Here is a 144,179-nt window from a genome sequence, read left to right as displayed (position 1 = left end):
TGATTTGTGAGCAGGTACCAAATCAGGTATTTTACCACCAATAACCAGAGCAGAGGAAAGCCCTTCTTAGCTCAAGGGAGCTAAACTCACATATGCTCTACTCTAAGAGGATAGCCATAAGCTTGTTGGTACATTGACCACTCCTCAAGCAGTTCACATGGTAACCACAGTCCAGCTAACAAGTGTGGGACCAAAAATACAGAAAGTAAGACAAAGTGTAATAGCATTTTCTGTTCTGCTGCTGTGAATTGCTTCTGCATTTCAATTCCAACAGACAAAAACATATAAAAGGAAATTATGTACTGAGAAGAATCATTTCTTCTCTATCCCAACAGTGTTTAAATCACTGAACTACAAGATCATGCTTTCTCTTAACCTGTTCTTTCTCTGTCTCATGGCTCTTACATCCTTTGCTGCAGAGTTGCCCATTTTCAAGAGTAAGGGGAAAAAAAACAGTGTCACAGTTTTCACTATGAAATTTTAAATTATACATATTCTATTCCCTGTGCTTTAATGAATAAACTACTCTGGCACCTCTTTTTCTTGCATTTCACAATGTAAGTCATTGTGACTCGTATTTTATTCTGAACTCCGTGCTCTCAGAATATGTTAAGTCTGACTTAAGGAGTACAACACACTTAAGAGACTTCAAATGTCTAAACAGATTCAGGGCTTTAGATTAGACTGCTGTCCTGAATTTAGAGGTCTATATTCTATTTCAGAAACATAAATTGTATTTTGAGGCTTTCCCTAGAAAACACTTTTCAAATTATGACTCATAGGTATGAAACTACATGTTATTTATGGCCTTAAATATACTACCCTTGTTTTAGCAGAACTGAGGATCTTATCTTCTCCTGGGTGTCATTAGAATTTTCTGTCACATTGCAGCTCAGAAAAATATTTTTCTTTTTTCCATTTCATTCTTAATTGAAAATTTAGGCTTTTTAATGATCAGAATACAAAATGGACATTTTGGCTTCAAAGGCCCTCCTGCCCAAATACTTAGCGAGTGTTAATGATGATTTACACCAGCTGACACTCTGGCTCCAGATAGCCAGCTCATTGCTTTGGGAACATAAAAGTGACCATTTAGGCATTTAACCTTAGACATACAACTTTGCAATTCAGGTCTTAACTGCTTGCTACTCATCTCCATAAGAGAAACACCTCCCTTAGGAAGATCTCACATGTTATCAGGTCTGGTTTTCATTTAATCAACAAGTAGCATAGCAACTGCCTTGTCTCTTATTAGCTGTGAGAGCCTAAGTAGATACTTCAAAGCCCCTCTTGAAATTATAATGAAAAACAATTTCTAGCTGAGAACAGTCGAATCATTTGCTTTATGTTCCCACGGCACCAGAGAAGAGAGAAAAGCACAATGAAGCTGAAGAGTAATGTGTTGACAGAGAGAGAGGCTGAAGGCTATAAAGATATGTAAAACAATAAACATTGTATGTCATGCCATCAAAATATTTCAGAGGGCAAAACAGTTCAGGAAAACAGTCTGTTTTTGCAGCTTTACAGTTTGTTTTTTTTTTTTTTTTCAGATGCTATTTATTACAGTAAAATTATACTGGATGCTGCTTAACTTCCTATTGTAGGGAATGGCCAGCAATGAAGATGTACTGTTACCCCAAAGGCTACTGGAAATGGTTATATAAATATTGAAAAGAATTTTTGAAAAAAAAAAAAGCACCTTTTTCACTACAGGTGTTTGATTTCTTTCACTTTGTATATACACATTCATATTTTATGCACCCTGCAAGAATTCCTTTGTTTCTGGATATGCTCAAAATTTTCATATTTCCTTCTCCTTATCCTATCTACCTCTATTGTGGTATCACAGAAACTCAGAGGGAAAAGACTGCCTAAAGCCAAGCTAGTGAGTTCCTCTTTTTAAAGCTGAGTCTGTACTCTAAACGCAGAGAGGAGAGGAGAATAAGGTCCCCAAAACGCAATCCAACTTCTTGCTCTGCTGCCCTGGATAGGTGGCTTGGCCTGTTGTGTCTTTACTCACAGATTAAGCAGGTTTATGCTCAGTCCTCTCACTGGGTCTCACTGGGTACCCAACCAGGCCACAGCAGAGGTGACTGCAGCACTTCAGGGAGCCAATGCTGTCATAACTTCAGGAGAAGTGGGGGTGACAGAAAAGAAGACATGAAGACATTAATGCAGCCCTCAAAAGGCTGAGGAAAACATCTTCCAGGATCCATTTCCTGAGGACATCAATGCTGCAGGTTATTACTGAATGAAGCCCTGAAGATGTAGCAATAGTCAACCTGCATTCACAAGACATCTACTGCAGCACTCCCCACTCACTGATGAAACTGGTCTTTAGTCCTTCCTGTGTCAACAGAACTGGCATATTCTAACTTTTGTACATTCCTGGCATATTCTGCATTTCAGTATTATCCATTCATGAGTCTACACTCCACTTTTCTCCTGGTCCTTCACTTCTCCAAATAGCAGAGAAATTTTCTACATCATTGTACTTCTCAAAATTTTACGTTCCAGTGACTCAGGCAATGGAGGAAAAAAGAGCTTCCACAATTTTTTTTTTATATAACTGAAGAAGATTTACATACTATGTGTAGAAATAAGCAAGACTATATGCCTTTTCTCTCAGTCTTTGAGCACACAATGCATGGGCTGATGCTCCACCTCTATTCACTGGTTAATTACTCCTCCTGTGAGGACCTAATTTGCTCAGACACATTACGAACTGATTCAATTATACAGCTGCAGACTGAGGCAACCCCTCAGCATGAGCTGCACAGTCCCCATGTGGCTATGCTACCTTATTCAGACTTAGAGTAAGACTCTACATTTCCCAAATAAACAGATCCAAACAGGCCATCAATTAATCAACAAGTATATTTAATAATTACTAACACTCATTTTAATATCCCTGATGATGTAAGTCTGGAAAGTGTATTCATCTCTTGGACCACAAATTTATGTGGGCCTCATTATTTATTTATTTAATAGCTCTACTTTCCAAATCCTTAACTTGAGTACTTTCCAAACTCAGCCAAAATTCTTTTTTCTCCCCTCCCAGGTCCTACCACTTTTGATGCATTAGTTCATTATTTCTATATTCCACTCACAAAATTCTATATAAAACCTCATTAGCACATTTCTTTCTTCCTTCTCTATTTCACATGCTCAGTTGCTGAAGCATTCGTTTCTGGGCTGATAACTGGGCAAGCTGTTCCCAGGTCTGGAGCCAATCTGTAGGTCAGCCAGTTGGAGCAGTGACAGAAACACTGAACTGCATATCATCCCCCAGAGGCCAGCAGCTCTCCTCTCAAAATGTGTTAATTCTTTTCTCATGTTCTGCTGGCCAATGGCCTTTTACTTTAGGTCTGTTCCTTCATCTTCTGAGCTGGCAATTATCTTTTGATTTTGCAGTGGTTATGTCTGAGTACCAAAGCCCTAAGCCTACACTGAAAATACAAATAGTTTATGATAAAACCTTACTACTGTGCTTACATTTAGGCTTAATAAATACTAAGTGAATCAACAGAATAACTTTTAGTAAAGTTTAATCATTCAGGAGTGTTGAAGTCTGCAGATGTAAGAAAACTCAGAGCTGAAGCCTCTTCTCTTTTTACTGCAGCATTACACCAAAGGAACCTCGTAAGTTCAAAGACTTCTATAAAGCTAAGTGTGATGCAGACAACTGGATGAATAGAGGAAAAGCTGTCATTCTCCAGTTTCAACACCTTTGGCTTTTAATGGTTCAAATTAAAAATTCAGGGTTAATTCTTGCCTCAGGCAAGACAGCAGCGTAGCATACAGTGTTATATTCGGCACAGTACAGCCACAATCCAAGGCAATGAAGAAGTGCTGGTATAGAGGTGTTTAGATGAGGTTTGCTAGTGTAGACACAAGAATATGCTGATATTGTGAGCTCATGTAACTGAATCTGTATGTGAATTTCTGGCAGAATAACTCCTCAGAAAGTTACAGCAATATAAAATTGTGCTTATACTAAAGCATGAGTCATGTTCCAACAGATTTATTAAGGAATATATTTTAGGTAACTTCTGTGAAGAGGAGCAGAGTGGTAAATTCAATCCAAACTGCAGAGGACTGAGAAATACATTTACTGAACATGTCTTGAGTCAGCTCAAAGGATTCCCTTCAGGGTCTGCCATTGACGAGCCAACACAGTTTTCCTAAAGAGTAATTTAATCTCCACATAAGGAACACAGTGCAACGAGGGAAAGGGTTAATATAGCATCAGTCTAGAGGAATGCTTGTATCTTCTACATGGGGTCTTTTGCATATTCATCTATTTCTTTATTTGAGCAAAAGAAATGCATCTCTCCCTTCAGAGAGACTATGTAAATTCCTCTCCTCCACCATTATCAACTTGATCTCTTTGACCTGTGTTTACTATCCTAGGGAAGCCCACAGAGGAGCAGAAGTAATCCAGCACAGTTGCTGGGGAGTGGCTGTTTCACCTGCTCTCCATCCTCCTGATCATCCAGATATGGAATTTGGATAGCAAACGCATAAACTTCTTAACGTTTCTCAGCAAGCAGAGTCCATAGATTATTATAACCTGCTTCCAGCCTGTTGACAGAGAGCTGTTTATTGAGTGCCATTAGTGTGGTTGCCACTGCAAAGTCAATGACAGGAGACGTGGATATCATCCCAAAGGGAGAATGCTTGTGATGTCCATTAGAGAGAGCCCTACAGAGACATAAGCTGCTGCCGTATGCTGTACTGCCCTGGGTCTCCGGACAAAACGACAACACCATCTATGTGAGCTGAGTTTGAAAAATTATTTGCATGTTCTATGTTAGCTGTTAAAGCTAGATTCCCACCTTGTGTATAAATAGCTGTTAATGGAAGGACAAGTTATCTGGTATTCCCGTGGCAATTCCCATGCATCTCACTGTTTGTGCTGCATCTGTTGGTTTCTGCAACATCTTGTCTTTCACTTTAGACTTGTCTTTTAAGATCTTAAAACTGGGTCAGGCACAATCTTTCCATTGTGTGTTAGCATCATGCTCAGCATAAGAAGAGTGCATGTGAAGCACTGTGACATCTGCATCATTTGCTGGAGTAGTAATTTGAGATCAAGCCTGGGTCTGAGCCGATCGTGTCTATACCAGACATGAGGCTAGAGCTCCTGCGTAGGATAGGGTTCCTGCCCGGAGACCTGCTCCACTTGCTAGGGACAAGACCCAGGCCATCAGGGAGTTTGGGGTCCAGTGCAGACTAACCCGACGAGAAAGAATTCAGGTGAGGTTTCACAGCCGCTTTCACCTAAATGATGCTTGTGCTGATGGGCTAATCCTGCTCTCTCTCTACCCCGACTTCTTCTCACCCAATCTCTCATGTCAGTGCAAATGCCTTTATGAGAGAATCTACATTATTTATTTCTAATTTGTTCTCACAAAAAATATAAAATGTAAAAAAGCCATTTCATGTTCTTAGTCTTTGCAAATCCAAACCCATGGAGCCAAACACATTATTCTTGATGGACACCACTATGGTTGATAATGAGTGTGAGCAGAATGGGCTTATGGCATTATTATTTTTAGGTCAAGTCTTGCTAATTTAAATGGATCTAATACATGTATCCTTGGCCAAATTCTACATTTTTTTTGCCTGTGTAATTTCAGGATATTTGGCTCAGATTTGTAAAATATAATTTGAGTAGATTGTGCAAATCATTGTCTTATACAAGTAGCTGTTCAGTTATTTCCCAAAGCAGCTGTATCAGAACTCTTTTAATTCTTATCTCAATTTATCTAGAAAGATGGAGGTTATCTCTTCCAATATGTCTTGTATTCAACTTTGAAATTAATTAACAGGAGAGCATTAGTCTACATCCCAAAACAATTCATAATGGAAAATGAAGACTGCCTGCAGCAGGCTCCCCTAGTTAGCCCAATTTATAGCAAAATTCCCTAAGTGAAATTTGCACTGAAGATGTATGTAGTACAAACATACACCAGCCAAAAAGTAGTGAAAAAGGTGGGATTTTTAAGGTCATTTTTACCAAGAAAATATTTTAATATCACCCTTTAATTGCAAACTAATGTGGTTTTCCAAATCAATAGCCTTCAATTTAAAGATCCTTAAGTATACTATCATCAGAGAGGATAAGTGATTCTATGAGAACTGGAGTCCTGAAGGTTTATTGTTTCAGCAGCGAACAGAAGGAGGGTTATAGGCAGGTTAGGGTACTGACTACAGAATCCTCCTATAAATCTGTATTTAAAAGAGCATATTCACGAATAAGGAGCCTTGTCTATGCTGAGAAGTTCAGTCACTTGTAATTGATCTCATTGTTCTGCTGCTCTTGAAATACAACCTGTTCAGCACTTCCACACTAGCCGGGCTGAATCAGGGTCAGGACACTCTTTAATCCTTGACCCAAACTAGCTTACAAGCACATAGATTTAGCTACAGTGCCTTCTGGTTTTGTCATCTGCAGCCTCTGAGAAAACAGCACATTTGGGGAATTTTAAGGATTCTTCTGGAAGGGTCACACATTCACAGGTTGTATGAGAAGTTGCTATTATTTCTCTGAGATGCCTGGGTTAGGGGGCAGTTCAGTTGGATTAGAAGCCATTTATGTTGTTGCAGCAAGAACATTTTTATACCTGTGAGCTTAACATTACTGGCATTTCATTTTTCTCTTAATCAGCTTTCAGTGGAGTTGATCTTGACTTAAGATAGGGGATGACCTCTCAAGGTCATACCCTTTCTGTCATCTGAAAAGCATTAGCCGTGGGCCATTCTAGGACTTTTTTTTTCAACCAGCAGGCCTGTTGCCTGAGAGCACAGTTTCAGATTTGACTTGTTAGTACTTTCTGTTATGAAGTTTCTTTTGCTTTACAAATTATTCTGTACATATTACGTTCTTCTGCCTGTGAGTATGAGATTTCAACTTCTTCCAGTCTAAAATCAGTGTTAGCAAGCTGATCATTCTGAGAAGTAAACAAAATATTGCTACCAGGTCACTGTTCTTAAAAGCTATAATGAGAAAGTTATACCATGTTTTTCTCTTAGGTCTCACAGAAATTGCCACCTCCTTTCACAAAATTATATGCTTCCAAAGGCACAGACGTGACTAAAGCTGGCCATTCCCTTGACAATTTCTTCCAGTGGTGTGCACATATTAACTACAATACAGTTTAACTCAAACATGCATGTCTTCAACTTCCAGCTAGTGGTTCTTGTTACTTCCTTCCTCCTAGAGTGAAGGGTTATTTAATACCCATTACGTTCTCCCTGTGAAAGTACTGTGATTGTGATCAAGGGGAAAACTACCTCATGCTGGCAGAGGCATCCAAGGCATCTGAGCGGTCTCATGGCATCTGAGACTCACTTTATACTAACCAGCAGAAGAAGGAATATAGAGAAGTGCAGTACAGGGAAATGAAAGTGGATTGTATGCTGAAGAGCCTGAATCCAGAGAACAGCATAGTTGCATTTGCAGGCAGGCTACAATTAGAGCTAATTATCAGCACTTTTACCATGCTGAGACCTCACATTAGGTTGCTCCTTCACTTTGATCCCTAGGTTTTTTCAGAGGTCTGTTTATGAAAAGATCCAGATCATCCTGCCTCATTGCCTTATCCTTATTTACTATTTAACAAAGGGCTTTTTTTCCCCTCCTTTTTAATTACAAATGTTATCGTAAGTGATTTATTTTTTACTTTCAAAAATAATCAGTGAAGTCGTTGAATGGTATCAGGTCTGCTACTGATCCCCATGAAACTCCATTATAAGTATATTCAGCTGTTGATAATTTCCTGGAGACAATCTCTTTTTAAGATCTATCACTTAACCAGTTCTTAATTCATAAAACATTTGCTTTATTAATAGTATAGGATGCCAATGTTTAAATCAGAACATCCTGTGCTGCTAAATTCAAATATTTTACAAAAATCAGATTACTCAAACAAGCTTGCAATTTCATCGAAGAATAAAGTGAGATTTCTTCGACATGATCTGCTTTTCATAAAACTGTGTTGTCTGGAATTAATTTTATTTCTATCCTTTAATTATTTCTCAGCTGATTCTCTTCCCAGCTTTTCTGTTACATTTTCTGGAACAGATGTCAGACTAATTGACCCACACTTACTCCAGTCATCTTGCCAGACTTTTTGGAATATTGGCACACTGTAAGTTCACTTTCATTCTTCTGGAATTTTCATAATATTCCAGAATTTGTTAAAAAAATGAAGATTAAAGATTTCCTAGAGCAATTTGTGTTCAAACCATCTGTGTCCGTTGAATTAAAAGTGTTTAATTCTTCTTAAAGCTGCTTTATATTTCCCTCAGACCATTATAAGCCAAAAAGAAATTTGCTATTCTTATATGGTAAAAGTAGGTAATCTGTGTTTTGTTTCTAAGAATCCAGCTACTTAATGAGTTTTAACAATTCTATGTCTTCTAATAATGAAGAATGATGATTTGTTTCCACCATCAGGACAATTCTATGTTAAGACATACTTTTCTTCCAATATTAAAAAAAACCCCTACATTTTATCAAGCTAACATTTTCCTTCAATATTTTTAGTTTCTCACACTATTTTTTTTTTAACCTCCAAGTTACACGCGTAGATATTTCAGCATATTGTATATCATTGTGAGGTTTTTTTACCATTGCCTTACTTCTTAATATAACCAGGCTTCTTTTTTTTCATAAACAATTTAGAGATTTGGATGTGAATCATTGGAAGGTTTAGGTATGTAGCAAATATACATTAAAGCAAAACCTATTATGACCTGAAATTTCCTGTCCAATCCCTCCTCTCCATCAGGTTCTCCAAACTGTTTTTGCTGTAGTAAACTGAACCCTTTTGAAGACACTTTGAAGTAAAAAATAAATAAACAATAATTAATATTTGAGACATACTTCTGTGTTCTCACCTTATATACAGACAAATGGGAATAAATGGTCTTTAAGCAGCACATTTCCAGTCTAACATCACTCATGTTTATCCACCACTTAACCCATCCTGCTACACTTCTGTGAAAGCATGGAAAGAAGCTCCACTTGTTCCTGAAGAAACTTATCAGCAAAGCTGACTTTTATGATCACAGCAGTCTCTGTCTTGAAGAAGAAAATAAAGTTGTCCCCACTTCAGTGGAAGTGTTCCTCCTAGTTTCTCTACTAACTGTTCTAAAAATGAAATTTATTTGCAAACATGTTCGCCATGACTGACTATATAGCAAAAAAGGGCCAATTTGGAAAAGGAATAGCATCTTCACATGGAAAGAACCATTGAACAAGTGTCACCAGAGAAAGAAAAATCTGATTCCTTGTCGTATACACCAGCCTGCATGCAAAGGTAGGTGTTTCATTGAGCATTGTTTAGGTTTCAGCCAAAGTCAATTAGTAGCGTAATTTGCAAAATATTACAGTGGTTCATAAGACATGTAAATGAACTCATTACCTCTTATCTGTGTATGTCAGAAGCCTTACAACACTCCCACAAATATAAATTTTTCCTGTCTTTTACCATAGTTTTTAGATAATGGGAAACTGAGGTTCAAGTGAATTGTTAAAGATCGTACACAAAATGTGCAGCAGAGCAGGGATGCGAATGCCGTTCTCCAAAAGCTTAGAGACATTAACTCACGGACTGAGCTCCCTTTCTGTAAAAACTACAGCTGTTCTTTGACTGAACAAGGAATTTACTTCCTGTACATTCAATTCACCCCATAGCTGCTCTCAGATTTACTTTATTCCAGTTCTGTTATATAGCTGATCTGTGTCTAAATCTGAACAGCAGATAGAGAAATGGGCAGCTCTGGAATGAAGTTTGTGACGAAATGAATCATAATAATACCAGATAGCCCACAAAACTGTTACCAGTCTACAATGACAATAAGCTTACAAAAATTTACATTCCCATCTTCATCTTTCACTGTTCTAGCTAGGTTGTTTGTTTAAGCCTCTTAAAGTAATTACTGAAATTCATTGTTCTCATTAGTGCCATTTGTTACCAAAAAAGAAAAAAAAAAAGGTTTTCCTGCCAGAGTTGGAAAACTCCCAAAGTATGCAGTTGGCTCCAGCACTTCTCTCATTCTCATAAGCTTAGGCCAGAACAGAACATCTTTGTTTTGCAGTTGTCAAGGCTCTAAGCAGTTGTTGGGGTCTTTGCATGTTGCACATTTGCTATCACTTATGGACAGTATAAAATATATTGACAGCAACATGAATGTAATTCCCAGATGACATTACTAAAGGTAATTTTTCTGGAAATGGAAGTGCTGCAAATTGATGCTAGCATAAGGATTTACTGGAAGAGCACACAAACAGACAGACTTTCCTGTGGCAAACATCAGTCTCATATTGTAATAAACTTACAATTAGATGTTGCTGAAGGAGTTTGCAGGAATTACAGTTTGCCTTCCTGGCCCTCTTAATCCAGGTCTTCGGCCAGACTACTTTTCCCACAGTGCATCTGTATGTGTGACTGCCTTTTTATACAAAACTAAGTTCAGCTGAGAAGATCATCCTCTACTTAGTAGAAAATGTGGAAAAAGTGAGGATCTGTGTTAGCATTTCTTCAGTAACATCTTCAGGCTCTAGCGTTTGACTTTTCAGTAGCAAGCCAACTTTTACTACAGAATGTGGACATGGTCAGATAAAATTTCAGTTGGAAGTGCAATTTTTATTTGCATAACAGGTGCATTGAAAATATGTGGTGTAAACTCTTGGAAATTAAATTGAAGTGTGTGTCATTTTTTACATGTGACATGACTGAAAAAATGTGTACTTGTTCTTGTATACACTTTGAGAAGTTCCTTGTAGAAAAATCTGATTTTTCAGAATAACATGAAAGATTTCTAACCTTGCTGAATTTCAAGAGTTTTAACACATGTGCATTTAGGCATCCAAACCATATGTAAAAACCTGTTTCTAAAATACAGAGCTACTATGTCCCTTTTTTTCTTGTATGCAAATGACTTGGCATCTGTATTTAACAAGTCTGTATTCTTTAAATTATTATTTGGAGGCTATATTTTATCCTCTTAGCTTTGTCCATATATTAATGAACACACTGCATCTTATACACAAGCAGAAATAACTACTCAAAATAAATTATCTAACAAAATCACAGCATGATTGACTCAAAGCTTATTTTATTAGGTTTAAGGAATCAGTTCAGATAGGAAGTAATTTTCTAAGTAAAAATTTCACTTTAAGTCAACAGGGAGGCAAAGAAAGGTAAAGAAGAAGGAAAACAGAGATACAGAAATTTGTTAAAATTTGTGTTTTGTTTTACACTTCTGCCTCTTATCACTGAACAAGAAGGGTATGGGATTAAGAGTCAGAAAACTGGGTTTAATCCCCAGTCCTGTCAACTTGCTCTTGTCTGCCCATAGGCAAGTTACTTCAGCTTCCCCTGTTATTTATCCATCTAAGTTACGGACACTACTCTCTTGAGCAGTGTTTGACACAGAATTAGTACTGAGTCCTGCTCAATACCATCAAAACATCAGGTGGGTCATGTAGATGCTATTTGATATTCAGTATGTAAAATTACACTGTGATCCTGCCTGAAAAAAGAAAGGTACCTGAGCCAGTTATGCCCCACTGATAGACTGTACCTAAAATACCATTTTGCATGAGATGTCCAGCATCAAAGCATCTAGCAACATAAATATGAACTAAAAATATGCAGCAAATTACCCTTTTTACCTCTCCTCCTCTTCCTCCCTTCCCTCCTCCTCCACCTTGAGCTTAGCAGTGGAAACAGTCTCTTACTTTCTACTCCTCAAACCTTTTCACTCTTCCTCACATCACAGATCATAAACACACATTTCTTTCCTGATTTTTTTCTCTTCTGCTATAGTGAATAACCTCACCAGTTCTAACAGAGACATTCCTTCTTGACACCATGATGAATCACAAATTGCTTAAATACAAACGAGACTGAGTCAATTTAGGGAGGAGAATCCAGAGAATCTAATAATTTATTTCATTTTGTAAACAAATTCCCTTTTAGAATTTAAATAAAATATATTAGAAAAATCAATTAGTAACTGGTTTCAATTAAGTATACCTGTAGAATGTGCTTTTCTTTCCTTTGTGGGAAAAAAAAGCATTAAGCACATTACCACTGAAGTATGTTGCTGAACTACATTTCAAAGAGTTAAAGCTGAGGGATTTGGAGGTAGATGTCTTCAATACTATGGACTGAAATCCTGACTTCAGTAGATCAAGGAGAGAGTGGCATTTATTTCAATGGCACTGAGATTTCACCTTCTGTAGCAAATTCAGCAATTCTCTTTGCTCACAAAGTGCTTGGATCAGGCCCTTAGGACATTGCAAAGACCAAAGCATTTTCCTCTTCAGAAGCTTTTCAGAAAGCCCTAGAAATAAAAGCTACCTTTTGATTTGGATGTGTCTGTAGGGTGGATCCCATGAGGGCAGGAAAGTTCATCCCTTCTTCCTTCCTGGAGTTCAGGGGGAATGTGAAAAAGAGGATCCCGTGAGTGTGTGTAAGTTTCCATCCGTAACAAATCACACGCTTGTTGCTAAGTAAGCATAATAATTATATCCATGCCCAGCTTTTTATATCTGAATGAATACTATTCTATGAACTGAATAGTATTAACATATTATTTGATGAATTTTGCAGTATATATACATATATAAATAAATAAATTTTCAATTTATTGGGCTAGACTTCCTGAGTTCCAGTATTTTATGTTGAACAGTTATTTGTTGCTACATGGAAACAATGTCTGCACCAGTAAATTAAATGTGACCTGCATTGTTCTCTGTCCCTAATGTCAAATGACACAGTAAAACCTGGATCAAGAACATTGCACTCGATGCGAATGCCCAAATGGAAGTCATTCACCCAAAGTGCTTACTGGAAATGGCATTTGCCCCATGAGAGCTTCTGAACCATTTCTGGGGCATTTTGGATAGGGAGGTTGGGCCCAGCTAAAGATATGCCAAGGATCTTCCTAACAATTTAACAGCACAGATGACGAAGCTCCAGTCCCCAGGCACGTTCAGTGGAATTATTCAATGCACAGTAATACATGACACAGTTGAACAGCTGTAGGACAAGGACCCAGAGCACACTCCCAGTGAGGCCATCCTCCAATACCCTTGCCTGTGTTCTCTGCCATCATCTGCAGGATTGGAAGGTGCTAGCACACAAGGAGAAGGACAATAGAGTACCTATGACAGATGCACCACTAAAGCCAGTCAAGTGACTAATTTCAGTGGTTCTATGACTGAATAAGGAGTTGACAGATAATCTCTGACTGTAGGATGGGATGCGGTGTATTTAGCACCGCGAGTTAATTCCATAGTTGAAACAAGCAGGTGCATATCCTCTGCAGTTCTCTCTTCCGAGCTAATTCCCCAACCCTCGATTAGTAAAAGTTGGTGGAAATTAGACAAGCTTAGAGCATCAACACAAACTGAAAACGCATTCTAGTCTCAAATGATGTTATCTACAACATTTCCTGCCTTTTATGAGTACCAGTATTTAGCTTACCACAGTGACTTCATAGTGTCAGTGTATTTCACGATTCAATTAGTCATTCCCAAGTGAAGTATTGTAATTGATTCTTTTTTGGTCTCCACTGGTGATAAAGATAATGGATGTTTTTGTCAAGCAAATGGACTTCCTCTAAATATCTGCTTCTCCATGTCACTGCCTCCTAAGTAAATGGTGAGGTGTACTTGTATAAATAGACAAGTAGCTGGTAAGAGGGGAAAAAACGAGAAGGGGGAAAAAGAGTGGAGAACCATATATTTCCTGACACTGCAACTTTCATGATGGCTTAATTACCACAAACGTACATTCTTGAACCACTCTTATCTTAGGGAGCACTGCAGGAAGCAGAGAATAATTTGGATCTTAACAGATACTGCTTAAAATACAAAAGGAAAATGAATCAAATGCCCCTGTACAGCGACAGTGGTTTCAGTTTGGGGGAACGGATGTTCTCAGAAAAGGCTGAAGTAGCACCTCGGTACTAAGAGCTGTGGCTTACAGCAAGAATTGATATACGATTTTCCAGCAGCTGGTCTGCACTTGAAAAACAGAGCAAGCAAAGCCTGAGAAAAGCAATTAGCTGCATTTGTCACAACTCTGTGAAGTCCTCAGTTATGGATATAATTAATTGAATACAGTTTCCCTGCATGCAGTGAGGGGCAACACGCCAAGAGCAGGGGTAGAGTTACCTCAAAAAACTCCCTGAATACCAGGTTTTAGAGCCTTCCTCTTCATAATGCTTCTTTTTGCCACTGAGAACAGATTCACCGACCTAAGAAACATCCTGGATCACATTAAAATCTCATCACATCCAAACTCTCTGGGAAGAATTTTTTCCTTGTGCAAACCAAAACTGCTGATTCCTTGGCTTTTCGCCAGCACTGTGATGTAACAGAACAGAAATGCTTTGCATTTTGCCAAGACCATGCACATGATTTTGGGAGGTACACAAGTAGCCATCAGAGGTAGAAAAACATTATCATTTATCTGTCAGTAGTGGTCCTTCCTGTCTTAACATTCACATGAAGATGTTAAAAAGGAGAAATTCTGGTATTCTGAGATTTTCAGAAAATTGAAAATTAATAGGTATCTCCCTGGATAGCTCATGAAGGATTCCTGGTGGGCTACTGTGGATCCATTTTTCCATTTATCTGATTTTATAAAAGAAGAGCATGCACCACACACGATGGAGTATGTTCCACTATATCCACCAGTCCTGTCAGATCTATAAATTAAATTAAAGTCTTCTAGAACTGTACCTAGAGTTAAAATCTTTCAGAAAAGTCTGATGATGCTTCCCCTGAATTGTGTTAAAGCCCTCCATGCTGTTTCCCTAGGGTGACACATAAAAATGTGATGGAGGCCTTTGCATATCCCAAGGCATATTTTCAAAAGCAAGAGGATATTAATCTGCAGCCAAATGTGTCTGGGGATAGGCAGTCTTCTGAAATTTCTCAGAAATCTCAATATGTTATAGCTTTTCTCCTGTAGCCTGCCTCAAAATCTAGAGTGGTACTGCCATGCACTTGTAATATACTGCAGAATTTTATATTAAAGATGGATAAAGAGGTCCATCATTTTTATAATAATTAGGAAAGTAACCTGAATCAAGAAGCCTTATATATTAATATAAAATTGGATTTATTATCATTAGAGATGTAAAGGATTCATTAGATCCCATAAGGGTAAGATATAACTTTGGAAAAACATTAACTGTTTTGTTTCCATTTCCTTGTAACTTATGTAAAGTGCCTGAACATTTGGAGGATTTTAAGAACCTACAAGTAAAAGCAGCACATCTGATTTGAACCTAATGATGACAGCTTAAAGGTTTCCCTTCTTCCATAGGTAAAGAGCACTACAAATTACATGTGAAAGGCCAGCTAACATCTCTGTGAGCCCATGGCCATTGTATGGGACTGTGTCTTTTCGACCTCTCTTGGCAAAGTGACTGCGGAGTTCCCATCTGGGGCGGAAACAGGCTGACTTCACTGGCAACTCACCCATTTGAGTTGGTGTTAGAACATCTCTTAATTGACAAAGCAGAGATTTTATCTTTGGAAATTTTTTTTCCTCTCTAGTATGCTAAGCTTCACAAGACTTTCGTGTGTCAGCATTTCTTCCCCCGCTAGTAGAGGAGGCGGGGCATAGAGAATGTATGGCAACTTAGAATCATAGAATCATGGAATGGTTAGGGTTGGAAGGGACCTTCAAAGGCCATCCAGTCCAACCCCCCTGCAAGGAGCAGGGACATCCCCGACTAGATCAGGTTGCTCAGAGCCTCATCCAACCTGGCCTTGAACATTTCCAGGGATGGGGCCTCCACCACCTCCCTGGGCAACCTGTTCCAGTGTTCTACCACCGTCATTGTAAAAAATTTTTTCCTAATATCCAATCTAAATCTACCTCCCTCTATCTTAAAACCATTACCCCCATCCTATCACAACAGGCCCTACTGAACAGCCTCTCCCCATCTTTCTTGTAGGCCCCCTTGAGGTACTGGAAGATGACTATAAGGTCTCCCCGGAGCCTCCTCTTCTGCAGGCTGAACAGCCCCAACTCTCTCAGCCTGGCCTCATAAGAGAGGTGCTCCAGCCCTTTTATCATCTTTGTGGCCCTCCTCTGGACCTTCTCCAGCTGGTCCATGTCCTTCTTATGTTGGGGGCTCCAGAAATGGACACAGTACTCCAGGTGGGGTCTCACCTCCCTCGACCTGCTGGCCACGCTTCTCTTGATGCAGCCCAGGATGCGGTTGGCCTTCTGGGCTGCAAGGGTGCATTGCTGGCTCATCTTGAGCTTCTCATCCACCAGCACTCCCAAGTCCTTCTCCTCAGGGCTGGTCTCGATCCATTCTCCGTTCAGCCTGTATTTGTGCCTGGGATTGCCATGACCCAGGTGCAGAACCTTGCACTTGGCCTGGTTGAACTTCATGAGGTTGGCACGGGCCCACCTCTCCAGCCTGTCAAGGTCCCTCTGGATAGCATCCCTCCCTTCCAGCATGTTGATGGCACCACACAGCTTGGTGTCATCAGCGAACTTGCTTGGCTCTTCTCAAGAGCACAACTGCCTCCCTAGCCTTTTCTATTCAGTGAAAATAAAATAATGTTCTTTTAAGCCCACATCCTTAGCTAGTGTTTCGTTAACATGATCTTATTTATTTTGATGGCTGCTGATGCCAGTTTATTTCAAATGAGGACTGGACTGTCAGTAAAAAATCACTTAACTTCAGAATCTCCTTTCTCAATTGGATATTATGTTCTGCTGTATGTTATGTTCATGATAAGTTATAGTCCATATATTTTGGACAAGATTTTGTAATACATTTTCAACAATGTTCTAATGGTTGAAATCTAATCTACATATCTAGACCCGCCCTGTAAAACATTTAGGCATGGCCAAAGAGTGCCTATAAAATGTCCTGAAAAATAGTTGGCATGAATATCTGTCTTCAGAGAGGCCTGCCTTTCTCTGTAGAGGGTGATCCTCTAGGCAATTCACAAAGACAAGAAAAATCTGTGTTTTATAGAGACCGGAAAAACATTTTACTGATAAAAGGAGGTTCTACCAAGCTTTTTCAGACAACTGGAGTTAGTTTAGGGATGAAACGTGTTTTTTTCCAAAACCAACTCGTTGGCTCCATTACCCAACACTGGGAAACCGGAGGTGGTCTTTTTGGAAAAAGATGGCAAATAAAAGAGTTGCAGGCAATTTTTTCCCCTCATAAATATAAGAGGTCTCTCTGTGAAACATTCACTGATCCACAGCTGCATTGTGATAGCTCAAAGTACCCAGAGATTGGAAAGAGAGTGGATGTGGAGGAATGGCACAGGGACTTCATACATCTGTTTGTCAGAGCTCAGCAGGCCAGCTGCAATGGAGAGAGATTAGCTCAAATGAAATAGAAGATGAAAAGTCTGGTGAAATTGCCACAAATAAGGTAAAGAGTGGTTCCTGGAGAGACAAGCAGCTCCATCTGCAGCAGAGCTAATGAAGCTTGGGGTTTTTTTTTAGGAATTTGTGTCTTGTGGTTGGATTCTCTGGTGTGAGTACCAATTAAAACCTTTCCTGTGGTTGGGGCAGCCATAATAGCTGTCTTCTGTGTGAATTCTCCAGTGGGCGGAGAGTATACTGCAACCTTGTAATCAGAGAAAGTCTGACTCAATTAGACCACTAATGACATCCCTCTCTTCTGCTCAGCCACCTCTTCCTACAAAATTGGATATTTAATTCCTACTAACTTCTGTTACACTGGGTTGAAAGTAGTTAAGTGATTCAGAAGTTATTGGGATGTAGACAAAAATGACGGGCAGAGCTATGCGCACAGATTCCTGCATATGCACAAATGCAGTGTAATCTCACAGAGCTCACTCTGCTGGGAGCATCATGTGCTGCGAATGTACGTATATGGACCTATGATATTATCTCCTGGGTAATGTTGGCTTGTGAGTTAAATAATAACAGCTGAAACACAACTTCCGTCAAGGTGATGTTTACTAAGACGACAGTGAGTACAGAAGTGTTCTTGAAGACACATACCTTTTGGCTTAACACAGGTCAGTACAGACTAGTGGGTAGATCGCTGTCTGGGACAAAGGAAACACTAAATCTAGCTTTACTATGGAATTTTGGAAAAGCAACTTCAACTACAACTCCTGCTTGTAAAAGGATAATAGTGATCCTTTCCATCCCACAATGTTATCCTCTCCATTAATTCCACATCACATTTTCATGGACTGATAATCCTTCAGCTGGGGAATGCTCACCTTTTATAATGATGATGGTAACGATTGTTGATTGTTGGGTATCCCACTTACGTGACCAGGGAGCAACTATTTCAGGTGACAGCAGAAGTCAACTTCAAGAGAAAATCCACAGCTCTAACATAAAAGTCTGCAAAAATTTGAATGAATTTTCTTGACACTTAGTTCTTCTTGGCACCCAAACAAGCGGACCAGCTCTCGGAGCTACTCACTTAACTCCTATTTTTAGTAAACTTTAAGAGTGACAATAAGATAGGAAAGATGGTCTTATATTTGGCACTATTCTGGCTTCATTTCCTGGCTTGGTCACAGTCTTTCCGTGTGACTTGAAATCTTGTACCATTTTTCACCCTGTAAAATTCTTCACTGTCTAACAGGGTCATTGTAAACTACTACTCCTTTCTCTTTTTAGGTATAAAGGTACTAAAGCACAAAAGTCTATATACATCCATACAAATATTAAGGTAACATTAATATAGTTTTGGACCTACTCAGTAGCTCACAGACAGAGGATAAACAACTGAATTCAGAAAAAAAGGCTAACTTTTTATAGACTACAGAAAACTATTTGCAGAATTCTTATTTTGTCCCATAATTTTAACAAAAGCATAAAAACCAAAATTATTTATTTTTACTCAAATCTTCCCCCAGCTAGAGACTTAAACACTAAGTAGAATATATTTGTTGGGGCAATTATTCCACACCATGTCCAATGATTATGTTAATTAGAATGCATTGCTCCAGAACCATTAGCCCAGACTCATTCCTGTGATTTTGGTGTAATAAGACTCTCAGAATAAAATCATTCCTATGATCCAATCAAAATGGTGATCCCATCTGCTTGCTGTCAGAGCTGGAACATAGACTAAAACCAACTCTTCCCAGATGTCAGCAGAGAATCGCCTTATTATTTGTGTGTCTTATTCTTGAGAAATGTTATGCCAAGAACACCCCCACCTGGTCAAGGAAAGAAATGGATTCAGAGAAAGATTACCACACCTGCACAACATACTGCACAGAAAACCTGCTATTCTTTGCTTATTTTTGGAGAACTGCTGTCCATGAATGTCAGTATGAATGAAATTCTACAGGTCATGGAGGGAGGAAAAAAAGTTATAAATGATAATTTTTAACGTTTTGGTATCGTTCATTGAAAATTTGTCACACAATCCATACATTTTAGATTGCAGTGTAAATGCTCAAGCTAGCTTGCCTGGCATCAGCAGTCAGGCCTCTACAACATTAGCCTAAACACAAACTAATTTCATTTGTTGTTATTGAAGAACAGCAGCTTCCTTAAATAATAATTTCAGTGCTAGATATGCAATTTTTGTGCTTACAGGAACTACACCATACTATAAACATTTATTATTGAATTCTTTACATACGGCTGTTTATGTTGCCATTTTTGAATTTACAATCAAATCTTATTTTCCAGAATCTATCAAAAAGCACAATATACATAAGCTGTTACAGTCCTCATTGAAATTCCCTGTGAGTTTTCCAGTGTGACTTTGGTGATGTTTGGACTGTGGCTCGGCTGCATCCCATTGGGAAATTAAAGCCAATAGCCTTTTATAGAATTCAAAGAATTGAAAAAGTGATGGAAATTAAGCATAAGACAAGACTTACAATCTCATGCAGGATTCATACAGTAATTCTTCTATTACTCCTTTCAAAAGAAATTTTAAGTTACAGCTGCATAAAGCAATGGTGTTTCTACTCTGTTTCCTGATAAATGAGCCCAGGCACATTCACTGAAAGAATTCTGTGGATTTTAACACACAGGGGTGGGATTTTTTGGTAATTTGTTTCTTTTTTTTTTTTTTTAAGCAAGATTTGAACAGTGTTGAACACTCAGAAAGAGTGGCCACCTACATACAGCAGTGCACAAAACACACCACCACAGTTACTCTCAACTTTCCAAGAAGAACAGAAAAGAAAACCAAGGTCTATTTTATTTACTGTAGACAATCAACTTATAATCATCCCTAATTAGGCTTCCAGGAAGATGTTTGGTTCCAATCCAGAAGTTCTTAATTACTCTACATAGCCATCGATTTCAAGGGGAGTTTTATCTGAGTCAGGATTTTCAATGAGGTCATGAGGAGTGAGCCCCGAGGAAGCAAATGGAGCCTCACCCTTGTGCAGGTGTGTGGGTCAAGTTGCAAGGAGATTCTCCAGTCTCTGTAATCTTTTTGGTCCCCTGCAGGGAAAAGGCTGTATTTTTAGTGTGGTACTACAGGAATTTAGAAGCATCTAGACAGGGTTAAATGTGCTTCACAAAAGGAAAAGATCCCAGTAAAAACAAGAAAAAAATGTAGGGAAAAGGAATTCACGGTAAAGTTCAGGAACAGTAAAGCTTTTGAAATGTGAAATAAGTGTTTGAACAAGACCCCGAGTTGTTTCTGGAAAAAAAAAAAAAAAGACTCAGATTGTGGCAGAAGACTGGGAGGAAAATGTGAGCAGGCTGTGAAGAGCAGTGCCGGCAAGGAGCTGAGGCTGGATGGAGAATCAGAGGCCAAACCAGCACCTTGGGAGGGGGCTTTGGGAGGTCTCTGGTCAAAGAGACCTCCTGCTCAGGGACAAAACATAAACTTGGCCTGAGAACTTGTGAGTCTGTAAAAGTGCAGAGAATGAAATGAGAAAAGGGAATGACTTTACAGAGAGAATGGGGTGGCATGTTGTTCTGCTGTGGGAAGACAAGGACTGAGATGCTATAAAAGGCATCCTGCCAAACTTAAAGCCCTATGGCACGTCAGCAATCGGATTATGTAAAGTAAATCACCTCTGTAACATGAGCAAAATCATAGAATTTTCTCAAAAGTGACATATTAGTTTTCTGAAACAGCTGAAGAATTTTGGACAAAATTTTCTATGCACATGCAACAGAATTCCACATGAAGCAGTAAAAAACAATAGCACAAAAAGAGGGGAAATTCTAAACAACTGAAAATTTATTCATGTACGCAGCAATGCCTTTAACCTTAACAAGATACAGGTCCCTCTCTAAGATTTTAAAATATAAATAGAAAGATTTCACAGCCTGTGTGCACGTAACAGCAGGCAAATTACGAACTCCAGTAAATGTAATTGTAGCAAACCATAGGTATGTATTGGCTTTGCAATTACTTTCCTATTAAAGATAAATTAGCTAAGGTATATTTCAGGCATTTGTTATAATCTAAAGGACTGCCAATAGTTCTTATCTTATTGAAAAAAAATATTACTCCTTATTGGAAAGGCCATAAAGCAAGCCTGAAAATCTTTATCCATGGAGTTTATCTCACAGCCCGTGGTGTCATCAATAAAACATCTCATGGACTCAGCGCTGCTGCACAGAACTGAGAACTACTAAAAGTAGTAGGAATCGATCATTTTCTGTCCTGACACACCCTAACACATGTTTTAATGTTGGCGCTGCTCTGGGATCATGTCTCACTCCTTCAGGACATGTCAGCTCAGCACCCAGCTGACCTATCCAGCATTCCTGGCATACCTTCAGTCAAGCCCCATGAGCTGCTATCCATAAAAAGGCACTTTAGCTGACAGAAAGGGTACAATACCCTGGTTTGTAAATGCCTGCTTTTAAAAATTTGCTTTGTAAAACTTATTTTTGCCTGGGCCACCCAGCTCTGCTATTGCTGCAAGGAGCAGCTTGCATCTTCCCCCCTTGCCATTACCTAACAGTCCGAGGGGGGAGAAGGCAGCAGCTAAATCTCTCACAAACCAAATGTTCACTCTCACAGATCACCTGCGGGGGGGAGAGTCTGCCCTCTTACCTATTCTGTGCATGCTACAGCTCCTCTCCTATGCGGCCCAGGCAGTTTTCTCAGGATTATGTGATTTTCATTCTGCATACGTCTATGTGGATCCATACCTCTCAGCTGGAGTGATTTTTACAGATTTACTATACCAGCCAGAGGCCAGGGTAGGATTTGAATTTTATTTTTTCTTACTTAGATGTGATTCACAACAGAGTCTCAACAGCAGAACATCCTCCAGCTGCTACAGGCTTAAACTCCTGAGAAAATCATACCTGTCCAAGGTGGAAGGTCCTTCCCAAGGCATAATCCCTGCCTAAGACTTCTTAAAGGAGCTAAAGAAAACTGAGGGCTCTGACACATGAGCAAGGTATTGAATACTAATGAGTTACTGAGCATCAGCTGAACCACAGCAGCTCCCTGCATACTTAATTGTAGCCCATTGCCACTGCCAAGGAAAACATAAACGGATTACCTTTTTCACTGAGGTCTGGTGTAACTCATTTTATCTACATTTGCTACAAACTAAAAGCACAGACACAGAGCCAGCTACTGCCACTCAGCTGAGATGCGGTAAGTCATGAAACTATGGTCACAGGGGATACAGGGGAATCAGCAGTCAGGTTCATCAGAGTTGCTCATGCACTTCTGAAATGCCATGTCAAATGTCAGTATGGTAGAAAAAGCCCTAGCAAATATCTCCTGACTTAAAAAAGACATCCTTCAACTGTCAGGAGAACAGCCACAGTGATATCCTGAGCACTATCTTGATTTTGCCTATGCAGTGGCTTTGTTCCTAAACCTAGGAGCTTGTACCTCACCCCAAAAGAGCTTGTTTCTCACCAGAACTCCTTTCCGTGGCCACCATGCCCTTGACAAGAGGATGAAGAGATGGTTTGTAGAGCAGCGCAGCCCCATCTCATTAAGATGTCTCAATTTGATCCTCTCCTATTCAGTATGCAGCACAGCTTAGCTTTTAAATAATATTTTTTTTTGAGTTTATGAACACAAACAAGCCTTGTAGATTATTAAAAGAAGTGGCCTTTTGGAGGTGGTTTTGTTTTGTCAGGTTTTTTTTTTTTTTTTTTTTTTTTTGCTAATGCAGAAAATGGTGCATGGAGTTTATCCAAAAGAAATGTTTTCCTTCTAGATAACACCAGCCAGCTGGAGATGGGGTATAAAAACACTAGTAGGCAACTGGTATTTTGTGTGACCTCCGGAGGCAAAAGTCCTTAAACACTTTTAAAATGGTATTGCTAAGGAAATCAGGTAAACACACTACGCTACAGTGGTCACTGAATGTTTATGAACACAAATGGTAGGACAGGAGAAGTTTCTATGGCCCACCAGGTGTTGCAGTATCAGACACGCTGGACTGTCGCCTTCAAAATTCCTTCCCTGAAATATATGCTTCAGTGTGACACTTCAACCTGACTTAGAGTTGTTTATATTTGGTCTTATTTTGATAACATGCAGTTTATTTAATGCAATTCAGCCTCAGTATTCTAAGGGAAATGAGCAGTTTTATAGGCCTGCACCCAAGAGAAATAAAATCTCATCTTAGGCTTAATTCAAGCTAGCACTATGCAAATACAACGCAGGGCATGTGTGTCTATGACATCTGTGCATCTAGACCTTATGTGCACTAATTCCCAAAATTTCCTTTGGTAGGGCTAGTTTGTGCTAAGGTAACTCGCAGTGCAGAAATCTCTTTGCAAGTCCATTCTCCCTACTTCCTGTAAAAACTGATTTAAAAAAATCGTATTCCCTTACTATATATGCATTATTAACATTCTGTCAACTTTATTGATGGTTTCCCATTAAAATCTGAATTTTCCAATAGCTTCCAAATGGACATTCTAAGGTGGGATTTCAAAAAGCATGTCATTAAGTGAATTTTGCACAAACCGAAGTCACTGGAAAAACTCAAGATAGAGTGGAGTTATGAGCAGATTTTCAGCACAAGAACAACAACAAAAAAATCAATTCAAAGAAACACTAAGCAACAACTCCCTTGCCATCGTTACTGCAAAACGACTTCCCTAAGTGATACAGGACTACTCCATTTTGACTGATATAAAAATAATACTGAGAGGCTAACGTCAGTGTGAAAAATACGTCTGCTTCACTTCATATCATTTAAATTCCGGTTCTGTTACCATACCATACTGATGATACGCAGGAGTAGTATCTATTGGAAACATTATTTTACTTTATTTCCAGAACTCTGAGCCCTCTGAGAACTTCATGCCTTTCCATTTAAGATAGTTCAAGACCTTATATGAAGACATGATTTTTTGCAAATAGCCTTCATTTTTTGTACATTGCTATATCAAGGGACTTTTTGCAGCCTCACTTCCTATCCGCTGCTCACACGTATGTCTTGGAGCCATGGATCTCAGTAGCACGACGGAGTCCTGTTTTGAGGACCTGTCTCTAGTGTCTGCCTCTAGGTAGAAACACTGAGCACACCGTGCTATGTCCACCACCCTTACATCTCATCAGGGACGTCTAGCTCCCTCTATAAACTACATATGGAATAGAAATGCATGGTTACCCTGAGATCAGAGGGCCTAAAATCCTGTGCCTTTTCTTTTTTTTTTTTTTCCCTCTTTGCCACCAGAGGGTGTCTGTACAGAGAAATTAAACCATGCCAAAGCGTGTTCCTTGGGCTCTCAGGTCAACCGTCATGAGCTGACCATGTTCACAGTACTAAGCTCTTGGTACTTCCAAATCAGGTTGCCAATGTTCAAACTGCAGCTGGGACAAGCTGTTCCTGCGGAATCGTTCCCGCAGACTCAGGTCTAACAGTACAGATAACTGAACTTCAGTGCTCAGATACAGTTCCTGACACTTCGCTAGTGTATGCCTAACATTTTGAAGTTTATTATCTGCTTGACCAATAACAAAAAACTAGCACGTTGCTATTTGTCTGTAACGTAGCTATGGTAAATGTCTTCATCTGCTAAGAAGTTGAGACAAGAAAGCGCCCTAAATTGGTTACCAAGCCAGAGGTTAGCATTTCCGCAACTACAGCTTCTCTGTAACACTCAGCTTTGATTCTCCAAGGTTGAGCAATTAACTTTATTTTTTAATTAAAATTCCCAAGATAAAGATAAAGTTGCCAGGCTTTTAGTGTTAAATATCAGGTAAGGAAGGAAATTGCATGCCCTAGGAAAAAAAGATGCTGTGAGGCAGAGTGGGTTTTTCTTTTTTTTAATAAGCAGGATAAAAGTGAGAGTTGTAAACATAAAGAAGAAAATAAGAAATGTAAAGAGAGAAACCACATGGGTCATGTAGCGAGGACATATCTCAGCTATGCCTGATCAGAAAGGGACCATTCACTATAGGTTGAGAGTTAAAAGTTGCCCTCTCCTAACCTCGCAGAAGTTACGTGTAGTTTTTCAGAGTCCATAATTTCCATGATCCCACGGTGGGATGGAGAGCTGCAAGCCTGTGTGAGCAAGGGCGCGGAGCCCTGTCACTGATGGGAAAATGATCAGCGCGGCTTGCAGAGACACCGAGCAACACTGTAGGGAAGATAACTCAGCGGAGCATCTACTCCAAAATGTTTTTTTTTTTACTAAACTGCCGGGACACTGGCCCGCCAGCCCCTTGGTTCACTGGGATTAACATCAAGGCTCCAGCGCGGGAAGGGTTCCAGACTGACCGTCGAGAGAGACAATAGACAAAGCTGGGCTCTTTCATCTCGGGGCTGCTGGACCTGAGCCCTGACAGGTGATGGATGAGCAAAAACCGCCACCACTGCCCCACGTCCTCCCCAGCACCGCGCGGTTTATGGCCCAACACACTGCGCCCATTATCCCACCCGTCGCCCTCGGCTCTCCCCGGCCTTGCCTTCCGCTCTCCCGGGGCCGCTGCGCGATGCGCCCGCCCCGCGGGCCCACACCGCCCCGCCGCCGGGCCCCGGCCTCTACCGCAGCGCCACCTACGGGCGGAAGCGGGTGGACGACCCCGGGCCAGGCAGCGCGCAGCGGGGCTGGGCCGTGCGGAGGGGACGGGCAGGCAGGGCAGGCAGGGACAGGCGGGCAGGCAGGGACAGGCGGGCAGGCAGGTGCCGAGGGCCGCAGCCCGGGCGGTGACACGGCCGGGCGCGCAGCGGGCAGGCAGTGGGTGAAGGGGCGTGGGGGGCGCTGCTGGGTGTGTGGGTGTGGCACCGCTGCATCGCTACTCACCGCGTGGCTGTGCATGCGTGGCATGGCAGCGTGTGTGACCGTGCTGTCCGGGCATCGCAGTGCTCCGGGTGTGTGGTGAGGGCACCAAAGCCTGCAGACCTTGGGTCGTAGAATCACAGAATGGTTTGGGTTGGAAGGGACCTTCAAAGGTCATCTAGTCCAACCCCCCTGCAAGGAGCAGGGACATCTCCAACCAGATCAGGTTGCTCAGAGCCTCATCCAGCCTGGCCTTGAACGTTTCCAGGGATGGGGCTTCAACCACCTCTCTGGGCAACCTGTTCCAGTGTTTCACCACCACTTTCACTGTAAAAAAAAAAAAAAAATTCCTTATGTCCAATCTGAATCTACCTGCCTCTGTTTTAAAACCATTATCCCTTGTCCTTTCACAACAGGATAAAACTAGAAACTAAAGAGTTTCTCCTCATCTTCCCCATAAGCCCCCTTTAGGTACTGGAAGGCCACAATAAGATCTCCTCAGAGCCTTCTCTTTGCCAGGCTGAACAGCCCCAACTCTCTCAGCCTGTCCTCATAGGAAAGGTGCTCGAGCCCTCTGATAATTTTCGTGGCCCTCCTCTGGACTCTCTCCAACAGGTCCACGTCCTTCTTATGTTGGGGGCTCCAGAGCTGGACACAGTACTCCAGGAGGGATCTCACCAGAGCAGAGCTCAGAGGAAGAATCATCTGCCTCGACCTGTTGGCCACCCATCTTTTGATGCAGCCCAGGATGCGGTTCGCTTTCTGGGCTGCAAGCGCACATTGTGGGCTCATGTTGAGCTTCTCATCAATCAGCACTTCTAACTCCTCCTCAGGGCTGCTCACAATCCATTCCCTGCTCAGCCTGTATTTGTGCTTGGGTGTTTGCTGCCATCACACTTTTATCAATCCCCTCTCTGGGTACTCTGTGCTTTGTGGTTATAATTGCCATTAGATGTGCCCATTGCAAAGATGTTATGGAATATATCCCTCATGGCTCCTGGAGGGAGACATGTAGAGAGGAACAGGAACACAAGAGGTAGAAGGAAGCACCACATTCCTTCTGCTCCATCGTCCACCGGAAAGCTGAATTCAGCCCTTCACAAGTCTCAGCTCAGGAGGATTTTAGCCTGCGCACATGGTGCTTGTCCAAAAAGATAAAAACTATGTAACCTGCTTGGCAGGTCAAGTCTTTTCCCTCTAGTTGCTCCTATATGAGGAAATATCCATTAAGCACCTTTACAGCAGCTTGTTTAGCTCTCCAGTGATATAAACATTTGACTCTGTGATTCAATCACTTCCATCAAAATTGTCAAGATGCTCTAAAGTATCCAAAGTCCTCTTTGATATGTGCTTCAAATTCATACTTACTAACTAAGAAAAAAAAAAAAAGCTTTAAAAGTTCTAGTAGGACAGCAGTAGTGCCACTTCGTTAGCTAAAAAAAAGATCTCTGATTAGAAAGCAGGAAGTTCTCTGCAGTTTAACCTGGATTTTTTCACTCACTCTCTGTTATATTTCAGATAATGAGACAACAAGGATCGTGAAGGATTAAGTACAAATATTATAAAAGAGATAATAGTGTAATTAATTGGGCTTGGGAGGGGATAAGGACTGAATGAAGAACGAATCATCTTTGAAAAGAGGTGAGTTAAATGGAGGGTTATGTGTACAAAATTTAGAATATTTATATCTGTCATCATTAACAGAAGTATAGAAATATCACATTCATGGCCTTTTTTATGCATCAGCATAAGGGTGTGCTTTCCCTGCAAATGCAGTTATTGAGCATAGCTAATTTGGGGGGTTTTTTTGACCTTTAGGGATAAATCAGAGCAAGGACTGTATGTCTTTGATGTGCACATACGGTGGAGTTGTTGCACCTGCAGATGATGACTCAGAGTCATAAAAAGAAGCTTGGGGAAGCAACGAGAAACCGTTCCTGATAGACCTTGACAGATGTGCCCAGTATTCCTTACGTTACTAGTCAATACACAAAAACTAACAACTTCAGTGAAACACAGCAAAACTGATTAATGTAGAGGCCTTTGAGTCCACAGTGTTAAACAGCTGACAGTTTTATAAATTCAGGCTTCAGGTGAGCAATGAAGAATGTGTGTCATTAAGCTGAATAATAATACTAGGATGCTGAACAAGAAAGGATTAATATAGGTAGACCGACTGGAAAAGCAACCAGATGGAAAGTTGGAGTGAACTGCTGCAGCTTTCACAGGTAAAAAGGTAAACCTGCTTATCAGCGTTTGGATTGCTTTGCTTCTTAAAACTAGCAATTTCCTGACCTCACAAAACACACAGACCTGTTCTTACTAATTTCATGAAGCACTTCATATTGCTGATGAAGAGATTTTATTTAGATTTAGTCAGCATATAAACAGGTCATTTAAAAAGCAGTGCAGTAAAGATATTTTAGGCAGTGATGCTACTGTTTAAAATTAAAAAAAAAATTGCTTTGATACAATGTTAGAGAGATATTAAAAAAATTCAAGCTCTGGTTGGCATTGAGTACCAAATGTTACCTTCTCACTAAACAATCCAGCCGTAAGCTGTATAGATTTATCTAAAAAACAAGCCAAACCCCAATTCCTTTATTTCTGTAATGTGCAATAGATGACTTCAGATTGCCAGTGAGGTTTGTGCTTGTTCTCAAAACATTGCTGGTATTTCCACTATGCTGTTAAATTAATTTGATTGATGCAAACACCCTCTTCTGCTCAGTTTAAGGCATGGACTGGTGGTATTTAGGAAAATTTTTCTATGATACTTTGCAGAAAGTAGGAGTGGTTCTAATCTAATTAATATATGGTTCAAACATTTTGTATTTTACTGTGATTAGCAAATAGAGATCATTTTGAGACCCAGTCCTCTAACTGTTACCTTACAGCCCCCTTTAACTTGCTCAGTTTCTGGTTCAGTGATTTCTGCATTTCTGAGACCAATTTTAATAAGGCTGCAGAGGTGGTGGAGCACAATTATTTCCAATCACTTAAGTTTTGCTTTGAATCATAGGTGATCTTGACATTCCTAGCAAGCGGAACTTCCACTGGTGTAAAGCTGCTGGATTCAGTCCAGAGAATTTGCCTTGGGTGAGTGAATACAGCTGACCAGAAATCCTGGGAATACCTCTCTTTGCTATGAATCAGAGATGCACTGCTGGGCATAGTCAAAATCTTAAAATAAAATTAAAAACCTCCTTCCTTTGTCATACATGTGTTTCTGATGATTTTAATGAAGCTATTCACATAGGGGAATTGTGCAACATTTATCCCATTTTCCAAGGAACATTATATACATTGTGCCGTTAATGTTTGGCTCTCTGCTCTGATAAAAGTTATCTGTGTCACAGTATTTATTTTAAATTGCCCTGATCCTATGTTTCCTTAAATTACAGTACCTGATCTTTCTATATAGAAAGATGTGTTGAAACTTTAACTCACTTGTTCCCTAGTGTTCTTACTAATGGGAAACATTGCTATGAGCAGTTTTCTATACACATGTATTAATTCTGGATTACTGAGATTGCCTAATGATTGCCTAATTCTCTGTTAAATATTTCTGACAGAGAAGATCCAGAATAGAATTTGGAAAACATCGTTATCTCATGATGAAACCAACTTCCAGCAGGTTGTGTCAGAAATAATCCCAGGAAAGCTTTCACAGTTCTGCAACAAATTATCCAGCATAATGCTAACAAAGCAGAATTAGTTCAAGTTGCTGCTGACAGCAAAAACCTCCTCAATTATTTCACCCTATCAGGCTCCCACACTTGGTAATTATTACAAGCAACTGCTAGGAACAAGAAAATGAACATAGGGAAAAAGTGGAGAGAGAATTTTCTTTCCTCCAATTACTCTTGGCACCTTGGGATCATCATCCTAAACTGCATCCCAACTCAGTCATCTGGGAGAAATTGCCTCCAATGGAGCACCTATCAACACACAGGTAAAAATTTGGTTCCGTTTTCTAGGAATTCTAATTTTTAAAGGACTTCTGTATTATATTTTATTATGCAACACTGGAACAGTAGGTTTTAAAAGGGAAGATTATTTTTCTCACATTATTTTTGAAGTAAGATGCTGCATACCTGTGTGCTTTACTGACTGGTGTTCACAGGCAGGAGTTCAGCTGGTTGCAGGGAAGATAGCCTTTGCTAGGTGTTGGTTTGTTTTTCTGGGAGGGTTGTTTTTTGGGTTTGGTTTTTTTTTTGTTTTTGTTTTTTTCCTGGTTCCTGTTTGAGATGCTGCAGTTCTGGTTAGCTTGATAGAAATGTTTTCTTAAGGTGAACATTGACACAAGTTACATCTTCCTGTGATTGCTGGGAAATCAGGGAAGATGCCAAGCCTTTTGCCACCATGTCCTGCTGATTGTGGTAAACAGCATTGCAATAAAGAAGTGTATACTAAAGCTCTGATTAGCATTAAATGACAATGAATTTGGCCCTTTCCTACTCAGACAGAGCCAAGACATGAAGTAAAAAAATATTAACTGATCATACTCAGGTTATATAAAATTTAAGAAGTTGTGTGGCCCAACAGGAATGGATCTGTAGAGCAAAACTCTTGGTGCTGATACAATGTCCCCTGTATACGTATTTTGGAGGTTTTACTTAAGGTCAGATCTATTCTGGTGACAGGGACTGAATGCTCATTAGCACCTAGAGCTATGAGGTGAACTTCTGGAGCATATTTCCTGGTTTTGTATCAGGGAAAAGGGGTCGTTTCATATGTTCCAAGACAGCTCAACCACATGGGCGAGAGAGGTGCTTCAAAAACTCCATTCCTCTGATCTAGAGTAAAAAAATAATGCAGACACCCCCAAATATATTGCTTAATTATTACCATGGGACCTGCTGTATATGGATGCAAACTCTGCCATGTCACTCGCCCTCATCTTAGATCCAGCCGTGGGCTATTGTGTTTGCAAAAAAAAAAAAAGCCACAACCGTCCTGCCCCCACCACACACACATATCATTTGCAAGAGAAGAGGGGGTAAATGGAACTCACATTTCCTCGACATAATCTGCAGATTGGATACTAAGAAAGTGGGAAATACATGTCTGATGACCTCAGGCTATGTCTATGCTTGAAAATAAAACACGCCAAAGATCATAGCTTGGCTCACACCCATACACGTAAGCTGTCTTCCCTCCAAAACCAGGGTCTCCTCAGGTGAAAGCCTTGCTTTCTTGTAGTGATGTTGCACATCTCTCATCCACTTCCTGCTTTTTTTTTTGTTTAATGTTTATAATTTGAGAATTGAATAAAAAATGCCATCAGAGCCAGATAAATTCTCTCTCTTCAAAAGTGTGGCGCTATTGTCCTACTACAGCCCTTTTTCATGGGAATGACAAAGCTTCCTGAATTTGTTGTACACCCTGGCAAAGACTGGTGGAATAGGACATGATGATGAAACAGTATTTCTGTTTGGGATCTCGGTGCGGTGTACCCATCCCTTATTTTACCATTCTTATCTGAGAAGCAGACCACAGAGCTTGTGAGCACTAAGTCAGCAGCACCTAACACTTGCTCTCAGAGACCAACGCATCTAAAATACTCCATGGTTTCCACAAAACTAGTACAACTAAAACCCATCCTGCAGATTCTGTATAATTTGCAAATTGCTTTGCTTTCCTGGCACTTGAACCAGGGGTCCCAGTCATCATTGCTTTTAGGGCTGGCAGTTCTGTAGGTGCTCTGGCCTCTCTATTAGGTAAAAATTGCCTTTTATCCTCAGCTCACACTGAAATCTTCCCTGTCTTCTACTATTTTTGCCAGGTTTTTTTTTAGTTCTATAACTGAACACCAAAAATAGGAGCCTCTATTTCTACACAGACAATGTAGTTAAACAAGGTTCAAGTGTAAACTGCCAGCATTTTGCCTCAGAATGAAGTGCTTGGTAAGTCACATCCTCTACTTGGATAAAATAGTTACTCATTAGAGCTATTCTGTTTTGTGCTGATTCAGGAGATGGTTTGATACGACGTCAAGAAAAGTTCCTAAATATTAGACACAGCATCCTTGAAGACTAATGAGGGAATATATTCCTGGTAATTGGTACAGAGAATTTCTTGATTTAAAATCTCTGTATCCATAAAACTCCTGTCCATGGACACTCTAAAACTGCACATCCTATACTCATCCATCTCAGGAGTATTAATTCCAGATAGGAGTGAAGGCTTAAGAATTACCTGTCTAGTCTAATATATGGATGTTCAAGAAGGAGTATTTATTTAAAATCTATTCATCTAATAGATCACCTTACAGACTCCCTGTCTAGAATGAACATGGTCGTATAGACAAACCTGTCTATAAAAATGTTTAAAAAAATCCGACTTAATACAAAATAATTCACTTAAATGAACCTCATACAGGAAAAACATACTTCGAGTCATCAGTAGTTCATTGCCAGAAGGAAGATATATATATATCAAAACCAGATTTGCAAAGGCCTGTCCTAATGCCCAGTGTTCTTCAATATATTTATAAAAGCTATGGACAATGGGCTAGGTCATACTTCCATTAAATTTGTAGCTAGTATCACTGTGGGAAGGACTGAGAGTGCAACATAAAGGCTCAGGTACAGCTTGCTACTGAAAAATGGTCCCTTTTTCCCCAGGCCACTTTTTTCCTTAGATACATACAATCATTCCCGTAGCGGTTGGAACTAATCTAAATGAAAACCCTCAATAGGATAAGTTTTTGACTGAATGTTTTGGACTGAGAAGTGACATGACACCTGGCTCAGAAGAAGGAATAGGGTGGGAATGCCTGAACAGAGCTGGGGGTGGGTGGGGGAGATGCCCTTTTCTGCCACAGGCATTGTAAAGGGACCTGCACTTGCACCCCGATAATACACTGAAGGCGAGGAACAGAGTTCAAAATTATCTTGTCATACCGGAAATTCACTGAAAATAGGATCAAATAGGATAGGAGCTAAATACTGTGGCCATTGTAGGTGGATTACAAGATTGCAGTTCCCCCTCTGAAGTTTATTTTATTTCCATGCTGACTTCTGAGTGCACCATCTTGATCTTGTGCCTCTGTGCTACCTATGTGAATTTTGAGTTGCCTTTCCGGTCTGGTTATGATTAAGTATTAGGACAAAGCACAGAGAAGGCTGTTCTACAAGTTGGTGAGCCGATATTCAACCTCCTGTCAACGCTTCCTGCAGATAACATCTGTAGTAATCTTTGTGTCCTACAATCGTTTCACCTACGGCCTCCAGTTTCTGCCTTTTCAAACAAGGCAGGAGACAAAACAAACAAAAAATCTACTCTCACAAGCGAAAATCACAACCTAAATAATATGGTCAGAAGGCTAATGTCTCTCATGTTGTATATCCACAGTTAAACCCAACACTGAGGCCTTTCCTCAGTCTTCAAGTAGTCCTTACTCAGGTGGAAACCTTGTGTAAGGGTTCAGCTCACCAGATATCTCAGTTGCCTTCTCTAAATATCATTCTCTCTTATATTTAGGCTTTATCTTAATTTGCTTTTACAGACAGGCACCTCAAAGATGTACCTGCCTCCTTTAGCGGGGTACAAGACCTATACAATTTCTTATATTTCCCTCATTACCTTCCCACTATGAATGGAGCACTATTATGTATATGTAACATGTGAGATTTCTTTTCTTAGGCTTTTACCAGAGGGACAATAATTTCTTTTCCTAGAATTTTGATTAAAGGAAAGCCTTTTTTTTAAGAATTACCTTCTGATGTCATTTAAACTAATGGAATTACACTAGAATATAAACAATACGCAAAAGAAGAGACCTGGGCTCCTAAGTCATGTTTACATAGGCGTCTGAGTGAGGAAACCCTTTTTCTGAGCCGCACACACATCATTCTCCATGGACCGTGGTTTGCATAAAGCTGTATTGTTCCCTCTTCCAACTCACTCAGAGGGCTTTTTGTGTTTTTGCTGCCTCTCCCCCCCCAATTCTATACACAGCCCATTTTTCTCTTTTTATTCTTACTGCTGCTGTGTTCTGCTTCCTTCTTTGGCCTCTTTGCAGGATGTAGCAGAGCTCGGACCCCCACCTCTCAGCACATGAAGAGTATCTCTCTCTTAAACCAGCCCGCAGACCGCGGGTACATGCTGTGACATCAGCCCCAGCCAGGGACCAGGAGCTTCTCTAAACAGATCCTAAGACCCTCAGCTTCTGGCAGCAACGTGAACTGCAGGGTGAGGAAGTCCATGGCTCAGCATTTAGCCTATGTCAGCAGTAACTCAGACACTCCTGGTTTTACTCTGCAGGCATATAAAAAAAAAAAACCAACAAAAAACCCAAAGAAAACACAAAACGTGTAATACTGGATTTAGGTTTGATTCCAAAACATTGTGCTCAAGAGCTTAGGCTGAAAAGAGAGAAAGGTCTTTTATTCCCCAGGTAAGACCAAGGAGGGATGGAACGAAGATAAAAACACTTCACAAAATTCAATGTTTGTCTGGCACCCATGGTTATTAAATCCATCATTATGACTATTAGATTTTCTTTTGTACTTTTTCTTACTTATTTTGACTATCGGCTGATAATAATTATAGAGAAGGCATAAGAGAGCAGGAGTAACATTTTACCCGTATTCAATTATGCTACACTTCACCTTTCTCAGATTATATTAATTATAATTCATGGCTTTAGCAAACCACTCTTACAGTTAAAGGGCACTTGAATAAGGAAGAAAAACAAATGTAATCTCTGACTCCAGTGTACTCATGAAAGGCCTGTAACCACTGATTAAATGATCTGGCGTTGCATAATTATCACTGTTATATGAACTGGTAAACAAAGGCAAAAAGGTGGCTTTCCTAGTGAGAGCCAAAGTAAGGATGTCTTATCCATTAATTTCCATTGAAGCTTTAAAAATATTATTGTTAGAATGTTAGTATTTTGCCTTAATGTTCACAATCAGGATAAATTCTCACATTTGAAATCAATTATGGTGTTTCAGCAGAGCATGAGTGATGACAGGTAAGTCACTCATATTTTAGACTGCATGGCAGGGTTTGTATTTCATCAGTTGGCTACAGCTCTATATAATACCCCTTAATAAAGGGAACATTTTCCTTAATACAAATGAACATATTTTGGTGTTTGTTTAAAAGAATAACTACAGAAAAGGCATAATGTAATACAAATGTCTGATGAACCATTTTTGTCCCTACCCAACATCTCTGTCTTCTTGAACCACAGCTATCTTCAGTAAGATTCAAAGCGCCTACATAAAAAGGCGACATTGCTACTCATAAATCCGGCTGGGGGGCAGACTGGCACGATCTGGCTGCATCCATACCCTTATTCTTTCTTTGCCTCCAAAACAGCATTGTCACAACTGACAGAGCAAAGGCTTGAGCTGTAGGTGGACCTTCTTGGGCACTGGGGTATGGGGTGGGACTGAAGCACGCCAGGCACCGAGACACAGCACTCACACCCACGCCCTGGCCCCATACAGCTGTACAGCTGGAGTGTTTGCATTCAGGAAAGGCTTTAACAGATTTATCTAGACCACATTTCTTTAACTACCTATGGGCAATCAGTGTGGGATAGCATCAAAAGCCTCACGGAGCAAATAACTTGATCCTGCTGCTTCTCCTCTGCTACTTCTTCCTCTCTGTTAAGGAAACTGTACTACTTTGACATCGTCTGACATGGCCCCTTATCTAACTGGGCTCTTACTGTCACACTTCTTCCCGACTTTTAAGGGCAGGCACTTGCCTCACCTCCCCTTTAGATGTAAACACATACAACTACAGTCTGTGCTAAGCCAGTTCATCAAATACCTTATGTTGAAGTTCATCAGGCCAAATCTACTCCAAAATACTGAGTTTAGCCAAGTCTGGGGCACTGAAGCATGAACTCGATATTTAAGGATATTACTTGTACCATCTACTACTTCCTATATCTACTACTACATCTTCCTACATCTGCTACTGCTACATTACTTGCAATGGGATAATGGTGAAAAAAACGTTACCTAACGGACTGATCAGCAAATAACAGCGCAGAGCTCTTCCATTAGCAGGGTTGTGTTTCCCTGTACCCGTATTGTCAGTGCTATGTCAGTGCTATGCTATTGGAAGCATCATTCCTTTCTTTTCTCAGTCCATTTAAATGCTTCCACATCTTTAATATTTTATGTTGAGAAAGATTCTTTCTCTAAAAATACCTCCACTAATATCAATCTAGAGTAGAGTAATTCCACTAAGTCTGTGCAGCAGTACATACAGGAGACAATTTCTATTTTTAAGTATTCTAAACAGCTGAATAGCTTTGCAGTACCTCCTAATTTCATTGCCCAGTTCTACAGGCTTTTTGTGGATCCTAAACATTTCCAGGTCCCCCTGTCCCTAGTTGTTTGTATTTGCCTCTCACAGTCTGATTTCACTCTTTACAGGGCAAGGAAAGTTTACTGAATGGAAAGACCTCAGAGTCTACAATATCAAACAGCGGAGTGACCTCAAAGGAAAACATATTTCATTAGAAAGAAAAAAAGGGTTTGCTTGCAAATCCAGCTTGTTCTACCCACCCAGATCTGTCTTTTTGCTGCCTCTGTGGTAACACATGTTTTATATGAATCTATATTAAGATTAATTTTAACCTACAAATAACTAGATACAGCTATGCGCTAAGAGGGAATTCCTACAAGATGATGTAAAGCTTTTTAAGCAGTAAAATTAAAAATAGCACATAAAACCTGACCAGTAGATTTGGATCTGAACCAAGGCAACACATTTGGGAAACATTATCAAGTTTATCAGGGGTAACATATCACAGAAAATCTGCTTCTGTTTATACGCTATTTATTATTCATTTCTGACATTTCCCTTTTTTCTTCAACTTTTTTTACCCCTAAGCAAATATATGCTAGACTTAACTGAAATGTGAGATAACAGACTGGTCTTTTAATTTTCTTTCCCTGCAAGACAAAAGCAGATCTGAGCAGAAGTAAAAAAAAAATCTGTGAAATATAAGTACAGGAAAAGAAAAGTTGCCAGAGTAGCACTGGTAATAAAGGAGAAATCTGCCTCGCAATGGAAACCAAGAAAAATTAAAATGGCTAATAAGATTAAACCAAGGGCCAAATTCTGTCCTTCCCTATGCTGGCTTGCATTACATGATGTATAAATAGCACATTACAGACTTCTGCCTCATGCAACATACCATATCTGTGATAAAAAGCTATTTTTTAATGTCTAGAATACGTATATTAATAGGATTATGCCAGCAGAGACTTTTTGCCCATGGTTGTCAGAATGTTAGCAGGTCAAAACAGTTTATAGAGTTTATAGTAACCAAGTTATCTCCGGGAAAAATACAAACAATGAAAGCAAATTTAGTCTTGGTAAATGACCCAGTCCTTCAGCTTAGACAAATTCTCACTCATATCATCACAATAAACTTTAAACGAGAAAGACCTATAACTTTACTTGCTTTTGATCTGTCTTTGAAATAAAGATAATAATTAAAAGTCAGTTTAAACGTGGTCCAAGTCAGCCAAGATTCATGCAGTCTTTCTACAGAATGCAGTTCAAGTTAAAGCTCAACTTAATTTTGAATTCTTTAGTTAGCTGTTTGCCCATCAGTAGTTTGTGATTTTCTTCAATGGATTCAAATGCAAAATATGAACATGTCTTTCAAAGCTCTTGTTGAACAGCTGTGTGTTCTGATGCTGAGATCTCCAGCTGAGGTGAATGTTTATTTTTCTTCGCTTGGATGAGAAAAACTTCTGGAGTGGTTTCAGGAGCAGATTTTTCCCCTGTGTGCTCTAGAATCCACACCCATCCTATCAGTAAACACTCCTTATATCTCAAAGAAAGCAAACACAATAATGGGCATAAAATAATGAAGATATTTATTTTAAAATGCAAGCAAATCCCCATAATATAATAATATAAATATATATTATTTAGTGCTTATTTATTATTAGTTTTTATTTTAGTAAACACTGCAGTTTACATAGAGACTTTTTTTAGAATCTAACAGCTCTGTGATTTTATCAGTTGTTGCATACTGCTGCTGATGTAAATGCGTTGAGTATTTATTGAGTATTTCCAATTGAACAATTATTTATGGCAGTCAAAGGTAACTGTGAAGTTTCTTGTAATTGCAATTGCAAAATGTAACAACATACAATGAGTGTGCAGATTCACACTCAGACATTACTCAGGAAATTTTGGGTAACTCTCCACTATTGTGGCAGAGCACAAAACTCAAGGTTTGGGAAACGTAAGGTAACACGTCTTAAAAGATGGTATGTAGAGGACGTTTATTCAAAGTGGATACAGATGGAAGAGACCAGAGAGTCAGAAGGAGTTCCTAGTAACCAAGTAAGGTTGAACTGCTGAACCCTGTTGTGGAAATCAGCATTGCTGGTGATGCTGTCAGGTAGCTGAGTGCTACGAGATGGAAAAGATGATTTATTAGAGCACATGAAGAAAGTTACAACTTGTACGAATGAAGAGGTTTTGTTGGGGTTTTTTGTTTGTTTGTTTTCAGCTTGGTAGTTTAAAGCTAATGACTTGAACAGGCTTTTAATCAGATCCTCAAAGATAAACTAAGTGAGAATGAAAACCAAGTCATTTATTTTATATTGCTGCTTGTGTTGCCTCTCTTTTGCTGTGGCAGAAATCCCAGTACAGGACAGACACCGCTTGAAGCAAAAACTTTCAGATACTGGGAACATTTAGAGGCTTAGTTGCCTTTCCTGAGGATGAGTGTAAGAGCTGGCATTTCATCCAAGCTGATAATCCAGGACCTCCATAGTCCGCAGAGGAGAGACAGAAGCATTTCTGGGGGTGATTCAGTCCAACCTAACATATGAGTTGAAGGAAGAATCAAGAGTCTTTGGTGGTCTGTCTCTCCAAAGTCTTTGGAAGACTGCATGTAGGAGGACGTAATTTGCTACCTCAGGCAAAGCCCATGGCTGTTGCAAGTGGTGTCCCTTGAAACGCCAAATGAAAATTAAGGTTATGAAACCTGCCACCTGTACTTTCAAGATGTCTGTGGCAGGCAGGACTCAAAAGTCTATGCTTCAAACAGCACATCAGGTCAAGTTGAACAAAGCTATGGAAGAATTAACCTGTTTCAAATGGAAGAAAAAATATTTTATTCTAATTTTAAAAAGAAGTGATTGGAAAAAAAAAAAGACATTAAACAGAACGTAAGAGGATGTCCTTTTAGCAGCTCTAATGCCAGTACTCTGACCATGAATTACTTTCATTCTGTTTTCAAGATCAGGGAAGTAGATGACCCGTCACTGCAAAGTCTAGACTGCTATCTTTCATTTTTACGCTTCTTGACCCATGGAGTCAATAAAAGATGTCTCAGAGGGATTCTTCCAGCAGAAGTTTCTAGTACAATTATGATACAATTGAATGAACACCCCAGGAGAAACAAACTTTCCAAATACACAAAAAATCCTAGACTGACTTTCCAGGAGGCCAAAAATCTGCTATTTCACGGGCCTTTTTTTTTTTTAAACACAGAAATGGCCCTACTACTACCTGGCATAAAAATAATCTGAATTAAATTGAAGCCTGTACATCTCAGAACTAAAAATCACAAATGTTTGCTTGTTAGTTGTTATTTGCCTGATTTTCACTAAGTATGGGGTCAGAGAGGACAGACTTTTTTTTAATTTCAGAAGTATGAAAGAATTGAGGAATCTCAGACTTTCCAACACGAACAGTGATCAGTTGCATGGGCCCCTGTGTCAAACTCTACTGAAACTGTTCTGTCTTTTCTCAGCTCTGTTACACCGTGCCTCTTGATTCAAACTACTTGCATACTCAGGTAACACTTGTGTTGGTAAAACTCCAGTTTCTATTTGGAAAATACATATAACAAGGAGGACTACTGATACTTGTTTGAAAAATAATCTTGTCTCAGAAGTAATATTTTTCAACAAAATAATTTGAACTAATTTTCAGATACCATGCATTTGAGTACTTTTGCTGACTGCATTTAACCTACACTGGATTGTATTATTTAAAAATCTGGTCAATTATATCATGAATGACAAAAATTAAAAAAAAATGGTCTTATTTGCATATCTCAATTAAAGTAATTACAGTTGTACAACATGTAATCAGAACAGTGGGTCTCAATGTGAATGTGAAACCACTGAACAAAGGGAATCTTCATTAGCTTTTTAAGCTTCCAAATATAATAACACAAATGTCACTTTGACAAGCGGCATAAAACAAATGTGGCATTCACCCTGCAGTTTTAAAACACAGCTGCAAAGAATTGGCTGAGTCAGTGGTTACAAATAATGTTTCATTGTATATCATAGATATTATTATGAATGTATACCTGAGAACACGTAATCCAAAATTAATCAGAAGAACAAATACGCACATTTCATCTGATAAACATAAGAAAGATCTCCACAAAAATCCTTTGATTAGGCTGGCTAGATAACACATCTTTACTTTCTCCAAATTAAAAATTTTCATTGAGATGTAATAGCTGATTCACTCTTATATTGATAGATTTGGTATCTCAGTAACTAGGGCCATGTGTACCTGTTCACTGAAGTTCATCTATGAATCTTTGTTCAAGTCCACTGTAAGGAATCTTGTGTGGGAAGGTTTCCATTAAAAAGCCTTTGAGTTCTCACGCTGCATGCTATTTAAGACGAAGTTCAATAGTTAAATTGCCTATAATTAATCACAGCTTTGTGTGCAAAACAAAAAAAAAAAAAAAGAAAAAAAGAAAAAGACATGAAATGGATTTTAACATTTCTTTTTTCTCTCAGCGACTTTAAGCTAAATCAAACACAAAAGATCATGGAACTGACATATTTCACTGTCAGACGTTTATTTGTTATGAGTTTATAAAGACACAAATAGGAACCGCATAGAAAATGCTAGCAGAAAAAAAAAAATAATATAAAACCATAACATTCAATTTAGAAATATATCTGAAATTGTCAAATATTAATACTGTTGAAAAACTGGTATAAGATCACTTTTTTTTCAATGAACTTCTCAGAAATGTACCAAAATGAGGTTCAGTACCCATCTGTCTAAAATAATGTCTGTAAGGAGACAAGTTTCTTCATTTTGGTAGAATCTGTTCCTGGTCAAAGCCCTTCAGAAGTTCCCTGTCCCTCTAACATGATCTGACCTTCTGACATTGCCATGTCACACAACTCACAGGAGAGAGTAGTTTTAGAACTGCACGTTGACTGCACCCACATCAAGTCTCATGCTTTGTCCTCTTTTCATTATGGAAGATCTAAGCTAGTTGAGGTTGATCATCTTCCACTGTCCTCTTCCAGCTTCTTTTGTGTGTCTAGAGAACACAGACAAACTCTTCCACCATTTTCAAGACAGTAAAGAATAACTGATTGACACATCATTAAAATCCATGGATAATTTCCTTAAACCCTAGGATTTCACTGAAGTGGATGCAGAATCAGAATGAGAAAAATCACCAGCTGTAATAGCCATTCTGATCTGAGCCACATACAAATATTCTAACCGTTAAGTTCTGTTAGCAACTTTAAAATGTATGTCTAGTTCTTAATACCCAAATCTACATGTTTAATTGTCAACAGCCCAAATACCCAATACAAGAGAGTTATCTTAATTCCAGATGGACCTCAAATTAAGATCTGTTGAAAAATCATGATATATCTTCATCTTAAACTAGGGATTAGCACTTGATTGGTCTACTTTTTAACTATATACTTACTGATACTCTAGAACACCTACTGCACTGTTCATTTTAGTTTTAAAGTAGTCAAGCACAAGAGATCTCTGCAAGATTATCATGTTACATCATTGATCTGCCCTAGCAGAAGACTCAGTTTGGTCAGTAATAAGCAACTTAGGTCAAAGACTATGACTGAGAAAAGACAAAGGGTATTGCCCACTGTAGCGGAAGAGCAGGTTTGAGAACTTCTAAGGAACCTGAAGGTGCACAAGTCCATGGGACCTGATGAGATACATCCGCGGGTGCTGAGGGAACTGGCAAATGAAGTTGCCAAGCCACTGTCCATCATATTTGAGAAGTTGTGGCAGTCCAGTGAGGGTCCCACTGACTGGAAAATGGGAAACATAACCCCCATTTTTAAAAAGGGAAATAAGGAACACTCAGGGAAATACAGGCCAGTAAGATTCACCTCTGTGCCTGGCAAGACCATGGAGCAGATCCTGCTGGAAACTATGCTAAGGCACATGGGAAATATGGAGAAGCATGGCCAGCAGGTCAAGGGAGGTGATTTTGCCCCTCTACTCTGCTGAGACCCCACCTGCAGTACTGCGTCCAGTCTGGAGCCCCCAGCATAAGGAGGACATGGACCTGTTGGAGAGAGTCCAAAGGACGGCTATCGAAATGATCAGAGGGCACTTCTCCTATGAGGACAGGCTGAGAGAGTTGGGGCTGTTCAGCCTGGAGAAAGAAGGCTCTGGGAAGACAGCGGCCTTACAGTACCTAAAGGGGACCTGTAAGAAAGCTGGAGAGGGACTTTTGACAAGGCAGGTAGTTATAGGACACAGGGTAGTGGCTTTAAACTGAAAGGGCAGATTTAGATTAGGTAGTGATGTACCCCAGTGGTTGATACTGGAGCCAGTACTGTTTAACATCTTCATTAATGACTCAGAGGGTGGGACAGAATGCACTCTCGGGAATTTTGCAGATGATAGCAAACTGGGAGGAGCTGCTGATACACCAGATGGTTGTGCTGCCATTCAGAGGAATCTTGACAGACTGAGAACTGGTCAGACAAGAATCTGTACTGGTCTTGGCCAAAATGATTCTATGATTCTACGAAAACCAGATGTGGCATGAAAAAATGATGCGGTATTTCCCAAATACGCATCCACCTAATTGGCACTTGATTCCATTAAACTTCTCAAGAAGGAAATGAGGGAGGGGGAAGAAAGATTAGTTCATATAAAGCATTTATGTTCTACTTTATTTAATTCAGAGAAAATGTAAGAACGCAAGTCATCTTATATACTACTTACTTCCAGTTTAAATTTAGCTGAAATACAACACAGAAAGCAACACAGAGAAGACTTCTTGTTGCTTTACAAATTTTAGTAGACATGGAAAACATTAGATAATTTATCTGAGCGATGTGGTCTGTCACATGTCAGTAAATATAATCTCAGTAACTTCGTGACAGCCACTTAGTAGCAGTAGAAAACTCAGAAGTCATAAATTATGCTTCAAACCCTTTCAGTTGTTTGCAGCAGCAAATTCTAGTCTTCCAAATTCATACCACCCTAAAATAATACCACAAAACAAGTAAATTTTTTAGGGCTATTCTGACCCAAACTAGTCACACTCATTTCTGCACATTCTGAAATGCTGTCATTATTAGGCTTAAATATTTACCATACTACAAACATGCATTCTTACATAATGATGAGCCAAAATAAGAAGAAACACTGACAAAATGGAGATCAATAACTTTGACCATTAATCTATAACTCTTCTTCCAAGAGCAATTCATTTGCACTTATCTTAACATTAAATGAATCATTCTCTGGTGACTTTACTGATTATAAATGCAACCTGAGATGGCCACCATAGCCTAGGACAACCAATGTGAAGATAGAAAAGTCATGGAAGGGATTCATGCCCTCTACTCTGTAAAGCAGTACCAACAATTTCCCCTGGTCAAGATACAGAGAAGTGCCAAGAATCATCAAAAAACCCCACAAATTGTTTAAGTGATGTAAGGTTATATTGTTGTGGCATACAAGTGAAACATTTTAAATGCTTTTTAAATCAACTATAAATTGGATACATAAGGTGAACCTATTCTATCTCAGATCCAAAACTTTAAACGGGATGCTTCTCAACCTTTTTATGTTGTCTCTAAATACAAACAGTCTCAATGCTTACTGTACCAAACTTTTTATTATTTCAAACAAACTTCTGTACAAAAACATCATAGCAGGCAAAGAAATTCCGTGACTTCGGCAAACAGCATATGACAACTCGCAGAATGCTTTAAGGTTTACATTTTTATTATAAAGTGACAAATAACTTTCCTCTAGGATATTTAAAGATAAGACTTCATTCATTGTTTGACAGGTAATTGCAGATAAAGCATGTGTTAACTTCAGTTACCAAAGCTCAACAGAATGACCTGTCATCCACCTAGATTTACCTAACTGGAAGTGACTATGGACAAAGCAGGATTTCCCCTAATATACATTTGTAAATGTCCTGCCATTAAAAACGGAGTTTGTAAACAGTGCATTTACTACTGTGAAAAAGCAGTGTGATCATTGCTTCCAGAAAAAGAAAAAAACTAGTGTGATTTCTAATTCTGTTCCTGACAACACAGTGATCTGCTGCTACAACTGGAGATGTGTGACACGAACGCTGGAGTTGTGGTGCTGTCCAGTATCACGACATGTGTAACCTTGGCACCTACAGGTTCTGATCAGGCTCGAGAAACCTCATAGTGGTAGTTCTGCTCAGAAATAAACTCTAAGGCAATTCCTACTCCAAATAACTCATTACATTAATACTGTTGAAGGACTGAGTTCGATGACTCAATTTGTCACAGCGCAAATGAGTTTCAGCAGACCAAATGCATCTTTAGAGTCTTAAGGTAAAGTTTTTAGAAGTGATATGCGTGAAAATTCCAGTGAGAGCACACGAACCCTGATTTACGTACACAGGAAGAAGCAAACAGAAATCTGCATCTGTGCATAAGCACTGGAGTTTTCACACATACATGCAAGCAAAGTACACAAAATCAAACACATTTTCAGAACCTGACCTCTGCAAGAATATGTACAGCAATGGCATATCACCCAGAAGACACACTTAACAGAGCATGAGCACTTTGCTGCTTTTGGCAAAGTACTTCTATTCCATTTACTGGAAAAATTACTAGAAAGTAAGAACAAACAACTCTACAAGGAACTCAAATCCTTGAAGCATCAATCACATTTCAAAACTAAATGAAGAGCAGTCAGCTGATATATATTTCTGTGTTTACTCTGAATCATCTAACAAACAATACTATCAAGGAACCTGATGAAGTGCTTAAGAACAGCTCAGCTCTTAAAACTTATTTATACCATCCCTAGTCTGCTGAGGCTAATTCGACACTAGGGAAGCCTGCTGTTGCGGAAGGGCGTTCTGCTTTATACTGGTTTATATCAGCACAAATATTACTTACCAGGTAGAGCTGTCTGAAAGATAATGTTCACCATGATATATTTACACTGACAAACCTCTTCTAGTTAAGTCAAGGTGTTAGCATTTTCCTGTTCCTTTTTAAATCTAATAAAATTATACAGAATTTTCAAAATCTAGCAATGATCTTAAAACACATTTTCTGTTTATTTATACTGAATCTGAAAAAGGATATTAATTTTGTAAATGGTTGAAAGGTACAGGTTATACTTAACAGAAGAGGTATAATGACCTCTTTGCAATACATTTTTGGATGTCAGCCAGCACATAATCCTTAAAATTAGGTGGATCTCCACTTATTACAGGAAAGACAATATATTTTATGACAGTGATGAACATTCAGGTATTCTCCTATTCATACAAGTTTGTTGAGGTCCTAAAACTGACTCAAAAACTGTGCACATGTTCTTAAAACATATCCAATGAATTTTACTTTCTGTTATATTAACTTTCTCTTTCATTAAAGTTCCTCTTCTGTGATATCTTTGACATTTCAGTTTATTTTATTTCCATTTTGTGTTCACTACTACTTACTTCTCTGATAGAGAAGGTGTTTAAGGATTAAAATGCACAGATAAACTGTCGCAGCTGAAGTAAAAAAGTATTTTAAAAGTCAAAAGATAAAGGCTAGCATAAAAACTTAGGCTGCATATAAAGTCAGTCAGGTTATGAACAGATTCATATATTTTAGCAGTGTGAAGAAAATGGTTATGTAAATACACACAAGTATTAACATCAAACTGTATTAAATTATGTAAACATACACATCTTCTGTGATCAATACAAACATCTACTTGTCTCGGGATACTACTGCAGCATAGCTCGAATTTGTTTTGAAGTAGATTCATCATTCAGGTGTTTTGTAGTGAACCTAGAAATTACAAGTTAAAACAATATTTCATAAAATGAGCAGGTATTAGAAAAGTCTGAAAACTTCAGTGTCTGTTTTTGAAATCAGTGCAGTTCAATTACACAAAGGAGGAACTTAGAAGTTCCTCCAGTCATTGATCACTGGAATTTAACTGTTAATAGTCTGGTGCTCTTTATCTTCTAAATATCCCTTGCAATAACTTATTCTCTGTTAATAGCTGAAGTTAGTCCCGACTAAATAGTTTGCCTTCCATCTATGACATTGTCACAATTTTGGGTTGAAATGACCTCTTTTTTTCCAGGTAAAAGCCTCAAAAGACGTAAAAAAACATGGAAAGACATAAGCAATATGGTAAATACTAAAAGGACTTTGGAATCTAGATCGAATTTTGGCAAAATCTATAACCCTAATTTTAAGCAGCTTTCTTAAATGTCCTGTACCTTTACATCTTACAATGTACCATCACATAGAGGACTTTCTTTTTTTTTTTTTTCTTTATTTTGTAACCAGCAGGTTTGTTGGTGCTGAGTTACTCTTTTGGGAATATCTTGGTAGAACTGAAAAGCTTTAGTGTGTTTTTTCCATTTAAGTCCAAACATTCTCCGCTGCTTATGTTCATAGGGATCATCACATAAGCTCAAAACACACCTAATACCTGCAGGATTTAACTCCACATCAATTTTCATTCAAAAGGCATAATATGCAAATATGGAGGTGGTTATAGCTGCAGTTCTCACTCTATCCAAGCATTCAACAGCTAGAGAATTCAATAGAGCTCTGAAAAACTTGGTACTAAGACTGCCTTCTCAGCTTCAGAAGAGCGTCAGACCATAGTGTCTTGCTTCCCAAGGCAGCACCTTAAACACTTAGTTACAGGACTGAGATTTAGGATGCTCTTTCTTGAAGTTCTATCATTTAGCAAAATTAGAAAAAAAAAAAAAAGAGGTTATTAAATCACCGGGAAAGAGAGAAAGGAAGTATCAAGGGTTTGAGAAACAGAAATTCTACTCTTGGCTTCTAAAATGTTCTAGTTACTGGGGTATTTTATGTAACAAATCTTAGCTTAGATATACTGTTTATCTTTGATGCATTGTTTACCTTTTAGATGGCTAAGTTTTAGGCAATAAAATAAACATTACGTATATCTGAAGAAAGACATGATGGCTTCCAATATTAATAGTCATGGCTTATCAAAGTGAAATGAAATTAAAAGAAATGAATATTACTTAAAGAAAATCTCAGGTGATGAAGGCAAACCTGAAAGGACAATTTTCTTAATAAATCAAGCTTCTAAGGTGAAAAGTCTTCAATATAAAGAGACTGGGAGGAAAAAATAAAAAAAAAAGGAATTTGTCAAGGCTGAATCAAACAATGATTCCACACATACCTGAGAGCGTTCAGAAGTCCTTCCACAGTGTCAGGTGGTTGTTCCTTTAAAACTTTTATGCATCCCTTCATCTGGGAACAGAAGCATGCCACTATTGAACAATAATATATGAATTGCACTAGCTGAAAACAAGGAAAATTATACCAAAGACAGGCAGTTTTTTTTCCTACCGACTGTTAATGCTGCTTTATATGACACAATAAAAGCATTATAACATTTAAAAATTATCTTAAGTTAAAAATCTAACTTTTGAGAAAACAGCATCTACTTTATAAGCATTTGTAGATAGTAAATTATCCATATATATTTTAATTTGCACATGATTTCTCCAATTCCAACTTAAAAAAATCAAGAACAGCTAATATAAGCTAAAAAAAAAAAAGAGATTTTAGAAGAGTCCCACATGATTGCTGCTAACAACTATCAGAAGAGATGTTTCAAGTTGACTTTTATTTTTTTGCTTGCACAAAGAAGTTATTTTCAGCGTTCAGTTTTCAGTTGTAAACCTAACTGGTTATAACTTATGATTTGTTTCATAACTAGTGGTTATAAACTTAATCTGAGATAAGAACTCTATGATGTTGATTTTAAACACCAAACTGAAAGAACATCTTCATGGAGACTGAAAAAACAGGCTGAAACTCTGTCCAAATTTACAAAAGGGGAAATGAAGCAGAGAAAGCACAGGCAGAACTCATTTGGCTCACTATACAGACTCCAGTCAATAGAGAGATGAGAAATTCCTCTAACCTATTCACAATATACTTTCAGATGTAGTGAATCATGCCCCGGAAGTACCTATTTCTTCCTCTTGCTATGAAGACATTTAATAGGTATCCAGAAGTTAGTCTAGATTAATTCTATTTTATTTAAAGTAACAGATAAAAACATGGCAGAGTCAAGATTTAAACCTTCTCAAGTCACATTACAGTGCTAAATCTACATGCCAGTATTTTCTTTGTAGCTAAGGAGCAACTCTGCCTTATTATGAAAGTGCATGAATAAATACTTAACTGAAGCCAGGGTCCACGTATTTGCCACTAAAAATTATTTGGAAAATGTGACAGCCTCCTGTGCAACGACCAGCCTAACAATCACTGCTCATGGCTCAGTTGTCTCATTTCTACCTGGGAGACTAAACTAGCTATGCAAACAGTTCATCAGATGAAATTCTCAGGGTAGCAGCACATATTTTTAAGTGACACAGTTACCTCTCCTGAGCTAGAGAAACTCAAGACAATATTCACATCACTCAGTACAGGTTTACATGCCTCATCAGATCAGACAAACTCAAAGGAAATAAAAATTCAAAACATTTTTGTTAGAACCAGAATCCCTACAACAGTCAAAGAAGAGAAGCTGTTATGACATCTAAGCTAGGATCCCATAATTAACAGCTTGTAATAAAGTCTCCAGTCTTGAATCAGTAAGGGTAGGGTAATTTGTTCCACTGTCCTTGAAAATCTCTTGAAATGGTTCCCATAAAGTGACTAATTTGAAGAAAATAATTGTTTTTCACAGTAAAACAAACTTATAATTTGAAATATTATAAGATTTTTTTTAATTAGAGAAGATTCACTGAACTAATTAAGCAAATTAAAATTTGAGACCATGTACTCATTTTAAAAAACCGAGTCATACATCTCCTGCCTCCCACTTAAATCTGTTTAACTATCCTGTAAGATTACAGGGCTTTACATTAAATGTGAGAAACAAAGTACAAGCACTGTATATTTGGTCCTATCAAAATTTTACTCGTGTAGTCTCTGTAGGCAAGGGACTGAATTAGCAGTCAAGAAGTCTGCATTCAATTCCTGGGCTCTATCTGCTGCATGACCTTGAGCAAATCAATTCACCTCTTTGTGTCATATCTTCCCCTCTGTAAAACAGAGTCAAAGAGAAGCCGTGGTAAAATACTGATATCTGCAGATTAAAAATGCTAACGAAGACTTAGTGTTATGGCGTGCAATAACAGATATGGTTTTTTTTCTCTTTTGAAGTAGGCTCTCTTCTAAAGGGAAATATAGCATCTTTTTTCATGAATTACAGCTTATTTCTGCTGAAAGATGTGGCACATGAGATTTAGGTTTGTAAAACATGTAGCAAAAATAAGAGTACTTTTTTTGTGTGTGCTTGCAGTATCTCGGATGAAGAAACAAGTCTCATTTCCCTGTGACTGGTCATGCCTAAGCTAAAACTGAAGGCTCATTATCAACATTACAGCAGTAACATTTCAGTTCTGCTACTTCAGATCTCAGACACTGTCAAATATCTGCTTATTTACAACAGAACTACTCCCAAAGATGAGCATTTCAGCATAAATAAATTACATGATTAATAAAAAATTATGACCATAAAACTTATTCCAGGGTAGAGGTAATACAAAATTATTTTAGTGTAACCACACAGTTGACAGAAAAGCAGAGCTAACAAAGACAAATGAGTATCCGTGTCTGTAAGAATACAAAAGAAGGACTCATCCTTATTTTAATTTCAAACAAGCTGATAAAGTACACAGGTGAAGATAAATTCTAAGTTTTGCCACTCAAAAGTAATTAAAATGATTTACACAAAGTCATAAGCTTGTGCTAAAAAAAAAAAAAAAGCTGCAGACTAGTATTCTCAAACCTACAGAGTATTAAAGAAAAGTCACTCTTACATCAATCTTTGATGTCTTTGAGAAAGCTCCCACAGGATGAACGTGATCATACAGAATAATAACTCCCACCATTACTCGCATGCAGAACATAAGGGTCTCTTCACTGGTGAATCTACTCCTATACTCTCTGGAAAACAGAACAAAAGAAATAAACAGTCTTGACTTTTTATTGGACAATTTCGCAAACTAGACTATGAGTGCTTGAAATTTGAACTAAAATTGTGTTTTAAGGTTGAAGATGCATTTTAGTAAGTTTTTAAAGATCTTTGGATTGTATAAGTCCTTGTTAATTTAGAAGAATGGTTAGAAAGCAAATAGAGATACGTAAACCCCTTCTAATACTCCTTCATAGTTCAGATCCTCACTTCAGCAAAACGTCCATGATGACGACTTCATAGAAGACTTCCATAGTTCATGAAATGTGATAGAAACTGACCTTCTGTTTAATCTTGGAAACACAACACATCAGGAGTGCAAAGGAAAGCTAATATTTTTGCCTAAATTCCTATTTTGAAACAGTCAACATTTAAGTGGGATCTGATTTCAGCAGTTAGTAAGTTCAAGGACTCACCTATGTGGATCATACTCATGCCTCTTTCTCTCTCTCTCTCTCTCCCCCCTCACCCTGACCCCCATGTCCACAGACAACAACAACACAGGTTCACTGAGCATCTAACATGTGAAGGTTTACTAGACAGGACCAGACTGAACTAATTCCGAAGAGTTTTTCTTTGACTTTTCAATTCCAAAATAAGAATATGGATGGCACAGTTAAGACAGTCCCTACTGGCTCTAATGCCTGAAACCATCATCAGGAAATGAAAAACTAACTACAGTAGAGAAAAAAATACAGTTTTATGATTTGATTTTTGAAATACAGTTTTATGATTTTGAAAAAAAAGTTTACAATAACTTCAACATTTATTCCTTCACAGCATCATAACGTGACTAGATTAAAAGGCTACAGACATTTTAATGTGAAAATGCTTGATTATCCCACAATTAGAACTAAATATCAGATAATCTTCTGGTAGATGACTGGCACCTTTCTGTTTCTCTGCTTTTGTCAAAAAATGAGCTGACACATAAGGTTACTTTCCAATTAGTACCTCTATGATGTCCCAGGATTGTGAAATGAGTACCACAATAACCTCAGGAGTTCTACCCTTTACATGGCACCATGAACAAATGATTGCAAGACAGGAGGACTACCTTGACTCTATCTTGCATATCTGCTCCATGAAAAGAGATCTCTAACCTGGAAAACACTCCACTAAAGCACAGCCAAACAACAGCAACCCCAATAGCAACAGTAGTAGATATGAGCACAATTATACAGCTTCCATACAGCTGAACTTTCTCATATCCAGAATACAATGGCAGCATCCAAAAAAGATCTACTCAGAGGATTCTCAGAATAGTCCCAGTGTATCATTTGCAAAAGCGCTACTTGGAAGAGCCAATATCTTGTCCCTGTGTGTGCTAGGAATTGAGCAGCATGGGCAAACAAGAGACAGTAGTTGGCGTATGGTCCTGGTTAGAAAAAACACAGACACTGAAGCCTATGAGTGCGTAAGATTACATTTGTACTTTAATCTTTTGTTGAAATGCAGGCTGACCATGTAAGCTCTTCCTAACAAAACTCAATGCTGATTCATGAAAAATATCATAAGGTGGTTAAAATAGGAGGCTTCTTAATACTGGGTCATGGTTTGTATATAAAAGTGATGACAACTTAAGGCAAAGATACAGGAATTCATTTCGAAAAAACTGTGTTTATCCCAGATGGCTACTTAAAATACAATACAAATTATCTCATACAAGAAAAACAAGATTTAAGGTAGAACTTACGGTGTTTCCAACATGACTTTACATACACTGGCCATAGTACTTAGGCAGTCCGTTGTATTTTCAATTGGTAACGTTTTGTTCTAGAAGGGTTAAAAACAGTCAGTGTTCAGTAAACCATCTTATAAAATTAAAATCAAGAATGTCTGTGATAGACTTGTTTCCCCCATTACCTACTTCTGATACAAAATGTGTAGTTGCATTACTGAGTGTTTTCAGCATTGGTGTGGCTTCTGCATAAAACAGGGACATCCTATTGGCCATTTCATTGTTTACTTCATTCTCAATATCTAGCTGAAGAAAACATGAGAAAAAGTGGTCAGTCAAACTCTTTAAAATCTTGCCGGCAGCAAGAAAAAGATACAGTACATGCTCATGTCAGCAAGCAGATTGTAGCATGAATAGTTCCACTCTAATCACTTCATCCGGACTGCTGATTAACTCTCAGTGGGAAGGAGAGAACATGACAGCTAGTGAATCAAAAGAAAAAGCATTACCCTAAATGGTATAAATGCACACTGATAAATACCTCAGTGTGAACAACAGATCAGATTTTATTTACTTACATGCATGTTGTTTATTCTGTTGCGACTTATTGTCCGCCTATAATAACTGAAGTCGTTTTGAATTGCTGGGTTTCTCATCTTAGAGGAAGACAATAGGAAATAATCAGTTTCAGTTCAAAATACATGGGAAAAAAATCAGCAGGTATGAAAAGATTTTATTAACCTTAAGTTCATCAAAACGAAGAGTAAAATGCAAGATTTCTGCAAACTCTTTCGCTAGAGCCTGTTCCCTTTCCAGGTGCTGAGTTGGAGTATAAGGTGGGCAGGTCAAGGACTCCAATAAGCTCTGCAGGGCTTTCTCTGGATAAAAATCAGAAGCACAAATTCTATTCAGTCCACATTATGACAAAGTTTTAAGTATCTAAATATACTTTGTTTGAAGCGAAGGAACACTCTGAACATGCAGAGCCCTAACAGAAATGCTGCTTCTTACTATTCTAAGGTGAGAAACATTAGTCAAAGACACCTGCCTCTTCAGGCTCATTTTCTCTCCATTCCATATACCTGAGCTCTTTTCCCTTTTTATCATCCTTTATCTGAGTTCCCTATCAAAAATTCTAGACAAAACATTTTTCTTGCACTCAGATATTCAACTCTTTCTCTTTCATCTTCCCCAATTAGCCACCAGCTCAGTATAGAGATTATTCTGTCATCTCTGTTACTAAAAGTGTACTCTCAGGCACTGATAGCAATATAATTCAGCTCCTGCAGCTATAATTACTAGCATAACTCAAAAAGTGAAAGACTTAGTAAGTAGGATGTTGTAGAAGAATCCCCGTGCATTGGGAGCTCTCTCACTTCATACATACACTTTTCCACACTGGTTCTCTTCCAGAGGCTTAGTTCAAGGAGTAATTACATCATTTTTGGGGTTCACAGGGATGACAAAGTCAGTGTAAAAAATGCTCAAATTTGGATTTTTCACCCTGTGAGAGACTTTGTTAATACCCTTCTCTCCCTGTTATCCCCGGTTTTAATGTTATTGGTTTACATTCCTTGTAAAACTCTGAAGGATGCAGATTACAAAAAAAAAAAAAAAAAAAAAAATTGCATTAGTACAACATGGACCATTTAAGTGCAGAAGAGTGGCAGGCACCAGAGATAAAGTTATAGTTTTATCACGTTCTTTGCTTGCACTCCATTTAGATAATACAAATTTATTTTAAGTGACAAACTAGCAACCTATCATAATTTTGAAATTAAATTAAGATTAAAAATATGCCTTGATAAATGTAATCACAGTTAAATGTCTGTGGATATCAAACAGAAAGAGTAATAAAGAATAAATAAATAAATAAATAGATTTATTTTAAAGTCTATGGAAAAATACATTTCCTGTTTCTTTATATATAAAGTACTCTAATAAACAGACCTACTAAAACATGGCTCACCTAATCTGAGTGAAAACTCATAAAAGCGTTTCAGCCTTACAACCAGAGGACATACTGAATTCCATGCTTTTTCTTGCAACTGGATATCATTGGGATTTTGTATTGCCTGAAATGAAAATGTTACTGTAAAGAATTGTGATATATGAATAACAAGCAAAAGGTGGCTTGGAAGTTTTCTACTACGTTATTTTAGAAAGTAAATACTGTAAAACATGGAACAATTATGAAAAATTACATTGCACATGAATAGGAAATTAGTAAATCAAAAAAATACCATGTTTTCCACCTTTCCTCTCCTCCTGTAACATAGTGATTTAGAACTATTAAATCCAACGCACCACTGACATACAGAAATATCTTTTAACATATCCTTTGGGGAGCAAAACTCTTGTAGAAGCATCAGGTAAGACCTTTTGTATGACTACTGGTTGCAGAAATTGCCTTTTTTTTTAAGGTTTTGATGCTTTCAAAATCTTCAACATATTCAGGTTCTTAAGTAACCACCAGCTCTCGCTAACAGTAACTGTGAAGCTGATGCAGGAAGAGGTTTGGTCAGCTGAGAAAAGTTTTAAGTTACAGTTCAGAATTGTACTTTGGGACCAGTTTCATAGAATAAGATGCCTGCAAAGTGGATGTAAGGTTATAATTTACTGTGATTCATTATTTCACTTACACAGATGAACAACTATTTTCAACTTCTTTTTAAAGTGTATTTCTGACTTCTGAGTAATATTTCTTCCACATCCTCAACTCTGACTTCTACCATAAGATATATAAAATAAGGTATACGAAATGATGTTTCTCAAAGTGAAAAATAATTACTAATTACTAATAGTTAACATAGAGAAAGTTCCAATAGCCATCATTTCATGATTTCACATTAGGGCTTTATGTTCAATCTCACACATAATTTGTAACATATTTTCTAACTACCATTTTAATGAAGATTTTCATGTCATTTCATAGAATGTGCTTGGATACAGAACAGAAGCAAGGAACACATTGAGTTGGCTTGATTTTGCTTTCAGAGAACTGTCATTAATTTTAACAAACATACATCTCTAATTTCTTGTCCAGCTCCTTTGTAAGCCTGAAGGTCTGCAAGCATACTTTCCGAGTCCTGTAAAACTGCACTGATTTGGTTCCATACCTCCCTTTCTCCATCTGTGGGCTGTGCATCTAAGAAACAGAAAAGCAAAATCCACGAAGTCAAAAGGTAGCTGCAATACAAATGGCAAGATTACTCAGTTCCGCTTAACAACAGTATATCCAGCTTGACTATGTGTAATTCCACTCTGATGTGTTTTTTTAAAATATACAATTATACTGCACTGCCATTCTGCTAACATCTAACTTTTTGCTTTTTATAGCAAGGAAGAAAAAACAGTAGTTTTTGTATGCTCTGGCTCATAATGCCTCTCCTCAAAATGCAGCATTTTCAAGTGAAGCAGAATCATACAGCAATATTATGAGAAAAGAGGATAATGCATCAGTCCTTTAGTAAAACTGCCCCTCTCTTTCATGAGCTCCACAGTTCAATTACAAAGAATTGTTCACTTCTTGCAGCTTGGGGATAAAATCAGACCTTTCAGTGGGAGGAGCAGTGGGATATTACACCACTTGGAGTATCTTCCAGGCTTCCTTAACCAGGGTAATTTATTTCTCCTTTTGTAAAACACAGATACAGTACTGTTAAAAATAAACATTCTTCTTATGTATGTCAGAGATCACTCCTGCTACTAAAATAAACCGAGCTCTGTCAATGATCAGTTTTCAGGATGGGAGTGACCTGCAGACCTCCATTGTTCAGAGAAATTACATTTGGAAGTAGATCAATTTTCCCATTCAAATCCCACCCAATGGGATTTTCACAGCAGTGTGACACCAGGGAGTGATGATATCCCTAGAACATCAAAATGCAGAGATCTTCTGCATTTTGCTTTCAAACATAAAGACGACTGGCATAGACTAAGACTGGATGACCTATCTATAGAATTGCAGTCAGTATTTGTAGAAACAATCACACTGTTCCAGCAGATCTCTACAGACAGAATTCTATTGTTTTTCCTTAAATTTGTATTACCTTGTAAAGATAGAATTTTAATTTTACGGGAAGAAAAAAAATACTTTGAAGGTGAATCTTAGGACTTAAGAACTATTTGTTTGAATTAAAAGCAAAGAGTTCAAAACAGTTCAAAACTCACTGACTAGGAAATGCTACACACCTCTACATTAATAGACAAGAAACATTAAAAATAGTTTTTCTATTTAGTCTCCTTAAGAAATGAGACACAGGTTTCCACCCATGTATCAGTATGGGATTTAGTTACCCATGCTCCATTAGAAACAAATGAAGTGGTTCACTGTGGAAAGTAGGGAAGGAGCAGGCATTCTCCCCACGACATTTCGGGTTAGGATAATTTGTTTAAATGTGTCGAGTTATGTATGGACCTTGCATGAACCAGACACAAACGGCTGAGATTTACATGTCTGTAGCTCTGAAGCAACTAATACTTAAAATCTTTCCTACATTCCTATGTCACCATGAGTCCCAAGAGACTGGGCACATGAAACAATACTGATTTGACTTCCCTCTTAGTCTGAAAGTTTTCCCTAATCTTGTTTAAAAGACAGAACAAGTCAAAGTAAAAATAAGCTGGGCTTACTGAGCTGGGTTTTATATCCCAGACCCTTCAGGTAACTAAAAAATTCTATTATCCTTCAAAAAGCAAGGGAAAGTAGGACCAAAGGGAAAAACTAACCCAAACGGGAAAATCCCAGCTGGGACGCGGCAGTTGAACCAACCTATTAATCACATCAGGTTTACAGTGTCACTGACTGGTTCTTTCCCCAAGCTGCAAGAAGTCTCAGGTATACACCATAAGGGGTCTGTCACCTTGTGATAAAGAAACTAAACAGTACAGGCTTTTGAGTTTAACAAAGAAAGTTTTAATCTTGCTAAACAGTTACATGCCATAGAACAACAGAGTAGAGGGAAGGTAGGAGTCACCTATAAATCACTATCCGTATTTTAATAGTTAAATAAATGTTAATTAAAATAACATTTTCAGCAACTATTAAGACAGAAAAGAGAATAAGTAATTTATTAGTACAGTTCATGAGTGTAAAATTTGCATGTTCAGGTCACCTGAAGCATAGGTTGGTTAACAAGGTATTTCTACGTCACTTTTTACAATTTATTTGCTTTAAAAAACATTAGCCCCTAATAGAAATGTAAACACTACAGGCTGCTCAGCACTTTGGGACTTAAACATGGCCTTTAGTTACACCCTTTATTGTTCGACTTTTTCAAATTTCCCAATGCATCTTTTGGGGATGGTTGAATATTTGAAACCCATTGAGCTTTGTAGTATCCCAGCACTGGGGGAAGCAGGAGTGGGGGGAAGGCAGGTGGGCGGAAGAGGGAAAGAAAGGGAAGGGAGAGGAAGAGGACTGCAAAGGCTACAGAGCAACAGGCTTAGCTTGCATTTGCAGAAGCAGTTTATATTTATGCTGAAAGTGTTTAGCTTAAAAATAAAGGTAGGAGGGATGATTCAGGCTTTTTTAAAAAATAAACCATGCATCTTACTTATGAAATATATGTTATGCAAACAGATGTTCTGATAAGATCATGGCCATGTTTCAAAAGGGATTTTACTTTAAGATCTTGCCAAAAATGGTCAGCTAAAATACCTGTAATTGATCAGTTTGAAATGTTCATCCTGCTATCAACAAAATAATAACAATAGCCACAACAACTGACAGGAATATAGACTTCCTCATGACAGATTTTGGCTTTTAAAATTGGTGTTCTGTTCCAACAATACCACAGCTTATTTCTCTGTGCCGAGTGAAAAAATACCATTCCTGAATCACAGTGTGGAGTCACTGCTTGGCAGTGCTCACCTCTTCTCCCCTTACCTCGAGAGAAACAGCATGAGCTAAAGGAATTTGAGCCCATTTATAAATAAACTGTAGCCACTCACTAATCCACATTGAATGCAAGCCCTCTCAGAATAAGTCACCATAATCACCGGACCTACTGCTTTTCAAGTGTGAGATTTTACAGTACCCATGAATTCAGAGTACAAAATAGGAAACCCTTTCATCTCCCTTTGCCCAAGTGTTTCCAATGCAAACCTTAAACTTGACAACTAAATGAATCCTCTATCAAATTAATTCAAGAGTCAGACCAGGCTTGACTCTTCCATATATGGATTCTACCAGCAAATTTTAATTTAGAAAGAAAAAAATTTAGCTCTGGAGAGAAATGTGTCATTCCATTGGCTCCATCAGAAACAGCCAGGATATAATTCATTCATTTCATGAACAAATGCTCTCTTTCATCTTTACACATGGTCTCTTCCATGTTTTGGATGGGGCTTCAGACTTCATAAAAAAAAAAAAAACAGGAGGAAAGCTGGACCCACTACAAACCATTTGTGTATGTATTAAATATTTCAGGTGCACGATGGGGTGTGAAGGTGGAATCATCATTCTTTGCTTAGAAAAATATTTGTCATTTGTTTCAAAAAAACCCTTAGCAGCGCAAGCTATCTACCTTGCTCTTCACCAAGTATACATTAGAAAAACCATAGAAACTGCTACGTAAGAAAGATACCAGTACTCATAGGACAAGATTAAATATAAAATGAATAGATATGGAGCCTTTACCAATACAAAATCAAGTATAACAATATCTCAGTAGCTAATTTTTATGAAGTACAACAATATCTCAATAATCAACTTTAATGAAGAGATAACAAGACAGTACTTGGAGAGCTTCCAACCCATACTCCCTTTCTGTATCTGAAACGCAGACCAAAAACACAGAACTTTATTCCACCCTCAGTCAAACTGATGGCAAGTTAAGAGGATTCCCACTGAAGCTGGTTAGTACTTGCACTTCACTGAATGTAGGATCATATTTGTCAAAAACATCATAATCACCTGGCCTCAACAGCCTACCAAAAGAATAGTGAGGAAAACAAGATGTCTTAGAGGCTCTGCTTTCAGCTTTTCTTGTCCTGTCCACTCCTGAATGTGGTGAATAATTCCACCAGCCACTGACAGCAAGTTAGAGAGCAGTGTGTGTGTATATATGTGTGTGTGCACGTTACAGTATGACGCTAAAGTCCTATTTTAGCTTTGTTACCACAACAATGATTTTTCCCATTCCAATCTGGGACAAAATTAGACGAAAAGCTGGTTTATGTCCTTAGAAAAGATAAAAGGCATTACAACTACAGTGAATAATGCATTTTAGAAGGTATCAGAACCTGCTATACTCCATATATTAAAAAGAACAGTATTAGGTAGAAACAGTACCTCATCCAGTCTACACTGCAGTTTTGAATTTCATCCTTTCTAAACAAGCTAGAACAAAGTCAAGGTCCCTCAACTGTTTAATACTTGGTATGGGCACGGTGCTGTGCCAGGGATATTAGTGCCAGGCTTCAGCTCCGCAGAGCCAATGCAGCTGAAGCTCCAACGGAGCCAGAGCTTCTTGCTTAGGACATGCTCTGCAGCGCGGGAGACGAGTTTAATCTCCCACAGACTGGATACAGATCACGTCTCCAGCCTTGCTGCCTGTCGAGTGAGGGTATTAATTAATATCCTATTATGGAAAAAGTGGGCAGTTGCTTTGCTGCCAGATGTGTTCTTAAAATAGACACTTTTAATCATACATGAACACTGATAACTGAAAATTTAATGAATCTTCTGGGGATGGGGGAGGGAAATCCTAGAAAATAAGTGTCCTTGATTGTTAAGGGGGAGGGATTAAATTAGGATCAGGTAACGAGTCCACCTAGCTGACATTTAGGAAAAAGAGGGAACTTGCTTAGGTTAAGGTTAGAGAGTTTGGTCTTATAAAAGGTATTTGTATCTGAGGAGAGGACAGAAATGAAAGTGTCAATTAAGGACACTTCCTCCCAATAATCTATAACCTTTAGTCTTTTAGCTTCAAAACAAATTGTTGGTATCTCAACTTTCAAATTATTCCCAAGAATTCACGTGGAACTATTTGTTAATTTTGCCTGTAAAAGGCCCTCTATGGGCAGCAGTAATTTGACAATAGATTTTCTGAAAAAAAAGTACACTCATAAGCTGCTATGGAAAGAGCCTCAAATACCCCAGGATTCATTTACCTGTGACCAATTTAAACAAGGTCAAGATACAATGAACAAAACAGTTCCTGAACTGCCAAAATCCATTTCAAGAGGATTCATCCTATGGGCTCATGAAATCCTGAAATCCACAGACTCTTAAGACTTGCCAGGCACTCACTAACATTATTTTTGAGTTGAGAGCTAAAAAGGAATTAAGGCAAAGTAAGTGATATATAATAAATTCCAATACAGAGCAGTTTGGATAAGAATGCCCACACTGAGATACAAGTGTAAAACAGCAATAGGGTTCATTTTCTAGGAATGAAGAGATTCTTTTTCTTTATGTAAACCTTTCAGTAGACCTTAAAGAAAAGAGTTTTTTTTCAGCATTTGGCTGAATGCATATAGTTTGCATTTCACCTGAAAGAAAAGGCTTTTTCACCTCCATAGGAGAACGGTATTCTCCACATCACTCGCTGAAGTTACCACAGCTCCCATTTGTCCCTCTTTGCTTTCAAGGCTGGACTGAATGGATTTTCAAATTTCTTCTCCTTGAACAGATCCAGAGTAACTTTCTAATTCTAAAATGATCACCGGAGGGCATACAGAACTGCTTTTGCTACACAGTATTAACTGAAATTAATGCTGGATTCAAGCTTTTTCAAGTATGACCATGAAACTTGGTTCCCACTTTGGAATCAGGAATAATGCCAGTAAAAGCTGTTATAAGAATTGCAACTGATGATACAGATAACTATAGAAAAGAAGAGGAAAAAAGAAACTATTAAAAAAATTGTAGCCTAAAATTTTCTAAGAAAAGATGAAAATAGTTACTTAACAAAAGAAAACCTGGAAGGTGAAATTTTGAAACATACTTCTTTTTCTTTCATGATTCTTTCCCATTTTCAAATACAGCACAAGGCAGAATTTGAAAAAAAAAAAAACTGCACACCTTTGAATTAGTTGAAAAAAAACGTAGTTTTTCTAAGTGTTCCTGTTATTATTGGTCCATTTTTTTACACTTTTTAGGTTTTGATAGTGGGGGGCTACAGGGGTGGCTTCTGTGAGAAGCTGCCAAAAGCTTCCCCCATGTCTGATGGAGCCAATGCCAGCTGGCTCCAGGATGGACCTGCTGCTGGCCAAGGCCGAGCCCATCAGCAATGGTGATAGTGTTTCTAGGGTAACAGATTTAAGAAGCGAGGAAAAAACCTGCGCAATGGCAATTGCAGCCAGAGAGAGGAGTGAGAATGTGTGAGAGAAAAAGCCCTGCAGACACCAAGGCCTGTGAAGAAGGAGAGGGAGAAGGTGCTCCAGGCGCCAAAGCAGAGATTCCCCTGCAGCCTGTGCTGCAGCCCATGGTGAGGCAGGCTGTCCTCCTGCAGCCCATGGAGGCCCACGGAGGGGCAGAGATCCACCTGCAGCCCATGGAGGACCCCATGCTGGGACATGGGAAGCCCACGCTGCAGCAGGCTCCTGGCAGGGCCTGTGTCCCTGTGGAGAGAGGAGCCCATGCAGGAGTGCTGGCAGCACTTTTGACACTGTTGGGGACCCATGCTGGAGCAGTTCATGAAGAACTGCAACCCATGGGAAGGATTCATTCGAGAAGTTCATGAAGGACTGTCTCCTGTGGGAGGGACTCCACACTGGAGCAGAGGAAGAGCGTGAGGAGTCCTCCCTCTGAGGAAGAAGGAGTTGCAGAGACAATGTGTGATGAACTGACTGCAACCCCCACTCCCTGTCCCCCTGCGCTGCTCAGGGTGGAGGACGGAGAGAAAATGGGAGTGAAGTTGAGCCTGGGAGGAAGGGAGGCATGGGGGGAAGATAATAATCCAATAATTTAATAAAAATAAATGGATCTATTTCTCATTATCCTACTCTGATTTGATTGGCAATAAATCAGTTTCCCCAAGCCGAGTCTGTTTTGCCCGTGACGCTAACTGCTGAGTGATCTCCCTGTCCTTATCCCATGAAGCTTTCATCGCATTTTTCTCCCTATCCAGCTGAGGAGGGCAGCGATAGAGTGGCTTTGATGGGCACCTGGCAATCAGTCAAGGCCAACCCACCCCGCTGTCATTCATGATGGGTGCAATCGTGTGTTTGTACGTTTCAATCCTAGCATAAGGTACAAGACTATGTGACAAAGCATCACCCACGGGATGACCCCTTTGGAGCAGCACAGACTAAACTGACTGTCAAATGAATGTAAGACCCGAATGTTATTTTCCCACTTTCTTTATGTAAACACTTGTTTTACTTTTGACCAACATCAGGCCATAAAGGCTCTGATTTTTGAGATATGGAGACAGACTGTATCTGCTCTACTCCTGCTTATGAGGAAGAAGGCTGTTTCTGGTTTTTAAGCAATATTTGTGTGGCACACTGTATGCAGAGCAAGAAGAAGTACGTCACACACTCTCCTTTCGGGCACAATGCATAACAAATGAAGAGCAGCAAAAAAAAATACCAGGGCAGGTGTATCCAAAAAATCTGTAAACATTTCAGAACTAGTGCTGATAGATTTACTTTGAGATTTCAGCTTCTGACTAATGAAAAAGTGCACAAAAACTAGAAAGCAATATCCTGATGCAAATTATGAAACACAGTGAACACATCAACTCAACACACCCCTCATCCTCTGAATGGCCAACTGTAGCGACCATTTTCATCCAGGAACTTGAACTAAAAACTAAGCCCACAGAATGTCACACGTCCAGCAAGCATGCAAGCAGGCTCCTATCCGTGTCCACAAAGACTGTCCTTTTACACCGTACAACGGCTAATTAAAAGAGACCAAAGCGTGCCGCTACAGGCATCTTTAGTCACATCCCTTTGACATAACACAGATTTAATGCCATCAAAACCTTCAGGATTTATTTCACAAGTAAAACAATTTAACTTATTGCTCAGGAGTGTCAAACTCACTGAAATTTGGGGATGACAGTTTTCTTCTTCTACAGGTAGACATGCCTGACTAGTGAGCCGAAATGCTTGCACTGGCCACTGTCACCTCCTCTGGGAGAGGGTGCTTCACCCGATGCAGTTCTTGAGGGCAGCGCACTTTTGGAAGAAAATCAACCTTCGCAGTCAAGGCAATAAAACAGATATTTTCCCCTCTCACCACCACCTCTGCTCCGCCAAGGCTCCCCACTGCCAGACCACCCGTTCCCTGCCAAGCCTTCAGCCTGGGTCAGGAGTACTTTCCTGCAACGCAGGACATGACGGGGCTGATTAAACTTGGAAGCTCACAGCAGCTGAAAACCTTCGTAATAGCTTGGCAAAGCCACAGAGCACTACAGAAGCCTTTGAAAGTTTGATATCAAAAAAATACACGGTGGTTTGGATAAACGTTTGACATTCTGGGTTTACAATTAAATTCTCAAATGATACAGACAGAAGAGAAAAAGGGATGCACAGCTCGCAGAACCTAGTCCTAAACTCAAACTAACCAATTAACTTTTTTTCATCATTTGAAACTGATTCTTCATAATGAAGTAAGAAAGGTCTAGATGAGAAGATTAAGATATGTGCAAAGTTATACTCATACAGTCTAGCTCCCATCCAAGAAAGCATGTTTGAACAATTTCATGATATTTAACTATCTGTTTAAATTACTTTTTTGAACCAGTGCTTCAGAGTGCACACATACATACAGCTTCATATGTCAGTAACTTTTTTTTTTTTTCCCAGAAAAACAACTCAGGAATAAATTATTCAAGAAAATTATTTCAAGGTGATAAAATGTGTGTCTAATCACCTGAAATTCTCTCTTACTGCTTCAAATTAAAGTTATTTTAAGACCACTAGCTTCTCTCAAAACTTTTTTTTTTTTTTTAGCATAAAGGTATTAAGAGACAAAACACCACACGCTGTTAGCATTTATAAATAAAAAGCATTTCACGTAAGTAGTGGAGTAAGATAAAACCCATATTTGAGGATTTGATGACCAGTTTTGAAGACAATGTCTAGAAGTACATGCAGGGAAACTATAAGAGCAAAAGTGAAATAGCTTTGAATCAGATATAGATGTGCCAAAGCAATCAGAATGCGAAACACTGTTTTGCAAACTGATAACCATGCAATTAAGAGAGATGCAATCAAGCACATACACTTTGATCACTTCACTACTTTTTAGAAACTGTAATAATCCCAGTTAAATAATCACAGAACCAGGTAAAAATAGTGCCACCTCCACTGCTTGTATTTTTTCAGCTTTTTATTTCTATTTCCAATATGCATTTGCTTTCAAGGAAGCAACATAAAGAAATTTGGTTTTAATATTGATTTGTTAAAGAAAGCTGAGGTGCAGTTCATCCATATGTAAATTTAACAATGGCTCATCAATGTTCTGAAACTAATTCAAGGTAAGGTTTTACTTGCCTGTCTACTATGCTGCCCCCTTTTCTGCTCAGAATGAATTTAAGTGTAATTTTGTATGCTTTTATAAATATCAAACAGTAATATTCAGCTGAAGTGTAATTTGATTTGTTTGCAAATCCCTTTTGAATTGCTTTATGATGTATAAGCGCATGCAGTTTATTAGGAAATAATAAGCAAAGAAGGCAAGCCAGGCAAGAAGCTTTGCTCACTTTCAAAGTCAAGGAAAAAATTTGGCCCCTGATCAAGCTCTGTGCAAGTGAGAACTTTTAAAAGATTTCCCATTTGGTTCCTGAAAAATAGAAAAGGAAGAGAAAAGGAGTCCTGAGTGAACAAATGATTTTAGAGACATGGACTTGGACAGACTGGTTGTGCTGGAAAATACACACTGCAAGCAATCAGATTTTTTAAGTTTTTTCCTCAGTTTGCTGTTAAGTCAGGGAAAAGATTCTCTCATTGTCTTGTAATTGTTTGAACTTACTTTCAAAATCCAGGAAAAAATGTGGATAGTTTTCAATTTCCCTGGTAAGGACCTTAAGAAGATTACCCATCCCAGCAAACCTAGTAAATGCAACAAAATCGTAAACAGTTACATACAGAAACTTAGAATACTACTACAACTAAGGGCTTGACACAGTCTGCATCATATATTAAACACTTTGGCAAGTTCTGGACTACGAGAAACATTTTCATAGTCAGTTCTGTGATATTTATGTATGGGGACAGAGTTAAGACCTTGGATAAATACAGAAATAATTCTATTCAACAAATTGCAATTTAAACATGAGTATAACATCACCGAGTACAAACAGATATTTACGAGTTTATTTGTGTAGCAAGAGAAACAAACTCAGAATTAGATCCTTATTTGTAAATCCTCTAAATGACTGGACTCAAGATTACTGAATACCATTTCAGAGTAAAAAAAACACGGTCTTAATCCTTGGTTTGGATTCTTTAGCATAAATCCATGTTATTTCATTAAAATAACCCAATTTAAGGCAAAAATAATCTAATTGTTTCTAATCAGTAAGGTTTTATAAAATATTACTATAAAAATCTATCAGAAAGAAAAGCTAAAAAGCTTGCTCTTTTGAACTTTTAAAAATGTATGTATGCAATTAAAAAAAAAAAAGCTTAAAGTTTCTCTCAGAAGAGAGAAAAATTAAACCATGAAAAGCACATATAAGAATAAAGAGGACTGCCTGGAGAGATGTAGAAAAAAGTAATTTTAGATTTAAAACTCAAATTGAAAACTGAGGTTTGCCTCAAAGATAAACATTTTCAGTACTCTAAACCATGGCTCTTGGGGCTCACATCTGATGCTCATCTATTTTTCAGTTTAACTCTTTTCCCACTTAAGAAATCAGACCACAAAAAATTTTTTCTAAGCATGTACATGGCTGGTACTCCATATGAGAAGACAGGTTTTTTTTTCCAAATTCTCCCTTAAGCATTACAGAATAAAAAGTATCATCAGCCTTAACTTCTATATGCATATAAAGGATGGATTTCTATAGCAGGAAAACCTAAGAAGGCAAAGTAAGGCTCGGAGATTTCAAAGCAGTCATAGTTATTCCATGAAATGAGATAAACTTAACCAATAATCCATTCAGAGCATGCAGCTTCATGTAAACCATGTTTCTGTTAGACAAATGGCTTTGCTTTGCATTAAATACTTCTTCAAAATTTTCTCTCCAGAAGAAATCCAGTGAGCAGACTATCAAGCCCTTTACAATTAACAATATCTTTGCATATACAATGTTGAAACACAAAGAAACAGCCTCCATTATTCATAAAGCTACAGTCATTTATATGCAGGAAAAAAATTACACTTTTACTTTCAGAACAAAATCTGCACTGTACGAACTGAGTCTGATTTTCTGATTAGCCTACAAAGGGGAAAAAACATGAAAACAGAGCAAAATAGATTTCATACAGCATTAAAACTTGCACCTTCAATAATTTAACATTTTCATCACACTGGTATAACACATTTTATCAGCATCAGGTAAGAGGGACAAGATAATGTGCATACACTTACTTTCCTTTTCACAGCCTTGAAAGAAACAATTTATATTATTGTGTAATACTGTCACAATTAAATTACTGACTCTGAATTCTTCACTTTCAGCTCATTTTAAGCTGTCTCTTACCTCATCGCCTTCAATCTTCAGAGAGTATCCAACCATTTCTTCTCCTGCCCAAGTTAGCACTGCAGCCAGAGACCAGTTTAGTTGACAGCATACTTTGAACAGCGAGGGAGCTGCTCCCTTTGCCCAAAACCTGAGGATACACTCCCTTATTTGCATGGAGTAGCTTGAGGTCATGTGCCCAAGCTCTGGTTTCTGATCCTTTTACAGAAGAACAGCAGATCACAGCTCTGGAGATTTGCAAGTATGAGTATTTTCCCTGAACTTTTATTGTATTTCTTAGCTTGTTTTTCATTTTATTCCCCTCTCCTTCAATCCCTGTGTAGAAACTGATTCAGCTGTTTAGGACCCAAGTAAGGAACAAGAATCCTGCCACAAACTTTATTCCCATTTTCCCAGTCAGCCTGCATTTTCCAAAGATCGCGAAGGCACTGATTTGACACTATTTCCAATGCACATCAACCCAAAAAAGAGTGACATTCAACATCGACCTCTAAAAGACACGGTTGAGACAGTTGCTAAACATGCTTCACTTCTTTATGATTTGAAATAATTTCTTTATGGTTTCCTAAAAAGCAAAACTAAAAGCAAGATCTACTTCCAAGAAATGTTCACTTTAAACTCATCATTCCACACTATATTTTTTAATCCGTATTAAAAGGCAAATTTTCACCTTAATGGAAGTGCTAATAAACATATTTCCGTGCCCCAAATACAATTATTTTATTCTGTATAGCTTGCTGCTTCCCAGTACTTGGATCTTCCAAACTGTCTTTCCCTGGAAACTCTCACAATATATTCCAGACCTCAGGAACTGCAAGATACTTCCAGGATAATTTTAAAATGATATTTCAAAGTAACTAATGACATAAATTCTGAGCAGGTCGGTATATATTTGTGGTTGCAACAGAAATGCAACTAAACGGCTGATGCACAGGAGCAAATCAGAAAGGTTTAAGTTAAGAGCATAAAATTCCATTTAACTAAACTGGAAAGAATTTTATTTTACTTACTGTAAAATCAGTTTAAATGTTGACATAAGGCCAAATGCATATATAAAAATATTGCTGTTGCAGCATTCCTAAATGATAGCAGCTTCTCTTTAGTATCCAAATCCCTCAAAATTCCAAGTTTCAACAGTATGCTTTAAAATGATGAGATGTTGACATGACATTTTCATGTTTTCTACTGTTTTGCAGACCATTAAAGCTCATCTTATGATATTATATAAGCATACAGAAAATACTTTCTAAGCTACTGTTGACAGTTTAAAGCTCATTACTCTATTTTTCATGCTAAACATTTAATTAGTGGCACACAGGCAAAAACAAACTGTAAAACCAGTAATGAACAAGAAGGTACATTTAGCATTTTGTGTTTTATATACCATTATTGCATATTTAAAAATGTTGAGCTTTGAACAAAATAATGCAGACAAGTTTTCTAAGACATCACTTTGTTTCTAAAATTTCATTAATTTAATTCTGATATTCTAGAGGCATTATCTAGGATGGGAAAATAAATTTATTCTCCCCCACTAAACCAATCAGTCTATTTTTGAATTGTGATAAATAAAATACTACCCCTGTCCAAACAAATAAAAAAGCCATGGATTTGATATACCTATACTGAAATACATATTTACTTTATACTGAAACAGAGTTTTGAAAATTTAGTAAGTGTTCACAAACTGGGTATTATCAACTAAAGATTGCATGCCCAAAGCTAAGCATCATGTTATTTAACTCTTCTGAAAAACGTCTCTTTACACACTGTTCTAAGTAACAGCATAATTTTGAAGTGTGGAGTTTTGCATCACTCTCAAATGACAGCTACAGTACCATACAGATTGCTAGAGAAGTACTATTGCTTCTTCCTTCACAGGACTAATTTAATCAGTTTAATCAACTCAAACCCATCAGCATCACTGCAGCTACGCTGAAGGCGTAACTGACAATCAAAGCATTTAAACCTCACGTTAGTGAAAAAGCAGACATTCACCAGCTCAGCCCTTTGCTGCTCATCAGTGCTCCTTTGCCAGCTAATATTTCCTAAATCTGCCTGCTTACATAAACATAGTCTAAAAGGCTTTTGTCAAAATGAGCTGGATCAGCAAATACCTTCTGCTTAAACTCATTTAGATCATTCTAACGAAGTGGGGCTGGGAGTGTTCTCATGAGCAGCTCCAGTGGGAGTTTCAGGATAAACAGCAACTCCCAAGTTCAGGAATGGCAATGAATTATTAGGAAAGATAACTTCTAATGGCACATCCACATAGGCAGAGACTGGCATCCAGTCCGCAGGCTGAGGAAACTGTACTGTACTAAGCATGTTACTGTCACTAAAGCAGTGGAACTGATCTTACTGTGTGAATAATTAAGTGTGGTTTCAAAAAAACCCACCAGCATCTGAACTCAAGATCTCTCAGATCAAAATCACAATTCCAAATAATTGTGAGAGTCACCTGTAAAGTTTGTTGAGGTTCCTGTAAGGAAGCAGCAGAACTGCAAGACTCAGAAAACAGTTTAATTCTATTCAGGAATAAAATAAAAATGAACAAAAATTTTAAAATGCAGAAGTTTCTTAACAATGATAATCTACTTTGTTTTCTGAATGAAACTGTATCACTCACTGGTTTTTGTTTGGGAGAGGTAGGAAGATATAAAAGATCATTTTTAATTGCATTTGCCCACTCTATTAGTAACGATTTTGCTTTTTCCCTTTTCTTTCTTCTATGCAATAAACACTAAAGCTGCCTAATCTCTTCAAGTATTTGTGTAGGACCAGTTCCAAGAAAACTGGAATGCTGCCGTGCTTGGAGTCATCCAGGGAGTGAAGGTACAGGCAGAGACTGGAGCATTTCCACACGGGTTCTGCATGGCTCAGGCAACAGAACTGGCATTACCATAGGTAAGCAACTGGGAATACTATTGCTGTGAAAAGCATAGTGCTGGAGTCAGGGATAGCCGAGGAAGCACTTTGATTCATGTTCACAGCAATGCCATAAAATCCCTGGAGTTAGGGGTGGGGTTATGTGGATCCCAAACGAGGAATGGCAGCAGCTCTGTCATTCTGCAGAGATGTTTGTCTAAACTATTCATAAAGCTCTTTAAGCTCAATCTTAGTAGTTCATGTTTTGTTATACCTGACCAGTCTCACTGTCCTTCTCGGCAGTCAATCCAAGAGGTCCAAATTCCAGTGGGTGACTCAACTCTAGGTACACTGCTGTAAATGCATCCAAGTATGGTGCCAAATATAATGAAGGAATCATGTCTTGCAGAAAACTGTGCTTTGCACATTTCTCATACATTATTTGCATAGGTTTATTTCACCCATTACTTACCTTTCTGCATTTTCACAATTCACTAGTCCCGCTTCTATACAGCACCTTGTAATTATCCCCAAACTCCACAGTAGGGTTTTTTTTTTTAATAATCTCTCCAATTTTCTTATAGTTAAGAATATTTTGATGCCTATGGTAGTATCATTATCTTCAGTTGTTTTACTGGCAAATGTTTAAATTCTATAAATTGTAGCTGCATTGATGAAGAGAAATACAACTGATGTTTAATAGTCTCGGTTGTGCAAATAGATGTTAGTTTTGAAAAGTGGTATTACTCCTCTATGGACTTTATTTTGGAAATAAGCATAAGACTGTATTGTTATATTAAGAAAAAAGAAATTAAAATAGTCATACATTTGTGTTTGAGATGCTAATTGCAAAAAAACTCCACGGGTATTTCACAGTGAAGTACACATAGTATTCTCTAGCATGGCATAGATAAGGGAAAAACACACCCAAGTTCTTTTCAGATGGCAAGCTATATTCATTTTCCAGAAAAAAAAAATCAAATTACCCCAATGTTGGCCTCTAAATACCATATTTATAAGATTTTAATAACATAAGTAACATACAAGATGCACCAAGAAGCAACCTACATGCATCCACAAATTAAAACCAGTGCCACGCGTTCCTTACACAGGTGAAGCACAAACAGACAAAAAAAGTCCCAACAAAACCCAAAACCAAAAAACAGATGTAAAGAAGTGAGAAGTGGAATAAGAGAAGAAAGTTGCTCAAGGTGAATGTAATCTAAGATAAAAGAATCATTTCTGCTTTGAACAATTATTTTATTACAATTTCTAGATAAGCAGCATTTCAGGCCAAGAGCGTTTGCTGTTATCTGATATGCAGATTGCAGGACACAATGAAAACCTACAAAAAAGGTGAGGCAAGTCAAAGGGAGTTAATAAATGGTTTGTAATGACAAATACATTTTTCACTAATCATAAAATGTTAAAAGAGCTGGCCACCAATATTAGTACTTGTAGCCCCAAGGATTAAAGAGCTTGGCTTGTGACTTCACTAAAATCAAAAGATAAAGATTACCTGAGATGAACTTATAACTTACTCAGGGGAGGAATTTCTCTATATGCCAACCCTCACACCTGAACATACTTTGAACAGAACTCCTACATATTTTCCAAATGGATAATGGCAGAAGAGCCATCATGAGAGGATGAAAACCAGGCAACTAAAATATCTGGATTCTGATTCATAGGTCATAATTAAAAAAAACCCCAACCAAACAACAAACCCCAATAAAAAATGTAGAATGGAAGCCAATTAAGTAATTAGAATAAAATTATATTTGAAATTAAGGAAACACTTGCACTTTGATCCTCCCACCTGAGTGTACAGTAACTACAGTAACCCAGTTTGTTATGGCAGCACACACACAGATGCTTATACACAAACCAGCGACACAATTTCCCCGTATGTAATAAATGGAGCCTCCATCAATTGCCTCTGCTGGGTAAGCAAAGCAGGATACTGGTGTTTACCAAACGGATACACAGGAGAGAGATGCCTCTAACAGAAACGGAACAGGTTTGGCTAGTTTCAGTGCTTCTTCCTTCAAAACAAAACCTCTTCTTTTTTTTTCCAGGTGGAGTTTGACTTTGTTCTTCCAAACTCTTCTAAGAGAAGAGCAGCCATATCAGAACCTTCCTCTTAAAGTTTCCTTGTCCTTGTGTTCTCCCACAAAAATCATAGTGAAAAAGGAAATCAGCTGTCTTAGAACACACTCAGTTTTTGAAATCTAAGGATGTGGGCATCTGTTTTCAACACCTGTGAATATAATGAGGGAAAAATCTGTTCTAGACCGTATACATTCTTCAATACAGAATCAGAAAGAGGACTCTCAGTTGAAAAATCAGAAACAGAAAAAAAAATGTTGCTGGTCCCTTCTTCCTGTTAATGACTACCATTATTCAGCCTTCTGACTATGCCACGTGGACTATTTTGTACTATATTAACAGAAAACCCAGTACAACTGCCTGAAAAACCAAGATGAAAACCATCTTATTCTAGTTCTTTGTGCAACTACGGGAACGACTTTCCTCAGAGTGATTTTATTTTCAAGTTATTTCTTGTGCCAGTTGATAATGGGAATAAGTTTTTGCATTTTAAACTTTGTTCCTTATCTTTTTACTTCTTTTTTTTTAATACATAAATGCCAAAACAGTACATCTAATCTCACTCAAGCCAGACATAAATCCTACAATGACTGGATTTCTTACTGCATATTTGCCAGTGATCTGCTCTGAATGTGGCAGTAAGTAGCCCATCATTGCATTTTGCTGGCTAAATTTGTATTTCTGATTTGGGGGGTAATGATCTATAAGATATGGATCTGAAGCAGACTTTACAAGTATTCTTTTCTACAAAAGGGGAGAGGAGTCAAATAATATCTTAAAATACTAAGCAGACAATTAATTCTGATCCAAGAAACATACTGCCATTACTGGAATTACGATAGCTGTGGCTGACTGTGTATCAATAGCTCAAGATTTGAGGAATTAAAGATGAAATGCAGATCTCTGTAGGGATTAGTTGGTATCAGTTTAAAATACTTCCATTTGTGTAACAGTGGGCTTATTTAATATGTCATTACACAAAACAAGAAAACTTGCTGACCAATTTGTGTTACAATGCTGTTGATGGAAACAGCGAGAGTTGTACTAGGGACAAAACAAAACTATTCTGAAAAACCACTGTGAACAGATTGGAGAACAATATATGCTTTTAAAAAAAAAAAATTAAAATTTCAGAAAAAGGAAAAATAAAAACTTCCTATGTATCTCTGGGTGAGAGTAAAGGAGGGAAGAACAGGTATCATCTCAAGTCAGCAATTTGAGAGACTGCCCGATCCCAAGAAAATGGGTAAAGAAGGTTTTGCTGAACTATGGAGGCATCTCAGAAACAGAACTGGGCAAGAAGCTTCAGGAGGGTTAATAAGCCCTGTATCTGTACAAGTCCTGTATCTGTACAAGCTTCTGCACTGATAAATGTTCCTTCTAAAACACAGAGGAGTTTGCCAGAGGAATGGCTATTCTAGACTTGTTTGATACCTATGCGGAGAATTAACTGAACGTAAGGGTGGAAATAAAGGAGAAATTAATTAAAAACAGCAGAGGTTACTAAACAAGGAGTAAAAAGAAAACTAAAAATCATGATTTCAAAAAAGCAAAAAAGTAATCTCAGACATCTGGAAGAACAGATCCCTTGGGTTGATTTAAGGGATAAAGGAGTGCAGGAAACTCAACAGTTAAGAAAATGCACAATAGGTTTTCCAATGGCCAAAATTTAAAAAATGGAGATTTAGAAATCAATATGCCTGGATGAGCATATGGAAGAACTGAAGGAAGTAAAGAACTATATAAAGGAGGGAGCTTTGACAAATGACTGGAGATGAGAAAAGAGGAAATGCTATTTAGTACCACAAATTTGCTGCAACACTAAAATCTGAAAAAGTAGTTATCAGTGGTTTACTGGCAAAAAAGAAGGCGGTATTTTTAAACAGTATCTGGCATCTGTTGTATAGATCTGCCTTTGTTCAATACTTTTAATTAGCGACAGAGAAGAAGAAAGTATCATTTTAAAATATGCACTAAGCTAGAAGGGAATTAAAATATTCTGGAAAATAGGATCATAATTCAAAATCACTTTGATAAACTGGAGATACTATCCCGAACAAATTTAGTAAATATAAATGTAAAACACTCCACTCAAGGGAAAAAAAAAAAATCAAATCAATCCCACAAATGCAGATGGACTCGTAAGCAGAAAGACTGAGGAAAAAAATATTTAATCACGATATTGGACTATAAATTAAAGATAAAACAGGTTAGAAAGTTGCTAAACTCCAGACTATTTCAAAGATTGCTCTCACAATCAAATTAAGGGACGAGGGGAATAATTACTGAACAAGGACAGATCTTCTCGAAAACACTAGTCTAATCTGTAATTATGCAGGAGCTATAGAAAAGTATAAATTAAAAAAAAACTCCTCCTTTTCTCTTAATTAGCTTTGTGTCATTTTTTAATCCCTTCTGATATTATTTTATTAATTCTTTCACATTAAATACTCAAAGCATTAAAACATATATGGGCAGACTGGGTCCATGGCATTTTTCTGCAAAATAGCCTGTTTTGAAAATTACATTTAGTAAAGAAACAAGCCCTCTAAACACAGAGACTCTTAATTATGCATTGTGTGTAATACTTTTAGAAGCATGTTCCCTAGTAAATCTATTTTCAAATAATGTTTTTTACTTATACAGAATGCCAAACAAGCTTTTCTGCCCCAATATGAGCTGCCGAAAACCACTGCAACTTTTTTTTTTTTCCTTTGGTGTATTAACAAGTCAGCTATTTGCTTAAGATGAGAAATCAGGATGGAGGAGGACTGTGGGTGGCACGGAATTAAACCCATCCTTTTAATTAAAAATTACATTTCTTGGAAGTGTAAATTAAAATTAAAAGAATGTACTGACCCTGGCGGGCTCCGCAGTAATTAATTCAAATCACTACTGGAAACTAATCCTAATTTAGCAATGAAATTTGCACAGTAACTTTTTATTAAGACAATAAAATTGATGCACAGTAGTGACTTTATACCCTACTCCCACTTCGCTATAAAATCTATTTTTAGCTAACTGACAGCTTTGGATGGCGATTAACCCCAAGCCCCTTTACGACCCAGCTTGCTCCCTTCCCTGTTACAGGCCGCCCCAGCCCATTCTGCAAAAAGCGGAGCGCTGCTCCAGCCTGCGCGCGGAGCGGAACGCACGCACACTCGCTGCCTTTCCCGCGGAGGAGCCCTGCGCGCCAGCCAACACACATGCGCGCACGCAGCGCGGCCGGGTGCGCGCAGGGGCGACCCGTGGGAGGGGCGGGGGCGCCCCCTGCTGCCCCGCGGCCGCCGTCGCAGGCACCGCCATTCCCGCCCCGGGCCCGCGCAAAGAGGGACGCAGAGGTGCTGACACGAAGAGCGGGAAGATTTATGCGCTTAATAAAAACGGGCAAACTCACCTGAAACACATACTACACCTTTGCGCCGAAGTACAGGCCAGGACTAGGCCTAACCCAGTCTGTACCTGCACTGAACCACCAGTGCTGCCTTACTTACACAGCAGATGCGCAGATCAAACCGATTTTTTGCAGGGATTACAGCCCCAGGATCAGTGGATGATTTCTCCCCTGCCCTTACTTTTCTAGATAAGGACAAACTAATCTAGACTATATTTTAATAACCACATTTCAGAACAAGTAACAGTATAAAAAAAAATTGTATCGCTTTCCTTTCCCTCACACTTAAACTCAGAATTTAAGTTTAAAAGTAACTGTGACTGTAAATTTGCATCCAAAATTATGCAAACATAATGTTTCTGCTGGAACATCAAACTGCGTCTGGGTGATGGAGGCCGGTGAGCAGGGTGTCCCAGCCCGGCACCTCACACGTGCTGCGCCAGCCCCTGCCAACAGTCCTGCTTCCTCCATGTGAATAAAAATACCATTTTTATTTATACTTATTCAAGAAGTTTCGATTTGCATTAAGTCTTTCAAAGTTAAGAAGAAATCTGATTTTCCTTTCATAGTCTCTGACTAAAACCCAGATACGCAGGATGAGATACACTGCCTTTAACATTACCTGCAACCAAAAATGGAGCCAGGTAGTTACATCCAGTGTTTTCTTACTGCCTCTGTTGAATGCTCCAGCGGGAAAAGGCAAATCAAGCTTTTTATAACTAGAAACTACAGAAAATACACTATATTTGTGTTTGGAGGAAAATTTAAGTTTTACTTTTACATTAAAAGGATCTAACAGCCTTGTTGGTTTCATTTTCAGTTGTAACTTACTCCCCACTCACACCTCAATAGAGGTGACATAAGTCAAATGTAAAAAAGATACATTCACTTGAAGGCATCATTCATTACTTTCTAACAGAAATTTAAATTATAACCAACTATTTAAATTGTTAATTTAAAAATATTTTTAGAAACAGTCATGTAACTTGTTAAAAAAATTAAATTGTGTAAAAATTACACATGCACACATACGAATGTACCTAACGTACGTACATATACCAGTGTACACAGAGATTTGCAAATCAACATGTTTAACCAAGAAGTGAGAAAAAAGTTGCTTCTTACAGGAAAAAAAAAAACAACCAAACAGATAAACCAACATCAAAACTGTAACACAACAGTAGAAATCAAGATTAAAATCATTGATTTAACCACACTTTCTGTTTGCTGACTCAAAGCCATCTATTTGAGGTGTCTGGACACACAAGCAGTTGTACAACAGCACAGTGTGATTTCAACAGCAATGGTGTCTTACAACTTGAGTTCCTCTTAGCTCATGACTTAGATGATGTGAGTTCTCTGGAATATGGGATGGGGCAGAAAAAACCTCAATTATTCCCAATTTCATTATGAACATATGGAAGGTAGAAGTTTTCTCAAAATAATGTGTTAATATTCATCATCAAGAAAACAATTTTGTAATACAGCACTGAAACATGGCTGGAAATTGAATTATGTTTTCTTCCTTCTCCTCTGGGCCAATCATTTTTTTTAGATGCAGTTTATTCAACTGACTTACTAATAAAAACAGCGTTACTGAAAACTTCAGAAAAGCCTGAGAGATTAAGAAAAAAAAATGCTCAGTGACTGAAGATTATCAGTGTTGACAGGAAGTAATGGAAATTTAGCATGGGGAAAAAAAAGACTTCAAAGAACATAGTTTAAAGACTGAAAAAGAATGGAAAGACCTAAATTAATATGTTTCAACAGTGAAAAAAACTTTTTCCATAAAAAAAAGCCATTAAATTGCAGAGGATACTATTATTTTATTATAGAATAGATTCTTTAAATACACTGATATTAGAAAAATATACATATATACACAATATAAACCATATATTTATGCATATATACATTGGTCTCAGATAAAGAAAGCTTGAATTTTTATATATTTCAATTTTATATCAAATACACAGAGTTATTAACACTACCATCCAAACTACTTAGCAAAGAAGAGTCTTTATCACAATAATATATTCAAGAAGTAATAATTGTAAAGGACAGTGGTGGGATAGACATTTGGCATCTATCTCACTTTTCTGATATTCCAAAGCGAATTATTTCAAGTTGGACAAGAGTCCAACTAAAGCAGGACCCAGTCCAGTGCTATGCTCCTTTTTTTTTGTGTATGCTTGTGTATGCTCAGCCCCACAACACACCCAAGAAAACGCACTAACTACTTTCTATCAGGTCCTCTTCAATTCACTTCCTGAAGAATCAGCTCATTCTAGTTCAGAGTTTGCTCAGCCACCAATCTTCCAACCATGAACATACAACTAAGCATTGCCTAAAATCACCACACTACCAATTACATTTCCTTAACCTAAAGAACCAGTGCAAGAAGACCAAGATCCTTGTTGTATCTTTCCAATCAAATTAAAGATGCAAATAAGACGACCCTTATTTTGCTAGAAGTTGTTTAAAGTTCTATAATAAATAATTCCTACTTTTCATAGAATCATAGAATACCAGGTTGGAAGGGACTTCAAGGATCCTCTGGTCCATTCTTCGCAAAAGCACATGTTTTAATACGCATTTTAAGATGTACATTTTAATACGCTTCATCCAGAAACTGAATCATGGCTATCATAAAGTTCCTAAAATGGGGTTGATAATAGAAGGTTCTTTGAAAACATGCTACAATCAGCATATTTTTAGCCAGGAGAAATCCAACCACAAAGCAAGATAGCTGTCTGCTACCGGATTTGGTTTTTGAAAAAAAAGGCTGCAGTTAAGGCTGTTATCCACTAAGTGGCATTATCAACTCAAACAAATAAATTTGACAAAAATTAATCAGTACAGTGCATTTTACCTGCAAATTGATGGAAAACACTTTCTTTGGCTGAATAATTTTATTCAAGTTTGTCAGAAATTTAGCCATTGTTCCAAACAGTCAAATGTGCTAGTAAACCAGCATTACTGATGTACTTTTCACATCAAGACATTTGTAAATATTTACAGAATGGTCAGGTTAGAAATAAAACTTCATCATGGCACAGTTCTTAAACAAAGAAACCAAAATACTGTAGAAATATGAGCTGAAACTAGACACAAAGGTATACTAAGTTATTTTAAAAGTAACCGAGGTTTCAGAAGTGCTGTACATCAACAATTCTAGTATTTCCTGTTGTTAAGTGTGAAAGTACCAAAAATGTCATCAGATGTTTATTTTACTTTAGATAAAACACTCTTAAAAAGGTAAAGCTAATAAATTAGAGAAACTGATGCTACTTGATGCTAGAAAGTATTTTGAAAAAAATAGAAAAATTGGAAAAGTAAGAAAAGTATTAGATTTCACTAATTATTTAAGGATTAGTTTTCAAAACGTTATTTAAGGATTAATGACTGTAAATATAGTTTTTTGATAAATGTTTACTGGAAAAAAAACATTTAGGAACAGTATAAATACAAGAAAAAAGTAACAGAACAGAACTCTCACTGTAAAATAGTTTTTTTTTATCCCTATGCCTATTGTTTATCTCTGGTTTTTTATCACTGTCAACTTCCACATACACAAACAGCTACTGAAAATAAAGAGAAATAAAATCAGTATCACTTTATAGAAGAGTACAGGAAAATTAAATAAGCAACTACTACTGTCTCTCTGCCTCTTCAAAGCATGTATTTTAAGTTTGTGAAATGTCCTACACATGCACTCAAAATTCTGGGCATATTTCAATGCTAGAAGAATCAAGACATTCCCTTTTTTTCTTGGGGTTTTTTTTTAGTGATTTTTTTTTCCCCTCACTGGCCACAGAGGAATTGCATTAGGACATAGCCCTTTTTCCCTACATCCGCCTACGACAAACATTTGCTGCAAGTCAGCGACTCCAAAACCAAATTGTTTACAATTAACTCAAAAAGCCATTAAAAAATTGTTTCTTTGTTCCAGTTGGAAAGAGAGACAGCCAGATGTGTGGCTTGTTGATCTTGCTCTTTTCTGACCTCTGAGTGTAGGAAGAACTGCAGCTGAGGAAGGAAGTCAGCAAGTTGTGTTAATGAAGGTGAACATTGCAAAAAAAAAAAAGATGTTTGCAATCTTCTTTCATCAAAGACAAATCTATTTGAAAGAGTTTTCATTAAAAAATAGATAGTACAGAGACTTACCTTTTGCTGTTGGTGAAAAATTAGAGCCTTTGTTTCAGGAGAAGTCAACAGTCTGCAGGTTCTGTTACTTTTGAAAAACTCTACCCTTAATTTCAAGAACTTAATGGAAGTTTCACTGCTGACATTAGCAAACATTTCATCATTAACACCTGCTGGGAGACCATCCTCCTTTGAGGATGCAGAATTCAGGAAAACCATTTTAATGTTAGACTCTGACTGAGTCACTACAGACAAAAATCAGGCCTAAAGCCGAGTTCCAGATTGAGAGTGTGCCCACGTCTTTGGGAAACACAACTGGCCAACAATACAAGGCAACAAACTGCCGTTTCCTTCTTCACACTCCTCTCTGAAACACATTCATGCATTACATCTGTAAAACACCTGGCAATGAATTAACTAGTAGTCTATGTTGAAAACTTCATTACACAGTACTCCTCACGATGGTGCAGAACACACCCATACAAGATATTCTGAGAGCATAAAAAAGAGCAATCTCTCAAAGACTGCACAGTAAGAGACGTGAAACATTCTAATCTTGTTTCTGAACTTTGAATTATTTTCTAAAAAACATCTAAAATGCATTCTGAGGTTCTACGATCACACTGCTCCTCATTTTATCATGGTAGCTGAAAAGTTATAAAAGTTATCACGGCCTGAGGTGATACCTAAGGACACATTTGCATGTGAAGCACAAATTCACTCCGGAGATCCAGCCTTATATATTAATTCTGGCAGCTAAGCATCAATCTGGACTCTTTATGCAGTTAGCGACAGTTCCCAAATGGACTATAGGCTTCCAACTCAATTGTCTGAATTAGGTTAAATGTTTGATGTTGCTCTCCCTGCACTGCTATCTTCACCTTAACAGCTCACACTAGTTTTGGTAGAAAATGACGCCTAATTCTTGTCAACCAGTTACTGTTTTAAGAATATATTTGCCATTGGAAGATTTGAATAATATCATCACAGTTAATCTTTCAACTTATGTTTACTATCATATTATTTAATTAAGAAACTTTCCTATGCATTCTGAGAAAACAGGAAATTGAAAATGAAAACTAGTTTACTCCCTTCCCACCCCACGTTCTCCTGTCCCCTAAGGTCATTTAAAAACCAACATTAATGGAATACCATACACATGCATATGTACACACAAAAGCATTTCTCAAACAGTTATACAAGTATTTAATCTGATAAGAAAATTCAAATTCTGTAGAATTAAAACAATATTTCATGTCATACTTTTCAAAACAGTTGTAAGGGATACTGGTCATTTTGAAAACAGCCTAAGAGATTCAATATTTTTCTTTGCACCAAGAGAAATGAAAAACCTTATAATATAAGACTTTCAGCAAGCAGCTCACAGCTATGAGCACAAAAAAATGCTTCTGCTGTATTTGTATTTAGAAGTTATTATTGGCTTGTCACTGCCATAGTAAGACATGATTTTCAGAACCTTTTCTTTTAGAAAAGAATTGTTTAGATGCTTCTGCAGTTCGTATTTTGTCATAATCTTCTGAAAGATTCAATCTTTAAGGTCACTAAAGGCATACTTAAAGGCTTCACCTTGAAAAAATCATTTGTCTTAGTATCTGTAAAAGGTCTCCAATAACAAACAGGACTTCAAAAATACATCAGATAAAAAAATTGCTAAAAAAATTTCCTACCAGTTGTACTTCCTACCAGTTTATTATTTGCTACCAATGGAATCAATAAAAGCAGTGAACTACACTGTATTAATATTAACTTTCCATGCACTAAACTTAAAAGAATCTATAATTTAGCAAATATCTATTTCCTCATTTCACACTCCTGTTTCTCATCATTTCCTGGTTTCTTCTGACATGTTAGAGTGCTCATCTTCATTCCCACCATTTTTACTTCTATTTTTCCTTTCCATTCTACTTGTTCTATCTCTACAATCTTCCTCCAGCTCATCTCAGTCCCCTGAGTAGGGTGGATAAGCCCATCCAGAGCACTCATTTTTGAGATGCTCTCCAGCTCAGAAGATCATCCTTCATTTTAAAAAAGTAGAATGGGCCTTAAATTTTAGTTGAAATGCTATCTTCATAAAATTTAATAGGTATGTGATATACATAATTCCTACTTTAAATTCCATACGACTGTAACAAAATAGAAGGCTGGAAGGCCTTTTAAAAGAGAAAATAAAGTGTAAAAATAAAATATACAAAGCAGCTTCCTGGTTAACTATACATTCCTTACAAGTATCACATCTCTAGTTTACAAGGTGGAGAATAATTTCCTACACTGCAGAAGTTGCCAAAGCTATGATTATAGCCTTTAATCTTAATCTTTCCTTCCCCTCACATCTATCTCCTCCCTTGTACTTGAGTTTGTTCGCCCATCCAGTGAAATGAAACAGGAATACTGCCGTCTTTCAACTACACCAGTTCCACATGCACTAGAATCCTTTGTGGCCTTAAATTAATGAATCTCTACACCTTCCAAACTCCTCTACAGGTGGCTTTATTTCTTTTGAACAAACATCCACGTGATTAGCAAACATCTTTACTTTGATAGACTGCCGCTGAGACCCCTCAGTTTACTTGGGTATTGCAAACCTGCTTTGATAGAAAGCCAGGCAGGCTGCTGCTACATTGGGCTTGTTTTCACCTGCAACAAATTGAAGTTTTTTGTGGCCATTTGCCCACAGTATCGCTTGTTGGATGCCTCTCACAGCAGTGGAATTAATGATAGCGTTCACTGTTACTAAAGCAGAGAGAGCTGAAAGAGTCCTTTCCATACTCGATGGTTCCTATCTCTCTGAGAAACCACAGGATGAAAGCTACCATCTTGCATGACCTTACTTCCCACAATAAAGAAAGATATTACTCCCTTTCAGATTTTAAGTGTTACATGCTGCAACTGCCCAGCTCAAATGTCACGTCTTGATGTGCTTCACACTTCCCAGAAGTCCAGAAAGGGCTGGCAAACAGCAGCGTGTTTGGGTCAGAACTACCAGAACCGGTGTCTGCGACTTTTAGCCTCGGAGCTCCAGTGCAGTGCTGACCACAACCTGGCCGCACGTGAAGTGTGTCACTGAGATCTCCCTTCTGTTCCCATAAGCTGTGGGGCAAACACAGGGAGCCAAACTGGCACGACCTCCAGTATTTCACTATGAGGAAGAAGGTAAACTTCAGTGATAACTACTCTTGTAATTACATCTACAGATCAAAACCTTCTCGCTCTTCTCTATCACCCTCTGCTTCCTCCTCAGAGATTGAAGTCTGCATCTGTTCACAACCCCTTTGTAGTCTTCCTCATGTATCAAACCTTTTATTTGAGTAGAGAGAAGCAAGAAGTTTAAAGCCAATACAACAATTTGTTGCTGCAAGTACTGGCACTGATTTCCTTGTGTCCACACCAGTACTTGTTTGAGTCCACAGTGAGCTGACGCAGAGGTCTAAACTGACAGAAAAGCAATCCTCCAAGAAGTGTCTGCAATCTCATAGATTTTCAGCAGCAAATTCGCTAAATCAGTGCATCCCAGATGAGTACAGGTGTTGATGCAAGATAAAGGGCAGACAGAACTGAACCATCATTTTGAATAGCAAAAAGCAAATCAAACAACTGCATTCCTGATCATAAAATTAAATCCTGTAAACAGAGCATGCACAGTTGCTGGTGTTGTTTCTCTCAGGGAATATAAAAACTTAGGACAACTGAACCGTTATTATTTAAAATTTCAAATAACATTGGACTCAGTCAACAAAGACATAAACACTGTACAAAGTAAAGTCCAGCATATTGCGTTCTTTAGCTTTCTCACAGTTCATGTATATAAGAAAGGAGGTCCTTAACACAAACACTTGGTTATGTCTTACCTAGAAATACAGTGGTTCCTATTCACATTCAAAAATCCAAAGAGGTGATGCTAAACATTCAACGTCTGTCTGTCACAAAAAACCATTCAAGATTACACATGGGATCACTGTGCTTTTTCCCTCTTGCAATTTTCAGATGAAACTTTTTAGCTTAAAAAGGAAATACACCAGATTATATCCATGGAAAACTGAAATTATTCTTTTAAAAGTGAAATTTGGAACTTCCAAAAACGTTTAAAGTAACACCATTCAAGAATGCTGCTGAGTTGAAGCGATCAGGTGCTTAAACTGAATTTCTATCCCATATAATTCTGCACAACAGATCCATTTTCATTTGGATTTTATAATGAGCCGTTGCCAAGATTGGTACATCCAAAGGAAAACAATGTTCACTGGTATTGGTATGCATTATATTAAGAATTAAAAGAAATAATAATGAAATAATGAAAATCCAAACTCATTTCCAAAACATTTAGCAGATTATAATGGCTACATTTAATTAAAACATTATTTAGAGAGGTCCAGTTAAAGCATTTCTAAGTTCAAAAATTAATTTTCCAATCTTTTGAAATTACCAATATTTTCATTCCGCAAGTGCTGCAGGGAGCGCCTAGATAGTGGTGGAGTGTCAAGAGAAAAATAAGGAGACCAGGTCCTTCATAAGGATCTATAGGGACACCTGTTCTTAAAGTCTGGCTCTGATGTCACTTTTTCAACATGCTAAATAAAGGAACTTACAAAGATGCAAGTTTGCACCCAGAACAAAGCTGAAGTCAATTTAAGAAAAATAAATTTGCTAGAGAAAAGCTTGGAAGTCAACTTCTGTTTCAACTGTAACCCCAACGTTGCTAATATATAACTTCACAAACGATCTTCTTCCCAAATATTCTGGTTCACTATCCTCACGACTACGGAAAAACAGAGGTCAAGTCTGATGACTTGGACCATAAACCAGCTGAACTAAGTTTTGTCTCTGAAAAACCCGGGCTTGTGTTTTCACAGCTGTATATATAAAGATATGACCAGAACTTGGTTCTAACTATGGATTTTTATTCATTCAACTTCAAAATAGTAAGAGGGCTTGATCACTGCCTAAGGAGGAATTATCTTTTGAAACTCAGGGGTGATGCGGTGCAGATTTTTTTTTTTCTTCTAAAAATACATTCCTCACTGCAAATTACAACAGTTCATTACAAAAGCAGAATGTAACACTGATTTCTCAAGTAGAGCACCCACATAGGGAACTAATTAGGAATAGCTCCTCTGTGTAAACAAACCTTTGTACCAATTAGTAGCTGGTCAAGTCAGGGAACTCCCTTTCTCAGGGGAAAAAAACGTCTATTTTCAGCGTTGCTTTATTTTGCTGCTGGCTGCAAATTCCCTCCAGTTCTGTACCAATGGAGGGTGTTTAGAACTTATCTTTCAATGACTTTGATGGGAATCTAGTCGAGATTTGAGGTGGGGGCTGGGGGAGTGGGGAGACAGTAGAAGGCCTAAAATAAAAATATCACAGAATTAGGACTTCAAAAGGGATGAGAACAAACCCCGTTCTCTGCCTAGGCCAATTCTGTCCCAAGGGTTTACACAGACCAGAACAATAACAGTGAAATGATTCAAAACAAACAGTGGAGTAAATGAAAAAAGTACATGGGAAGAATGACTCTCAGCTGTTGTTCTATAATAAGAAAAGCAAACAAATAAAAACCTCAAGGCGAGAATATTATGCCCATATAGCATTTTGAAAGCGCGAGTTAGATGTAATAGTAAAACTACACAATAGGATGACATTCAAGGGGAGCTGAGTATTCATTTATCATTTATGATGTTCAAATCAGCTACACAGCTGTTCTGCGGAAGATAAAAAGTACCAGGGTTGACTCTTACCTTGCTGAAGATGATCCAGAGCCTTCCCAATAATTAGATAGAGGCTGCAATCTGTGGATTTTAAAATTTGTTAAAGAATTATTATTAATGAACCTGTTTTAATTACTAAGTAAAAATCAGAGAAGTTACTTAAATACTTTCAAAATACAGTCATTCTCCCCCGCCCCTTTTTTTTAAAGCAACGAGTACTGCTGCAAGGTATCTTCTGCCGTGCTTATGCCTCAAGCAGAAGGTCAGTTAATCCTACAGTACAGCACATCAGGATAGCGAACTACTGTTATCATGTTCAGAACACCGAGTCAACTTCTGCATGTGGGAAGGAAGCGGGGAAGGAGGCATCACAAAAGGGGCAAAGCAGGAACACCCCAGGACAGGGAAAGGACTGGGAGCACCTCACAGAACCAATAAAACCACCATTTTCTACAGAGTAGTGATGTAGTAAGGGACAACTTCTGACCCTCCAGCCCTACTGGGTTGCAAAAACCAGCTCTAGATACCATCACTTTCTACAGCATTTACTGGTTACAGATATATGATAACACAACCCCTTCCCTCTTGACCCAGCAACAACAAAAATGACAAGTCTGAAGGACTCAGGAACACCAGCATTAATTAAACAAGCATCCGTGAGGAAGCTTCAAAGAGAGTACCCCACTTATTGGACCATGTTAACTCCCCAGCTACCAAGTATTTAGGTATCTTCCAAGCTTCATGTAATTAAGGTTAACTGGAAAGAGTGGTTAAGCAACAACACAGCAAAATTCACTTTAAACAGAAACCAAAACAAATTGACTACCAGGGATGAGAGAAAGTGAAGGCAGTAGAAAAGAATGAATTAAAATGATGAGCAGGGAACACAGGTGGGAATAAGAGACTGGAAAGAACAGAAACTGAAACAGTGCAGGTAAATAAAGACGACTGAAATTTAGATGATAGTCAGAAATTTAAAAGGTGGAATTTAGCTTTGAATCACAGAATCTTTAAGGTTGGAAAGGACCAGCAAGATCATCAGGTCCAACCATCAACACAACACCACCATGTCCACCAAATCATGTCCCAAAGTGCCACATCTACACTTTCTTTGAACACCTCCAGGGATGGTGACTCCACCACGTTCCTGGGCAGCCTGTTCCAGTGCCTGACCACTCTTTCAGTAAAAAAATGTTTCCTCGTATCCAACCTAAACCTCCCCTGACACAACTTGAGGCCATTTCCTCTCATTCTATGGCTAGTTACTTGGGAGGAAAGACCAACACCCGTCTCCCTGCAACCTCCTTTCAGGTAGTTGTAGAGAGCAATGAGGTCTCCCCTCAGCCTCCTCTTCTCCAGACTAAACAATCCCAGTTCCCTCAGGTGCTCCTCATAAGACTTGTGCTCCAGACCCCTCACCAGCTTTGTTGCCTTTCTCTGGATGCGCTCCGGGCAAGTCAATGTCCTTCTTCTACTGAGGGGCCCAAAACTGCACACAGTATTCAAGGTGCGGCCTCACCAGTGCCGAGCACAGGGGCACGGTCACTTCCCTACTCCTGCTGGCCACACTGTTCCTGATGCAGGCCAGGATGCTGTTGGCCTTCTTGGCCACCTGGGCACACTGATGGCTCATGTTCAGCTGGCTGTTTACCCTTTCCACCAGGCAGCTTTCCAGCCAGTCTTCCCCAAGCCTGTAGAGTTGTGTGGGGTTGTTGTAATTCAACTGCTGGACTTGGCCCTTGGCCTTGTTGAACCTCATACAGTTCACCTCAGCCCATTGGTCAAGTCTGTCCAGATCCCTCTGCAGAGCCTTCCTACCCTCAAGCAGATCGACGCTCCTGCCCAGTTTGGTGTCATCTACAAACTTACTGAGGGAGCACTCAATCCCCTCATCCAGATCATTGATAAAGATATTAAACAAGACTGGCCCCAAAATTGAGCCCTGGGGAACATCACTTTTGACCGGCCGCCAACTGGATTTAACTCTGTTCACCACAACTCTCTGGGCTCAGCCATCCAGCCAGTTTTTAATCCATCACAGGGTACGCCTGTCCAAGCCATGAGCTGCCAGCTTCTCTAGAATGCTGTGGGAGACACAGTGTGAAAGGCTTTACTAAAGTCCAAGTAGATAACATCCACAGCCTTCCCATCATCCATTAGGCGGGTCACCTGGTCATAGAAGGAGATCAGGTTGGTCAAGTAGGACCTGCCCTTCATGAACCCATACTGGCTGGGCCTGATGCCCTGGTTGTCCTGCACGTGCCTGGTGAGCGCACTCAAGATGAATCACTCCATAATCTTCCCTGGCGCCAAGGTCAAGCTGATAGGCCTGAAAGGGCATGTCTAGCACAGACTATGCTGACGTAACATCAGCTGGCTTTGGAGGAATGTCACAACATGGAAAAAGACCCCAAGCCAGTTTGAGAAAGGGGAGGAAAGTATTTGATAGCTAAACACCTTAAATTAATTAATCAATTAAAAATCTCATACCAAAACAGGTACCTGCAGAACTGTAATTATATGAGCCATGGTTTGATCCATTTATTTGATCCACTCCAGGAGGAGTTCATCAATGTGAAAAGATAAGAAAGTTTTAGTCACTGAAGCTACAGGCAGCATAGTTTAATTGAATTCATGACCCATTATCGTAAGAAAGAAAACAGAAGTAAAAAGATCTTAGTAAGGAAAAAAAGGTATCAATTTTCCACTTCTTTCTGAAAGTATTAAATGGAAATATGACTACAAAGATCAAAATTTGAGAGTGAACAACTACGACATTCCCTTCAAATGCATAGAATATATCTCATCAAGTTCTACAGAAGTATTTGAACAGAAATGTTTTTAAGAAAAATTAATTAATTATAGAACAAGACTTATTACTTTAATTATGGTAAAAAATTGCCGGAAACCTTTAAACTGATTGCAAATGGGACAGAAAAAAATCCAGGCTAAAACTCTATGGAATAAAAATAAAAAATTGCTATAAGAAATGAAATAGCATGAAGTTGTAAAGTAGATGCAAGAATAGAAGATCAAATATATTTGGTAGAAACTTTAGAATTTGTATATTGCAAAACAAGAAAATTGAATTGTTCTAAAAAACACAATGTTCATCAGAGCACATAAGCACATAATTAAAAATCTTGAGATCTAACACAGACCAAAAGAAAGGCAAATGAAATTTTTCTTGAATTATATTCATAATTTCCATATTTTTATGTTAGACCAGTTTGTTCTGTTACGTAACTTGGCTAATTTGGACAAAAATTAACAGTGCTGGCAAAAATAAACTCTCATATTAGGAAATAATTTTTTACACTGAGGGTGGTAGAACACTGGAACAGGTTGCCTGGAGAGGTAGTAGATGCCTCATCCTTGGGAACATTCAAGGCCAGGCTGGATGAGGCTCTGAGCAACCTGATCTAGTGGGAGATGCCCCTGCTTCTTGCAGGGGGTTGGACTAGATGACCTTTGAAGGTCCCTTCCAACCCTAACCATTCTATGATTCTATGTAACAGGTGCAAAATATACTCACAAAAAGCTTACAGACTGTGGCTGGGAAGCAGACTATAACAATAGTTACTCTGTATGTCAATACATATTTTTATACAGAAAAACTAAATTTTGGAAACAAACCACCAGCAACTATCAAGGAGTGCCTCCTGTTCAGCTGAATCATGAAATTACAAAAACTTTGCAACTTATACAGAATAGCTATCCTAAGCACAACTTCAGCAGTAGCTAGAATGGAATTAGATTTTTAACAAAATGCACTTCATTCTGGAAGTCTGCTTTTTAACCTTTTTTTTAAAACTGATCCTAGATATCAAAATTTCTTTCAGTTTAAAACAGAATCAATCTCAAACGGGATGTAAAAATGACATCTGTCCAATTTGTAGAGCTAAGATGACAAAGGGCTATGAAATGGGTATTAAAAAAAAAAAGGGCTACGAACAGATGCCAGGAAGCACTTCTTGTTCAGCAAGCAATAACTGCGTGGAACGGGCTGCAAGGCCAGCTCACTGAGGTGAGGCGTTTGGGCTGGGAGAGATGCCGGTGAGTGGGCAAGCAAGTGCCATGGGATAGAAAGAGCATAAAATACTCTGACTGGAAGAGCTTCAAATTTCTAGTTTGGGGTCTTTAAAACAGTATATTCCTTTAAAAGCAGAGAAAACCAGTACAAGATTGGTATCAGTCTTCCACAGGAAAGCAAGGGGGAATCAAGAGAGACAACACTTTAGCATGTTTATACAATATCTAAATACCAAGATACTCCCTACAGCACTCCGACCTAAACACAAGGTAAAGAAACGTGTTTATGAGCAATCACTTTCCTCCTTGGGAGAATTCATGAGTCGGGAGGAATAGAACATGATCATTTCTTAAAAAACAGTGTGATAAAACTGGACAGAAACAAGTAAGAGACTCTGGAAACTTTAGCAAAAACCTTAATGCTGCTTTAAGGAAAGGAGGTCAACAAGGAGGCAAACCATTACATATTAATGCAGGACAGAAAATTCTGGTTTACTGTTTTGGTAACAGCCAGTAAGTCAATTTATTCCTAGTTAAAATGCATTTATACAATGAATTGCAGAAGCCAGTTCGGTACACTCAGCATAGTAGTCTGGGGGACCTGCTGGGAGTAAAGCTTATTATCCACCCAGGGATTTGAGCAGTCAAAGTCCACAACCAATTTGACTTAAGGCAAAACACAGCTGCTACTTTGAAAGTTTCCTGCTGTGTAAGAAATAATTAAGGCTATATGATCAGTATTCTACAAAGCATAAATAGCAAAGATGTGAAATTAATTCTACTTGCAAATAAAGAGTCAAATGAAGTTGCATTACAGAATGGGCTACATAATGTTGTAGTTCAAAGGTGAAACACAAGAGTTAAATAAAATGAAGTGTGCGTCAGAGGTCAGACTCTGAATCTTAACTATGCAACCGCAGTATTATTTCATGTTTTAGAAGTCCTTAACTCAAAAAGTAAAAAGTACATGTTCCAAAATGGAATTAAAAAAAAAAAATCCATATTTTGATTTAAGATATAGGAAAAAAAGGAACGTCTATGTACTGAAAAAGCACAGGCTCATTAAAGCTTTTGCTACCAAGGTACTATTTAAATATTATGCAGAAAGATGCAAGAGATGTCGATGGTAATCCAGGTAATTCAGGGCAGTTCATCCCGCACAGCATCCTGACCCAAGCTTTGATTCTCTCCCCATGCAACCCTCAAACCACAAATCGCGTCATGAATTCTCAGCCCAGGAATGGCACTTGGCCCAACACTGTTGGTGTGGAGACTGGGAGGTTGGTTTCTGATTGCTGGACCACTTCCAGGTGGAGGGATATGTGGCCAGTTCACCAGGCAGCCTACGCCATCCACACAGCTATTCCTCATCTCCTATAGAAGAGATGTCATAAGACAGATGGAAGCGCTCCTCAGACTAGAGTCAACCCATAAGTTGGCTGTTAGACCAGATTCTGTTAAGTCATTAGGATGCTAATAGTTTTAACACTGCTTAAGGAAAAAAAAAAAAAAACAAACAAACCAAAAACAAACAAAAAAAAACCAACCCACAAAACCCCCCTATGCCCTACAGTTTTTGCTAAATATAAAGTTAGACTTGCACATCCTTGACAGGAGGCAATCAGACAATTAGAAGAGGATTGAAAAATCTGCTTGAGACAAGGATTCCCCAGAGAAAACCTAAAGATAATGTCAACTCAGGTCTGTGCTAGCAGGTTGCTACTGCTCCTTTAGTTAACAGAAGGCAAAGCTTAGGACAAGGATAAATTCTACACTATTGCCAGGATATACATCCTCTGGTTGAGGACACTGTAGATGCCATCTGCTTACATTTAATTTATTCATTTTGATTTAAAACACCAGGCCATAATTCTTCATAGTTTTTTTGTTTTGTTTTTTAAAACTAGCACTTTCAAAAGGGCTAATTACACCTGTGTATTCCCTGGAGCTTTTCTTACAAAGCCAATATGAAATTCAATTATTCTAAAATTTTAAGTTGCTCTGGATTATTTTTCCAGCTTTCCAGACACAGCTTCTAACTTCCAGGTTTGACACAGTTTTTTATCCTACCCTTCTAAGCGCATGAAGACAATCCTGCCATTGCCCTCCCAAAGAAGTTTCTGAATCCCAGCTTCCTGGAAAGCACGATCCGTGGCCACACATATGTCGGAAAATAAAACAGACCAGGGCACATAACCACACTCTGGGCTTGGAACCAGCGAGCGTGGTACAGGTCGTGGCTGTACAACTAAAATCCTGTCCTTCCAGAACAGCCTGGCCAGATCCAAACAGCCTTTTGGAAATGGGCCACCGTCTCTCCTAACCCCAGAACTATGCTTAGGCATTATCTGGGAGAGTGTTAGTTGGCACAGGACAAAACTGTGTCACGAACAGTACTAAAAACAGTACTGGCACACGCCATATCCATTCCTTATTTAGTTCCTACTATGAACATGTATTATGATCATAGTACCCAGTTGCTTCTGGAGAATATAATTTTTAGAAGTTAATTCCATAAGTGGCCAATGCATTTCAGAATTAACCGGTTACCTTTTCCAGGCAGTCAGGCTTCTGGCTTTAATATCACATCCTCGCCTAGGTGGTTGTTGCTTTCAAATCACAAGAACAGAACTAAATAACCACGTAACAGTTGAGTATTTGTGTTTCTACATGTACTATATGCAGAACCATATGTACTATGAACTATGTACTATATTGGTCCTGACTGTCAGTTGGTATAAAGCAGGCACATCTCTAGCATCCCAGCGTACAGCAGCTGAGACTCTGCTTCTCCAAACTTCACCCACATCGGGGTGGTAGGCAAGGAAGAAATTAACTTTACAGAAACAGCACTTCAGGAACAAATCTGTGTTTCTTTCAGTAATTCACAAGCTTATATATGTCTTCACAAATTTGTTTCTTTCTTCTAAGTCAGAAATCACAACTTATTTACTTTTAAAAATTTCATGTAAACCTGAATCAAAAACATGCACCCTCATTTTGCACAAAAAGAAACACAATCAACAAGTCTTTGTAAACACAACAGAAGCACATAAATTTTTTCCAAAGGAAAACACAACTATCCTAGTGCAAATTTGGATGCAAATATACATGTAGCAAGAATCACTCTGCTTAAAATTCTGTATAGATGTAATTGATTATGCAGTGTCACAGGGTACTGAAATATTACACTGGCAGTACAAAACCATACATATGCTCATTTCACAACTGCTTACCTCCAGATCACCTCACTACATGCTTCTCCATTCCCAACTCTGCTTATCTTGAAGCAGTCTTAAAAATGTAATGGCACTGTGTACTGGGTTTGCGTGGCAAAGTTTTGATAGTGGGGGGGCTACAGGGGTGGCTTCTGTGAGAAGTTGCCAGAAGCCAAGGCCGAGCCCACCAGCGGTGGTGGTAGTGCCTCCGAGATAATGTATTTAATAAGGGGAGAATAGAACTGTGCAATGGCAACAGCAGCCAAAGAGAGGAGTGAGAATATGTGAGGGAAACAGCCCTGCGGACACCAAGGCCTGTGAAGAAGGAGGGGAGGAGGTGCTCCAGGCGCTGGAGCAGAGATTCCCCTGCAGCCCATACAGCCCACGGGGAAGCAGGCTGTCCCCCTGCAGCCCATGGAGGCTCACAGAGGAGCAGAGATCCACCTGCAGGGAGCAGGGATCCAGAGATCCATGGAGGACCGCATGCTGGGACAGGCGGGTGCCTGAAGGAGGCTGAGGCCCCATGCGAAGTCCACACTGCAGCAGGCTCCTGGCAGAGCCTGTGGACTCATGGAGAGAGGAGCCCACACTGGAGCAGGCTTGCTGGCAGCACTTGTGACCCTGTGGAGGACCCATGTTGGAGCAGTTTGTGAAGAACTGCAGCCCATAGAAAGGATTAACTGGAGAAGTTCATTGAGGACTGTCTCCCGTGGGATGGACCCCATGCTGGCACAGGCAAAGAGCGTGAGGAGTCCCCCCCTGAGGAGGAAGAAGCGTTAAAGACAACGTGTGATGAACCAACCGCAAACCCAATTCCCTGTCCCCCTGCACTGCTCAGGGGAGAGAAGGGAGAGAAAATTGGGAGTGAAGTTGAGCCTGGGAAGAAGGGAGGGGTGGGGAGAAGGTGTTTTAAGATTTTAATTTTATTTCTCATTATCCTACTCTGATTTGATTGGCAATAAATTAAATTAATTTTCCCCAAGCTCAGTCTGTTTTGCCCATGACAACAATTGTTGAGTGATCTCCCTACCTTTATTTCGACCCACGAGCCTTTCATTGTATTTTCTTCCCCTGTCCAGCTGAGGAGGGGAGTGACAGTGGCTTTGGTGAGCATGTGGCATCCAGTCAGGGTCAACCCATCACAGTATTGATAAAACTGTGTATTATTCTCTAAAACCCTGACAAATCATTTATAACTGTTGGAGTATTGGCTGCCAGTCTGGTCCAGTAAGTCCACCTAATAACCATCTGCTCCACCCTAGTAGTCCCAGATGATGAACTCCCATACTCTGATTTAGCTGGGAATACTTTAATTGTAGTGCCTTGAACTACAGATACAATTTCTGTCTTTCAAAAAGAAGAAAAGATGACACATCTACCCCAGCGTGACGTCAACACTCAATCAGACTGTCTCTCCAGTTAAGCAGAAAACTCATTATCAGATCTTCCAAGAAAATCAAAAACCTACAACAAAACACAAACCATCCCATATAAGAGAAGTAACAAATTTATTAAATCCCAGTGATGATAAAACTGCTGGCATGAGACAGAAATTTGTTTCTGACAGATCTTGGCCTACATCCTAGTTCTGATGTAGAAAAAAGTTAATAAGCCAGCTTGAAAAAAAAAAAGAAAATGTGACTTTAGATCCAGAATTAGTATGATCCTTTTGCTCTGTTCCCAGGATACCTACAGTGACACTAGAAAAGGATGACGCTAGGAAATGACTGCTCATTACTAAGATCGTCATTTTCTCCAGCTCCCTTTGGACTCCTTAACAAAATGCTTCATTTCATAAGAAAGTAAGTATTTAGGTTGAAGATCTCCACTTTTCACAGCTGTCAAAGAAAGAAGTCTAGTTTCCACAGGTAGATCCATTCTGCTGTGATTTCTGAAACATCTTGTGTTGGACTGAGCAAGAACAGAGACAGCTGATTTACATGCCTCCATGTCAAATCGTTTCACAGCATCCATAAGTAAAGGGAATGTACAAGGCTGACTAAACCCAAGCTGATCAACAGTGTGAATCATTGATTCAGAGAGATGGCTTTGAAAGTACATGAAGGACATCAGCAAGCAGCACGGTGGAAGCTGACAGTTCAAGACTGTCCTGATGCTGGGGGCACACTCTGATACTCAAACAAGAGCCCATCAAATACCACCTGGTAACCCACGGCAGAAGTTGGGTGGAACTTATTTACAGCTGTTAATTACCTTTACTCTGTGGAGAAAATGTGACCTTCGTCAGTGGGAAAGCTATGCTTTTTGTCAGCATATGTGTAAGGAAGTCCAGCAACTCTTGCTTTACTCTACACTGAAAGTCACTGTAAGACTGCAGAGCAAGTGGGCTCAAGGACTTCTCCGATCATGGAAAAATACCGAGATGTCCAGATTTGATTTCTGGGCATGTCTTCAGAGAATCACCTGAATAGTCTGCTTTCTGGAAAACTGGAGATGAAACTTATTAGCAGTGCCAAATTAAGCAATAAACTTAGGCATGCCTACCTACACTCCCTGGCACAAGATGGGAGAACATCACGCACAGTCATTCCTTAACCACCAGCAGGGAAGTGTCTGCAGGTTTGGAGGACAGCCTAATCCTCAAGAACTGGCATTTTAAACTCTTTCAAACTCACTTAAATCCAACCTCCCTTCAGAATCTCTTATTCATACAGAAAAAAAAAAGAAAAAAAAAAAAAAGAAGACTCTATTAGAAGAACGAAATGTTTTACTTCAATGGCAGTTGAAGGAAATACTACCACATACTCTGCTGGTAATACCACATTAAACACAGAAAGCAGAACGTCTTGCTCCGTGTAGAAGAGACAAAGCTACCTGAATAACCTCCCCCCGATCCTCATCTTGTGATTCTCTCTAAAGCAAGTCATATGGCAGCACTTTTCTCCTTTTATGGGCAAAAAAAAAAAGAGAAAGGAAGTCAGCACCCCGAGCGGGACTGCATGGCCACATGAATCGAGAAGCTCAGAGCTGTACTACTTACTACTCCCTCATCCCTACCTCAGTGCATTAAGAATATATACCCTGAGAGAGGCATTCCATGAATCAACTGCCATTTACTTAATGCATATATAATTACATGTCACCAAGTGTTTCACGCTGAACTCGTCACTAGAGAATGTATTAAAAACTAAAGGATCGAGGGCGTGTAATATATTTGCATTTGCTTATCTACCATCTCCTTTCTCTGTGTGAATGTCCTGTTGACAGCACAAGAATCTCTTATTTGGGAAACAGCTGTAGTGACAGTATGACTCAGAGCAGCAATTAAAATTATAGTACTTTCTGCCGCATATATTTCCACATGCGCCTCACACCACCCTGGTGCCCACCACCCACGCCCAGCTCAGTCCACCTTCCTTTTGTTCAGCAGCTCTACAGGACAGAGCCAGGGAAAGTTACTCATGGTCTGACTTACCAAATTTAGCTTTTTTGATAGAACTGTAGAAATTTCATTAGCCCAACACTAGGGCAAGGCAAATGATATACAGAATTCCCTATGTATTAGGCAAAAAGGAATAAAAGCCTTGTTCTTTTATCAATAGAAAGAAAGAAATTGTTTCTGCCTCAATAACCAGTATTAGAATTAAAAGCCTAACTCATCATAACTCCTACCCATAAACAACTAAAGAATCGAGAAATTATAAGGAAATCTGTCTCCTCCGCATGCACAGGGGTTAAGAACTGGTAAGAACTTCCATCACCTCTGCAGGCACGGGCGACACTGCATCAGCCAGACCACCATACTGTACACATAGGCACCCGCAGGACACCTGCACACATCTTTCTTGGCGTCAGGGAACACATTTGTCAGCCTTATAGGTACCCATCATTGATTCATACCCACCTGGCTTTTCTTCAGTTGTTTATGTGCAGTCATTCTGAAGTCATTCTGAGTTTTATTTGAATATTACAACTTAATATTTGACTGCTTCCTGAAAACAACAGAATTCAATTACATGAGTTATGCTTGCTGGGTCACAGCCCACGCATCAAAGTTACAATACAGATAAGCATTTCCAGGGTCAGAGTGTCTGTCCTTATTTTTTTTTTCTTTTTTTTTTTAAGGAAGGAAATAGTATCCCAGGTCATCAGATCATTATCAGGTCAGATCAGATGGCTAAAACAGCAGAGTTCAGCAAGGAGTTTAAAATAATCCCATCATTTTTTGAAGTTCAGCATTGCTCTTATACAGAAAATGGAATTTGTTAAATACATGCGTGTGTATATATATATATATTTCTTATTGTTAAAGATTACTATTTGCCCCTTGGAAGCTTTGAAGCGTTACCAGTGTGTATTTAATTCTCCTTTGACAAACGTTATTTCAGTATAAACACGGAATATTTCTTTAAAAAGTAGTATTTTAACCTGTAGGTGTCCCTTTGCCTTATGAATAAATTAGAAGACACTGAGTAACAGCAGTCACAAAAGTACAAACGCTTTATTACGATTGTGGTGACTCAGACTGCCAGGGTTTGGCAGCCCACAGTGTTCCTCAGCAGCAGAACAAAAGGGGAATTTTTTTTTGGCGGATTTACTTTTGGTTCAGTAAAGGACAACACGATACTGTCTGTGCCGTAATGAATCAAAATCTCAGTAAAACCGAGGCCTAAGTAGTCAGACCCCAACCATTTTTTGTCTCATAGTATAAAAATGGACAAGCAGATTATCTATACTTCCAAGGCCTCTAATATGCAAGCTCTCTCCCTGTCTTTTGGGAAAAAAAAATAAAATAAATAAAAGCAGTAAGATTATCTAGTTGCAGAAATACGAATCCTTTCTACAGGCGACGTATTCCCAGAATACTTCAAGATCAGGAAGTATTTTCTATTTTCCTCTTGAATACAAGAGATGTTGATACAAAACAGTAAGTCTGGTTTTTTTAACACCTTCTCTCATTAAAAACATAAACCTCTAAGTGTCACACTAACAAAATCTCTCAAGCACTTAGAGCATGAAACACATTTTGAGAGAGACTCGTTTTCCAGCATCCCCATCATGATCTCATTTGGAACAGCAAACCATCCCCGCAGTAATTGGTATTACAGAGCTCCGCGGCAGCACAGCCCTGTGAGAGGGTGAGGGAAGCGTTCCAGTCCCACAGGGCATTTATGCTTTAGTAATAAAAACATAGGAAAAACGGTTACAGAATATCAGCTCCCATTTCCTCTGCTGCCATCAATTATTAGGGAGATGATTACAGACTGATTTCCAGAAACTTCTGAAGATGCCAGCATGCATCATGAAATCTTTATCTAAGGAGTCACCAACAGGCTGCAGATGATCCTTGGAGCAAAACACTGTGCAGCTACAAAGCAATACAGTAGAAGGAGTCAGACTGTGTACATGTGGGCGGGGAAAAAGTGTAACTGAGACAAAATTAGACTGTTCCTGGAAACGAAACATAACAAATTTAACAATCTAGCCCTCTAAAAATCTAAACAGGTTTGAACAACTCTGAGGAATATTATTATAAAATTTTCCCCCTCACCATTGTCCCTCCCGCAATTTCCACAGCATTAAACGAACCCCCTCTGAAAAATTAGGACCAACAAATCATCTGTACCAGATAAATACCACTGCACATGTCTCATGGAGGCTATTTAAACATAATTCTGGAATCAATTTACTGGAGATAGGATCATATGGATCAGTCACCAGAGAGACTTTTCCTTCTTCTCCAAAACCAGTTCGGCTCTGTAAGTGGCACCACCACTCAGCATTTCTGTACCAGCTAACAACTGACAGTAATGAATTTTTGCCCCACAGCTCCACACCACTATTAATATGCATGAGAGAAACCAGACGACAAACTTTCTCCCCTCCTTTCCCAGAAAGCCATTAACTCAGGCTAATAGCCCAGACTTCATCTGGGGCGACTGCAAAATGAAAATTATAATGATCAGGCTAGGTACCAAATACACTCACAATAAAGAAAATAAAACAGAAAGCATGTTTTCTTTAAAACGTCTTTGAAAAACAAGAGAACAACCCCTTCCTCCCGCTTCTCAGTCTGACCACATTCAGCCTAGACAACAGTCTTAGGACACTACTGGTCTCAGTTCAGTTGCAGAGGCAAACAGTACTGACATGTCTCAAAACATCCACCTTCCCAGTGGGCACTACTCCAACCAGGACATGGGTCTTCTGGCCATCTTGCATCTGCTAGCCAAGGACAGACGCAGTGGAGGTCGTAAAGCGTCTCACCAAGGATGAGATGCCTATCCTGGACAGCTGAATCAAACCAGGCTCAAATTGTGTTCTAATCTCCAAATACTTTCTCCTGAAGGGAACCTCAATCTTGACAAATTCTGGCCTTCATCTCCCCAAAATCTACACTTTTCTTAGATTTACTAGAACATATGAGACTAGAAGCACAAAATGGACTCACAGGAGAATTGTGAACACGGCTACAATAAATCTGGGTACACAACAGAAATTAAGATAACTGGGACAGTAAGCAGGAAGCCATCTAACCTAGGAAACAAAGTTGTGAAGGCTGTACCTTAAACGTCACCTATCCTGGAAGCTCAAGAGGTGTTATTAAAAAGAGTTGTAAAACCTTCAGGCCTCCCCAGGAGCAAGATACAAAGTCATCCCTTTCACGAGTTGATGAGGAAAGGAGTCATGCACTTTTGAAGTTTCGGCTGAGAAGGCAGGAACACGCCTCCAAGCACCATCGAGCAATTTAAGAGCATCAGGAAAGCAACCCCAGAGGAAGTACAAGTGGGCGGTAGGCTCTTTCCAGGTGAAGAGGCTGGCTCACAACCACATCTCTGCGTGCCAGGGTAGTGCCCTAACCCACAGACTACAGTCTGTCCCAGACTATTCTTGCTGAAGCTATGAAATTAAGAAATATTTACTGGATGAAAGAATGAAACACCCATAGAAACCAGATTTCCCTCATGCCTTGATCACAGGGCAGGAGTCACTCTCTCTGGCCTAATTAATTCTTTTTTTTTTTTCAAAGTAACGCAGTTGCAGGTGAAATAAGGGACAGCTTACAACATGCTGCTTGTTGCACTCTCCTGGGAAGAGGGAGATGTGAGCTCAAGCTACTACAAACTCAAAAGGGGACAGAAAATTAAACTTCATAAGTAAGGGGTGTAACTAATGCACCATCAAACACAGGGAGAAGAAGGAGAGAGAAACATAATTGCAAATGCTTCTTCCTCAAGTTTGAGTAAATAGTTTACACTTACTTACTCCTTAGTAAAACAAGCTTTTCAAATCCTGAGGGAACGTTCCCATCTGCAGATGCCATAGGTAGTTAGGCAAGAGGGAGATGCCACTCTCTAGAACGGTCACGGTGCTAACAGCTCTGGATGGATGCAGAAATGAAGCTCTGTGCATCTGAATTTCTTTATAGTAAAAGATACAGACAACAGTGTGCTTTCAGACATGAGTTTTAAGAACATCAACGGTAGCTTTGAGGCATCTAATTGTAAAATAGGCCATTCAAATAATTTATGAATGCAGGCTGTAATTCAACGGGGAGAAGGATTTCCACCTCCCGTCCAAATCCCATAAATTATATATAAAAAAGCTTCTAACAACTACTTAAATTTTAAGTTAAATCTATGTGTATCAGAGAGTTGTAGGAGAGTACAAAATGGCTGTTATCTAGAAAGTCAGCCTAAGTCTACACATGCCTCAAAAATACCAAACTATCTCCACAGTGTTTAATTTGATGGTGCAAACTCCAATGCCCAGATACGACTCAGTCATCCAGAGCTCACCACAGACAAACAGGGGACCAAACTCGAGATCCCAGTATGCTCCATGCCATATTCTACACATGACAACTTCCAAGCCGTGTTGATGCTCTTCAACAGGTCTGAGGGACATATGTTCATTAATCACATTAACGTAAGACTTCTGATAAGCACACATAACACCACAAGTTGCACTGCCAATGGAACCTTTAAAATGAACTTTTCACATTTTACAAACTTCACACAGATTTACTCAAAAATAAGCTGCAGATTTATGCATTAGCTTAATTTTTTGCACCTGCCATTCATCCAAACCATGATATTAAAACTCAGCTTGTCCATTGCCACTGCAAACAGCCCTACATGAGTATTATCACAGACAGGAAAAAAAGGATAAAAAGCACAAAGAAGTGCCATAAAGCACTGGTTATGTAGTCTATGGATGAGTTCATAAATCAGAGAAGAATACTGCAGCCGTTGGCATGCAAAAGTAACCTTTTCCAAATTAAGGTAAAACTGACTGGTACTTAATTTAAAGTAAACATGAAGATACCAACCATGAGATTAGCTCTAAACATTTAAAATCCACAATAATAAATAAAAATCTTTTAAGCACGTGTGTGCCAGTGCTGCACTGGGTCATATCTGTCCTAAAATGTATTTGTCCTATATCTATTACTGTTATTTTTCCTATTGGAGCAACTATTGCTACCAGTTAAAATCAAGAATTTGTATCAACAAGTACATAAAACCAGAAAATAAGACATGTTTTTAATTTTAACTGGAAGTGTCAATTGGACCTCTGTGAAAGTACAAGAATGGTAAATTCAGTACTCCGTAAGAATTAGAACGTGTACATCTCACATCAGTCACATTGCTCTCATCATCATGCACACATGAGTGCATAGCAGCTTCTATTACAATTTTAATTTAAACAAAATTGAAATCTATGACTGCGTTTTTTGCAACTCTCAAGCTGCCCCATATATTAAATATTTTAATTCACGCCTCTCAAACTGTTTACCCTGAGTTAATGTTACTGTTTTGCATTCCTAGATAACGTAAGTAGAAAGCACTGCTAAAAGAATGATTGATAATAGTGAAACAGATCCAAATACATACTGAATTCAGCACGGAAGAAACATTAAGAGGTTTTGGTTCCTTCAAATCAACATACATTATTAGCATGCATATTCCCCTGTCCACTGATGTTATAGGTCACACTGACATGCTCAGTCTGTCCCCAGGGATTTAACAGGAGACCTAATGATGTCTGGATTGCATACAGGTTTTGGATATAGAATAATGTTTTTCTGATTTGTATAAAATATGAACTGAATGATCAAGTTCATGTGCTATTGCATGCATTATGCACGTAGTGCTGAAGAATGCCAGGGATTCTACAAAACTCTTTTACAGTTTCTCTAAAAACTCTAATTAAAATTATATATGAAAATACATATAAATATGATTGATTAAAGTGATCTTATTTATAGTATCTGTATACCTATACAATATGATTTCTGTTAAAAGTATGGGAATTGCTATTAATAAAAAAAAAATCTAGTATTTCTGACACACATTTTTTGCTCTCATTTTGTATAACACATAACGTGGAAATCTTCAACATACTGCACATGCAAATCCCCAATGTGTTTGTCAAACTACCATACTGCTGAGGACAAGATATTTCAGCCTGACAAAACAGTGTCAAAAAATGATGTCATGAAGACAAGCTAAGCAAACTAACAATGAATTATGTTCCCAGCACTGTAAAATTCACTAATAGACTCACTACTATCGTGAAATGACATCTGCTGACAGTGCCTTTGCAGTAGTATCCAACACGATCACCATTTTTCCTTTGTGAATTAACCAAGTATTTTTTATTCTAATGACTGACACACATTGTCTTTTTAATGTGGTTTATTAAAAGCAGAAAATAAATAAAGAACAGAAGTTCATGGAAAAAAAACAACTGTGTCACTGCAAAAGCAGCACAGGAGGGTGGTGAAAAAGTACAGAGTAGGATGCAATAAAACACTGGGCAGTCATTAAGAAACCATATAAATAACCCAGAGAGCATCACTTGTCCTTGCTGTAGTTTACATTTAAGTGAAACCTTAAAAACCAGAGAGACTATACTGCAGTGGTTCGAATTGAAGTTGAAGGCTTTTATTCTTAGTGCTACTTCATGCTTTTCATCAATTTAAGTCAAACCCCTCATGCTATTCCCATAATCCATAATTTCATTTCATTAAAACATTTTTTAAGTCTACCTTAGCAAAGCTAAATTCATGAGTAGTAGGGCTTTATCACTAGTTTTTAATTCGGGCCTAGTGAGGTGGGGGTGTAGGGGTATTACAGGAGCAGGAAGGACAATCAAAGATGAGAAATTACAAAGTTTATTCCTTAGAAAAATAAAGAAGTACATTGCTGATGTGTAAATCTTCCTTACATGTTAAAAAAATGTAAAAGCATAACACAGAAAAGGGAAGTATCAGCTTGGTTCTTCCCTGTGTAATATGAGTTGGGGTATTTTTGTAGAGCAGTGCTGAGCATGTGAAATTCTTTGCTCACAAGGCAACCTCATGTCACGACAGCATTTTGTTCCAGATCTCCCCACCTAAGAGCTCACAGCCAACGTCATTTTCATTTTTTTTCTGACCTTGCAGATGGTGAGAGCAGGAGATGCAAAGCAAAACCATCCCTGCCGTCCTTAACCGACCCTTTCACCATACACAAACAAACTGCTTTTAGGAGCTGGAAAACAAAACCAGAGTGCAAAGATTGGCTGTATGGCAATCAGAGATGCCCAGCATCAGGCTGGAAACCAACCCACATCACCACCCTCGGCAACGCCACTGCAGGCTTGCGAAGTTGAGTCTGGCTGCCTTGCCAGTGAATTAGGGCGCATTCGATTTTACACAGTGGCGTCATGTATTACCAAGACCTTAGCATAACAAAACCCAGATAAATAAAATTAAAGCCAAACGGTCTTGAAATTAAATTAGGGAAAAAACAATAATAGGAAGAACAGATGCAAGCACGGCATCTGTTCACTGTAAGCCATCTCAACATGGACAGCGATTCAAACAAGGCAAACGCTGGATCACAGCTCGTGTTTTTCATCTCATGTCTGGGTACATCCCTCTGGAAACGCCGCCTCTACAGCACCCTGCGTCCAACACCCACCCGCAGCTGCAACAGAAAGTTTTCGGCGTAACCAAAGCCGCGAGTTTAACCCCCCTCTCTCCCCCACCACAGCACAGGCGTACTCACTCCAGTGGGGCACCAGGACGCGTGGTGTGACCGGTATCCCCGGCCAGTACCAGAGTTAAGCCCGGCTTCCCTGGGCCCGGGCGCAGGCAGAGACAAGTCCCCGCCCCGGCGCTGTCCCCCCGGCACCCACCGGCCGGCGGTTTCCACCCTGCAAGGCCTGCGCCCGGGGGAAGCAGCTCCCCCGGGCCCGGGCCAGGCCAACCGGAGAATCTCCACGGGGGCTCGCACCGCAACCGCCGCCTTTCCAAACGCGGCCAGCAGCCGAGGCGAAGTGACACCTCCCGCTGCTCACCGCCCCGCTGCGACAGCAGCGGGCAACGCTCTGGGGCCGCCGCTTGCCCAGGCAACAGTTGGCGGCGTCCCCCCCACCCCCGCCTGCCCGCCCGGCCCCGCCGCCAGGCCGCCCCCCGCGGCCGCGGTGCGAGGGGCAGGGGCGGCCGCGCCGCCCGGGCGGGCCGGGGAGGGGTGAACCCGCACCGAGGAGCGGCCACAAAGGCCCAGCGGAGACGGCAGCTGGGCGAGGGGAACGTTGCGGAGCCCCGTCCCCGCCCCGCCGGCGGCGGGGTTGATGCGGGGGGCGCTGCGGCAACGAGCGGGCAGAGGCGGCTCAGCCCTCCCGACCCCGCGCAGCCCCGGGGCAGGCGGCAGCAGCCGGCCCCGCCGATGCCTCCCCCCTCCACCCGCTTACCTGAGCCACCCGTCGCCGCTCGCCGCTGTAGGGACCCTCGTCCATGCCCCGCGCCTCAGCGACAGCCGGCGGCGCGGCCCAACCCGGCCCGGCCCTGCCCAGCCCAGCCCGACGCTCGCAGGGCCCGCCCCGCCGGTGGCCGGCCCCGGGCGCGCGGGCGCGGCTGCCTCGGACCCGCCTCCCGCCGCCGAGGGCTGCGAGTTGTTGGGGGGCGGAGGGGCGCCCTGCGCCGCTGCCGGGGGCAGGAGTGGGGGAGGAGGGGTACCCGCGCCCGTGGCGGATGGGGCAGGGGGAAGCGCGGCTGTGAACACGGGGAACCGGGAGAGGAGGCGGCGGGGAGCGGGGGTCCCCAGCTGCGCACAGACGGAGGGGACCCTCAGCCCGGCGGGGGTGGGGGTCTGGGGTGTCTGTTTAGAAATAAGGGCAGGGAAACGTGTGACCCGTGCTGCACCCCGCCTCGCACATCGGCCCTGACCCAAATCCGCCCCATTTCGAAGAGATTCCATCCCGGCTCCTCCCAGCTAATGAGCTGGTTTGGTTTTGGTTGTTTTTTGGGTTTTTTTTTTTTTTTTTTTTTGGGGGGGGTGGGGGGACACGACTGTATTTCTGTAAATGCCTGAGTTCAGCGGGGCTGCAAATACTTTTTTTTTTTTTTTTTTTTTTTTTGGCGTTTATGGCTTTGCAGAAGACAGCACTTCCTCAAGACGTCAAAACCAGATCTGAGCCCATTCACAGCTCGTGAAAATACTTTGTACTTCCTCTTGCTGCTTTGAGGGTTAAATAAGGTTAAAGTTGCAAGAGTGGCTACGCAGCACTTGGTTTCCCCCTTCCCCAAAAGCTTGTCTATGAGTCATGTACAGGAAGAACGAAAAAAAAAAAAAAAGCATACAAGTAGCAATATTGGAAGAACAGCGTATAAATATCTGGTTATTTGTTTGTACCAGGGGTTTGCTTGCCAAGCTCTTTAAATGTGAGAAGCCATGGTGCTGACCGCAAAGCCATTACAGCACTGTGCCGGTGAAGCTGAAGAGTTCACAGCTGCGTTCTGCCTGGCGCAGACACCTTGCAGAAAGCGCCTGTGCGCAGCCGGAGGTGTGATTCTCATGAATAAGGCACGTTTTGACGCGGTGTGAAGCTGAGCGCTTTGGTAGAGCTGCGAGCACATAGGCTCTGCTGCTGACCTGACCCTCCGGCCTGTCCCTCCCGCTGAGCAAGCGTCCCAGAGCAGCGTCACTTACACCCTTTAACTTCTTGCCTTTACCCAGGCTCTATCCAGATGTCTTTGAATTGTTCTTCTTTGGTTTGAAAATTCCACATCTTCTAGTTAGAAAATAATTCGAGTGACATACTTAGTCTATTAAAAGGCTTGGTGTCTGTTACTGTAGCACAAATTTAATATAGCAACCCTTGCAGCACCCCGCTTAGTAGAACGCGGAGCTGCTGGCTTGCGTTTTTTATCCACAAGTCTCAAAGTACCTTTTAAGAGAAGTAAGTAGCATTGCTCCACTTTCAAGCGGGAAGAACAGTCACATGGAAAATTTGAACCGGGAGCGAGAACTGAACCTCAGATTCCCAGCTAGCAGCCTAATGTCCCCTTTTACTTACTTTTCTGGGGCATGCATTCTGAGGACTGTATAATGGACGTATTTTTAACTGGATGCCTTTAGAAAAGAAGAGGCAGCTGTCACCCATCATTTGTAAATATTCCGCCTCTGTTAGTTACGCTCTCAGATTGTCTGTACTGAATGCATCAGGGACTTCGCCAGAAGAATATTTTTATTCTGGATACAGATAGTATTTAGGAGTTAGAAAAGCCCAACTTTTAAATCCTGCCTAAGCAAAGGGACCGTTACATATTGTTGAAATGAACTGTAGAACATCTACATAGCTTTAGCGTCACATACTGCCGTAGGACTGAAGTTGGACAGCCTGCAGGGGGAATGGCAGGCGAGTGATAGATTTCAGGTTCTCAGCTTTGGACAGAGACCAAGAAATCATTGTTGAACCAGCTGCTTACGTATTCTCCAAGCCACAGTAACTGTCTGTGCGAAGCTGTTATCCCAGTGCTGACGTGAGACAAATTCAGTTTGAGGCACGTCGGTAGGGTTCAGATTCCTCAATAAAGTAATCTCTTATCACTTGGACTCTGTGAGGGATCTCACATAGCACTCAGTTTTTTGCTTTGAAGAGGTGTAGGATTCCCATCATGTTCTGTCTCATCTCTACCAGCCCCATCCCAGTACCTCAAACAACCTAAACGTTCTCAGATGAAAGAATGTGCTTGCATATATGCAGGTGAATTGTGCCCCTAAATTTAGGTGTACAGGCCTGCATGTTCTTAGTCATTAATTAGATACCCAATCTCCCTTTATACCCAGTAGTAGGGTCCAGGTCTGGTGCTTTCCCATGGATGTCTCAAGAATCACAAGAAGCAGGTAGGTGCCTACAATCAGTTCTCTGGTGGCCACCACAATGGACCAGCCTGTAAGAGGCTATGTTATCACAGCTCAGAGCTACCCAGACTCTGTTGACCCAGGTCTTGATCCATAAGTGGGGTAAGCAGAAACATTCAGGGCTTTTTTAAGATGCCCTTGGGTTTCATGTCTTGTTTCCTACTGCTCTTCCAGAAGCATCAGATCTCCGGTAGGTCTTGTGACCTGTAGAGGCAGCTCCAGGATGCCCATTGCTACACAAGTTAATGTCTTCACTATAGTGAAAATTTAAACACCTAGCTGAAGACACCTGCATATAGACATCTAAAATTTAGCAGTCTGAATCTCACACTGAATCCCATCCAAATCGATCTGCAATCTCAAATCTCAGGGGAATTTAACACATTTTATTTCACAGTTATGACAACATACACACAACTGGTTGCCATGGCTCAACTGGGACATAGCAGCAATCTTCCAGTTTTTTTAGACACTAAGGTAATTTAAATGGTGACATAGAGTTGTTTGGGTTTTTATTTTTTTTAACAGGAATTATTCATAAAGTCACCTGCCAAACATTTGAATTTTTATCTACCTGGAACAGTGTTGTCTAGTCTTTTGTAGAGTAGGGTGCCTTGCAAGTCTTGAAACTCATGGCTTCATGCAGAATTGCACTAAAAATCATCTGGATGCAACCAGCGGTCTCAGAACAGATGGGAACGTGAGTTTTCCACTTTTGATGTTTAACTTGCTAAGCAGAACTAATGTATTTATCTAGCACTTTTCTCAAGTACTGCATGTAGGAGTTGATTTGTGGAATAAAAGGACATCTTTCTTAACGCTCATTTTAACTCTGTGCAGACTGAGATGAAGAAGGTTGGTACAAAGAGCATTCTTAGGAAAATAAAGGTTTAGAGCCCAGTTCAGAGATTACAGAATTCAAAGGAAAGTGTCTTCAGTTTCAGTGGCAATTGAATCAGCCCCTTAACCATCTCCTCAGTCTGGAAGTACTTTATTTTTGTGGTTAACATAGAAAAAAAAAAAGGATAATGCTAATATATTCTATGAAGTAAATTATATGAATATTCAGTATGATCCTGTCATCACTTGCATAATTCACGGTACCACTGATATTGTTTGGAGTTGTAACTGTTCATTGCTTGTGAAGATGAACCTCCGTGCTATTTTGGAATTTAGGAATGTAATTTTCTTCTCAGTTATGCCACTGAAAGTTAGGAGTAAAGCCAATACCTTTTGACCACGTAACAAACCAAAAGAGGAGATGAGGGAGTTAATACGTCGTTTTACAACTCTGAATTGTGTCTGAGATTGTTTCCTATGAGACAAGTGTGCTGCTGTGATTTTGTCAGTATTTTTCTTTCCTCTCAAAGAACTAGCCATTCGTAAGGGAGCAGAAAAACCTCCTGCACTTCAATTGTTGTAGATATCTTCAGCTTGAAGAGCTTTCTTTCTCAGTGTACATTGAGCCTTTATTGCAGTAACCCCTCAGTTTATTTCTTGTATCAACTGATCCACGACGTTGGAAGAAGTATGGGCAGGCAGCCCTTTGCTGGCAAAGGACCAGCCATGGCAAATGAGAGCAGCTACGCCGCTCACCAAAAATACAGGAGTCTCAACTGAATACAGCTGGAAATCTGACCTGTGTTTATTTAGCTGTTTGGAACTCAATATATAGGAAATATAATCCCCTTTAAAATACCTGTACACACCTTGAATGGCACTCCATAAAAATGCTTTTTTTTAATACATTGTCTTTTTTAGGTATTTAATGCAGACTCATTTTCATTGTCAATCTTCCACAAATTAAAAAACTTTACTCAGGAGAGTGATATGATTAAGCTTCTGGTATAGACTTTTAAAGATATCAATATGCATGCATACAGCTTAAAAATAGTTGAAATTTATAAAATATATTGCTTAAAATGAAAATAAATTATATTTTTGTCCTTTTTTTTAGCAAGTCAGAATAATATACATTAAATAATGGGACTTTGGCCATGTAATTGGGTAGGAATGTGGTTAGACCCTTGGACATTTTTTGGGTAGGACTGTAACTACCTTATACACATATACATGGACAAAGCATAATAATAGTGTTTCCGTACACTGATGGCTGCTTATTGTTATTGCTGCAGCACTGAAAATCATAAAAACAATTAACAAGAAACTTACCTTAATTCAAAAGTTTATCAAGAAGCTAACATGGAATATTTATTCATTCTGTATTCTTCTTCTACAATGAAACTGCGGGGTATATTACTGGAATTCTATTGTACAAAAATTAGTTCAGATTTGCTTGAAAGAATATTCCTAATGCAAACTAAATAGTAATAATGTCAGTAGCTCACAGGATATGTAATGTTTCTTTTATCACTATTTATGTTAATAAGAAAACGTCTAAGTAACAAACTATTTTAAGCTGGTCGGCACAAACCCATTTTCATTTGCATCTAGCAAGATGTATCCTGGCAACCATGTATTTTTGGATTCGTAACAATTTATTCTATTCATTTTATGCAAATGAGGTAACCAATACTGCAAGGATCATGAGAATTCAAGATGGATATCTTCCATCGTTCAGAGCTATAGGTAGATAACTGGGAACCTATGTGAGTCTTCTTTTTTTAATAATCTATCAAACATTTCCTTCAATGTATCTACCCAGATAAAATGTTTATCTGGCATGATTCACATACTTTTACTCCAAAATGGAAAGCAGTAGCAACCCAAGCTGTGTTCTGTGAAATAATGATTATCCCACATCACAGCCCTGATTCTTTTTTATTTTCTGAGTTGAAAATGATGCATTTTTCCCCAAGCTCACATAGATCTTATAGAGGGAAGGAGAGCAGAAGCTCCAGGCGTTGACCACATCTATGCATGCTGACTTGATAACTTGATAAGCTAACGCAGTATCCACAGCAAACACTAAGTTTAAGTGATATGTACAGGGTTTCTGTCCTATTGTGTGTGAATGTCACTGAAACGACATTTTTCAGAAAGGTGTCTGCTAGTTTTGGTGGGTGTGTGTGAATGACTTGTTTGCCTTTGCTATAGAAGATTTACATTGACCTGTGTATCTTCAGTATATTCTATTATTACCAAAACCCTTTTTGTTTGTTTTGAGAGGTTCTGAGGAGTTCAGCTGGGACAAAGCTCTGTTTATAGAAACCTACTGTGTATAATACCCTCATAAGTGCAGAATGTTTATAAAAATAATTAATTCCTTTTTTTTTACTTATGTTCTTCAAGAGCTTTGAGCCTGGAACAAAATCACTGAACCTGAACACTGTAACAGGCAGGCCTACATAGTTCCTTCAAAAGCAACAACAATAAATGAAACTTTCTGTAGCAGCACAGCTGGTGGACTGAACCAGGGCCCTACCAACTGTTCCTCAGTGAACCTGATAGCTATTGTTCTTCCACTGCTGACCAGCAGGACTCAATTATACCCAGAATCACTTAAAGCTGGATAACTGACATGGTCCTCAGTCACTTTTCCTGTCCTTGCATCAGAGTTAAGTGTACATATAACAAGAATCATCAAACGTTTTCTGATGCAACTCCTGAGCCACTGAAGTTTTCAGCTGGCCTAGCTCCCCTATTTCAATTTACCTTCAGACACGATACTGACCAACACAATGTTCAGAACGTGCCTCATGAGCTGATCAGTAGAGCCCTCCCTGCGTATAACAGGCTCTGTCAAAGGAGGGGAGGACACAGCTGATGAAAATGGAGAGTTCAGCCATCTGATTTTGTCCTATTGCTCCATGGCAGTCAGTGAACTTAAGTTTGAGTGAAATCTTTATTAAAGAGTTAAAAAGCCAGGACTCCAACTTGGTGATGTATGAAGTGGTGAGCAGTTGTTACAGGATATTACACAAGTGTGTTAAAGTAACGGCTGGGTTGCTAAATTAGATTGTTAGCTTTTGTAACAAGAAAAGCCAGGATTTGAATTGCCCATACAATCTCAGTATGGATCCCAATACATATACATTGTGATATTTTTTTTCAAACTCCATATACATGGATGCCTGATGTTTATAAACCAACAGACATAGTCTCTGACTCAGCCAGGAAGCAGGGTAGGCACCCAACTGGACCATATGAAAGCTATATTAAAATCTTGATTCTGATACTTCCTAATTCTTGAAATCTTAACTTTGCAACTTTAAATACTGTATTTAATACATTTTATTTATACAGCACAATTATTTAAGGAATACATCAAATAAGATCTAATACCTTGTCTTGCATGGAGCATTTGGAAAGGATTTGCAGGATCCAGACTCTCCTTTGTAGAAGCATTACATTGTGGATGTTATGGATGTTGTAGATATTATCTGCTCAGTTCCACTGTGTTGGTAAAGGACATTACCTCTCCCAGCTGTTTGTCCATTTCTTACCTGTGTTTATTGTCCCCTAAGATTTGCTGGAATGATTTGCTAATATAGTCAAAACGAGATGGGTTAGATGAAACATTTTAAGTTTTCCTGAGTCACTTCAGTTTGACTGAACAAAATTACGGTGTGCTCACCCTGTCAGCTCTGCAAGAAGACATGAGTAAGTGTGGCAACTTCCAGAACAACGTGGAGAGAGACGGGCAGATTGTTCCTGGAGTGCGTGGCTGCTTAACTCTCAGCAGACTTAAGGAATTTAAAACTGGGTTCTTTCTTCTACAAATATTTGACTCTTCAGATAGAGGAAAAAACTTAAACGACATGCTCTAAGTTTTATTAAAGTCACTTGAATTTATCTGTTGTTTGCTCTGTCAAAACAAATCTCAGAGTAGATATAAATCACCAGGTGTAAATCTAATGATTTTTCCTGCAGAGTCCTTTTTTCTCCTTACCCATGTTTCACAAATTGTAGAGGACCTAGACTACATGCAAGGCAGTAAAAGTCTGGATCCTCTCTGTTCGCTTTTCTCTTTATATTTGAGAACAAGGAGGATAAATAAGTTTTAAGTTGTCTTGAATGTTTTAGTAATCAGACAAAAAAAAACCCCACATTCATTTAATTATTATTTTCACATAAAATCTGGAAAGTTAAGATTGGTACCTCTTTAAAAAGAAGTGCATCTCTTTTAGTCAAAAGTTCAAAGAAAATTTAAGTGTAACAGCACTGTTAAAGACTCCATTTGACATGGTGCCAACATGAAAACAATTTAAGTCCTCTACAACCTAGTAATTCCAAACTTAGACTCATTTGTCTAGTTTGTAATACAAGCAGCTAGCAACAGAAGTGTTAGGGACACTGAGATAATGCTTTCTTCACTTCTCAAAAGTACATAGTTCTTTTTCTGTCTTATTAGAATAATTGCAGCCCATATACTATTCTCTTGCTAGATGATGTTAAAACTACTTAAAAAAAAAGGTAAATGTTCTTATTACTAGTAAACTAGCTGGTCTCTTTCTGACATCTAAACCCTAAACCAGGAAAGCTGAACACATTCTCTTGAGTTCTCTAAATAGCCATTACATCTCTTCTTGCAAGCATTGAGTCTATATGTAAAAGAAATTAAATATTACTAATCTGAAAGATAAATACATCAGTAATTATGGAAGTCAATAATCAGCAGTCAAGCAGATGTTTATAATGCACACTAATTAATGCAAAGTCAATTATAAGGATAAATGGAAAGTTCATTTATATGTATGGAAACAGACCTATTTCATAATAAATTGAACAATCATAGTATCACAGGATCATAAAATAATTAATGTTGGAAGGGACCTCAGGCAGCTTCTAGTCCAACCTCCTGCCCAAAAGAAGGTCAACTGTGAGATCAGACCAAGTTACTCCACTGTTTATGCAGTTGGGTCTTGAAAACTCCCAAGAATGGAATCTGCACAACCTCTCCGAGCAAGCTGTTCTACTGCTGACTGTCCTCGCCTTGAAAACTCGCTTGTCCTTACATCTAGTCTGAATCTCCCTTTTTCGGCTTTCATGCATTCTTATCATCTCCTCCTGCCACATATCACTCTGAAGAACCTGGCCCTGTCTTCTTGATAACCTTGTCATGGGCATTAGAAAGCTGCTGTTAGTTTCCCCCAACAGTGATATACAATAGACAGTAAGTCTTTGCCTCCTTTTTCCCATCAACTGCTGTGAGTAAGAAATAAATATCTTATTCTGTCTCACTTTCTTCTGTTTACCCTATAATGCCGCCTCTCCTAATCCTCTGCTGTGTCCATGTTACGTCTTTTGGGATTCATTCACCCCAAAGCCCCCAAAGCCATCTTACATCATGACGTTGTCTTGCGTTTTTTTTTCTAGGGAGAGGAGCTCCTCACTTACCAGTAGTGACTAGAAGTTTTGGGGAGTCAGAAGGAGCGTCTCGTTGTATTGGCACTGCTTCTTGCAACAGTCCTAGTTAGACATCCTGCAGTTCTACCTTGTACAATTATTTCACCTTTATCTCTATGGTACAAACCAAAGTATTTCTCTAACAACTTGATATGCAAACAATCTTTTCTAACTCATTAATAGGTGGCAACAGAAAGCTATTTCTCCTATTACAAAAATTATGTTAATTCAGTTGTTAGAAGGAACAACTGAGCGTTGCATTGTAGAACAATTATTTTTGCATAACACAAATGAAACTCATAAAAAGCTTTTTATTGAATCCTTATCGATCTTGTAACAGGAGTGAAGCATATTCTCTTCTTTAAGTCTTTCAGTACATTTTCTACAGTTCTTTGCTTATAAGAGATGGCTCACTGCTGCAAATATCACTTTAAAAAGTAGCTGTAGGGCTGAACTGAGAGCTGTATTTCAATGCAGCCTTAACAAGAAAATGTCTAACTGCGACACGGCGTCCGTCAGGAGGAAGACAGAGGAAAACCATGGATGAAGATAGAAAAAACATTAAAAATCTTCCCAGATAAGACAGTGCCTATGTCTCAAAGATGGCAGAGGAGAAAACAAATAATATACTTTTCCATGCCTTCATTACTAGGTCGAGTCATAAGCATATCTATCTTAATTAGAGAGTTTTAAATTCATCAAAATCTGAAAAAAAAAATGTGATTTAGGCAGATACTAGTCTTCCCAGTAGTGCATCAGAGCAGAAAGAAGCTCTGCCTTTTGCTGAGATTCAAGATGAGGGAATGGATTTCCTTTCTGTGTACTTTATTTGTGCGACCAATGATTACAGACGATGTTTTCTTCGTTCTGAAAGTTCAGCAGTAATAGGGAAAGCCATGTGATGAACAACACATAATGTGCCATTAGAGCTTTTCCTTCCCAGGCATTAGTTTGTACCACGTTTTGTACTGAACCGTACTGACTCCTTCCCTCCAAGTAAAGCACTGTGTAAAGAGGAGGCTTAATGCCAAACAGTCAATGAGGTAATTAGTGTTTTATTCAAACAAGCAGGTTCAGTTTGTGAAGTACCAAATAAGCATTTCCAGCTCTACTTCCCTGACAATCTTTGCTATTAACTGAGCACATCTAGCTTGCAGTTTGCTGAATAGCACAAAGATGACGACATGGGCCATGCTGCTGCACATGGCTTGCAGTCCATTGATTACCCTTACAGCAAATGGGGAAAAAAAGGGAGAAGGTTAAAAGTTATATTTTAACCTCTTAATGACTGTGAAACCTACTGACTTTAGGGCCTGGTTCAGGGTTTCAGTGTCTGGCAGCTAGCCACTTTCAGATCTCTAAAGGGTTCCTCTCTCTTGGAGGGTGACTGCCGTGTGAAGCTCAGCAAGAAGAAGCACAGATATGCATATTCAGTTCTGGGTACAATAGCTCCATTCTCACTGTCAGGTCAGCAGTCAAGTTCAGTGTAACTCCTCCTTCTGTTTCTGAATCAGGACTTTATAGAAATGCTGAGGATTTTTAATAAAGCAACTCTGCTGTGAAACGAATCTGCCCTTCGTGACAGCTCTGTGCTAACTAGCATCGGTGCAGAGCTTTTTAAGTTGAAATTTTAAAGTTCAAAGGCAGCATCGGGTTTCAGTAGGCGTCTCTCCTCATCTGCTCTTCACAGCAACATAATTTGTTACCACCCATATTTTTATTACACAAGTAATGTCTACATGCTCTTGCTGTTGTAACACTCAGTCTATTTTAGTAACTATTGAACCATTCACACATTTTTTTTCTCAAAAGCTAAAACTTCATATCTTTAAACTGATTCTCAGCTTTTTTTGTACCTAAATTCAGTTGCACTCTATGGTTTCTAATCAGCAGCAAGCTCTTCCATAACCCTGGAAATGGTCATTTTCAGTGATCCATATCACTGTGCAAAATTAAATTCATGCATCACAGAGCAGAGAATATTATTCCATGACTCTCAATTCAGTCATTCATATGAGCTGACTTACAGTCAAATCTTGCTTCACAGAATATAATTTCTCATATGGCTAAATTCCATCCTTTTAAATTTTAGTGTTATAGCCTTTGCAAAGGAACTGTTGCAGGTGATTATAATCTTGAGTGAAATCAGTATAAAAAATCTTTCATTTTTAAAACAAAAATTCAAAGCATACCATTTCTGTCAACATTTTTTTCCCCTGTTATTCTTATAGGAACCCTAAAAAAGCTTAAAAAAAAATCTTGCAGCAATTAATGAGAATTTCTTCAGTTTTTATACTAATTTCAGTGCTTTGATTTACAATCATGTGGAACCCAGTTTTTAAGTGCAGTGGGCTTCTAGTAGTATTAAGTGCATGGAAAATTATTTCCTTTAAATGACTTGTTCTTGTGGTGCCTGCCTTTACACAGAGTATTGGTGAGCCCTGCAGTTCCACTGTCATTGCGAATCCAGCTGCTGGCTTCAATGCGGTATTTCTAACTTGGTGACTGGGGCTCTAGGTCCATTTTTTTTTCAGGATTTATGAGTACAAACTTACTCCTTTCCTTCTTCATCCCACAGTAGTCCTATAAATAGCTGCTGAGGATCATTATCCAATCTCCCTAGATGGTTTTCTGCTGACTGGGAATCCTTTCTCAGCCACTGCCAGAAGAATTAAGCTTCACCAATAATTAGAATGTTTTGGAAAACAGTTTTGAAGACAGCTAGGCCTCTCAGTAAGTGGGATGCAGTGGGTAAAAAAAAAGTAAAAGTTTTTTTTCCAAGAATTTTGTATTAAACCAAATAATTAAATATCATCTTCTGGGATCAATTTCATATGTGACCAGTAGACTCAATGGGAGCTGGATGGGTGTATCTGAGGAAAGGATCTAACTAATATGTTTTTTCCAGGGTAAACTCAGCCATATTTTTTTTTTTTTTTTTTTTTTGTCAAAGTTTCCATTTTCTATGCAGGAAGTTTTCACTGAAAGTACTTTGGTGTCTGAAATGGTATGTGGCATATCATGCAAGGTGGCGGTAGATTAAATATGCCTGTTAACGAAAGTGAATTTCCTTCTACATAGTCATTACTTTTGTCATGCTAGCTTTCCATATCCTGTAAATATGAACCTCACCTTGAGCAGGAAACACATGTGCACACGTTCTCGTCATTGAAAAAAATGATAGAAGGCAAAGTTAGATGGCACTGAACTTTTAGGCTGCAATGCTTGTGAAAGTCACAAACATACCAAGAGGAGATTTATGTAGAAAACATGAAACATGAATTTGTAAAGTAAGAGCTGAAAATGAACAGTGATATTTATTAGATTTTTTTAAATAAACTTGAGCATTCTGATTTACTTCCTTCAGGCTGAAGCCTTTTCTTGTGCATATTAATAGGACCTAAAAACTGTAGTAATGAGAATTCATCTTTGAAGTCTTACCAGGTTTATATTACTGTACCTACATAGTCCTAGAGCTGTCAGGGGCTAGTTTATGTTAGCATGAGCTTATATAGCTCAAACAAAACAAAAGGAACTGCTTGTGAAATAGTTGCATGTGTCAAGTAACCTGTATTTGTGTATATACAGAAATATGAAGACTATTTTACAGAGCAACAAAACCTCATCACTTCACAAACAATTGTTCTTAAGGGAGACTTTTTATACCTTGCACAGAAAAACATTGCACAGATTTTTAATGAAGTTTGAGAGTGGAACTTCAGGGAGCCAAGGGAAAATCTGATGAAGAAAATCTCTGATGGCTTTAATTACAGAGAGACTACCTGCATGCAGTAAGGAAAAATGTGACTCTTCATCCCCCTTTTCCCATTCACAGCTGGATGTGTTAATTCTGTGCTGCTCTGTGTGCACTTCAGTAAGGCATAATGGCTGTGGTGGCCTGGATAAGTTGCTAAGAACAGCAATAATGGGCTGGGAATATTGACATAACTATAACAATGACGTGTTACGAAGGAAAGAGAAAGAAGAAATCTTACAACATATTTGGCAAAAATGTAACATGATTATAGAAATGTACCTTTCTATAGCAGCTGTCGTCTGAAAACATGTAGGTGATGCCTGTAGTGATGAATGCAAGCTGGGGTAATTGGGACTGAGGCTGAAATTTGATGGCTTAATCTGGAAAGCAGTTCTCAAAATCCCCACTTTATTTCACAGATACCTCAACATTTCATCAGTAGTGTTTCCCACAGCTTTTATTTGAGCCTTTGCTTAAAATTTCTGCCATTTTAGAGCAAGCATCTACACAAACTTATTTCACAAACTAAGCCCATTCTAGGAAGCAGAAATAGTTACTCTGCTTCAGTCATGTGAGGGGCACAAACTGTCAACACATTCCTGATGCACAGCAAGGGCAGGGTGTGAGAGCACAGCCCTACCTGCCAGCCTGGCCGCGCCTTGTGATCGAAGCTGCCCTTGGACATCCCGTGCAAAGGGTGTGGACTGTTGAGCTTGTCCCATTCATTTTCTGCCGAAGATGCCTTAGGAAGGGCTGGGAATTTCTGCACTTCAAGTGGTGCTCAGGGAGCAGCAGAAGCAGGGGCTGGGTGGGGCTGTGGAGACCAGAGGGTGCCCTCACTCCCTCAGCACAGCCCCCCAGTGCCAGAGCCTACCCGGGATGGGGAACCAGGGTCAGCCGCAGCCCCGCAAGGGCCAAACCCTCCTACCATGATGTAATTATTTTGCAGCTCTACACCCGTAAGAAATTTTAACTTTAATGGCAATTAGGATACGCTAGGCTTGAGCAAAAACTTTTTTTTTTGAGAAAAGCAAAGCTACTAAATTCTGTCTTCTCAGTGGTTGTGTCAGAAAACAGTAATTATTTTTTTCTTGATAAAAAGCCAATGACCCTTTTTAGTACAGGTCTGTTCTGAATCTTCATCAGAGGCTGGTGGTTCATGCAGTCCAGCAATGTCTGTTGGGACATTTAATCGCTTTTTGCATCAAAGATCCGTATGTGGCACCATAGACCTTCAAATGTAACATGGGATCTATCACAAGTCAAATGTTTACCGACATTTGTAAACATACAGATTGGTTCTTGATCAAGCCTTGTATGGCTTTTCTTTATAGGTATACACTTTCAGTTAGCTTTTGCTTATAAGCATGCTAAAAGTAATAAAGTGTAGGACTAGTGTCCCAACTACTACCAGAGAGGTCACTTAAGAGAAGGCTTAGCTGTTCAAAGAACTGGCAAATAAGCATCTTGGCAGCTGCTATGTAACCAGTTCTAAAAAGCCCTTACAAAAAATCTAGTTAAATAGAATCTTCTTTAAAAAAAAAAAAAAAATTGCTGCACATACTAAACTGCTGATTGTAGGAAGAGACACTAGGAACATTGGATGTTTGTGTCATAGTCAGTCAGCATAGCCCTCAAGAGTCATCGCATGTGTTTAAAATGCCACTACTTTTTTTTTTTTTTCCTCTTGGGATGCCTTGTAACAAAGTCAGACCAGTTATGGTAGCAGACTTAGGCTGCAGGAGGTATTCATTCCAACTGTGACAATATTTGTAAAAGAACATTCCTGGGAGGTCTACTGGCTTATTTCAAGACAATCTTTTTTATAGAGACCATCTTTCATTAGAATAGTTGTTTAGTTGGTTTTTATTTTGCTTTGTTCCCTTGGGATTTCATGGAAAATCTAGGGTGCAAAATTTGAGACAGTAAAAGAAGTGCAATATTCAAAACTTTCCCAGAGATACAATAGAAATAGATGATACAGAATCCATGGAGGTACAACAAAAACATATTGCAATAATCACTAATGTGCTTCAAAAGTAAAGCAAAAAAAAAAGTCCTAAGCCACATAAAATCACTTTTGATAATGATTCACACCTCCCTCACTACTGCAAAACACGGGTTATTTTCTCTATCTCACTTCCTTTCTAGGAAACTTAGTTTTCTGAGTCTCTTTGTTTTCAAGTCATGTGAAAGAGCAAGGTGTTAAACTTTGATTCATTACTATGATGTCCAACTGTTACAAGTTCCAGGCTTAGGGGATGGGGAACAGAACCGGGTCACCCAACTGGGAGCTGTCAAAGAGAGCAATCTCCTCGTTATGAAGGCATATGAGCAAAGATAAACAATACTGACATAAAGGCTTATGAAACACAGTTTTAATGTAACTATAGGAACACATATTTATGTAATATTTAGATTCTAAAGGTTTCTCTCATCCTTCATCTGACTAACTTAAAGATGCTTCACAGTTCTCAGGCTAAGGATGTGGATGTACCTCCTTCAATAGTAAGTCTTCGGATTGCATAAAGGCTGCTTCTTAGCTGAACTCTGGTACAGTTCTTTGGAATTGCCTTTGAAGGATATTCAGACTCAACCCTCTATGTCTTTTCCTTCTTTATGGATTTCTTGATCCTCAGTTCCATCAGGAAGATGTTTCAACTTTCCTGTCATTACATGGTTGTTCAGCCTCTTGAGTTTTAGAAACGTGATGTGCTTCTGTCATGGCCACCTGCAGTTATTAGCTGCCTAGTAGTAAACATGACATTTTCTTGACGCTGAAGCAAGTTTCACGGTGAAGCTGACTGATCTTCCTCGTTCCTACTTTCTACTCCTTCTTCTCCTCCTGTTTGCTGGAATTTCAGATTATGCCGGTTATTTTTAACTCCCATAATTTGACTGATCTGCTTAAAGTCCAGTTTCACAAGGAATTGTATTTGCACAACTGGAAATTTGATGAATTGGGGCAAAAGTGAAGGGGATTCTTCTATGCTGAACCATTTAGTAAAATATTCATCCCAGCCAGGCCTTATTCAACTCTGAGTCTTTGTTTAGATCTTATAGTAAATCTAGGTTTAGGACTCCAAGTACCAGGCCAAAATATAATGAACACATGATAATAATATTTTTTTTTCTAGTATAAACCAGCTGTGTAAGGTCAAGTCTCTTTTAAGGATTAATTTATGTGAGGCATGGACCTTGCAGCAGTAGGTTTTATAGTAAGTCATTGTCTATCTGATCTGCTTTATGCTGCATCAAATGCTTGCTTTTCTCCCATTTTCAGCATAAAGATGGCAAAAAGACATAAAGCCAACACAAATTTTTTGTTGTATGTTCAAGGCTAACTCTGTGAAAGCATGATCATCTGCCTGTTTTTAATCCAAACCCGTTTTCAATTATTGGGTGATCAAAAAATCCTCAGTCAAGTACTGGTAAATGTATACCTGTTTTCTCAGCGTAAAACTCTTTGTATGTTGAGACTTATAAGAACATGTGAAATTACAATCATACTTTATACAGATATGAAAGTAGAATTAATCTTTCTGACTTCTGACAACCCCAGCCACTGTGGTAACAAGTCACTTCAGAAGGAATGTAACTCCTCCCTCCAACTCTGTTCTTTAGGGATACCATATTATGTGATTCATCTGACCTAACTTCAGATGTCTCCATCTGAGCTAGCCATACTTTATAGACAATGAAGAGAAATGGGCATGTGATTCATCTGACCTATTTTAGCCACATACTTTGGGATGAGTTTAATTGCAGTCTAGAAATGTGTCGTAGTCTGCTTGACTATAAAATTAGTCTATGGAGACCTGATCAGATGAAGATGTCTGAAATAGGTCAGATTAATTCCATTTAAACTATCTGACAGCAGAGATCAGACTATGCAAGACATTCCACAAAGGAAAGGGAAAAAAAAAAGATTGGATCTTAAAGCTACTCAATGCCAGGGAAAATTATAGGTGTCAGGTGCTTGCTGAGGCATTTTTTTTTTGTTGTAAAGGGATTCATAAACACAAAATAGTCTCCATTCACTTTTTTACACATAAACATCCACTGCTTTTTGAGATGCCTTTGGTATTTGAAAGAATTGAAGAGGCTTGTCAAATACGACATAGATGATCCAGGCCGATTTGGAGTGGTGGGTAGGGACCAGGTTATGTACCTCGCCCTCAACAACCACTGCAAAAACACAAGTCTTCCACAAGTCCTATATCATTTCTTAAATAGCAGCAGATGGCAATTTTTGCAGTGACTGAACTGAGCTGAGGATGTCCAAATGTGGATTTGAATCCCATTCCTACATTGTGCCAATCACTAACAGTAGAAGAGAAATAGTATTTTATAAAGTTTAAGCAATCATATAAAGTAAAATTTATTTTTAGAATTATCTAACAAGACCATCTGATTTAGGGAAGATTTTCAATAAAGGAGACTTTATCAAATAAGGTAAACACACTGAACTTTCTCCAGATTCCTGTCCAACACAACTAATTTGTATTGTTCTATATATAAGAGCCTATATCAATCTGTATCAGGTACACGTTGGCCTCAAATGCTACCAGGTCAGCATGTTGTTGCTATACGTCTGCTTTGGCACGATTAATGGATAAATGAATCTCTCATGACCAATATTCATTCTTCAATAGCATCAACTTTATTATGATGGCCAACTTCACAACTTTTTAATGTGACATTTGGCCTATTACTATCCTCTCTTTCTTGTTTGTGTTATAGCATATTGTTCCTGTACTGCAAAATTTGATCATTTACAGTAGACTTAGTAATTTTGAAATGCTTTTAGTGACCTTAAAGCAGAACCTAAAAATGAAAAAAGTCAAATTTTCAAGTCCCATAAATACACTGTTTTGTTTCTAATATCCAAAACATTAATTTCCCATTTTTTAGATATAATCTCATGTTGCCTGTACGTTTTATGACAAATGTCAGGAATTACCAGAAAGATTTAAATCTAATTTGTGCCATATTTTATAACACCTGGAATATAGGTAACACACTTCATGTTTGCATGTGGAAATTTAGAAGTCTGCAAAGATCTGAAAGATATTTTTGCAGAATTCAATTGAAGTTATTTCTAGATATAGTTTATGCTCAAGACACATGCATTTATTACTATTTTGTTTATAACCTCTAGTGTCATACAGATCACAAGCATTAGAAAAAATGCATGTTTTACATAACAGTATAACACAACTGAATACCCCATAATCCAGAGATTTCTACATTCTGCCATCACTGACCTCTGAAAAATATTAAGAAGTTAATATTACAGGGGAAGACCTTGCCCACACAGTAATTTTGAACATTGGTGAGAACTCTGAATATAAATAATTCCTAGATATTATTTTCATATAAATACTGAAAAATAATAAGCTTTATGAGGGTCTTAAACCCATGACAATGTTTGTTCCTGTACTTACTATGATAATAAAGCAATCACTAAATAAAGATTTGGATCTGGCTTAAAATTTATTCACATTTGAGGCAGTTTATGCTGTGTTAGTGCAAGTGCCTTTTATAGATCTTGTTGCTTAGAGACATGAAAAGACCGGACTATCTGCAGAATAGGAACTTGCTACAAACACATATTTCAGGGCCCTGAGCCAATCTTCCAAACATTGTCTCTTCCCCCCACCCCCCACATCTCTTCTTCCTTCCCAGAAACACATAAAGATCCAAGCTAAGAAACCCTTTGCCAAGATTCACCTTTATTATTCATGTCCTGACTTAAACGGATTAAAATATCCCAAATCCTTCATCCTACTACCTTTTTTTTCTGCTTTCCTCTTTCATGAAGGCTGATAAAATAATGACTGCAAAGCTTTTTTTTTTTTCCTGCAGTAGGGAAGAATGGACCTTTGATCAATGGAGTAATAGTTTTTTAAGACTGTCCCCGTGCACTTCACCATGGTGGGTGGTTGTGTGGGTGTTGACCTCTTTTCCCAAATAACAAGTGATAAGACGAGAGGAAATTACCTCAAGTTGCATTAGAGGAGGTTTAGACAGAAAAAAAAAATTCTTCACTGAAAGTATCATCAAGTATTGAAACAGATTGCCCAGGGAAGTGGTGGAGTCACCATCCCTGGAGGTATTTGAAAGATGCGTAGATGTGGCGCTTAGGGACATTGTTTAGTGTTGGCAGTGTCAGGTTAACGGTTAGACTTGATGATCTTAAGGGTCCTTTCAACCTAAATGGTTCTATGATTCTATGATCCTCCAATGAGGAGGATGGAAAATGAACAAATTAATACTTTTTAGAAAGGTATCTTGCAATCCTTATCAAGTTGATGTTTGTTGAGGCAATATTGCTGTACATGCAATGTTATTTTGTATCTAAACGTTTTATTTTCTTGCATGTTCCAAATGCAGAAATAGAAAAAAAATGACAGTATTTAAATAATCCAGAAAGGGATGAATTTCAGAGATTCCTTGAAATACATCAGGGACTTTTCTGTTATCTTTGGCTTTATATGAAGACAGATCAACTGGAGACGAGTGGCAACTCAAAACTCAGAGAGAAATGTCCTGGGCCTCTCTTTCAAAGATATGCCTAAAAAAATAATGTAGTTAAACATTTTCCCACAAGTAAGAAAGTTTCCCCTCACCTGTATTGTTATAAAGACAATTGTGTGACACGTGCCCCAGCAGGACTTGTATGTTGAACTGAAGACTGACAATTAGACAGAGATTTAATGGCCTACATTTTCCCACCAAAGTCAGTGGGAATGAATGTCTTCTTCCGTGTTCCCCCGGGAGCAACCTGTTCCCTGAGGAATGCAGAGAAGGTGTAGGACATGCCCTCCCAGGTAAAATTGATCTTGACATTGACGCAAGACTCTTGAGAAGAAAGTTACCTGAGCTTTATGGAGCAACCCGCTAATAGAAGAGCCACAACTTTTCAGGTCTGAATAAGCATCAACTGTCTTAAGTTTCAACCAGCAATACCAAACTGAGTGTACTGGGTGTGCCTGAGAAGTTCTTTTGATCCTCCTTTCTCCCAACATGAAACAAATTCCTCTTCCCCGGGATTGAAACTTGCTGCTTCGTGTCATACTGTTGTTCTGGGAAGCTTGGGTAAAATTATTTTTAGGGCTGTGAATAATGTTAATATACACATTCTACACAAGTGGCCAAGCTCTAGAACTCCTTTATCTTGTAAAATGCTTTTTTTTTCTGACCATAAAAATCAGTGTAGATAAATTTTATATTTCAAGGAAAAGAAAAAGATTGAGAAATGCTGTGGGGATAGTTAAATATTATTTTCTGAACATGAAGACTTAAATTAAAAGTTTAAATTCTAGGTAATTATATTGATGCATTCTTGCTTAATCTGAACCAGACCAGCTGCATTTACTTCCAGCCCTTTTCCACGTCCTGATAACACTGGGGCAGATGTGTTATTGCTGAATGTGTTCTTCCCTATTTCTACTGACTCTACTATTTAGCTAAATTTTTATATTTGTTCTTAATTTATTACAATCCTTTTTTTAAAAAAAAATAAACGTAGATATACATCATTTACTCTTTTTATAATCTGTATTAACACATTTATTATTTTAGGCCACCTTAGAATAAATACGGTGACATAAAACAGTGCCATCTTGTGGCACTCATGGATTGTGTAGCTATTTCCAAATTTTTCAGTTTTATTACTTTATAAAGTCAACATTTTCAAAAGTGTTAATTTTTGTTGCAACATAATTAGCACCTCTAATTTTAAGGTCTTCAAGATTATTCTTAAAATGTCTAAGAAAACAATTAAACTAAATTTCCCTGTTCATCCAGGAACATTTTTGAGATCTTTTATTTTGCTTTTGACAAAAATTTTCATACTGTTGAATAAAAAGAAAAAATCCTTACCTCTTCTAAAAGACATTTCAGGATTTGAAAGTAAGCAAACTACCTAATCATGCTATGAAAATATGTTGTTAAATGGGTAGCTGGTAGCTTCACAGGTTGCCCTGATAAATATGGGGTTCATGGAAAATATTTTTCGAATGGGTGAAGAGTGTCTTGGATACTGATATACAGTGAACAAAGCACTGAACATCTGAATTATTGAAATTGTTTCAAGAATCTGTCTATTATTACATTAATCTGTCTATCTGGCTATTTCCCACCCCCAGAACTGTGGAACTAACAAATTTTACCCTTTTTTATTCTGTGTTGCTCCTGATGAAAAGGTTAGCACCTGAGGAGGAGGAATCTGATTCACTGTTTATAAGTATGATATGCACTCAAAATAAATTAAAGGATTAGAAGAAGTGCCTTCTGTTGACTTCTGTTCTCTGCTTGACCTTGAGTTAGAAAAGGTAACGTGAGTTTTTCAGAAGTGCTTGGCCTTGACCTAGTTCTCCTCTAATTAAATCATTCCTAAAACTCCCACTCAGTAAGAGGTCATTTAGGCCATCACTGCAGACTTTAAAATTAGTTCTGTTGCTTATTTATGCTTCAATTCCTCCCCTCTGCATAATGGATGTAATAATTACCTGCGCTGTAGGAGTTCTGCAAACCTTCATTAGTACTGGATAGAACTAACTACAGAAGTGCAAAGCGGTGCGTGCTTCTACTGCAGTTACACTTGCTGTGCATCTGCCCACATGACATTTTGCTGTACAGCTCATAGGAGGGACTCTCCAGCTTATAGAATTTCATTAAGATATTGTCTTAAGAATAAGTAACTTGGCTTACTTGATATGATTATGAATTAAATAACAACTACAGTTAACGACAGCTTTTTTTTCCTGGAAATTCACTTACAACCCAACACAACAACATTACTATTATATTACAGCAACAAAGTCCCACCAGTGTTTGGTTTGTATGCCACCAGTTTGTATGGATTGCCATGAAGCCTAAGAACGTACTGGGCTGTATTAGTAAGACCACAGCCAGCAGGAAGAGGGACGTGACTACTGCTGCCTATTCAGTGTAGCACTTGTAAGACTGCATCTAAAGTACTGTGCCCAGTTTTGTGCTCCCCAGTACAAGTAAGGCAGCAATTAACTGAAATGAGTACGGCAGAAGGCCCCCAAGATAATTGGGGGGCTGGAGTATATGAAGTATACTCCAGAAGCATATGTGAAGACAGTTGTAGAGAGACAGGTTCATCTAGCCTGAAGAAGAGCAGGCAAAGGAGGATGTAATTTTTTTTTTTTTTCCCCAACTGTTTAGTGAGTGTTTGTAGAAAAAATTGAGCCAGATTCCTCTTGGAGGTGCACAGCTTCCAGTGCTAGGGGCAACGGGAACAAACTGCAGTTAAAAATCCAGTTAAGTAGTAGGATAAAGCAAATTGCTATAAAGAGAGTGATGAAACACTGGAATGGGTTGCCCAGAGAGGGTGTGGAATCTCCATTGTTAAAGAGACATAGAATTCTGCTTGGCAAAGCCTTGAGCAGTCTCATGGTTTCAAAGTTCAATTCAACTTTGAGACTGGCATACTTTGAGTGGGTAGCTGGGCCACATGACTTCCAAACATCCATTTCAACATAAATTATTCCATGACACTCTGATTCTATCTCAGTAAACATGTTTAGATGTTAACAGAAATTACAAGAACATTCTTCTCAGGCAGCAAGAGCATTGGCTCCTTTGTCTTTCCAAAAATCTTAGTATTTTTGTTTCCAGTTCTATTCGAGCACAGCGACAATTGCACTGTGCCGTCTGGAATACACTAATAGCTCTAGTGCTGCTGATTTGATTTTTTGAATGCAATAATGGCATAAAATAATTTCCCACTTTTTTATTCTGTCTCCCAGCAATGTGTTTCATTGCTTATAAACTCCTTAATATTATCATTTGGAATGCTAGAATAGTCACACTGGGACTAAGAGAAAAAAAAAAAAAAACAATTTTTCATTTCAGAAAGCAAAGCCTCTAAGGAAATTAAGGGGATATTTTAGGATGAAAATATGTTTGCATTCGTAATGACGACTCTTGCTCTACCCTTTGCAGATATATACTATTATCTCGAGTCCTGTGTTCTTGATATATTCGCAATAAAAAGCTAAGTAGAAGGAATTTATTTACTGTAAGCATTGTAGACTGTATATTCAATTTGGTCTACATATCCCATGCTACCAAAGGAAAAATAAAAAGTGGAAATATTCCTGAGGTGATTTCTGTTTGACACATGTCTTTCATGGTGTAAATAGCTTGAATTTTGGGGCATAAGGATAAAACCATTCTCAAATGTGGTTCTAAACAGGCTCTATTTTGCTCCCTCCCTCTGCACAACTTAGTCTTGCCTTTGCCCTCAACACCACCTCCATGCTGCCTCAATTTACAGGGAGAAATCAGGAGGTTTGTGACCAGAAAAAAAGGAATTCTGGAAGAGAGCCTTCCTCTTTTTGGAAGGTTTTACCTCTTCAAGGTATAGTCTGGTCAAGGCTACTTTTGTGCTCAAAAACATTTGATACAGTTCTGTTTATAACTGTACTCAGGTCCACACAGATAATAATTGTATGTTAGTGACTCAGCACAGATAATAAAAATATATTGCCATTTTTTCCCCAATGATTTGCATAAAATGCCTGTCATAAAACTAATCTTTACAAAATTAATGTTAAAAACAGTGCAAGAAGCAGCTAATAAAGCCCAGTGGTAACACTTCTTTGATGTCACAATTTACCTGCACATAGTTGGTAAGACATCTATATTAGGGGTCTTGGGGATTACAAGATGACACGGGATGGTGTTTTCCTCATAAAAGTCTAATTGTCTCTAGTGGGGAAGTATCAGAGTCAGTGAAACCAGACCTTTTGGAGAAATTCAGTTGGGATTTCCTAAGGAGCAAATATGCCAGAGTATGGCTGCTACATTACAAGACAGGGTGATAAGCCTAAAACAAAAGTGGAAGGTTAAAAACCTACTTCTACATCTATATCTTCTAGCACCAAGTAACCACAAGGCTGATAATTAGGATTAGAGCTTATCCTTCTACAGGCATGTTCTGGAGAGTGCTTGCCCGGTGGTAAGAGAAGATTAGGGCCTGATGCACAAGCATGCAGCTGTACAACTGACCGCTAATTTGTTGTAGCACTTCAACTACAGTATGCAATCTGTCGACGTATTGAGCATCTTTCAGGCGTTTAGGAAAAAAAAAAACGATGGAACATACGTCAGCCACCTATGTTTTATGAGGATTGGGAGGCTATTCCTACAAAGCTCGTGTTGTATTTGTATACGGGGGCAAGACTTGCCTCACTGAGCTTGTGTGTGCGTGAATAATCTGTTCACCCCAGGTTGGGAAGGAGTGAGAGCTGGCACCATCCAGCAGATGGTGCTCAGTCCTAGCAAAAAGAATTCTTTTATAAAAGAAGAATCAGGGAAAGCACTTTTTTTTTTTTTTAAATTTACATTTTCCTATGGCTAACAGCTATTTTGGTGTCATTTTTTTTTTGTGATTTATCACCCTGTGGCTAATATTGCAGTGTCGTTCACAAGTGATCATAATGAGTTTTAGGTGGTGGATAGGTGAGGTGGTGCTGATTAGCTGTTGACAGATCATCTGCAAGACGCTTAATGGCATCCTGTGGGATTCAGGCTGCTTTGAGATTCCTATAAACCAGGCTCCATCATAATGTGAGTAGAAATGACAGTTAATTGCTGTGGAAGAGCACCAGATTTTTAAAGACAAATTCTGCACATCCTTTAAAGATCTAGTCCTAGTACAGACTGTTCACTATACTGCAATATCTGGCACAAGAGTCACATCTTTTAAATGCTTGAAGTCAGTATTAACAAAAATCCTCAGAATGCGCCTTAGGATATTGATTAGAAAAAAAAATATTAAAAATAAGCCAGATATTGTCCATATTTACAAGTTACTCGCTACCCAGTCAAATTTGATATTATAAAACAAAGTCAGAGAAATCTCCGGTATTTGTTTTTTATTTGTACAAGAAAAGACTCTTGTCAATGGGATCTGACAATGACTTGGAAACTGCCCAGCAGACTTTTAGGAGGCTGGCCCTGCCACATCTCTGTGCCTAAGGGACAGTGCAGAGCCGCTGACAGCGGGCAGTGCTGCAGAGCCCATGCAGAGGACACAGGCTGGCTTTTTGTTGTCTCTAAAGATGCTGTGTTAGAAGCTGTGTCCTTGCTGGCAAACACAGTAAGAATCACTTGCTGTTTCTCTGTTGTAGAAATACCAGGACGCTTCCTCAGGGATGGTCATTCCCTTTTTAGTGCAGTGCTCTCCTCTTCCATGAAAGATCTAACTTCATGTTTCATTTTGATCTTTTAAAGACATTACTGTGTTGACATTTGCTCCTCTTTTTCTTTTCCTCCTCCATCAATGCAGAAAATAACTGTAGTAATCACAGGCCCAGGGAGACATCAGAGGCCGATGCCTGAAGTTACTAATAATGAAACAACAGCTACTGAACTACTGCGTCCTCTCCCTTCAAAAATCAGGTTAATCTCAGATCTCACTACATTTAAAATGTAAGAAATTTTTCTCCTGGTCTGTATTCTAACTTAAAGATTGATGTGTAAATAGCAGAAAAGAAGTAGAATAAAGAAGTGATTTCTTTTTATTTCTTCCCTAAATAAAAATCTCCTGAAGTTAGAGGCAGGTATATTACTCCTCCTACCTTATGAGGGCTGAGAGTGAGTGCAGAATCCTTGTGACAGCTCCTGGCTTTAAATAATGTTGCTAGCGCCTAGGACCAAAGCACCAGGTATGGCAGATATATTACTGTGTTTCAAAGCAATCATACAATGTCGTAATGTAAATTAACCTACGTAAACCCTAAAAATCTCTCTACTCTCAGCAATTACACTGGTGGCATACAAAACCTGGCAGAAAAATGTAACATTGTAAAAGCCTGTAGAAAATTGGGATTTTGGCAAGTTTGCCATTGAAAATATGCTTGTATTTGCCAAGCAGTAGCTTTTCACAGTTGTAATATATATTTACATTTACATTTACATATACATATACACATACACTTTTCAAATAAAAAGAAATGTTAAGATTTTCAGGAATTACATCAACAATTTCTATAATATGGCACTGAAGTAACTTGCTATCTCCTAAAGTTCTAAGAAATGTTTCACTGGTAGGAGTGAAGAATAATAATAACAATAATAATAATAATAATAACAACAATTATGGTTTTTTTTAGAGGGATGATGGTGAAGGAGTAAGAATAAAGAGTAAATTAAACGCATTTATTTAAGAAAAACCCCATGGTCCTGACCTAGCTCCCTCTATGACAGACTGCACACAACCATATGGCATAGCAGTAGACACGTGTCCCCATTTGATGGCCCTGTGGCCCAGACACATTTTTGTAGAGTTTTTCTCCTGGTTCAGAGTGCCTGCAGCATGGCTGGGAACAGCACGTATGGGGCATCCTGCCCGGGATGCTTGCAGATGGGGAAATAGATGAGGCAGATAGACCAAACTTGGGGTAGATTTGATAATATTGCCTCCTAGGGGGTAAACTGTCCCCAGACTTGTACTAGGATTTATCTTGAAGAAATGTTTCTTGAGAGATTTCCAGAAAATGAAAGGTAAATGAAGAGTGCTGCAGTGTGGGAAAAGGGTCCCGTTGCTCAGCAGCCCTCCCAAGATATGCCTCATTCTGCAGTGCAGATATATAAAGACACTGTGAAGGAGGAGGAGACAGCTGTGGATTCAATATCTCAATAATGAGGGCAATCCCCAGAGCTGAAAAGGTGTATGGTTGCAGCAGCCTGCAAGATAAAAAAGGAGCAGAGACTGAGGGACAATTTCTCCTGACTCAAACCCTCTAAACTTCATCCACAGTCAATGGAATGATGTGCGGACCCTTACGTTAGTGTCTCAAAGTGACCAGAGGTGGAGCAAATAGATGAAACAAAATTAAGTACATCACACTAATCAAATTAATAGTGTTCACTGTAAAAGCTCCTTGGATGCTTTTGTATTGCAACTTTCATTCCGTCCACGCAAATAGTAGGAAATCTATCAGATGAGAAGTCTTATGTTCCCAGGATCACTCGTAGCTTCTGGGAATTATATCAAATCAATTAAAGTAGAATTTAAACAGATCCCTATGGTAGGACTATGTTAGCACTTTTATTTTATATTATGTTACGTTATGTTACATTATGCTGTATTACTCATTTAATAATAATTTCAGCATCAAGCATAGTCTCATTTCACTAGCATGAGTCTTAATAGCAATAGACTTTATTTTAAGAGTACAGCTCAAAAGCTACTTTAGATTAAGGTAGAGAATTAATCTAATTTGCAGTAGGTATTCCTGAATACCGATGTATTTAGAAATCTTCATTGGAGTATTTTATCACTTATTCAGATTAGTCCAGAAATCAAATCAATGTAAATGTGAATAATATATTTGTATTTCAAAACAGGAATATTCAGAAGGAGTTGCTGAATTAATTTCATGTGTAGACAAGCTCCTCAGAAGCCAGTAAAAAAGCAGAGAGTATCAAACAGTGTGCTGAAAGGAGGGAAATAAAACATTAAATAGAAATACAAATGGAATCTGACAGGAGGTTGAGTCTGAGTATTTATAGGTGACAGGGTGTTAATGTATTATGCAGAATGAAACACAAAGATGGTTTCTTTTTTCTAGATATTGCACAAAACCCCCCCACAGTTTAGTAGAAGCATATTATATCTACAATGCTGTTTTCCTTCTCCAGCTAAAATGGAGTAGCCGTAAGAAATGAAGTCCAGAACATCTTTATTATCCTGCATAATTCCTCAGGGGACTGGGGGAAGGCCAGTGAGTGTAATTCCACAGAAGAAGATGCCTGCAACAGCATGATCATTATGATGCTTTATGCCCTTCTAGTGCTGACTTTTGCTGGCCTATCTTCAAAAATCAGTGGACCTTTTTATTAACAAAGATGAGTTTTTCAGACAATGCCTGAAGGGTTAATGCTTTATGACCCACAAGTGCAGGAAGAACTTTAGAGCTGCTTGGCAGAAGAAAAGCAGGATGCTAATGTCTGACACTGTGTGACCAGTTACTAACGGATCAAATAAAACACCCCTGTAAGCAAATCTTCTTTGGGTCCTTGCAATGTAAAACTAGGCTTTGCATGTTGTGATAAACCATTTGGAAATTAAAAGCTCTCAGTGTGAGTCTACCTGGTTTATTCTGTTCTTTATGTTGTATGAAACATGCTGCAGCCTCAGGCTCAGCCATTGCTCTGACTCCCACAGTGGTTTTAGACGGAGTGAAGAAAGCCATTCTGTCTTTTCTTCAGTCCTCCTTCTCCTACTAGCCATTTATGGCAACCACGATCTCTCACATCTGAGTTGCTCAAGAAAGGACTGCCACAGTTTTTGATGTGATCTCACAATCCAGATAATCTGAAATCAGTTTGACAGTGAACTATAGTTTGGAAAAAATCTACTGCCTGCTTATACCATACAGATATTTTTTGAACAATATGATATGCTGTAGAGCTTTTTACTTTCGCTAACTTTAAGCTGACCATAATTTTAATGGTAAATATAGATGTTACAGTTTTTCAGCATGTTTACATACACATGATTAAATATATAAAAACATATTGTAGCATTTATGAATTACAAACTCTCATTTATCCAGAGACAGTTTATCCATCTTGCATATTAGACACTGGAACTTGCTCTGCTTGAGCTACTAATGATGAGTCCAAGCATAGTAGCATATAAATGCATTTATATTGCTTCCAAGGCTAGCAGCATCACCACTTAGCCAAGCCCAAGACAACGGCCTGTGGGTAACAGACCTGTTATGATGGCAGTAAGCTCTGTTCCTGGAAGCTGGAGTTCTAGAGGTTACAGTGAAAAGACACATGGCTCTATTCCATGTCAGCTCTTTTCAAGAAAGATTTATTAATTTTGCCTGAACACAAACTCTGCAGGAGATATGCTGACTCCTGCAGATCTTCTTGTGGATGTTATTTCTAGAAAAAAAAAAAAAAAGAAAAGAAAAATACAGAGAATTCATGCTACAATGCGATACCACACATGGAATTAGAAGTACAGAAGCAAAGAAATACAGTTTGTATTTTCTAGACTGAACAAAAACATGTTGTCTTATTAAGTACTTAGCCATAAAACCAAAATGCATTCAATGAACAAGATTTAATGTCTCATATAGTAACTTTTTAATACTGTAGTCCTATTTGGTATCATCATTCTCAGAAGTACTTTGTCTTCCAGAAGGGGATATTATTTGTGATCTTCTCTTCATATGTCTCATTAAATTGTATTTTTGTTAAAGTTCCAGCATTAGCATGTAGATAAATTGCACTTTTCCAAAACCACCATGCCATATGAGTTCCTTAGAATCTAACCATAACCAAAGTACACTGACTAATTGTTCCAGTTTTGTTTAGTAAGGGGGGACCTAAGGTGGTAGCTTCTGTAGGAAACTGCTAGAAATCACTCCCCTTTGTTTAGTGGACTCATCCGGGCCCCGGGCGGACCCGCTGCTGGCTAAGGCCAAGCCAAGTGGTAGCAGGATGTCCCATGGTAACGCCTCTGCGATAACGTATTTAAGAAGGGGAAAACAGGAAAAAAAAAAAAAAAGGAGAAGATGTGAAGCAGCTGAGTGGGGATAGAGAGGGGGATGAGCGAGCTCTGTGGGCCTTGCAGGCCTCACCCTCTGGCCTCCTGCCGGGCAGCCAACTGGGCCCAACTTGGCCCAGCCCAGCTGCAAGAAGTGGAGAGGAGATGAGAAGTGAATAAGATGTAAAAAGGATCCTGAGAGGCATCTGCCAGCCAGGGGAAAGGTAGTAGAGATAATGTTAAGCCCGGGAAGAGGGAGGGGTGGGGGGAGGTTATCTTGTTCCCTGTCTCATTCTCCTGCTAGTTTTAGAAATAAATGAATAGTTTTCCTGAAGTTGAGTCTGTTTTGCCCATGATGGTAACTTTAAGGATTTCTCCCCATCCTCATCTCAAACCTTGAGCTGTTTTTCCTTCTATCATCTCCCCCTATTCTTGCGATCGGGGTTGAGCTACGACACTAATGTATATCAAATATATGTAGTTGCTTCCTTCCAAACACTGCAGCTTTAAGAAATCATGTGATTACAGGAAATATTCGACTTTTGTAAAAGATGGACAGTTTGAGCTCTCTTGTTGTTGGACAAAAGGCCTAAAAATATGCTGATATGCACCTAAAGGATGCAAAAACGAGACTGGAAACAAAATGAGGGACACTCATACCTCGTTTTATGAGTGCTACCACCACATACAAATTCTGTCATTTTAAGTGGCTTTATATGCTGGAGTCATTAGACTTGTACTTAAGATTGTATGTTTGAGAACATGCTCCACACAGACACATTTTCAGGGCCAAGACAGAAGAACTTAAGTCCTTGAAAAACTTGTTTGTGGTAAGAAGCTTGGAGATGACCTCACATGTCAAAATGTGAAGCCTGGAGCTTCCGAAAGCTAACAGCCTCTGAACCCTTGGAGTCTTTGGGGTTTATTACAGTGAATTTCATAGAATTAGTCCTCTAAAATTGCTGTCTTCTTTAGCCGATCTCCTTCTCCAGCTTACTCTTCTGTTCTCTTGCTTTGGTAATTCTATTCACAGAGCAGTCTTATGAAGCATGCAAGAAACATGCATATAATAAAGCTATCTTGAGCAGTTGCTTGGTAACTCTATGTATTAAAATGCTTTTAATATTCAAGAGATACATGGATTACAATAATAAAAATACCGGAATACAGCAGGGAATCACTAACAGCTGCCAGAGATTTAACAGCCACATTCAGATGCTTGAAAAAAAACATGTACCAATAAGCAATGGATTATTAGCTGTCTGAGTAATTGCTTTGGATTCAGCAGAATAATCCTCTCTGATATGATGAATTTTCAAAAATCTTTTGCACTTTTTTTCATGAATACTCCTTATTATAAGTATGTAGCAACAGATTATAAAATTTAAGGTAATGGATTTAAAAATTATTCTCCAATAGCAAGGTTTGAGAATCTAGATACAAGAAAGAAATAACTGCTATTCCTACAGAATTCAGATGTCCTATTCAGGACCTATTGCTTTGTGTTTGATTTTCCATATAAAAATCACAGCAAATGTCTGTGCGAGGGAAGTTAAGGAGGAAAACGTCTGGAAAAGATGCAGTACTTCTATCAGTGTACTTTTTTAAAAATGTTGGTTTTTTTTTTTTTTTTTTTTGTGCTGAAACAAACTTTCTTTAATAGTGTAAACCAGGATTCATGGGATTTAATGTCTATAGGCAGAAGCTTCCTTCCAAAATTGGCAAAAATCGTATTTGGGTTCCTCTCACATTACCTAAAAGAAGAATTATTATAGCATTTACCTGCAATAACTGTACTGGAGTCTTACCTTACTCTGGAGCTGCTTTAGAAGCCAGCCACAGTCTGAGATGGGGCCTCAGACCCACTCAAGGTTGGAATTTAGGACAGTCCTCTGAGAAGTCAAACACTGGCTTTCTAATCTCTGCTTCAAAGACTATTAGAGGACATTTATACAAATCTGAACAGATTAATTAGGTAAGACTAAGAGGATGGTGTATCCTAGTGGCCAAGACATTATTGCAAATTTTTTTAAAAAGTCCTAACTGGAGCTAGAAATTAAACTGTAGTTAATTTCCTAACTTTTGAGTTGCTATACTAAGAAAAGGGAAGGGAAAGTATCACTACACTTATTGGGTGAACATTTTAACTGGAATTCAGTTACCTATACAGTAATCTAGTACCATTTCAGATGGCTAGGGCCATCCTGTAAGGTCTGTAGATGCAACTGTAGAAGGAAAGGCATGAGTCTTCTACAGGTACTATGTTGTATCTTTTAGTCCCTTATAGCCTTGTGGTCTTCCTCAGACACCTCAAATGCCCTAGGCATCTCTGCATGTACTATTGGATTGAACTGGAAGTAATAGGAGGACTTCCTATTATATTCGATGGAGATCTAGACAAATACACTCAGTGGAACCTATGTAGTACTCCAGGTCTTCTAAAGCAGAAGGTCTTAGGTACCCCAGGACATCTCAGCTGACATAACATGCTCGTGCTACTGACAAGCTCCTCCTGACTGTTATTATGCTGTCCTCCAAGCTCCACTGTCGGTACTGACTACATTTCTGTAACAAGAACTCATTGCAAGTAGATATCTAAATTTAGGTGTTTTAAACTCAGACCAAATCCTGGCTGATTTGTGCATGTCAAGTACCTCATGTAGCATTAGGGTAAAATATAATTCTTGGCATTCCAATAATGAAAAAAATTTTTACAATGGAGGCGATGGAACATGGGAACAGGTCGCCCAGAGAGGTGGGAAACAATGGCACAGGTTGGACGGTGCTCTGAGCAACCTGAAGATGTCCCTGCTCCTTGCAGGGGAGTAGGACTAGATGACCTTTAAAGGTCCCTTCCAACCCTAACGATTCTATGATTCTAAGTTTTATTAACAATATAGTTCTATGATTCTAAAATAAATCAAATCAAAAGCACACAGAATCGAGTAAAACTCATACGATGGTTGGCAACGTTGTGCAGATGTGGTAAAAGTTTTGTAACATAGACAAGAAGTCTCCATTCTGTCCTATATCCTTTTTTTCCCAAATTAATTATCTGATTTCTTTGGAGTGATAACTTGTCCTTTATTAAAAAAGAAATAGGGATAGCACTGCAACCAGTGAATATTGTGAAGTATAGTACTTTGAGTTTCCTTCACAGAAATATCTCAGTAATATCAGAAATGTAGAATGATTTCTCAATTTCACCTATCCCTTTTCCTGACATTTATTAATAAGTCTTTCCCTTTTCACTATTAGTCTCTGTTGATAAACAGTACAACTGCAATGCCATCAGCATTAGGCTTTCCACAGTGCTGAACAGGATGGAACATAATAGACAACAAGAAATAGAGATGATGTGACTGAAGGGTAAAGGAAAGAAAAGAAGACAGAAATATAAACAATACTTAACTATCACATGTAGTCACCCTTTTAGATGAGAAGTGCTGTGCAAATATGGAATACTACAGCAAAAATAAGTCACCTTAGCTATCTGAACTGTCATAAAGATTGAAATTGAATTATTCGAGCAAATAAGAAAATCAAGACTTAGTGTGCATTTACAGAGGCACAAAAATCTAACTTTTTATAACATTCTTTGCATATTAACTGTTAAAATATTCTACTGCTTCGTTTTCCTGCATCTTGTAATGGAGTCTAATGATATTATGTATACTAGAAGTTATGGACCAGATGATGAGACAATGTAGAAGAAAATACAAAATTTGTTGTAACAGTACTGAATTTCTATCTGGAGCTGCTAGAGCTCAAAGCACAAAGATCACAACAAATGCTGAAGTTGTTTTCTTTTATGGATCGAGTGATGAGAAATGTGTTCTTGCACAACTCATTTTACAAAATAGATTGCTTATATTACAATAGATAGAATTGAATGTCACAGATACGGCTTTTATTTGCTGGGTAAAACTAAGTCACATATTTTATACTTCATAGCCATAAGATCAATCATAATACAGTAACAAAAATTAGCTATTTTATACTTTTAAAATTATTAGCAAATAACAAAATTAGCTTTTCTAACTTTAACAGCCTGTTAGAATCAAGGAATTAATATTATTCTACCAATTATCATAGATGGTTCTACCTTAATAAAATACTTTGAATATATTAATAAAAGTATTTTCATTACATGATTACAGAAAATGCAAGGACTATTTATCGATTTTATGCTCAATTTTATTTAGAAATAGCTGACAAGTGGGGATTTATGCTGCTTGTGATTGTCTTTTATTGTCATATTTACAAAGTGTTTGGTTGAGTCTAGTTTTTCATCAGCGTGCCAGGTACAGTCATATAAGCTATGGTTTGGCTATCAATGTAGATAAAAAGACATTTATACTCATGTATTTAATCTGATACAGACAAGGTAGATTTAATTAACGGTTCATAAATCATATCATATTACCAACTGATATAGCAATACCAGAAGGCTTTGATCTAATCTGAATTTCTATGTGCACCAAGTCTAGCTTCCTTTAGCTAGCTTTCCACTAATCACTAATTGCTTCGATATTATGACAGATGTAATAAATCACATGCTCGTAGTAAAAGGCACTGAATAACTCAACTGCTACTTGCATCTTCACAATTCAAAACCTTGATTTTATTCTCAAATTATTAACAGATTTTGCAGAAATGTTTCATTGCAAGTGGGAGTTGTATGACTCTTCTCTGCAACCCAAACTGCATATGCGTCATCTACAGCAACATGGATAACCCTCCTAATTTGTGCAGAATAGGTTATTTGGTACACTTCAGACTGCTGTGGACAGAGAAAGAAAAAAACAAAACACAATACCAAACACTGAAAATTCAATGTTACATTTGTAAGTTGTGCAGGATGTTATTTTTACTTCTGCAGTTGAAGTCATAGAGTAATTTGGTATGAATTAGATAGTCATAATCACTTTCTCTGCTTCACTAAAAAGCTATGTTCATACTCTTTTCAGTACTTAGCCTGACTAGAGTCTAAATAGTCTTAAGAAATCTTGAACATTGCTTTAAACAGAACAGAGAAGTCTGTAACCAATCTATAGGATTAATTTTGGTCTTCTCAGTGCTGATTATGTTCATTAATGAGAACATCATCACTATTCTTATCAGCACTTCCTTAGAATTAGCTATGTTTGCAAGCTGTCAAAAGTGTTGATAACTGAAAACAAATAATAACATTCTGGAATCTTTGACCTCCCATTATGACCCTTTGCTGAGGGAACTGCTGGGTAATATACTATAGCTCTGCAAGAAACATTTAATCTATGGAGAAAACAGAAATCATAAATCTTTCTTCAGATACACCAAGGAAAAGAATTTTTTTTTTTTTAATTTCTTCTACCGTGGTCTCTATATCCATGATATCTGACATTGAAGCTAAAAGTCATTTATCAAAGGCAGAGAGAAATTACAGGAAAGGAAGTAGGACAACATTCTAACTTTAGAGTGCTAATGGATAGATGTTTTCTGTAGTTTTTGTCAAATTCACTGAATAATAAGAGAATAACCACTTCATGTTTCCTTGGTTACAAATCTCTCTACTTAAAGCATTAAAACTGGAAAGTCAAGCACAGAGTAAAAACAGTTTAATATAGTCTAGGCAAAAATTCTGAATCTCCTTCTAGAACAGGATAAAATATATTTATGTGTTAAATCCCAGTCAGTGAGATCCTCATTCTTCACAAATCAGGGGTCTAAGCATTTTCATTAAGATTAAGGTATGAAAACATAGAAACAGAACTGCCAAGGTTTTCTGCCTTTTTGGAGGATTTGTATGTTTTCAGATGTTCTTTCCTTGCGATCTTTTCCTTGAGTCATTACTATTCCCAATGGGTCCAACTATTAATACGGTTGTTCCAGTGTGAACTTTAATCAACTTCTTGCTGTAGCAGAAGTAGATGAAAACATGATCAACCCACTGTCTCAGGCTGGTTTTAGTGTGATCAAGGAAGCAGATAGTCAAATTAGGAAAACAACTTGTAGATCATCAAGAAGTCCCACCTGAAGTGTCTAGAAGTGTCCAGAACAAGTAGATCACAAGCATCAACAATAGTGAAGTAAATCAGAAACCAACAACAGATCAAAAACCAAGCAGTCTGATCATCAGTGAGGTGTTCTTTAGTCAGTCCTTCAGCTAAGGACACTGAAGAGTACTGGGACAATGAAAGGTGATTGAAAAATTACTCCAGGGAGGGAAGACCCACAACCATGCGCCAGGATCCGGGACCATTTCTCCATCATCTGGGCAACAGACGGAGCAGAGAAGAGCCCAGGGAAGCCTCACAACCCTGCACCAGAATGATATACAGCACAGTAGGAACCACTATGCTCACTACCAAGACTCCCTGAAAGACTGCACCATCTCTTGTGTGGAACAAGGAGATCGAGTAGGAGCCTCTAAGTTAACCCAACCGGCGCTTCTCCCTCACCGTATAATCTCTACCATAGCGTAGGGAGATCATACAATTAATAAAACTGCATCTATCTGACTGAAGTGTTTTAGTATGCAAATCTATTTACCCTCCACACTGTAATTTGATTTTGTATATGACCTATGTAGGCTGGACATACAGGGGAAAAGGGGAGTCAGGGGAAGCAGATCTTACACAACAGCAACCTTGAGTAACCTAGTGAAAGAAAATGGATGGTGATGCACTACTTTGATCCTTTTTGGAGCTGAACGCTATTGAACAGCACTGAAATCTGAGTGAAGAATCTGCAAGTAAAATATGCTGACATTGTGACTGCTTGTACTTTGAGAGGAAGAAAAGACAATTTAGAGAGATCTTTTAATTGTTGTTATTTACATTAGCATGATCTGTTCAATACAAACTAAAAATGGTCCACTCTTGCATACAAATTATTTTAATTATTTTTAATTTAGATGCAAAAAACTTAATGAATAAGTTTCTCAGATTCTACATGGTTTAGATAAAGTATATAATTCAGCAGGGACAAAATGCCAGATGAAATGGAAATTATAAGTGTGATGTGAAACAATCTGCCTTTCACTTATCTAACTGACCCTTACATGTTGACTACAGAGTGCTGAGTGTTATCTTTGAGCCCTCAGTATCTTATTGGCATTTTCAGCCTTGTGCAGAGAGCAGTAATTTGCAGTAAATCTCCTCACACAGGGTTATATTCAGCATGAATTCTTATCTGAATAGTGCAGTGAATGCTAATGATAAAATACTGAGCTTTCATGCTTGCCAGTAAGAGACCAACTATTTCATAACTTCCCTCCAAAAGCTAAAGGCCAAATCAACAAGTGTGAGAAAGAAAAAATAAGGAATAGCACCTAAAAGGAACTAAAAAACCCCTTAAACCATAGGAGAAAATTATTAACAATACAACAATATGCTTTTGTTCTCTTGATTGCTCTATTTTACTTACCTGTTTGATGTGGCAAATTGAACCTCTAATAGCACACCTACCCCTCATACCATTCTGGTTTTTGGCTTCATATACATCCAGAAGAACAAATGTCTTCTCATCCCACTAACAAGTAGCTCGAATATTGCTCAGTTATTTCAGGCCCCAGTAAGGGAATGTGGCATGAGAGCAGAAGCTGCTGTAGTGCTATTCTGATTCATCTCATAAAAAAATAGACTGCTGTTAATGACATATTTGCGAGTCTTGTAACAGAAGAACAATTTTTATCTAGCGAACATTGTTCTTCTACGGAGAGATTTCCAAGAGCAGATCTTCCTTCTCTCCTTGTTTGCTATATCTGCACAAATAAAATAGATGAGGCACATTCTTGATCGTGACACAGTCTGTGTCCTTACAGCTGGTCTTCCTTATTCCCATGAAACAGAGGGTTCAAATCCAAACTTTCTCTTGATTATGCTCCTGGCAGGTGCTAACCCTGAAGCATGTCCAGGCATTGTCTGAGGGAGCATTAGCAAGCTGGAGCCAAAACCATGCCATAGACCATAGCAATTTAAGAGTATGGATGATTACATGACAGAGCTCAGGCCCGTTCCCTATTCAGTTAATTAGGGTAGACGTAGACATGAAGAGGAGTTGGGAGTGCCACGGAACCAGATGCCACAGAGTACACAAAACAGCATACTTTTTTTTGGCAGAAATAGTTTCACGTAGGTTTTGGTACTGTTGAACATCAGATTGACAGATTTAAAGCAGAATCCTCTTTTTTTTTTTATAGGAAGCACCAGAATTTTGACTTTTTTTTTCCTTACAGGGAAGAAAAATGTAAAGAATCTAACTTTGTTAGGACAAGAAAAATGGAAAGAAAGTGATTCACATTTATTAAACATTTCATTAGAAAGAAATTTGAAATGTCAGAGAAGAAAAGTCAAGAACAAGCAACAAGGTCAAATATGTCTCATGTCAGAACAAAACTAGAGTGATTTCTATTGCCTATTCTCTCTAGAAGGTATAACTAAGATAGAAATGTTCATGCAAAAGCTCCCATTTTTCATTGGAAAATTATTTGGCTAAGTCTTCATCAATGTTTTCCTCCATGATTCCACTGTATCTGTTACAGAGGGATGGACAGGTCATGCAGCAAATGGACATGACATTTAAACTGATTATTAAGTGTTTTTAGCTGAAAGTGTCATCATTGCTTCATTTCAGATTTTTTTTTTTATTTTAGGGGATTGAATGCCAATTCTACATTATTACTGTGTATGAAGCCTTTTTTTTTGTGTAGGAAATGCATCACATTTCAAACACAGACAGTGTCTAATTCAAAACTGCTGACATCAACTTGTGCAGTATGTTGGCATAATCTCAAACCCATTTTACAGAATAGTTTTGCTCATGGTTCACTGGAATGAAGAATAGTCACGGAATGTCTTACCCTACTCTTAGATTTTGACTTTAGATGTGCCAGCAGATCTGACATAGCCTCCAGCTGCCACAGAAGACCATTCTGCATCTGTACATACTGACATATAAACAGCCAATTGTAGTTTTTTTAACATCAAACTAAATCATACTCCTAACTACTTGACAAGTATATATCCAGTCTCTAGAAAAAACATTCCTTAAACATAAAACTTGAAGATATGAACAATTCAGACTGTTAAACACAGACCAAGTTAGTTAATGGCTAGAAAAAGAATGTGAAGATGTTTAAGTTAATGCAATAATGCTATAAAATACTTAAACCCCCCAAAATTAATACAAATATTTAAAATAATACCTTTTTTTTCCTTCTGGCATAATATATCACTTAATCTTTCTTTTCTTTTTCTTTCGTATTAGCTTTTATACCAAGGAACCTAAATTTAATATGTCATTTCAGTCAGGAAGTCTGGTACTAATGATACCTTCAAAACCACAACTTTGCCAGTGCAAGCTGTGACTACACTTCAAGCTGTGATATGCTTCTAAAGGAAATCTGGCCCAAGGGAAATCACTTCCTGCAGACCAACATTCCTGAAGTCTTTATTCTACAGACATCTGAAAATGCAGGCTTGGCTTCTCTAAAAATAACAAGCATTTTAGTCTTCAGCTTCATACAGCCCAAAAATCCACCTGTAATTTTGAGTCAGAGTGAGCTGCTGCTATGCGGTGAACATGTTCTGTAGTAGACAAAATTATTATTAGTCTTGATAGAATCAGAGACAATTTTAGTGACACTATGTTTAGGACTGCAGAGATTATCAATTCCCCTCCACTCACAGCATGGCAAAACTAACCTGATTTGGGTTGCAAATACCTTTGTTGAATGCAGAGATTCCCCCCTTCACTCTCTCTACTTATTTCACAAGTAAAACACTGGATATTTTAAGAGTAGCCCTACTTATTCAAGTAAAGCCAAGAAAGATTTTTTATTCAGTCCACATCCACTATTACTTGCATCAGTAAATCACACTGTTTGTTTGGCCTGAACTCACATGTTACATATAGCTGTCATTAACTACAGATACAATATTAGTGTATTCTGTTGCTATCATGTCAGAATAGAATGAACTCAATTTACTAAGAAACAGAAAACAAATAAAAGACAAGATATACGAGTGAACTTGTTTAAAATATACCTTCATATATGACAGAGAAATACTATATAAGCTCTGCAGGTATAGTAAAATAATAAGGTAATTGTCTTGTTATTTCTTTTTAAATTAATGATTGTATTCCCCTACTCCTGCAGATCTGCAATGCTACAATTATATGATTTTTATAGACAATTTAAATTTCCACATTTGACTGACTGACTTACTATTGTCTATGGACACAGAGTGACAAATGAGAGGCAGAGTTGTGTCATAACTGGACTGCAAGGTGAAAAAACCCAGCCAGATATGTCATTTGCATTCACTGCTATATTGGGAGAATGATAAAGAAAATTACATTTGGAAACTCCTTCTAATTCAAAGCACAACCTTCTGATGCTATATGCTATAATAGCAAGGGATTTCCAGAATTATGTACTCTTGACAGGAAAATACGTTAGAGTTGTCTGTTTTAAAAATAACCATGTAATAAAAGCACAGGGTAACAACTGGTGATACTGTAGTGAATTTATATTATATTCAGGAAGGCTCCTGTAAAAGGCTGACTGAAATGGCTCTTTGGTAGGAAAGAGCCTAATTGGACTGGAAATGCTTGGGAACTTAAGTGTTAATTTTGAGGGGTTTGGTATTTATAGCTGCTACTATTTTGAATGATAGCATCTCCTCCTCCAGATTATCACACTTGTTACGGCTGAGGTGCACTTGCAAGACAATTTAGAAATTAAACTGTAGGAAAATCACCAACTCTTTCTAGGGAACGTTGCTGATGGTGAGTTGCCTCCTCTACTATCTGTGATTTCCATGACTGGTTTTTTATTCAATTTGTTCAGAATTCAGGCCTTGATTTTTTTTTTAATCTAATCTGTTTGAAGAGATCCTTAAAAATGGTATTGGAAAACTATTAATATTTCTTAGAGTTCATAATTAACTGGTCCTTCAGGTTTAAAAGATCTTCAGCATCTATTCTAGCTCATCACTTTTCTTTCCCTCTCCACTCTCAGAGGCAGAATATTCATGTCACTGAGATGTTGTAAGATAATTATAGATGAGAAATATTTAAACTATATCTCATTTTCTTGCACATAGGAGGACAGTCAAGTTAGCAACTGGCAGAGAGAATTATTTGGAAGAATACCATATGCCCTAATCA

At 38.6% G+C, this 144,179-nt stretch overlaps 1 protein-coding gene across 7 annotated transcripts; it reads right to left on the bottom strand.

Moving 5' to 3' along the window:
- Window positions 1–44,081: 44,081 nt before the first annotated feature.
- Window positions 44,082–104,038, bottom strand: CYRIA (CYFIP related Rac1 interactor A). 7 transcript variants are annotated; one of them, XM_086745183.1, is made up of 14 exons: window positions 103,952–104,038; window positions 85,026–85,076; window positions 83,142–83,210; window positions 65,084–65,163; window positions 64,815–64,894; window positions 55,176–55,297; window positions 54,119–54,224; window positions 52,891–53,027; window positions 52,728–52,805; window positions 52,339–52,455; window positions 52,165–52,244; window positions 50,314–50,440; window positions 47,655–47,725; window positions 44,082–46,267 (listed from the first exon to the last, which is right to left on the bottom strand). In XM_086745183.1, the coding sequence occupies exons 5-14, from the start codon at window positions 64,885–64,887 to the stop codon at window positions 46,204–46,206; spliced, it is 975 nt and encodes a 324-aa protein (XP_086601309.1). In that variant the 5' UTR covers window positions 64,888–64,894; window positions 65,084–65,163; window positions 83,142–83,210; window positions 85,026–85,076; window positions 103,952–104,038; the 3' UTR covers window positions 44,082–46,203. The 7 variants fall into 7 exon arrangements, 6 of the variants coding, with proteins under 6 accessions (XP_086601309.1, XP_086601311.1, XP_086601308.1 ...); XM_086745185.1 differs by lacking the exon at window positions 64,815–64,894; XM_086745182.1 differs by lacking the exon at window positions 65,084–65,163.
- Between the last annotated feature and the right edge of the window lie 40,141 nt (window positions 104,039–144,179).

The sequence above is a fragment of the Chlamydotis macqueenii genome, chromosome 3 (assembly GCF_036417535.1).
Source record: "Chlamydotis macqueenii isolate bChlMac1 chromosome 3, bChlMac1.mat, whole genome shotgun sequence".
In the NCBI taxonomy this organism is placed as follows: Eukaryota; Metazoa; Chordata; class Aves; order Otidiformes; family Otididae; genus Chlamydotis; species Chlamydotis macqueenii.
The sequence above is the reverse complement of the archived record's forward strand: the minus strand, read 5'-3'. Positions and strand labels throughout refer to the sequence as shown.

Excerpts from the sequence above, each read along its gene's own strand:
- CYRIA (XM_086745183.1), bottom strand. The coding sequence starts at position 64,887 with ATGGGAAATCTTTTAAAAGTTCTCACTTGCACAGAGCTTGATCAGGGG. Across the intron at positions 52,245-52,338 it reads CTACACATTTTGTATCAGAA|AACAAAACGTTACCAATTGA; the intron begins GTAGGTAATGGG and ends TAACCCTTCTAG. Across the intron at positions 46,268-47,654 it reads GGACTTCTGAACGCTCTCAG|GTTCACTACAAAACACCTGA; the intron begins GTATGTGTGGAA and ends TGTAATTTCTAG.